Below are 133,634 nucleotides of genomic sequence, written 5' to 3'. Positions count from 1 at the left end.
TTAACCTGCTTCAAATGGCTGCAGCCAACCTGGCTGTTGTTTTCTCATCTCTTTGGCTGTTGGGAGGTTTGAGCAGATCTCAGTCAAGACAGAGGACCTCTTTGGTTATGATTTGTTGCCTGCTTTGTGTTTCCTGTGATTAGAAACCGTTTAAGTGTTGCAGTACTGAAAACAGCTGGGCAAACACCAATTAGGCTGGGGATGCCTGGGAGCATCCCTGTGTGAATGGGGAGGGAGCAGTGGTTGAATCTCTTGTGACTTTTTAAGGACATCATTTTTTCCCCTCATGTATTGGACAGGTATTTGTGTCAGCACAAAGGTTGAGGTTATTTGTGTGAATATATCTGAAAGTTCTGGATCCTCTGATGACCTCCCAGCTCGCAGTGTCAGTCTTAGCCTGGTGCAAATCACAGCCAAGTAAAATGGCAAATATTGTGCCCTGTGTGGAAATAATAAAAAAGGCAACATCAGCAGTGAATTGGATGGAGGTTAAAATGACTTTGTGTCCTGTGGGTCTCAAACATGCTCATCTCCTGTCGGATCTCAGTTCCTCCAAAAACCTGTTCCTCTTATTTCCTCTGAACCCTTCACCGCTGCTGGTGACGTACGAGCCACTCGTGGCCTTGTCTCTCGCCCCTTGGAGCAGATCTAGGCAAAGTAAGGTTAAAACTTCCTCTTAAGCCTGTGGTCTCTTCCCATCCTTGCTGTCATCAGGGCAGCACAGCAGTGGCAGATTTTCCAACACCAGGATGGAAAGAATCGAGTGGTGCTGTGAGTGCTCATTGAGCCAGCCCGGGATCCTCCGCGGAGCACGTGTCCCTCTTTATCCCTGTGCTTCCCTGAAACCTCTATTTGCTGCTGCAGTCGCTGCTCCCTGGGGAAGTTCCAAAGGGTTCATCATCCCCAAAGCTCACACTTGTCTTGCTCACACTCCTCTGTCACCCACAAGTGCTGGTGGAACTGCAGTCTCGCTGTGCTGGGTGTCGGGGAGGCACCTTTTCCAGGCAGCTTGCAGGGAAAGGTGGAAGATGGAGTTGGAAAGGCCATGAAGAAATGGGCTTATCATGGAACTTTTCTACCAAAACAGGCTGCAAGCTGTGTTGTGGCTTCATCGGTTCTGGCTTCTTCAGCAGGGGCTCAGCTGAGGTGTTAAAAGCTGCTTCTGGGGCCATCGTGGAACTGAGACAAGATTGGGAAGGAAAAGGAATTAGTTTAAACTTTCTGGATCACTTCCTAGCTCTCCTTTATAGATGGCCATGTCAAGGACTGATGGCAAAGCAGTTTTTTTAACAGAGAAGCCAGAGTCTGGTAACAGGAGAATACAAATAATCATCTCCGAGCACCTCCCTCAGCTGCAGTTCAGAGTCCTCAAGGGTGTGAAAACGCTTTCCTCCTTGGAAAACCTGGCCTGGGAAGGTGGTGGCAGTTTGGGCAGGAGGGTGTAGGTGAGAATCCTCCCAGGTGTGGTGTCAGAAGCATCAGGGAGGAGTGAGGAAGATGATGATGATGAAGCGGGTGAGGTGAGGGGAAGAGCCGGAGGGGATTTGTAAGTGAGAGGTTTGATTCCTGTAGGGAAGGTGGTGGTGCTTGGCAGCAGCTGGGAAAGGGAAGAGGGAAGGAGTGACACACAGGAATATCCTGCACAGACTTCCAGTTCACTGCAGTCAGCCCAGTTTAGGGAAGCCCCAACCGCACAGCCTGACCAGTTGGTCCTGGTAAATTGGTGTGGGGCTTTGGGACTTTCTGCATTTGTAATTTAAGGAATCCTTAAAGGAATACAGTGATTTTGAGTAGAAGATGAAACATTGCATTTCCCCAAGAGCAGTGTTCACTTGGGGTTGTTAGAGAGGCACAGGCTAAAATGTGTCCCAAATGTCAGGATGCTTTGCTTCCCTTTCATGGCTCATGCATCGATCAGTGCAGCAGAGTTGGCTGATCAATGGCAACACTGATGCTGGTGACCTGGACACTTCCCTGTGCAGTGGTCAGGAACAGTGAACATGTGTGTAGGCGTGGGAAATGCACCATGGGGTGGCTGCAGTGTCAGGGTTGGACCTCCCAAAGGCCACAGGTTCCAGTGAAGAGCACCGGGGCAGGAAGGCGGGAGCAGCTCCTGCTCATCCCAGCTGGAACCGAACATCCAGCCCGTTGGGTGCCGTGGGGAACGCGGCGGGAAGCGGCGCTTGAGTAGCCCCAAATTTATTCCTTTTCTTTTTTGCGTGGTGACCTGGGAGCTCATGGAGATCCATGGCTCGTTGCTCTGTTCTCCGAAGGATTTTCCCTGGGCCCGCCCGTGATTGGATCGCGGGGCTGGAGCTCCACACGGAGCTTGGCCACGGATTTCCTGTGTGATGCTGAGCGAGCAGCTTAATCTGCCTCTGCCTCCCTTCCCCTTTTGCCTTGGGAGATGGGAGCTTCTTCCTGAAGGTGAATTTGTGGTCGTTCAGAGCGCCGTGGATGGAGAGGGCAAAGAGGCTCAGGGCATATTAGCTATGGGGACTTTAAGAAAAATAAAATAAAATGTTGCTTTCCTGGGAGGAAGTGGAGAGCACAGCCTTTGCAGCCGGCCAGCTGGCATTTCTGGGCTGCCAGAGTGGGAATCCAAAGAGCAGCCTTTTCCACTGGGCAGGCTATGGGGAGTGAGGCTCCTTTTTTGTTTCCCCCAGTGAGTCAAAGCTGTGCCAGCACATTGTCCCGGTGGAAGTAAATTAAATCACCAGGAGGAGTTTGTTTGAATATCCCCCCCTCAGGCAGGGAAAGTAGAAACAATAACTACTCTATTCCTAACTCGAAACTTTTCTTTTGTCAAATTGAATGTCTTCATATAAAGAAGTGCAATTTGGGATGTGGCTGTGCAGGTCACGGTTTTCTCCTTTTTTATTCCATAATACCCACCAATGTAAGAACACTTTTCTCATCCATTTCCTGGAACTGCTTTATCACATTTCTGAGCGTTTGTAGCATCATCCTTTCTCTTTGTGTTTCAGAATTAATCATCAGTTCTGGGCTAACGCTGGGCAGTGTTTGGTTTCTCAGGGAGGAAGTTGATTTTACACCACGGCGTTCTCTGTGCCAGCAGAGGAGCTTTGCCGACAGCAGCTCTGGGGCTGCTCAAACTGCCCCTGTAAATAAAGACCCACGAGACCCCTCGGATGCCTCTGAGCAGGCTGGAGGTTTGCGTGGTGGGTCACAGAGTGAAGAAGCACTGCCTGGAAACACCATCCCGGGGTGTGTTTTGGAGGTTTACCTGGATTGCTGCCCAACTTGAAGCAAGTCCAGTAGAAATGCTTAGAGTTGGATTACTCTGGTTGGATTACTTGCTGCTATTTCTGGGTCTCCAGTGAACGACTCACCCGGCTGCCGGCTTGGTTTGGGCGCTCTTGGAGGCAGCGTGATAGGGCACAGTGGTTTGGGGAAGATGTGATGAAACTGGTCTGCTGGGTGCGAAGTTTAGGTATGAGCACAGCAGAGCAACTCAGTTAAGACCTCAGTGAAGAGAATATTTAAAAAAAAAAAAAAAAAAAAAAAAAAGGCTAGAAGAGATGTTCCATCTGTCATCTTTTTCCCTAAGTTAGGAATTGAACCTTTTTTGGTTTTCCATTGTGATTCCTCTGGAAATAGTCAAAATATTACTCTGAGAAGGGCTGAAGTTTGGAATATACTTGAAAGCTTTTACCTGTATTAGGGCTTAGGTATTTTTCATGGAAACAGATGCTGATCTGTTCTCCCAGAGTAAAATGAACTTGCTCAAAATGATTTGTTCTTTCCCGCACCAACAGTTGCCAGGGGACAAAGGACCTGGGGACATCTTGAGTCTCCACGTACTTGCTGACAACCACGGTGTTGTGGATCTCTTCAGGTTGTAGGGAATATCTTTGTCGAGGTCCCACAACAGTCCTCGATTCTTTGCCATCCCAGGATGCCTCCTCTTTTGGCAGTGAGGGCAGCACTACAATTGATCCACTTCCAGCTCTTTTCACCCTGATACCATCTCTGTTGGAAAACCTGGAGTTAAGCCTGCGGGTCGTTGACCGTAGAGCATTTGGGTGGTGGGGAGGAAGCTGCCGCTCTCGGGTTGTGATGTCTCAGGTGCTTACAAATGAGTTCCTGCCATGCTGCTGCAGTAACTCAAGATGTTATCTCCTTACTGGTCTGCTGACCCTCGCTGCCAAAAATTTGTCACCTGCCACGAGAAAACCGGCGGAAGAAAACCCGTGGTCACACTTGAGCTGCTTCAGTGCAGATTCAGCTTCCCCCTCAAAGTCCAGCTCAAGGATTTACACTAAGGTGCTGAGCAGCGAAAAGCTGAGGTATGTGCACGTATTGGAAATTTTGGGGGCAGGAAAACAGAGACAGCAGTGATTTCTTAAACCACACAGCAAGTGTGTATGTATCCATTTAAAAATATTTAAGTATTAATGTAATATTAGAAGAAAGCTGCAGTGGGTATTTGCTAAAAGGGAGTCAGTAGGTCTATAACAGGGTAAGATGTTACATGATTTTCAACTTTGCTTCACATCCCTTTAAAGGGAAATTCAATAACTCGTGAGAGGGGATCCCTCGGGACATTTTAGTGTTTTCTGTCTCTTTGTGAAAGTCGTAAAATGCGAAGGGGAGACGAAGCAAAAATGCTGCAAGTGTTTCTTTCATGGATTCTCTTATGGCCGTGGTGAATCTTTGGGGGTGTAGGAGCTGGATGATAAATCTGAGGATGCTTGAGTTGAATTGGCAGAGTAAGCATCCATGCTGTTTTAGAAAGAATCTCTCCACAGGGCTGTAATAGCTCGATGCCTTCCTCTTCAGTAAGTCATTTTTGTCAAGTTAAAGGCCAAAATTCAAACTGGCTTGTTGTCAAGGACACTAAGCACAGCAGGCAAAAATCCCCAAGGCTACCCAATTCACAGCATAGATAGATAAAGCTGGCAGAGCCTGCTTTACTCGTCTTCCCCTCCCCCACAAAAAAAAAAAATCCTCTTCCCTGGGTGCTTGGTTGTTGTTTTTTTTTTTTTTTTTTGGAGGATATGGGCGCTATTCCGCATACTAACACAATTTAACAGAAAGTATTTAAATGGGAGGTTTGTTCGTCTGTTTTGCGGGCGAAACAATCCGTTATTGTTTTGGGGAGCGAGGCGGGGATAATGCACAATGCCCGCGGTGGCCGCGGGTGCCGCGGGCAGCTGTTCCAGCTGTTCCAGCTGTGCTCACCTCGGCGCAGCTGGAAGGGGGATTGTCCTTGGCGAGCACCGCTGGCTCCGGCGGGGCGGAGCGGTTCGAACGGGTTAAAAACCCCTAAGAAACGGGATGGAAAAATCCCGCGGGACCGGGAGTTTGTAACAGCCGGGTCCCGATTCAATCCCGGGGCGGTCCGTTCAGGGATGCAGGCGGTGTCAAACCGTGCTGTTAACTCCCGAGTATTATTGACCAGGAGCGTTGTGCGTCCCTGGATGTCCTGGCTAATGTGCAGTTTTACCCGTGGCTGGTTTTTCTGAATGGTGGATGTTTTTCTCCCAGCCCGTGATGGGGAAGCCCTGCTGAAAGAAAAAAAAAAAAAGCGTGTTTCTTTTCCCTTCGTAGGTAACCTGGTATTACCCTTCTCTTGCAGGAGTTTTTGCCTTCATAGGTGACCAGTAGTAGGTAAAGAAATATTTTTGATAGGATTCAGTCTTTTTTCCTCAAGTTGATGAGATCTTTCTAGGTACATTTCATTATTTTGGAGTAAAATGGCATTTTTGGATGAGTGAGTTGGGGAAGAGGGCGTTTTCTTAGACCTTTTCATATGTATACGTTTTGGTCCACCTTAAAAATCAGCCTATTTCCTCTAATAATTGGACTAAACCAAAATGCATAAGTTCTTACCAATTTAAAGTTTCCATATCTTGTTTACTTCACAGAATAGCAAACTAAATTTGCATGTATTCAAATCCATGCTTCTAAATAATCTCCCTGATGTGTCCAGAACACTGTATTAAAAGCTCTCCTTTGTTATTCTTCTCCTGAAAACAAAGGTTAAACCCCCACTGAAGACAGCTGCCTTCTTATTTATGTTGAAAAATAATTTTTTTACTTCGATAACTCCTCACATCAGCCTGAACTTTCTTTCTCATGGCCCTGACCTTTCTTCCTCACACCCGGATGTGGTTCTGTGTTGCATCCCCAGAGCCAACCGGACATCACAGCAGAAAGTTCAGTCCCTGTGGTGGGTGTTTTTACATCCTTGAGTACACGGGGGGGGGGTATGACCCACGAAGTTTGTTGGAAAGGAAACGTCTTTTGAAATGCGTGTGCTCCCTTTTCCTGGAGAGCAAAAGGAAAAAAAAAAAAAAAAAACTTAACCCAGACCAAAACTCCAGACTGAAAATGAACTGTGTGTGTGGACTGTGCTGGTGCTTTAACATGATTTTTTCAGTACACAAGTGCAGGGTTTAGAAGAACGAGGAACTTCAGTTTGATTCAGACTCGCGGGGATTGATGCACTTGCAGGGGAATCCTTGTTCCTCGTCCTTGCAGCTGATGTGCTTTGGTTCTTTTCCCATGTGCAGACATTTGTGTAAGCATGGGGGAACTTGGCTTTAAGCTCTGGATTAAAATGCAGAGGAGTCATATCCTAGCAGTGTGAGTCTAATGAGCAGACACCTCGTTGTTGAAAGGGGTTTCTTTAACGTTAACGGGAAGAGAATCCGTTGATTTCGAGTTCAGAATAGAGTGTGTGAGTGTGAGCTAAAGGTCTGATGTCAGCATCTGAAAGAGAAACTGAGGGAATTTTCTGGACTGTAGAAAAGCGTTTCCTTCAGAGCTATATATTCCTAGGAATTCCAGGCAGTGTCCCTCGGATCTCTTCCTCAAAACCATCTGCAGGCGGGTAACGGGCTGGGCACTGCAGTGGGCACGTCTGTATCTCGTGTGTCTGTAAACACCCAACTGAACAGATCAGAGGGAGCCGAAATGGCTTGGTGGGAAAAAAACACAATGCCTGAAACGCTGTGGCTTTTGGGATTAGCAGAGAACTCCCGTGCATCTGATTTTTCACCTCCCAGCTGTTCCTTACGGGCGGTGTTTTGATGCTGCGATCGGCTGATGCGCTGAACCCACCCCTGAGATTGTTTCTAACCAGGGTGAAAATACTTCTGCTGAGACCCCCCCCTCGCACAGATGAGTGCTGAAATGAGGTGGGATGAGGTTAAAAGGCAGGAGGGAAGTTAGGGAGCTCAGAGGTGCCAGGGAGGGGTCCGGCTGTTTGGAACATGGTGTGGTCCATCAGCCCGTGGATGTTCTGGACTCAGAAGGGCTTCGGTTTTGAACTCAGGTTTTAATGACTTTATACAACTTGGTAATGGTGTGATGTAACCAGGTTGTTGTGTGAGGTAACCAGACTTGGATTTCCATCTCTGCCCCTTTTCCCAGAGATCTGTCACTCATTCAACAATCCAACATCCTGTAAAAAGCACAGGCTGTAGGAATAAGTGAGTGGCTTTTTGCAAGATTGACTTCTGCATATCGGGCAATAATTCACTAAAATAAAGTATTTACATTTACAGCTAATAGGCCCTAATAGGAACACCTATATCTTTTATTCCTTCTTTCCGAGGTTTTTAAGGAATTGAATGTTAATAGATATTGTTCAGTGTGTCTGTTCCAGCCCAATAAAGGAGCACAGCTAGGAGAGGCAGCCGGGCAGCCTGACACCAGCCTGCAACCCCTAGATCTGCTTAGGGTAATGGAATCAGCTCCAATAATTGGGCTGTCACCAGCTCTTAGCAGTGGTCTAGAAGGGAGACTTTGTCAGACAAAAGAAACATGTCCACAGGTGCTTTTCTGCGTTGTGTTCTTCAGTTAAAAATTAAATACCTCCTTGCAGTTAAAGGTCTGTCTGCTAACAGGATAAATAACACTTCAGTGTAACCCAGCAGCGTGGCTTGGACCTCCAGCCACAGTCATTTCTTGTATAATTTTTTTTTTATTTGTGCAATCAGAGAAGTAATTGGGCTTGTCTACAAATAATGTTTTGATAAACTTCAATAGAAATTAGCAAAGCAGCCATCAAATGGGATTTATAAAAAGTTGCTTGGGAAAATGTGTTGTAAGTAGTCTGCAATTCAAGGCATTTCCTTCGCAGGATGCTTATCAAGTCTGCATGTGCTACTTCCAAATTGAACTAGAACGTAGATGAGAGCTATTTTTGATAGAAAGGGGAAAAAAAAAAAAAGAAAATAAAGCCCAGTTGGAAAGTAGTAACAGGTTTTTTTTTTTCCCTCGTTGCCTTAGGATGTAAATCCTACAAGTGCGCAGGGAGAAAACAGACTTTGAAACAGCCGAAGAAAACAGATTTATCTGTGATGTCTGAGGTGATGGTGGTAGTGTAAACGTGATTGAAATAATTGTAGGAGTGGTGAGTAAATCGACGAGAAACCTTTGGATGAGCTGATTTCTCTTTGCTAGTCCATATGCCAAGGGAAGGCAGAACGTCCTGCTTGTTTCTGGGATGTTCCTTCCCCAGAGAGGCTCTATCAGGAGGAGCAGCTGCCAGTTTTAAGGGTTGTTGTGCTCCCAGATGCCAACGTGCAGCTCTTCTTTTACGTCGTGGTTGTGGCTGCCAGCCCCCTCTGGGCTGCTGGAGTTAAAAACGTTGCAAGGCTGAGGGGAAAAAATGATCAAGCAAATATTTTCTGGGGGGTGGGGGGAGATTTCTTTGAGATCACTCAGTTTTTTAGGCTTTTGGTGTTTCACAGATCAACAGTGAAGCCTGGCACGTGGATGTTGTCTACAGAGGATAAACTTAGGGACAAGCCTAATCTTCTTTCCAGAGCAAAAAATTACCAGGCTGAAAAGGGATCTCACCTGTCGTCCTCCTCTGGACTAATTTTTGGCTCTTCATCTGATTCCAGTCAAATTTGGTAAAGGCAGAGATGTTCAGCATACCAGGGCACCAAGACTCCTGGGGATGAGTAGCTCGGTGGAGCAAATCCACCCTCCCAGGATCTGACAGAGGAGGCAAGGAGGGGTGCCAGGTCCTGGTCTCAGCCCTGTGGACAGGAGATGTGGAAGGAACAGCGTGGGAGAGGAGTTCTGAGGTAGGAAGGGGAGGGACATACATGAATTGAGTCCCCCACACCTGTAGGTAAACCAGGATTCGTGGATTGCACAACCGCAGTGAGAGCGTTCCGGTTTTCTGTCGGTTTATTTTTTTCCTCCAGAATTTAACAGCATCGAGGCAAACATCCAGATGACTTTATCAGGCACCTGTAATAACACTCCCTGTATGTTTGTTTTGACTTGAGGGTTTTGTTTTGCCTCTCAACCCGGCTGAAATGGTGTGTTAATTCCTTACACAAAGCCTCAGCTGTGCCCCGCGAGCACGTCGCTTCCAGCATCAGCCACTGCATCAACCTCCTACTGGCATTTTTTAATTAAAAGAACAGCACTATCACTTCAAATTAGTGCCACATAGCTTACTGGAGTAAGGAGTGAAATGGTGTTTAAAGGTTTTTCTCTCGTGACAATTTTTTATTAAAATTCGCTCTCTTGGGGTTTTATCTGGAGTTTGTCATCCAGTGCTTGGACAATATCTGATCCTGAGGTGTGCTCTTAGTGATAGCAATGCAAACAAGAGGCTGACTTTTAATATCTTGACTATTTGATAAACAAGAATCACCTTCTTAATAAAAACAAAACAACAGGCAAGCATTATATTATTTTATGCTTCCCACAAAGGAACATCAGCCTGTTTTTCAAGTGGATTCCCTGTGTGGAGAAGGTAGTGAAGAAGCAGATATTTCTGGGAGCTTCTGTGCCATGAACTGTGAAGAGCTGGTTTTTGTAATCCTGTTCAGTGAAATTGTTAGGCCTCCGTTATACTAAATTACTGTGAGAGCAAGGAATATATCCAGGGGGAGGGAGCCCTGGTGAGAATTCTCCTCATACAGCATTTCATTTTATCTGCAATATTAGCACTGCTAACCAGCCATGCGAAATGCAGTGTATTGAATCTATTTAATCAATTTAAAGTGGAAAGCAAAACGTCTTAGGCTCTGGCAGAACCGGCTGTCCTCGTGTATTGGGTTTTTTTTAGATATTAAATTTGGGACTTTGGATGTGTTAATATAGTGAGTTTGATATAGAACTTTTGGTTTAAGAGAATTCCCTTCGTGTTTTTTTGCTGCAGCCAAGTGGTCAGTCACTTACATAAAATCCTGTGCCTGACTATGAAACACAGACATTAAGGTTGTGTAGGAAGAGGCATCCTGTATTTTCCTTCAGGCTCCAGTTTATTTGTGTAAAATAAATTAATTTGGTCGAGGCATCTCAGAGCCGTAGTGGGGTTGGAATTTATTGATGTGATGGACACTGACATTTTGTACAAGGAAAACAGCAAACAGGTGCCTGTTGCAGGCAAAGGGATGAATGTCTAATGTTGAGAAAATTGCACTACAGCGTTTTCACCAAGATCCCAGTCTTTGGGACTGCGGATTCACTTGGGATTGGAGAGGGAGTTTCCATTAGTGAGTAGCTTGCGAGTTGTTAATAAAAATTGCCCAGGGGAGGAAGGTCCACGTACATTGTTGTTAAGCCACTGTTGAGAGACTGACTTTGCAGTGAAAATGTTTATTCTTTAAAAAAGAAAGATCTGTGCTAGAATGCTACAGGCACGCTCTCCTTATCTGTTTTCATTCTAAACTCTATTTTTATTTTGCTCTCCGCAGCCAGTCTGTAACTAAAACATTCCTAGCATCTTTTGGCTGGAGATTCAGTCAAGGACGTTTTCATCCTGCTCTCAAGAAGATGATTCCAGCCTTTCTTGAAGCTTCTCCAAAGGAAATTTCCTTCTGTGGTGGATATGGTGACAGTGAGGGAAATCACTGCTTATGGACCCAAGGCTTAGTGACATCCCCTTGCTGTTGTCACGTCCTACCAGGCTTAATCTGAAAACAAATGGAGGTATTTTAGCGTGGCCTGATGGCACGGGAGAAGAGCTGGAGTCACCCTGAATCTGTGATGTTAGTTCTGCTCGAGCTCCCTCACCTCACGAGGTGGCTGTGAGCAGGATAATGTGGATAAATGTGTGGTGGGCACAAAGGACAGGGGCTGTGTCCGTAGGGACAGACCTCCCTCCCCACCTTCTGACCCCATCCAAGGGGATTTGCCGTCCTGGACTGGATTTTCCTCCTCAGCCATAGGTTGGCCCCGACCAGTGTGTTTGTTTTGTTGTTCAGCCCTGGTGACTGTCAGTAGCACCGGGCTGAATAAACAGAGACTATTGATCAAATTTGAAGTCATTAACTTGGCAGTTTAAATAGATGCTGGCCTATATGATTAGAACAAGGGAGTAACACAAAGGCTGATACAGCTTTATTGGGAATAAAAGCCTTCTTTTCATGGAATCTTGTTTGGTGCCATTCAGCTCCCAGTTTGGTGCCTCCCTTGGGTCACGCAGGAATGAGACATTTTGCTTGAAATACCTCAAGTGAAGAGGATGGCTTTGCTTGTGTAAGAGGGCGACAACACGGGTGGAATATGGATCTGCTGAACTTTGATACGAGTTGCAAACCCTGTTTGGAAGAAGGGGGTGCTGCCCTGAGGTTATTGGTTAACCACATCCAGCTAGGACATGTCCTGGGGGGGAATCCTGCTCCAGGCTGGCACGGTGTTACTCCCAGCTCCGAAGCAGCAGCAGTTCTGGATTGTCCATCTCGCTGCTGCAGGGAGGAACGCTCAGCTGTTAAATCTGGGTGTTTACACCCAAACACGACAAGTGATTAATGACTTCTGAAGGAAGAGGTTTCCATTTGGTGGCTGCCGTGGTGCCACGTGCCTGTCAGCCTTCTCCATCGCCGTGGATGGAGCGTGGCCGGGACGCACATGGCACGTCCCGCCGTGCGAGCTCCGCGCTGCTCCGGGATCCGCTCCGTGTGAACAGCCCGGCACGGAGCAGGGATGATCCCAGCGCCGGGGCTGCTCCTGAGTCACCGTGCTGCCCCGTCCCTCGAGAGCCGGCACATCCAGCACCGGCACGCGCGCGGATTGACCCACATTCCCCCGGGCACAGCGGCCATCACGTGCACCCCACTGCCAGGAAATCAGACGGGAACGGATGTCACTTGGTTCACCCGGCGCTTGCACGGCCCCAGCCAAAGTGCTTGTAGGGATTTACCACTTGGGTGACTAATAGGTGATTAGGTGGATTGGAGGGAGCGTGTCTGCGTGCTCCTTGTAGACGGGGCTTACCCGGTAACAACGGCAGCACCAAAAGAGTCTCTTATGCGTCATTCTCTCATTGTCGCTTTTAAATGGCACTGGTTATTAAATGGGGCTTTTCTCCTCTACGTAAAAGCTTTCATACTAATTCCTCGGGAAGTTGGTTATGTAGGGATGTTTTTCCTGCAACAGATGGACGAACATCCTATAGAAGGAAACAGTGATTCTCTACTGGTGGTAACAAAAGAACAAAAGGCGGTGAATGAATGATAAAAATGTGGCTTCCCAAAGCTATTGATATCTCTGTAATTGCAGTCTCTTTTTTGGAACAAGCCTCCTTTCTGTCCCATCCTCCTTCCCCTCTGCCACAGCTCCCTTATTCCCGCACATCCACTCGCAGCCCCCTCCGTCCCCGGTGCCATGTCTGTCCCCTCCCACTCCCCCCGGGAGTCCAGCAGGGCTGGCACAGGGCCCGGGCTGACGCAGCCCAGACGAGCTGATTCCCCGACCCTGATTCCCTGGCCGCTGTCCAGGTGGCTGCTCACCTTGTACCCTCGGTGCCCTTCACCCCCACGGGCGTGTTTGGGGCTCCCTCGGTCCTTTTCATCTGTAAACAAGGAGGGTTCGAGAGAGACTAAAGACAGCAGAGAGAGTGATTTGCAGCCTCTTGGGCGGATGTTGAAAGGGATTATAACAGGCTGAATAATCGCAAGACAAACTCCTGGAGATTGAAAAAATTTCCAGGAATTAAAAACAGTCTTGTAAAGCGGCTGATGTACCTTGTTCAAGAAGAGAAGCGACGCCAAGAATTTAATTCGGGCAAACACGGTTTTGCTTCCCTCTTCCTGATTTTAAACTTTGCACCTCTATTTTAGAGTTCGTAGAGGAAATTAAAGTAATTTTTCCCTTTTGTAGCTCAGCACTTAATCAGCCTGAATTATTTTTTTTTTTTTAAATTTTATCTGGATAGTCAAGGTGTAATTTTTCCCAGTTTTTTACACGTGCCTCTGGAATAGTCTGGAACCTGTTGGATATAATTTGAATGTGGAATGGCAATGAAGACAAAAATAGGTGCGTGCAAGAGCTGGTAACAAGGAAACCATCGAGAAGAGAAGTGAGTGGAATGTTTAATTCCATCTAGTGTGGGCAGTTTTCCCCCTAAGACATTAAAAACATTTATACCTCAGTTCAAAGATCCAAGTTAGGATCAAAACTTCATTTATTTATTATGGGCTATTAGGCTCTGCCACTTCTTTCCAGCACCAACTCCCTCTTGATGATCCATGTGTTTATCCTCAGGTTGATAACAACAGCCCAGGGAGCTCTGGGAAGAAAGAAGGACTTCTGAATGAATTCCAGCTGGTTCAGTTTCTGGCTGGCCACTCAGTACGTAGCCTAGAACAAAATGAACTCGTGGCTCTAGGCTTTTGTGTTCTCTTAACTCTTCACTGAGTATGGACTTTCACTGCCCTGAGTTTTAAATCCGAGCCTGCTCTGGGTCACTTTGGAAGGAGCTGCCCCCTCTCATCTGTTCGTTCTCATCCTCACCCCAAAGCAAACAGCAGATTCGAGAACAAGGAAGGCAACAGCTGTAAGAGCATGACAGAGTTTCTCTGGCAGCAAGGCCCCCGTGGCTTTGAAAAGCTTTACATGACGAGACTTGAGGCTTTTCATGTTTCTCTCCGAGCGTGCCAAAAATCACTCGGCATCCCTCGGTTAAAATCCCAGCCTGCAGAACAGCGAGGTGTGCTGGAAATCAGGGAGACTTTCTGAGGCATTTGCTAAACCTGAGGTATGTGCTGTGTTACAGCAGCGATCTGGTGCTGATGCCTTGCTTGAAAGAAGGAATGCTTTTCATTTACCTGCAGAAAAATTTGGGGTGTTGACTGTGCCTCTTAAAAAGTCGTCCAGTACCTGCTGAAATTTGCTCTGGTAGCAGTTGCTGAAGTCAGTAGTGCTAGAAGAGGTGCTGGGTAAGTGTTATTCTTATGCAGTGGATTCTGGCAACTGCTTGTTGTAAGATTGGGGGTTATACTGAAGCAGCTTAAGCCCAGTGCACTGCTTCTCCCTGGGCTTTCTTCTTTTCATATACCTAGTAGTGTATAGGCTAAATTCCTTTTTATATGGAATTTCTTGCTCTGCAGATTCTGCACTCAAGTGCTTCAGCGTGAATGAAGAAATGTGAATATTGTGACTGTAGTGGCCAGCAGTGGTTTATACTTCTATTTACGACTTCTAAAACTTCTCTGCCAGAATTCGTGTTTTTGTATTTTCAGTGCTTTTAAAATGGGAATTTCCCCCCCCCCCCCCGCCTTCATTTTGCTGGCAGTTAGTTAATCTCAGGATCAGCAGCATCCTGGGTCACCTAAGCCATTCCGTTACCAGCTTCCTGTTCTTGGTTCTCAAGGCAGTTTTAGTGTAACACCAGGCAGCCCAGAGCCAAACCCGAATATTGAGCATTAAGGCAATGTTCCATGTGGATTGTTTAACTACAGGTCTTCTGCTGATACATTTAAGCCCTCATGGGATGGACTAATAGTTTACATAGTTTACAACTTACACATAACACCATTCATTTTTTGAATAACAGTGTTCTTACTTTTGAGCAACCTTCTTAGTGCTTGATGAGATCCAGACATTAACTTTGTACTGTTTATTAAAATACCCCCTTTGGAAACTTTTGTTCCCGTAAAGTTGATTTTGTACCTTGTTTAGTTGCTGTAAGGTATCAAAGAAGCCAAATACTTGTTTTGTCTGGAAAAAACAAATCTCAGTTTTAACCTGAGATTGAGAATGTGTTAAATTGCTTTTTTTTTTTTTTTTTGCTCCTTTAAAATAGTGTTTAACATTCAAATTGCCTTGTTGAAATACTGACACTACCTGTACGTGAAGGGATGTAAATACCAGCCACTCTTTGGAGATACAAAACATATGTTTTAGGTTTTAAAATGAAAAAATCTGCTTCGTTTTAGCTTGGAAGTTGTAGACATTTTGCTGCTCGACAGAAATTCGATGTTTCTATTGAACTATTGCTTGGCTGTCTCTGGTCAAACTTTGCCAAGATTTTCAGCACCAAAGTTTCTGCTTTCACACGTTTCACGTGTTTGCAGCAGCAGATCAGTCTCCTTTCCGCTTTCTGCATAACAAGCAGCTATTTTGAGGAGATAATAGCGGCTTAAAAAGTGCAGAAGTTGTGTGTGGTGTTCCTGACTTTTCAGAACTGGTTTGCTCCATGGACAGGACCCCAGGGCTGGAGCTGCTTTCCTTGGTGTGCTTGGCCTTGCTGTTAATTGCTGATGCCTGAGCACCCGCAAATGTGTTGCTTCTGTTTTGGGTCTCTTGTTCTGCACTTTTTCTCCGTTATAAAGCAGCAGAGAGCAGTTGTGCAGGTTTCCCTCACGGAATTATTAAATGAATGGCTTGTAAAAGCTCTAAGTCCATTAACTGGATGGTGTTTTGGGGGGGGGAAGCTGCTGTTAGTACAGGAACGTGCTTGTAATTTGAGTCTCACAAACTGGTTATAAAACACAAAGCTGTAGTAGTGGCCTGGGTACCCCCATAGAGAATATCTGGGAAAGAAGGGGAATCTAAATTTCTGTGGTTTATAGCGAGCATAATATTTATTGGAGAAGCTTTTTATGCAGTGAATTAGTAAGCAAATGATCAGCTGCACGGGAGAGTCCTTCCAGGCTTCTTTTTTTGGTAATGAAAATAAGGCAGCCAAGGCTTTAACACATTTAACTTGGGAAAGGGGAGATCAGAGGCACGGTAAATGAAATGCTGACTGAGCACAGGGGCTCGCTCTGTCCACTACAGGAGTGTCAACTAATCCTTAATTTCTGCCCAGGTAATACCTGGAGCATTCAGGTTTTCTTTTCTGTATTTGATTCTTGATTCACTGTGGTTCATCTCACGTTTTCCAGAGAAACAGATCCATACACCTGAAGATTTGGACAGTATTTCTAGAAAGGACTTTTTTGTTGCTGAGACTCTGGGAGTAGGGCTGGTTTTGAGCTCAGTCCCCTGCTCTGCCTGGAACTTGTTGTGAGCAGCCCTGGGATGAGTTCACGGTCCCGTTAGGTGCTGACATTTCGGAGGGGTGTGGAAAAGATGCTTTGAAAACTCCCAAGTGTTAAAGGCACAAAATATTGGCGATCTTAGTAAAAGTCGGTTTGGAATCCGAGCTATGAGTGCATGTGGGTGGAGGAACGTGTTTTTCATGCTTTAGGAATTTTTTTCCAGATGCTTTCGCAGTACTTGGGTAACTATAAAAGCAAAGTATTGAGACTTGAGCATGGACTCATTGCTTAGTTTTAATGCAGTTTAAGAAAATCGAGCCACGTTCCTGGTGTGTTTTTTAACGTGATGATGGTGATGATGCCGCAGAGCGCACGTTGGTGTCTGATCCGAAGTGTGAGCACAGGAATGTGCAAGCCTTGCAGAGAAGCCTGTCCTGATAGACACCACTTGCTCGGAAGTATGAATAATTCAATGCAAGGGCACGTGGTGGGAGATGCAAGAGATTGAATAAGGGAAGAATTCCAGAGCTGTGCTGATCCCAGGAACTACAACTTGCGCAGGGAAGAGTAAATATAAAAGGCCGTTTTGTATTCCCAGTAGGAATTTTGTCGTTGAAATTGTTTTTGTTTAGTTCTCAGCTAAGAGGTTGTATTTGCCCTGAGAACAGGATATTATTCTGTGTGGTTTTAACAGAATTTTTGAGTTCTTTACAGATGTTTCTGTATCTCACGGGTGTGTGCACAAGCTGATGCTGTAGCTGAAGCCTGAGCGTATCCTTTGTTTTCAGGGAGTTGGGAGACCATTTGTGGGCTCTTTGACAAGGCAAAAACTTGACTGAATTATGGAAATCTCTCCTTACAACACCATTATCCCGCTTGGCTGTGGTTCTGACAGATGTACTGTGGAGCTGGAGGACTGAGCAGCCACTGTAGGGCCAATAATTAGCTAAAGGTGGTGAAACAGCAATTTATGGAAGGTTTGCCCTAAAAAATCAACTTTAAAAAAAAAAAAAAAGCCCTTGGGAGGATGATTTGAGTGAGAAATAGAAACTTGATGCAGCTGGAATTTGCCCTGTGGTCCATGGCACAGATAAATCCCATGGGCAGGTCTGTAAGACTCAGGCACTCGGGGATATTTGGAGTTTATGCCTATCTAGGAAACAGGGAACTCTGTGGAGCAGATGACAAAGTTCTTGGCCTGGATTACAGGAAGGTGTAGCAAAGTCATCAGGAAATGGATGCAATAGCTGGGATTTAATGAAAGATTTAATCTGAGAGGTAACCTTTATCTCAGGCATTTGTTATGGGTGAGCAGAGGGGGAAGAAGAGAAAGAAGAGTTTGTTATGAGGGATAATTGATTAGCTTATTTCCACCTCTGATTTGTGCACCTTTCTCTGATTCTGTACATAAGCATTAATTCAGCTTCCTGTTGATCTCCCTCTTTTATCCCTGCAAAGTTCTTCAGCTGATTCTATAACTCTATAAAAGTGTTTCTCCAAGTTTTACATTCTTAAACTTGCTGTACCGGTCTTGTGTTGCACAGTCTCAGTTAACTGGCAATTTTATGAGTTGTTCTTCCAATAGCCCTGTGCTGGGTTTTTCAGTGATTTATGTTCCTGAGAGCTAAATCAGCCCTTGGTGGCGTGGACATGAAGACTTATGGTTGGTCAGTGCCCAGGAGAATTTTTCAGTTTGAGTAATTCCTAGGAATCCTGGAGATGAAACCCTCTTGTGTTTTGTCAACTTGGTTTTGTTTGCACTGCGAGAGCTGCCTCTCATTCGTGACTAGTTTCTGCTTAGGTAGGATGGAATTTTGATTCCTGGCTAAGCAGATACTTTAATGACATGTTAATGGACTAATAAAAATGGCTTTTTCTGGGTGTGTGGTTTTTTGAAGATCTCTTCAAAGTTGTCTGGTGTTTGCAAGTGGCTGCACAAAGCCAAGTTCCAACCCACGAGGAGACCGTGCCTTGAAAAGAGGCTTTGATTTTTACTGCAGCCTACACAAAAGGGCCACAAAAAGGCTTCATGTATCAACTCCAGCAACTCTTTGAGAACTGAGGGGTTTGTAATGAAGCGCTGCTTTAATCTGGTAGTCAAGGGCTGGTTTAACACGAGTTCAGGGCTAGCCTTCCAATGTCAGGGCACGAATGCGGGGCCTGACGTCAGAGGGGTCTCGGCGGTTTTTTCTGCTGGGCTCACGTCTCAGGTTGCAAATCTCGTTGGCACCGTGATGCTGAGATCATTAGTGAAGGCCACTCAGGGTACATGGCGGGATGAAATTAGCTCCATCCAGCTAATTGGTTTCTTTGGCTGTGGGTTTGTTTATCTCTGTGCTCGCAGGCGCTGCAGCGGGTCGGGTTCGGTCACCGAGAAGTTAAAGCCGTCCGTGGATTCCTGCATTTCAGTCTCCAGCAGGCAAAGGGAAAGACCAAAAGTATTCCTAAAGCAAACAAAAAAGAAGGGACTAGAATAGAAAGCTTGGCCTTTGCGGTGACAATTTTAAACTGCAGTTTGTGAATAAAGTGGTGCGTTTCAGTTCAGGGAGGTGGGAGCTGTAAAGAAGCTGCATTTTTTACACACTTGCTGCCTTCAGCCATCTCTCCCATAAACCCCCACTTTTTTGTGCCCTGCCACACATAAATGCTTGTCACCCTCAGGAAGAGCAGACACGTAAAACCTCCGTGTTTCTGGTGCCAGGGTTGCCTGGCAGTAGAACTAAACCCAGCCGTTCATCTGCAGAGAGGTCTCGTCTGAGGTTGTGTGCAGGAACTGGAGGATAAGCAGAGCCGCTCCTAAAGGCGGTTCAGAAGGGGTGGCTCGTGGTATTCAGAGTATTTTCCACAAAATACACGGAATTGCTTGGATCAGACGTGATTTCACAGAACAGATTCAGATTTTAATTGTTGGCCCACGAGCTTTGGGGCATTAGAGCAGCTTGTGGTGAATAGCTGATGTTTGCTTTTTTTCTTCTTTTTTTTGGAGGCTTTTTTCCCCACTTTAGGCACATTATTTTTGCCATGCAACCTTCCAAAAACTGTTTTTCAGGATGGTGGGATCTTTGCTGTGAGCTGGTGTCCTGCTGTTGGACAGTGGAGCTGAAGCAACTCTATTCTAACTCAACTTCACAAGTCAAAAACTGGGCAGACTCTGAGATGTTTCCATCACTTGGATGCATCAAATTTGACCTGCTTTGTGGCCTTTTTCATTTTTCAGGAGTATGCAGTAACTTTAGTTTCATTTTATGTCAAGATCTTTTATTGCTTTCTCTTCCAAAGCCTCATTGTTGTTGTTCTATCTTAACCCACCAACCTGTGATGCTCGTAATGATTATGCTGCATATCTCAGTGATTGAAGATGGTCTACACAGAAGGAAATACTAAGTGAAGTCCTCTCTGTGTCATCAGCCTGTGTTTATCTTCTGTCAGAAAGTAAAACCATTGTATCCTGGAATCTGGCTGCCTGTTTGTGCAAGCATAAATTATTAACCTGGAATATCCAGGGGAAGGCCAGAGATGGCTGAAAGGTGCATTTGCCGGGATCTTTCACTATAACCTTCCCCCCCACCCCTTTCCTGAGGGAGATGTGGACGTACTGCTGGTTTGTCTTGTCTCCACAATTAACCTGGGCACTAAATTGAAGGCTGGGGTAGCTCAGATCATATCCACATGTAAAGGTCCTTCATTTGACTAAGGAGGCTTGTCCCTTTAACTTGCAAAGTGGGCATGAATGCAGGCCCAGGTGCAGATTTGCCTGCTGTTTTGCATTGGTACGGGCTGGGACCTACAGAATATTTTCATCTCTTACCTTATTTATTTTACTTTCCCCCCCCCTCCCAGGTGTCAAAGCACAACTGCCTCGTTTGTACGCTGGGCAGCTGGAAACGGTTGTAGCATCTTAGCAGAGTGCTCTGGGGTGAAAGCTGGACTTGGTGATGCTTATGGTCCCTTCCAAACTGAGGAGTTCCGTGTTGTGTGTGAATAAATGCAGTGCTGATGCAGAGTCGGTGATGTGAGGACTCTCTCACAGACCAACATCCATCCCTTGAGCGCCGACAGCTCAGGAGGAGAACTTGCACACCAGGCTTTGATTTTCTAGGCTGGGTCTGTCCTCACCCAGACCGTGCCTCTTTCCTGAAATGCTGCTCCTGCTGCAGGGATGGTGAAGCAGCAGCTTTCTGATGCAATTCTCAGCTGGCTTGTTCAGACCGTGGTGCCACTCTGGGCTCTCCTCGCTGCACCCGTCCTGCTCCTGCGGCACCTCCTGAACCACAGCAGATGATTCACTTCTGTTTGGAAGCAGGGTGGACAACCAGGGGCTGGCAGAGGAACCTCTCAACTCACTCAAGTTACATCCCCAGGGTGGATACTGACTCTGTCTAAGGCTCGTCCTTCCTTCACCTCCTGCCAAATACGCTTTCACACTAATACTTCACCCAGCTGGCTAATTTGGCCTTTGAAATTATCTCAGTAATGTCAGGTGCTTAAGAAAACATTCCCATCCCTTTATAAATATTCTAATCTAGATGTACAGACATTGTTTCGGTGGTGTTTGGGATCTGCTGCATTGAAAGGAGGAGTTGTGCAGTGCTGTGCAGCAATCCAGAGAAGAGCATAAACAAATCCTGTGTCAGGCTCAAACAAGTCGGTTGACTTTGAGGAGGCAGGATGTAAATGCCCAAGTCAGGGGAATTAGTGCCTTTTGTAACGTTGCAGCAAATGCAGGGAGAGGGTTCCTGCTGACAAGCCCGAAACTTTCCTTGTTTAAAAGAAAGAAAAGGCAAAAGAGAAAGCACTTTGGGAAACGGGCAAAGACGGGGTTTGGGCAAGGCCTGGGCAAAGGGCACCTGGTTTCCAGTTAAGGATCCATCCCATTCTCCTAAACCCCCTCTGAGCCAGGGATAAAATTAAAAACTTTTGAAGCCCTTGTAGCTAAACCTACCCGAGTTCATGGATTTCAGGCTTTGAGTAGCAGCCTACAGGTCTCTCCTCTTGGAGAGGACGAGTTTTAGAGGGAAATCTGGCACATTCCCGTCTTTGCAGGGCAGGGAGGGGCTGTCTGCTCCACTGCTGGCATGGTTTCACATCCAAGTCTCCCTCTGCTGACCCCTGTCACCTGTTTCTTTACCGGAATTTAGAAATCTCTGCCTTTTAAGTGATAGAGCTCTCGAAAATATTTTTTGCTCGAGTGGGTTTAATATGCAAATAGTGGAACAGAGCCAGTGGTCCATCTCAGGCAGCCTGATCCTGGAGATTGCTCCATAAAGGTTGATTTCAGCCATTAGCTGCTGTGCCAATATTTTTCTTACAAGAAAGGGTAATGATTTTTTTGCAACCGAAAATTGAGGGTTTCGCAGGCTGCGAGTGGAAAATTGGCAGCTGAGCTCATCTGCTGCAGACTGGAAGGCTGTGGCAGGGGGAAAAGAGTTAAAGGAAAAGCATAATTCTTCAATAAGAGCTTTAGAAATTTATGTTGCTGTTTAGCTCTAGATAGCACACCTGAAAGATAGAATAAAGGTAATAATTATATAGACAGACCATGTGCTCAGAGTTACAGTTGTCATACCCCTCCAGCTCAATAAATTATTCTAAAAATCGGGCATGGCGAATTAAAAGGAGTTATTGGGTTTTAAAAACCTCTCGCAGGAACTTTAAAATCCCTTTTGGCTGGTGGTAGCACACAAAAGTTCTGATTTTACCTGTACTTAGTCCCTGGTTTTGGGGTATTTTTCCCTCTGAAGGGCTCACAACAGGAAGAGGAAGTTAAAGGTTGCTCTGTCCTGCTTCCACGGAGCAGCGGATGGTGGTTCTGTAATCCTGGTTTGTTTCCCGTTGAATTGCCAGAGTCCTGCAGATTTTTCTTTTTTGGTCAGTTGTTTAAACACACCAAAAAAAAAAAAAAAAAAAACAAACCCACAGGAGAAGCTTTCTCTGATTATACAGTTTGCCAGTGTAAGAAATAAGTAATTTTTAATCCATTCTAAAAATAGTTTCCTGTGTGGCTGCTTTAATTATTGCTAAGACGGAGGATTTGTGTATTTTTTTTTTCCCATGAGCTTCTGGGTTAAACAGTGGATTTCTTGGGTCTGTTTACTTGACATGTGAGGTGAGGGCAGTTTTTATTCTGCTGGCTGTGTTGGGTAGGGAGTGCTGAGAGGTGGAATTCTAATAGAAGTCTATAAATAAATAAATAAATAAATAAATAAAGTATTTGTTCCTTTGCACCTTCCCTCTCCACGGTGTAGAATTACAGCGAGGCTGAGGGTAAATCAGGAACAAGGGAAGATGCAGATGAGAGGGAGGAATGGCCTATACAGGAGGAATTGAGTATCTTCTGAGCCTTCATTCTCACCCTGAAAGATCTCTTTTCCCCACTGGAGGAAAGAGTAATTAGGGTTTTTATGGTTACCTTCCTCCCTTGGATCCCAGTTTGAGATAAGTTCAGGCTCTAATATTTTCCTCTTTGGCTCTGGAGTTGTTTTTAATGGATGCCAAACAGCTCGGATTGCTGAGATCGTACTGAGCAGCCCTTCTGGAAAAGCAAAATTAGCCTTGTAGCTGGTGATAGACCTGGTAGAAATGGAGATTGATGTGAGTTTCCTGATCTAATTCTTCCTTAAACCGCTGTGCTGGTGAGTAGAACTGCAGAGAGGGAATCAGTGTCTCATTTGTGGCTCTTTGGCAGGAAAACTTCTTGGTGCAGATTTTTTTTTTTCTTTTTTTTTACCAGGATGTTTGTTTTTCTCCTGAGTGAGTTCCTGTCATACTGACCCCCAGACCTTGCTGTGTTTACAGATTGCTTTTGCTGTTGCAGGATCCCTCCCATGTCTTGTTTCGCCGTGTGTCTGTGGGAGCAGGAGGCTGCACTGCCTTTGATGGCACTTAGCAGAGAGAGGTCTCCTCCAGCAATCCCAGGACAGGGGAATTCAATTTCCTTAGTTCAGAAACCGTATAATCCTTGTTCTGAACTGGGTGGATTGTGAAACAACAACAAAAATCTGGTTTAGCATTTGTGTAAGCATGAAGTATAGAAAATCAGGAGGTTTTAATGCAAAGGGACTTTCATTAAATCTTCTGTGTGTTGTAACAATAGAACTGCAGCAGCAAAGGAATTTTTATGTAAATCCACGTTCCAATCAGAGATAAAGAAAACAATGCTCACATTTAATATTTAGGTGGGTTTTCTGAATTATGATCAGGTATTATTTGAGCTGATGTGATTACCAGGAAGCTTTGTTTTACGGCCTTAACATTTCTTTATCTGCTGTTTTGTTTTGCAGTATTATGTGCCAAGAATCTTGCAAAGAAAGATTTCTTCAGTAAGTATGTCCTGATTGTGTAACTTTCTGCTCTGGCTTAATCAGATTTGTTTGTAGATGGTGCATGGCTGTGGTGTGTCATTTGGTTGCCTTCTTGCAGGAGCACTGCCTTACTACCTGAGTACATCTTACTCTGAGTTGTAGGTTGTGTAGAATTTAGGGGTGAAAAGGCTGAGGGCTCCCAAATTCTGATGATGCCACCTGGGGTCAGTCTGCTGCTCACAGCTCTGCGCTGGAGGGTACCAAGAGCATCCATCCCAAAGACAGGGTTAACTAAAACAGTTTTAGGGTAATGGCAACTTCCCTTTCTTGGAGGGGGGAGCAGAAGTTCTGGCTGGCATTGTCTGGGAAGAACCAAAACAAAGGGCTGTGTTTAATGGCACCTTTTCCCTTCCACAGGACTTCCTGACCCATTTGCAAAAATAGTTGTGGATGGGTCAGGTCAGTGCCATTCCACTGACACTGTGAAGAACACGTTGGACCCCAAATGGAACCAGCATTACGATCTGTGAGTTGGTTGTAAGGTCATAAGTAAATAATATTCCAGAGATTTCTCTGGAGTGCAAGGGTTGGCACTGCAGATTGATTTCGTGTTAGCAAGAGTTGTTCACGTGTCATAGAATCCCAGAGTGGTTTGGGTTGGAAGGGACCTTAAAGCTCATCCCATTCCATCCCCTGCCATGGGCAGGGACACCTTCTGCTATCCCAAATTGCTCCAAGCCCCGTCCAACCTGGCCTTGGACACTTACAGGGATGGGGCAGCCACAGCTTCTCTGGGCAACCTGTGCCAGGGCCTTCCACCCTCACAGGGGAGAATTTCTTCTTAATGTCCCATCTAACCCTGCCCTCTCAGGGTACTGATTTGTTTCAGCAAGAAATCACCTCTTAGTAAAGGATTGGTGCTTTGCTTTTTGGTGTTTGAATTCAGAAATATTTGTGTGTCAGGTACAGCACAAGTGCTTAGAGTGAGCTCTGCTGGAGCAGTGCCATCCAGCTTTTACAAGAGACTGCCCTTGTTGTAATGATTTATTTCCTTCAAATTATTAGAACCATAAATTCCAAAGTTTTGTCTCTTAATTGACTTGTTGTTTAGTTTTTAATGAGGCTGGCTGTAGTTAAATTCATGCTGCAGCAATATCAATTTCCCATGCTGTGTGAAATCGTTGTGCAGTAATTCATTAATAACAGCATTTGGGGCGTAAGCACTTGTGTATTTATAATAAAGAGCCATGACTGATGTACCAAAATGTGTCAGAATTTGTACCAATTACAGCATCAATTCTGTGGAGTAAAAAGAGCTTGTTATTTCTAAAATTACTCTTTTAATATGTGTTTTTCCTAGATACGTCGGGAAAACAGATTCCATAACCATCAGTGTATGGAACCATAAAAAAATCCATAAGAAACAGGGAGCTGGCTTCCTGGGGTGTGTCCGACTCCTCTCCAATGCCATCAGCAGGCTAAAAGATACTGGATGTAAGAGCAATTCCTACCTGGGGTGATCAAGAACCCTCCATGCCCTGTCCCTGAGTAGTAAATGATGTCCCCACCCACCCCTTGCCAGGGCTGATCTCTCCCGTTCTCCTTTGCAGACCAGCGTTTGGATCTATGCAAACTCAACCCCACGGACACCGATGCTGTCCGAGGCCAAATAGTGGGTAAGGATGGTCTCACATTCCACCTGCTTGGGAAATCCCCCAAGGTTGTGTTAAAAAAGCAAACCTCTGTCGTTGCTTCGGTGCCTTTTCCTTGTGTTGCTTCTGGTGATTTTTAACGGGATTAAATTGCATAAGCTGGAGGAGCTAAGAGAAATTTTATACATTTCTAGTGTAATACTTTTGACTCATGTAACCCATTTCCAGATTTCAGCAAGGCAGTGTTAATTTTACAGCTATTTCCCCCCACACGTTTTCTGCCCCCACCCAAGCCAAGCTTTTCAGTGATACATAAATGTATTTGGCAAACCCCAAATTCTCACCCTAATGATGACATCTAGTGGTGAACAGTTTTTTTCCAGCTTCCCTTTCTGGATCCTCGTGAAACCCAGATGTAGAACTTGACATGTTTGATATTTATAGAAATATACTCAAGTTTTGAGGGGATGAGCTTCTGGTTTCTCTTCTCCTTTTTAAAAAAATCAGTAATGCTTTAAGATTAGAGAAGGAGTTCCGGTAAGTGATGTGCTCTCCTGTGTAGGAGGGAGCTTTCCTTAATATTTTCCCCTGTATAAATGTGGATTGTGTAGCTTTTTTGTTGTTTTTAAGATGCAGTTGTTTTTTTATTAACCTGAGTTTGTGTTTTTTTTTTTTTTTTAATTTCAGTCAGTTTACAGACACGGGACAGAATAGGCACAGGAGGTTCTGTAGTAGACTGCAGAGGGCTTTTGGAGAATGAAGGGTAAGGATTGTTTGCTTTACACTTAATTAATAAAACGGTTTATGTGTGGAGAGACTATAATTAACATTAGAAATATTAAATATCAGTGTGCCTGGGAATATGAATCCATTATCTGCTATCAACTATGCAGAAAGTAATGATCTAGTAATCACAGTGGGGTTGGACTTGGTGATCTTGGAGGTCTCTTCCAACCCAGTTAATTCTGTGATTCTATGATTCTAAGGTTATAGCTGGATAATTACTTGAAGAAAATAAGCTTAACTGGGTAGGACTTGTGATGTTTTGTTACCAGCGCTTGTGGCACTTCCCTGAGAAATTTGGTTATTAAAACATTAGGAAAGGGGCATAAATTGGGCTGAAAGCCACAGTGCTTGAAGTAACAAGGAGGGAGGGAACAGCTATTTCTGCATTCACTTCTCTGGTGATGGAAACTCTCGAAGTTTCCCCATTTTCAGAACGGTCTATGAAGACTCCGGGCCGGGCAGGCCGCTGAGCTGTTTCCTGGAGGAGCCGGCGCCCTACACGGACACGACGGGAGCGGCCGGAGGAGGCGGCTGCCGCTTCGGGGAGTCCCCCAGCCAGGAGCAGCGGCTGCAGGCGCAGCGGCTCCGCACCCCCGACCTCCGAGCCCACGCCCAGACACCTCAGAACCGGCCCCACGGGCACCAATCGCCAGAGCTGCCCGAGGGCTACGGTAGGAGCGTCCCCACAGCTGGGCTGCGCTTTGGAGAAGGGGCTGAGCGGAGCAGATTGGGAGTCTGGGGCTGGCTGATGGTCTGGCTACACCGAGGAGTTGGTGGTGAATTAAACGTGAGGTTGTGGTGTGGATTCACTGCTAATCGTGGCTGTGTATCCGGGGAGAAGGAATGTAAAGAGCTCTTCAAACTAGAGTGGGAACGCGCTATTTTTTTTTCCATCCCCCTCGGCGTGTTGTGTGGGTTTAGAGCCCACGTTTGAGGAGAGATCAGGAAAAATATATAAAAGCAACAAAGCAGCCAGTAGTGGAGGAGATTAGGGAGGATGGGATTAAGGAGAATCTAAATCTCGGAAAAGAGCCCAGCAAATCTAGGAGTAAAGAAATCTAGTTTGAGGCTTTGGGTTGTCTCAAAAGCTAAAAATAAAAATACTGACTGAAACATGTTGGTGCACGGATCTGTGAGTTTCAAGAGAATGCTGAAATGTGTAGCCAGAGCAAATTTTAGAAGGACAAACCAATCCATTCTGCCAGAGGTCAGGGGGATAGCTCCAGTGCTTTCTCCTAGATCTGACAAACAAAATATTTTCATGGCTTTAAACTGTTTATTCATTTGTTATTTAGAATAATCTTTCTTCTTTTTAATAGAGCAAAGAACAACGGTACAGGGACAGGTTTATTTTTTGCACACACAGACTGGAGTTAGCACATGGCATGACCCAAGGATACCAAGGTATGTATTTATAGTTAAAAAGTCAGGGGGTTTTTGGGAGGGGAGTGTGACAGGATGCTGGATCTTTAAGAGCAAAGATCTATGAAATGGCCTGTCTGACTTTAAAGGGGGAGCTCCCAGCAGAAGAATAATTTTGGATCTTTCTAATTACGTTTTCACCAAACATTAAGGATTACTCTTTTTGAAAGAAAGAATAATTTACTTATGAATTATGCAAAACAAAAGGGGGAGAATATGTAGCCCTTCAGGAATTCCTGTTTGAAAAATTCTTCCTAAAATGTCGATGTGACTGTGGTTTTTGGTGAAGCTACAAATCTCTGAATCTTTTGACTGCAAAATGAAGAAAAAGCTGACTACTTTCTTAAAATAATTGTTTCTTGAGTATTGAACTTGCAACTTTAGCTTTATTATTGCTCACTTATGTGTAACTGAAGCAGAGATTGTTATATTTAAACTTGAAATGGAGTTGAGGTTTTTTTATGCTTTAGGCCAGTGATTTGCAGCTAGAAAATTGAATCCTTCACATGATTAATTTAGCAAAGCCTCTTTAAACCTTAACCTGCAGTTAATCCAGGTCTTTGTAAGCAAGGTCTGGTGCTCTTCCTCAAGGAGCTCTGGATCTGGGGTGTTTCAGGGACCACCTGCACCCCAGATTCAAGAGTGAAATGTGAAGTTTGTAACTCTCAGCTGCTGCACTGCCTGGATAATACAGGAGTGTGATACAGGATATTAGAGAAATGATATAAAGTAGTGTGTAGGCAGAAGTGTTGATAAAAGCACAGTGTATGGAAGGAAATGAAAAATAAAGCTGAGAGAGAGGCAGAAAATAGCTGATGTTAGATTAGCTGGTATTGTTGGAAGAAGAAATGACAGTGCTTGTTCGTTTGTGTCACTTGTGTGCCCAAAGCCTTCTCTCTTCCTCAAGTGATGCTGATCAGCCTAATAAAAGGTTCTGTTGCTTCTCTGCCCCAATCCCAGAGCCAGGGTTCCAGGACCAGCCACATAAGTGGACACAGCAGTGTGTTGTGAGTCACAGCTCACACTTATTCTAGTTAAAGGTGACTCCTTCTACAGCTTTTGTGGTGCAAAAACCCAGCCTTGGCCTCCAGCAGAGACCTGGGTTAAAACTTGCTGCAGTCAGATCTCTGCAGCACTTTCAGAGGCACAGCTGCTCCCAGCAAATGCTTCCAACCATAATCTTCTTTAAGGAGCCCAACAAGGCCTTGTCTGTCTGCCTGTGTGTCCCCTTGGCTTACACTCCCTGTGACACCGAGGAACCTCCTGTGTGCAGAGCATTCCTGCCTTTCTAAAGCCTCTCAGTTGACTCATTTATACACAAGTTGCATGCTTAGATTTAGGTAAGGAAATGCATTAAGTGGTGCCTTCAGCCCTGAATCCGTGCCAGCTGTCTGGAGAATGCTTTGCTTAACAATAGTGTTTGTGCCTAAAAATAATCCTCGGGTGTCCTTCCTCCCTTTTCTTGCCACCATTAGTGTTTTCCTCTCTTAGGGGGCTGGAGCCTCAATTTTCAATTTCTTAGGTGTAAATACATCCTACATAACTGAGTTCAAACACTACCTGGAAGTGATACCTGAAATCTATTTAGGGTGAAAAGGATGAATGTGTTGATAAAGCCTTACTCTAAATGATTTATCAGTCCAGTAGTTAGGATTTAGAGTTCTTATGTCTAATTTAACAGGGGATTTTTATTTTCTTGAGTGACCTTAGTATTTGGCTGCCTTATCCTCTGAGGGGTGTTTGGAGACTTTGGTTGGCACAGAGGCCTTGGTTTAATTGTTAATGGTTTTCTGCACACGGATCTCATTAGTGTTAATGGGAATTTTTCTGTGAAATTTTTGCTATGGAAAAAAAAAAAAAAAAGTCTTTTTACAGCCTCCTTTTACAGCCCTCAGAATCCCTGTCAGCACCTAAATGTGTTCTGTCCTTCCCAAGACTTCCATGGCCTCAGTCCCCGAGCACCCAGTTCACTCGTCCTGCCCCCTCTGTGTAAAGTGGTTTCATCTTAACTTCAGATGTGCATTAACATGTTGTTTCTTTTTCTCTGTAGAGACCTTAACAGTGTGAATTGTGATGAACTGGGACCTCTGCCCCCAGGCTGGGAAGTCAGAAGTACAGTTTCAGGAAGAATATATTTTGTAGATCACAACAACAGAACCACACAATTCACAGATCCACGACTACATCACATCATGAAGTAAGGGTCTTGCCTGATAAATAACTCATGTCAAGTTTGGATTCTTAAACCTTGAATTTTTGTCCAGTTTTAGCTACAGTTTGAGAGTCATGTGGGGCTGAAAACCTGAATGATAATGATGCTGGTGAGCAGATGCAACCAGTCTATACTCAGGGTCTGACCATTGGTCCTCAGTTTTTTTTGCAGAGGCTCTTCAGGAAGGTTTTTCCTCTGCTCAGAGTACAGTCCTCAGGTTTAAGGGAGGCCTTGCTTATTTTGGCTCAACGCTAACCTCTTCAAGCTGGTTTGACAAAATTTCCCCAAGCAGTGCTGGAGCAAATGCACGGTCCTGGAATTGCTGGGCTGTGGGGTCGAGGATCTGTCAGGGCTTCCCCATCACTGCCTGTCTGGATGAGCAGTTCTAGCTGGACGTGGCCTGGCTCTTGTTCCCTGGAGCTCCAGACAGCAGGAATATAAAGCCAGCTGGAGTGTGGTCAACTGGTGCTATGCACAGCCAGCTGGGGTTTAACAGGATTTAGGAAGATCAAGCTCTGCATCGTGCAAAGGCAGCTGAACTGTTGTGGAACTGACCCTGCAGGCAGCCTGGCAGTGCTGCTTGTGCCCAAGATCAGACTTGGCCTGAGATCTGAGTTGCCCGTGCTTGAAGCCAGCTGGAGAATCTCTGTATCCGAAAAATAATCGCTTCACAACCCAAATAGAGCACTGCTGGGTGAGGATAGTTGAATGTACGAAGCTGCAGCTATTTGGGACGAGCACAGCTTTCTCTTTTGACACCCATAGATGCAGTATTTTTACTGTGTTGGAATCCCCAGCCTCATTTTGCACGGAGCTGGAATAAAATTAGCTGCAGTTGTTAGACAGTTCCATTTATAAAGCTGTTGTTTGTTCCATTAGAGATCTCTTTTCGTGTTACACCCTTGAAAGTTGTCTCCATATGGGAGAATGCCACACAGATTTAGTCAGCATTCAGTGATCATGCTCCACAGCCTTCCACAGTGTGTATTTGCCATATAAAAATGGAGCTCAGAAATGCTGAAACTCTTCATTTTAAACACCTGTGTTCCTTACATCCCTGAATGTTGGGTAATGATGCTACACAAGTTACTTAATTAAAAAAAAAAAAATCAAAAAAATCAGAAAATTAAAAAATTCACCTGAATACACACCTCCAGGTTCCTCTTAGAGAAGCCTAATCAGTTCTCCCATCGTTTTTTTACATATCCCTTATTGTCATGCTTCCTGAATAAACACTTTCCTTTTCTTTCAAAGCCATCAATGCCAGCTGAAAGAGCCCAGCCAGCAGCCTTTGCCAGCTCCAAATGAGGGATCCCTGGAAGAGGGGGAGGAGTTGCCTGCACAGAGATACGAGAGAGACTTGGTACAAAAGCTGAAAGTCCTTAGACATGAGCTCTCCCTTCAGCAACCTCAGGCTGGGCACTGTCGGATTGAAGTATCCAGAGAGGAAATATTTGAGGTATTTCGTTTGTTTCACTACCAGCAGCAGGTTTTGACACTCCAGAATTAAGTAAAGCTGATTGTTGGTTATAGCAGAGTTTGCTCGTGAGAGAGAGGGAGTGAATCCCACTCCCCACGTGGTACAAAGAGTTGTCATTGGAATTTGCTTCGGGTTGGCACTCGCACACAATCGTGTCTTCTGTTGTTGAGTAACAGTCTGTGTGTTACAGAAATGCAGAAATTTTAATTGCAGGGTTACAGAAATCGTAATAGACTTAATTACAGCGAGGAAATAGAATATCTAATTGTACAAATACCCCCCCAGGAATCCTACCGTCAGATAATGAAGATGAGGCCAAAGGACTTGAAAAAGAGGCTCATGGTGAAATTCCGAGGAGAGGAAGGCCTGGACTATGGGGGAGTAGCAAGGTGAGAATTGGGAGGTTTGTCTGACACTTATTAACTGTAAAATTGTCCTTTAAGTTCCCTGTGGCTGATGCCATTCCCTCTAGAGTTCTCTGTTAATGGTGTGTGTAAGTTATTTATGGTGTATTTTACAGGCAGAGGTTGTAGCTTTGTTCTTTGTATCAATTGGTAGATTGGAAAAGTGCAAGTTTTTGATTTAATATTTGTCCCACTGAAAGTTGTGGAACTGGAAAGTGTGATCAGCTCAGGCTGTGAGGTCTCTCAGGAGGTGTCCAGACTCTGAAGTCAGATCCGGGTCACAGGAACAGTTTTGTTAAACACACCTTTCTGATTTCCAGGGAACATTCAGGAGAGCCCTCTGATCCATTGGAGCAGCAGTGGAGATGAACTCATCCCAAACAAAGGCTGAAATTTTAGCGAGGACTTGCCTCCCTCTTAAAAATAACAATAATCCCCTGTGGGTTGCCTCAGATCTGAGGTTCTGGAACTGATTGTAGCATCAGTGAAACGCTCACCTTTGTGGTGGCTCAGGTGCTTTGTGTAAATTCACTGAGAAATGTCTCAAATCCACAAAGGCTGCATTTCCCACTTAGGTGTCTTTCAGTAATCAATCCCTGGACAAAGGGAAGAAGCTGGAACATTCTGAGCTGCCTCACCTGAGGCGTCTCCAGTGCTGACATCCTGTTGCCCCGATGTCTTTCGTAATTGCCCATTAGTTGCAACTGACTCTTTCAGATCAGTACAGCTCCACTTCCAAGCATTAAAATTGATATGTCTCTCAGAATATTTTGGACCTGGGCTGAGTGCCCAAATTTAACAACAAAGGGGTGTTTGTCAGGGTGAGCTGGGAGGTCAGAAATGGCTTTAGTTCCATTCTAGGTCCTTGTGTGTTACTGAGAGAATTTACCCAACCCCTCCTCTTACTGCGTTTGGTCTCTGTCCCTTCAGCAGAGATTCTCTGGTCACCAAGCTGGAGGGAAAAACAGCTTTTCTAAAGATCACCAGTGACTGAACTGATTCTGAACAGCAGATTTTTGGAATACTTCTTTATCCTGTAGAGGTTGCAGAGGAGCAGATCTTGCAGGCTGCGAATAGCTGAACTCTGTACACAGTCAGGATTTTTTTGGAAGCCTATGTTGTTCGGACTCAATTAGTTGATGGCATTGTCTGACAGCTTGCTGTACCTTCTCTAATTGGTCATAATCCCTTCAGTGCTTCTAAACTAAACCAAGTCTGCCTGTGAATGGAACAGGACACTGTGGCGTTTTAATCATACCTTTTTTTGGTCTGCAAATGGGGGGCAGCACAAAATGATGGGATTTTGAAATAAGCCTTTTTCACAACTGATAATTCACAATAATTGTGTTATCTGAAACTTAAGTTGCACCCTTCTAATTTTTTTTTTTTTTTTTTGGGGCAGAGAGTGGTTGTATTTACTGTGCCATGAAATGTTGAATCCCTATTATGGACTCTTCCAGTACTCCACAGATAATATTTACATGCTGCAAATCAATCCAGACTCTTCTATCAATCCTGTAAGTAGTAATTTCTGAGTGACATTCCTGCTTTAACAGATGTCCCCTGCAGTGTTTTGTAGCTGTTCTTCCACGAGAAGAGTCTAAACTGGAGGGTGAAGCAGAATAAGGTGGTGTTCATGTTTTATATTGAGATGGTATGGAGCAGGGGGGCTTTGTTCAGAGATTAAAAACACGATAGAGGAGGTGTCCTTTTGATAAGTACCTGATTTCTTTGAGACTCCCCAGTGCTGATTGGGATGCACAGTGATTCTGAGAGGACAAGACACAGATGAAATTCATCTTCACCCTGAGCAGCTGGTTGTGCACGCAGCATTGCATTCCCAGCAGTGCCCACCCCGTGACTTTTAGGGATGTATCCCTTGCTTGCCCTTTCTCACTTCACTCCTGTGCTTGCTTTTTTTCTTACTGGAGGATTTATATTGATGCAGACCCTAAAAGGAGCAGCAGTTCTGTATTAGTACAGGGAATTCTTCCTGACATGACATTTGCTGACATTTGCACTGGAAGGTGAGATTGGAAGAATGTCAACCGTAGGACTTACACCTCAGTTTTCAAAAGTCAGTTTAAAAGGAAGATGCAAGGAATGAAGGAAACAAGCACATGGCCTGCTTCTTCAAGGGCACGTTGGTTAAACAAAAAATTAAGTAATTTGTTTGGAATTGTCATATCCCCTTGCATTCTGGGGGTTTTACAGGGATTTGCTTTATCTGAGTTTTGCCCTTTGAGAGGTCTGGAGGACTTGAATCCAATTTATTAATGAACTAATGCACAGAGACTTGTTTGAGGTATTTAATAATTAAAGGCTTTGGTTTTGGTTGTGTCATGAGGGAAAACATTGTCTCCTCTTGCCTGGAGGGTTACAGGATATGCTGAACGTTCCACCGAGGGCACAGGTGGAGCCACAAGATGTCAGTGTCTTCCCAAAGCCTGACTCTCATTCTTCTCTCTCTCTCTCTCCAATCTCTCCTCTCTCCCTGCAGGACCATTTGTCTTATTTCCACTTTGTGGGGCGGATAATGGGTCTGGCTGTGTTCCATGGACACTACATCAACGGGGGGTTCACCGTGCCCTTTTACAAGCAGCTCCTGGGGAAGCCCATCCAGCTCTCCGACCTGGAGTCTGTCGACCCAGAATTACACAAAAGCTTAGTCTGGATCTTGTAAGTACTGCCTTTGTCAGCAGTCTCACTGTGGAGAAAATGGGGTAGAGTTTGTTGGCAGTAGTGAGGTAACACTTCACAGAAAGTATTTTCAAAAAACTGTAATGGTGGAGATCTGTGCAAAATCATTAAACTGCTGCTTCTGTGTCAGAGAGCTCAGGGTACTTGAGGAAAAGCTCTCATTGAAAACTGTTCGCTCTCCTTGCAGTGAAGTAAATACTTCATTAATCATTAAATATTGCATGGGTGTGGTAGAATATCACAATAGCAAAATCCAGACTTGGGACAGAGGTCTGAGGGGAAGCACCACCGCCTTCGGAAGAAAACCAACTTTGATTGAAATTAAAAGAAATTGAAGTAATTCAGGCTTCTGTATGCTTACAGCTCAGAACAAAATCCAACATTCAGTGTAGCTTTGGGGCTCTTCAGCACTGCTTTGCATTCCCTCAGTTTCTTTTCCTAAATGCTGTTTGAATCTTCTGTTTAAAGTTACTGATGGTGTTGAGTTCACGGCACGTGATCTCTTCCGTGCTCCACGCTGTGTGACAGCAGAGCAGATCCTGCTGGGTGTATGTATATGGGGAGGGGGGGGGGTATATCTGTTTTTGTTCATTATCCTGAGATTTCCTAGAGTTAGATGGATGTCCCATGTCTGATCAGGCTCTTCAGAACGCTCTAAACTATACAGAAATAGGTGATTGTGGCAATATTCCTCTAGTGGGTGAAATGCGGGTGGGTAGTTGGTAGGTTTAGCTTGAAGATCGCCTAAGTGTTCAAATAACCGTCAGCATCACCCCTGAGAGTTACCAAAATATCAGAAATAGTAAGTTTTCCCTCTGTCTGTCCGTTGCCAGGGAGAATGACATCACCCCTGTCCTGGACCATACGTTCTGTGTGGAACACAACGCTTTCGGGAGGATTTTACAGCACGAGCTCAAACCAAATGGCAGGAATATTCCGGTGACAGAAGAGAACAAGAAAGAATATGTCAGGTATTGCAGAACAGAAGGATGTCCTGCCAGTGCAGTGGAAAGGAGGCAGTAAACAGATTAAATTTTTTTTGTATATAGTGAGACCAGTGAAACAAGTGTTTTGGGTGGAAATACCTGGGTCATAAATGACACAAATGTTTTCACACAATGCGCTACTGTAAGAGCTGGGAGGACGAAGCTGTGAAGTGTACACTGGTTTTTCTGTCGATGGTGCAAGGAACTGATAAGCACTTCTTTCATAACACAGACTGTGTGTATTAAAACAAGTTCCTCTGTAAAATGAGCGTTTCCCAGCTCTGCTACAAATATCCCAGTCCCATCCAGCTCATCATCCCTGACTGTTTCTTCCTCCCCCTCACAGGTTGTATGTGAACTGGCGGTTTATGAGAGGAATAGAGGCACAGTTCCTGGCTCTGCAGAAAGGTTTTAATGAACTTATTCCTCAACATCTCCTTAAGCCTTTCGACCAGAAGGAACTCGAGGTATGTTTTATCCACACGGAGCATTGTTTTGTAATTTGTTTGATCCGCAACCAAGCCCTGATTAAAAAAAGCCAAAGCAACCAAGGACAAGAAAACCCACAAAACTTATTCCAATTTACATACCAGAAAGCAGGGTATTTGTTTAACCAACCCCTTTGTGGTTTATTTTAGACATTCTTTGGATTAATATTATTGAGAGGGCTACTTAAACAGGGAAAGACAAATACACCATGGAGTCTGTGCAAGGACTAATGCTCGAGGCAGGTGGTCTGAGCAGGGAGGGAGCGCTTCAAGTTTGAGGAATTGCTGGCAAGACCTGACATGTTACCTGCCCCAGAACTTGCTTTGTCCAGTAACTTTTCATGCATGGCTGTTTCTGTATGCACACAGGACAGGGTTTACAGGGACTAAAAACAGAAGGGTAGAGCATACACGAAACAAAATAATAAATAATCTGTCTTATTATTAAATCCTGAGGTGCAGAAGGCTCTTAAAGTAATACCTGTTACAGCAAGTTTTCTTTGGGTTTGCCTTTTTTAAAAAAAAAAAAGGCAACCTGTGGAGTAGCAAGCATTTGTGGTATTGGAGCTTTGTGCTAGCCAGTCATTCATTTTGATTAATCCCACAAAGTTACTGCATTCCATTTGCTTGAAAAGGCAGATTAGAAATCCATTAAATATTTCAACACTGTCCACGTCAGAGCAGTCACAACTGTCCTAATAATGTGCACAGGTGTAAGTGAGTGCTGCTTTGGTGGCACAAGAAGGCAGCTGCCAAATGGCAGCTCTCAGGAATGTGATCCTCAGTATGGAATAATATGGGAAATTTAGAATATGACACGTTTTGTTTGGAGGGATGAAGTTTTCTCTGTGCTTTTATTTTGATTGCTGGGGAGGTGGTTAGATTTTAGGGGGTTTTTTTTGCAGCCTGGTATTTTCAGGAAAAGAGATTGGAAGTGGTTTGTCTGGTCTGTGTCAGAGCCTCTCACAGACGGCGTCAGAAAACAGATGAGAAGTTTCTGTAGTTTGTTGTGGAACAACAAAGCAGCTCAGATGTTCCCATAAACGGAGCAGGATTCTGTCATAGCTGTTGTTGGCACTTCTAGGACGATCCTTCATCAGGACAATGATGCTGTGTCAGGCAGCAGATGGCTTGTCTTCTTCCAGATTCATGCTCTACCCTCATAAAGAGAGGCTGTGCCTTTCAGGTAGCACAGATTTAATAAAGCAGCTCTTGCAGGGCCCTCTGACTCTGGTTCCTTGTGAAAAGTTCTGGTGCTGCCAATTCATTGCAGTTAAACCGAAAGATTTACTGCCTGACCTGTACTGGCTTGGAGTGTTACCTCACACCAAAAAGCCGCTTGAAGCACCTGAACAATTCCAGGCCTCACATGAGGTGGTTGGATGTGTGTTTTTATAACTGCAGCGACTCCCAAGGTGAAAGCACTTTCTAATCTTTTCAACAGCTCATCATAGGAGGGCTGGATAAGATAGACCTGAACGACTGGAAGTCCAACACCCGCCTAAAGCACTGCATGGCCGACAGCAACATCGTGAAGTGGTTCTGGCAGGCGGTGGAAACCTTTGATGAGGAGAGGAGGGCCAGGCTGCTGCAGTTCGTGACGGGCTCGACGCGTGTCCCACTTCAAGGTTTCAAGGCTTTACAAGGTGACTGATGTGGAGGCCGAGTTCACGTGCGGTGGGGGAGGGAGATAAAAGCGGTGTGGTATTTACGGGCCCCTTGTAAAGTATCAGAGGGACTCTGGATAACTCAAGCACTTGCAAACTTCAGGGCCTGAGAGCAGAGTTACATTTGTCAGATTTGTCAGCAGCTCTGGGGCTGCCGCAGGGTTTGGTAAATCTGTTACCGTGCAGTGCCTTGGCTGGTGTTAATACTGGCTCCTCAGTGTCCTACAGCTCTGTGCACTGATGTTAAAATCATTGCATGCAAACATCCACGGGAATACAGAGCTGACTGAATGACTTTTTCACGTGAGAATTGCCCTCCCTTCTTAGTTTGGCAACAAACCGTTGGACTTTAAAGCAAGTTTCTGGAAATCACAGGTTTTGTCATCGAAAAGGTGGCAGCGCCCTTGGCTGCTGGGTTCTCCTGATCGCATTCCATTTGTTGGCTGACAGTAAATTGATGTTCAAAATTAAAATACGTAGTTCTGGTTTACAAGGAAAACCTTCTTGCACTTTAGTCTTTTCTTTCTCGAAGGTGCAGCTTTGTTAATACCAGATGTAGCAGCTTTCCAAAGTATCAGCCTGCAAATTGGTTGTCTTGGGCAGCCCTATTGCATCTGCCACCCCGTCATCAGCTGCAAATATCTCTGCAGATTTAGCCTGGGACATACTTAGGTTTGCAGCTGGAACTGTAATTTCCTCTCATGCCTTTTTATAAGCAGCAAAATTTGTGTGTGTGAATGATGTTTTGTTGAAGTGCATTAACTAGAATGTCTGTCTAAGGTTCTACAGGCGCTGCAGGACCCAGACTGTTTACCATCCATTTAATAGATGCAAACACAGACAACCTTCCAAAAGCCCACACTTGGTAAGATGGAAACACTCTGCACAGCAGTGCTTGCTCTCCCTTTGTCTTGATTTAAAGGAGTCATCTCTGTTTGTACTGGGGATGGATTAGCCAAGGGATGTACATGGATGACTCCAGGTGCGCTCTGTTAGCTTGGAAATATCTGTACTCTGCAGCCAGCAAAATAATTTTCTTTTCTTAAACCTTGATTTGTCTTCTTTACTCTCTGTGGTTTTCATTTCTGCCAGAGCTGATTATTCTGGATAGTCAGACATTTGTAAGTTTGTTTCTTTATTACAAAGCTGAGTTGTCAGACGTCAGGAGCTCGTGCTGTTGATGCGGTGTAGGCACAGCCCGAGCCCTTGCACGGAAATCTCACTCCATCAGAGGCAGGAAATGGTTTCAGCAGCAGCACAGGCTGTCTGCAGGCAGGGCAGGGAGCAGGCCTGCCTGATGTCTTGCTTTATTTGCAAGTCTCCTGCATCAGCCTCCTCTCTTCCTCCTCCCTATTAAGCCGTGCATTCCTGCTGCAGAAATAGTTGTTGTTCATCCCGTCTCCTTCGGCCACTGAAGTGGCTGAGGCTTTCTTGGAGTTTTCACAAGTTCTATCTATATGTAGCTGCTCCAGCATTCCCCATCCCCCCTCAATAAATATTTCAGATTGACCAGTGTGTTCTTATTTCCCCTCCAGCTTTAACCGGATCGACATTCCGCCTTACGAGTCATATGAGAAGCTTTATGAGAAGCTGTTGACAGCTGTGGAAGAGACATGTGGGTTTGCTGTGGAGTGAAAAAAGCAACCAAAGGAAACAGATGCTAGCTCATGGACCACCAAATCAAAAGCTAGAAGAAGCTTGCTGTGAACTTCCTGCTAAGCTGTCTGAAGCATCAGAACTCTGACAACTTAGAGATCGGGCTGTTTCCCTTCCGCCGCTGGTGGATGAGGGGTGGGGGGTCGGGGCTTTTGTTGGTGGTTCCCAACTCTATTTTCTCCCCTTTGTTACAATAACCCCTTCCCTCTTGTTCCACCCCCTACCCCCACCCCCACCCCCAAACGAAATGCAGCCAAGTTCAGCATTTGGCTTTGGTTACACAGGATATTCTGCTAGATTTGTAACACATATTGTGATAGGGTGAGCGACCTGTGGGTTTTTTTTTTTAATAGGAGAATCAAAGTGTAATTAGGAATGAGCTTAATTTGCTGAGAACTTGCAGCCGGTAGGTGCATCTGGTTAGTTTGTCTTAAATCAAACTTGAGCCTTTGTAGAGTCCAGCAGGTGCAGAGTGTCTGACTGGCACCAGAATTTGCATTGCACATTTTAAACACCTGTTGAAAAAGTAAAAAAACTTCTAGCAGAAAATACCTCCATATGAACACTTAACTGAAAGGTAAAGAAATCCAAGTTCTGCCTTAGCAGGAAGCTCCCAGTGGAAGCTGTGGCTCACCTTGAGAAAAGTGAAGGAATCTGAGACAGCTTAAATGGTATCGAATGGTGTCTTTTTGGTTGTCCTGGCTGAAATCTGATTGTTTTGCACATGACAACAATTAATTTCCTCCTGCAGAATTACTTTCCATAGTTCATTCAGAAGTAAGTAGTTTGCAGAGAAGCCTTGTGAGGAGGAGACAGAGGGTGAAGATCCGTTCAGCTCCAAAGCTGTGATTTCTGTGCCACTGTTTTACCCCAGATGCGTTTGCCTGACTTTTAAATTCCGAGACTCACATGGAAATCACTAAAAGCCGAGTTAACAGAGCAAACTTCTGCTGCAAATTTTCTGGCCTTGGGAAAGGTTTATTTGGAGGTTGAGGTGAAAGGGGAACCATATAGTGAGTCCATTTAAAGTGTGGAAAGCTGCTGGAAGAATTTATGACTTCAGTTCTGTAGGGATGAAAATTTCTCCAGAGAGCCATATAAGGCTGTTTTTTCAAATATCTGAAACTAATATTGAAAGGTTTGTTCTCTTAACACGGGGGAAACAAAAGCAAATCAAATACCTGAATCACTAACATTTTTCCCCACTTTGCACACTGAGATGAGACAGTATTTTAACAAATAACACGGCTTCAGAGAGACCCACTTATCTGTCAAACATGTCTAAACCTAAGTCAAGCAGACTTGCTCGTATAGGATTTTTTTTTTCTTTGGCAAGCCTGATATTTAGAGAGATTCATTACTGAACCATTTAACAGATGTTATGTTTATGGAATAGGGCATTGAAATTCGGCCGTGGGTAAGAGATCGTTCTTAGGAGGCGTCTACTGGAATACTTCTATTTTGTCTTTTTTTTTTAATTGAATTTGATAATAGCTTTAAACTGTGATAGGACAGAAAGTAGACACGTGTCAAAACCCTGGCATCTTTCTGTTTTGTTTGTTTGTGGTTTTCCTTTTGCCATTGACCATAATTCTTGTGATTTGCTGTTGGGACTAAGGGTTGCATTGGAGGTGTGAAATTGTACCACGCAGTGAGATTTGCAGGGGGTGGCTGAAGATGCTCATCCTGCAAGACTCTACAGGAGAGGCCTGTTCAGACCCGTGTTCTGTAGGGGATCTTTTGGCACTTGGGGACCAGTTTCTGCAGTTCTGGTTGTCGGGACGTAAATGGAACTACACAACTCTTGCAGAGGAGAGAGGAGATGCAGCTGTGGCATCAGGTGGAGTAGCAGAGTCCTCACAGCCCGAGCTTTTCCAAATGGCTTGGAAGCCAGACCTGTTCATAGAGTGTATTTAATCCTTTCAGTAAGTTTGAATGTGCAATAAACCAGTCAGATAGGAAAAAATGGAAAATGGATTATTGCCCAAAAGCTTTGCATGCAGTCTCATGTGGATTTGTCACTAAAAGAGTTTAAAAAAAAAAAAAAAAGAAGACCCCAAAGCCAGATACTAAAGGCCAGCCCTAACAAAAATCCTATCACGCAAAGCTCTACCTGCAACACAACTGGCTCAGTGCAAACCAAGCGAGGTGAAGGGAGAAGGCCCTTGATTTGGAGATCTGTAGGTCAAGTAGCTTTATGTCAGCGACACAGTTGACATACGATAGTTCCTAATGTCTTTGCTAGGTCAGTGTTTTATTGAATGCACAAAATAAGATTAGGCAAGGATCGTTGTTCCGAAAAGTCCGTCTGTTTTTTGCTGTATTTTAAAGCCCTTGTCGAGGTACCTCCTCTGTGCTGACGGCGACGAGGACGGGGCACTGTCTTTTTGATTATTTCAGTTCTCTTTCCAACAGCTTCACCAGCTCTCCCATCGTGTTGTCTTTGCAATTTCATGCCACTTCAGCGACGACGACGACGACGACATTCCCTGTCTTGTTCTGTACGTGCGTTTGAGGCAGGCCTTAAAGCTGGTTGGGTGGATGGAGGAGCAGCGAGAAGCGAGGCAGAGAGGGTTTGGAGCCACGGCTTGTGCTTCCTGTGGCCAGTTCCGAGGCCAGGGAAGGACGGGATGCAAACAGGAGTTTGTGTGGCTCGGATAACCTCAGCTGCCTGAATTGGTGTGTCCATTCCCACTCGGTCTGCCAGCACTTGAACTGGTTGTTAACTTCTCAAAACTTGCCCAAAGAATAACATCGAGTCCGGTGTCCATTTTGTCATTCCACGTCCCACCTTGTGCGCGGATGCTCTTGGATCTGACCCGAAGGGAATACGAGGTACAGCGTGTCTGTCGTTCCTGTCCTCGCGGCAAACCCAGCAGCTGCCGTGCCCTGATCCTGCTCCTCAGCCTTTACTCTACGCTCAGGGATGTAGGAAAAAACCACCACCACTCTGCTCGTGTTTCCAGCCGGGAGGAAACGAGACTGTGGGATGGGTGTGAGTGTTCACTTGGGCATTACGTCGGAGGAGACCCCGCTCCACAAAGGCTGCTCCAGGCTCCGGGCGGTGCGACCAGCGCTCGCTCAGCGGTTTGGCCTCACTTCAAGTCGAGGTGGTTCCAAAATCCAGCAGATTCCGTAAATTACTGATCCAGCCACCGGGCCCCTCTGGAGCCGGTGCCCAGGTTCAGGGCCGTGTGGTACAGCAAGTTCCCAGAAACACAGTATGGATCTGGTTTTAATTTGTTAATTTTTTTTTGTTGTTGTTGTTGTTCCTCGACCACTTTATAATGTATTTTTTTAATTTATTATTATTTTGTAATGTCATGTTTTAAGTATTGCTGCTATCCTTGTTATTCTTCCCACCGTTTTTATTGCAGATTTATTTTGTGAAAGTTGTACACTAATGTTTCATTTTATGTCTAAATCAAAGTATTTAAAGAAATACTAGTTCTATTTAATGTGGTTATGGAACCAGCTGGAATAAACAGTGATTGTATAGTAGGCTGGACCCAGGAGGTCATGTTCATTTTTGTTACATATGCAATAAACTCACAACTTTAAACTCTTGCTATCCAACGGGGTTTTTTTGTTAAGCGTTGTTAAATTTGTTAAATTTATGGGAATTGAGTGGATAAAGCATGGAAATGCAACTGGTTTAACTGATCTGTATGGACGGCCCAGATGAAAGTCCTCCCCTGCAGGGAGAACACTTTGTTTCATTCATTCTTCAGCCGATTACTTACCAGCCTCAACCTTTTTACCTTTTATCATTTGTCCTGATACTTTTCCAAACCCTCAGTTTCCAGAAGGAAATGATGATCTCCCCCGTAACGAGAGCTGGAAAAAAAGTCATGAACGCTGATGAATCTCTGCTTTCCTGTTGGGTTTTTTTTTTTTGTAATTACTGGTGTTTCGCAAACGGAGGAGGACGGGTGCGAGTCTGAGTCTGTGGGCTGGTGTTCTCCCCTTTCAGCAGAGCCCCCCGTGGGGTTCCCGGCACAGAACCCCAAATAAAGTCCCTGTCCCCAAATCGAACCCCCCAAGGACTCCCTGTTCCCCCCCCCCCCCCCCCCCCCCCCCCCCCCCCCCCCCCCCCCCCCCCCCCCCCCCCCCCCCCCCCCCCCCCCCCCCCCCCCCCCCCCCCCCCCCCCCCCCCCCCCGCCGCTAGGACACACGTGCTGCCCCGGCCCCGCCCCTTTCCCTTTAGGCCCCGCCCCCTCCCCACGAGCATACCTCCCGCCCGCCAGGGGGCGTGGCGCGGCTTCGCCGGACCTCCCCCCGTCTCTATGGTTGTTCGGCCGCTCCGGGCTCGCCCGAGCCGCCCGTCCCCCCGCGCCGCTCTGTCCGCGCCTCTCTGTGGTGCGGGGCGGCGCGGTCACGTGGCGCGGGCCGGGCGGAAGCGGCGGCAGCGGCGGTTAAATGAAGCGGGGCCGGTGAGTGCGGGGGCAGCGCCGGCACCCCCGGTACCCCCGTGGGGCTCGGGAGTGTGGGGAGAGCGCCGGCACCCCCGCGGGGCCCGGGAGTGCGGGGACACCCTAGCGGGGCCCGGGAGCGCAGGGAGAGCACCGGTACCCCCGCCGGGCCCGGGAGTGTGGGGACAGAGCCGGCACCCCCGCGGGTCCCGGGAGTGTGGGGAGGGCTCCGCCGTCCCCGCGGGGCCCGGCAGTGCCGCTGTGCCACCGCCGGGCCGACCGAGCGGCAGAGGGGGCGTCCCTGGGCCTCGCCGGACCCCTGCCCGGGGCCTGCCCGGGGTGTCCTCCCCACCCCCCTGAGGGCCCAGTGTCCGTCCCGTCCGTCCCTTCGGGGCCAGGTCCTTCCCCTCGCTTCTCTTCGGGGACAGGTCGTTCTCCTCCTGTTTCCCTTCAGAGCCGGCTCTCCCGTGTCCATCCCCGTGTCCGTCACCACCCTCCCCTTCCCCCTCGGCCCCCCCCGCTTTCCCTCGGGATCGGGGACACTCCGTCCCCCCTCAGCTTCCCTCAGGACCGGGTCCTTTCCCTCTCCTCTCCTTCCCCTCAAGGCCAGTCCCGGCATAAGCCGGAGCTGGTGGGGAGAGGAGGATAAAAGGTTGTTCTTCTCTCCTGACCCCCCCCTCCCCTCCCCGCTCGGTGTGGGTGCCTTTGGGACATCTCGACATTTCAGGTATCTGCCGTGGGAGCTGCTGCAGGAAGGAGACCCAAACACAGCTGTCCCCGGCGCTGAGGGCTCTGTGTAAGAGATACTCCTCTTCCTCTTGCTCTTTCTGTTTATCCGAGTGCCGGCTCGGCTCGCTGGAGAGAGAGCAAAGCCCGGAAGTTTTAATGTGCTCTGCCTTTATGTGGTGGACGTGTCCAGTGAGTTTTTCTGCCTCTGAAGCCGACCTTGCCCCTTCCAGACAGGTGGAGGCAGGTCGGGGTCCCTTCCGAGGCTGAAGAGCTGTGGTGAACTACAGTGTGTGTGCAGCGTGAGCTCGGCATGGCACTTTTTGGGTGGGGAAAAAGGAGATGGGCTCAAAGGGTTGCCCGTGGATCCCTGGCTTTGCAGCTGTGCTGGCTGGAGCCCTGGGTGGGTAAGGGCTGACTGCACCTGTGGGTACAGCCCAGGAGGTTTCTCTTTTCATCTCACCTGTGCTTTATGACCTGGAGTGTTGTCTTTGAGAGTCCTCCAGTACTTTACCTTAGAGTCTGACTGGAAGATACTTAAGGTGGTTGCTCTCATGCAAATAAGTTTAGTCGCTGGTGGTTTTGTTCCAGTTTCCTTACAGCTCCTCGAGCAAGGATCATTTTCTTACCTGGTGCTGTGGTTTGGTCACTGTCTGAGGCCTCTGATACTTTGAAAGAGAAAAGCTGATGTTGCTGCTGTGCACTTTTATTTCTGTTTTCAAGGTGTGGTGCTGAGGGACTTCAGCATGTTGTCCTTTGCTTTTCACAGCTTTCCTTGCCGTGTTTCTTTTCCCATCTCCCTGCCTGCCCTGTGGATGGAACAGCAGGCTCCTGCTTTGCTTTGGGCAGCAGTTCTAAAGCCAGTCAGTTGTTGCCTTGGTGTCTGAGGGGCACAGGAAGTCCTGGTGCTAAAACCTGCGAGCAGATCCCTGTTTCTCTGTTCTGTCTCTGTGGTGGTTGTTTTTTTCTTACAGTTTCTGCTCTCTCTCTCACCTGATGCACTTTGGAGCTGTCACAGCTTTCCAGCAGTGGCAGTGGAAGAGCAGGCAGGTGTCCCCCATCAGGCATTTAGACTGGCCTTTGCATTCTGAGTTCAAGCGGCCTCTCCTGCCTCCAGAGAGGGGGACATAAGGGTTTTTCCTCTAGCAACCTGTTTGGAAAGCAAGGGAAGGGGGGGGGGGATGTTTCAGACCCATCATTCTGCAGACCCAAATCTTGAGCAGGTTGTTGTACACCCCTGAACAGGTACGTGGGAATATGCACCTCAGACCATGTGGTGGAACCCATTTCCTTTAGGACTTGCAGGATTGCAGGGACAGCTTTTAATCCCAGGACTGTGGGATTCACAGCTTTAATATGAGCTTTTGAATTTCTAGGGTGAATGCTGTGCAGAAACCCCACTGCCTTACATCAGGCCTTCTGCAGTTGTAAACACGTTAATAGATTTCATGTGCTGGGTGTCTGCTGGTGTGACTCGATGTTAATAAACAATCATCTTGACAGGAGTTTGTGCCTGGAATACCAAGACTTGGGAAGGGACTCAGACGCATTTCCTGGAGATCTGTAGACATTCAGCTGCATTTTGGTAACAGGCCTTCTTCCATCTCTTTTTCTCCCTTCCCAGGATATTTTTCCCCCTTGGCCTGACTGCAGCCAGGGCACCACCAGCAGGCCCTGGAAGAGCAGTTGGGGCAGGTGTTACTGGTGATAAGGTGCATTCTGGTTTCCAGCAGGGTGCTGGCAGCCTGTTCCAGGGCTGGAGTTTCAGGAGCTGCCTCGGAAGTCCAAATTCCTGGGTAGAGCAGTGCTTTGTGTGCCTGAGAATGTAGTGGGCGTTGCTGCCGCCGGCGAGCTGCGATCGCTGGCAGCGTGACTTGTGCTTTGAAATTGGACACAAATCACTAAAAAGTCCTGTTGCAAAAATAGGTGGAGCAAACACCGCAAGTCCAGCTGCTCCAGCACAGCTGGAGGGAGACAGGAAGCACATCCCAGGGGCCAGGAGCTGATTAACAAGAGGGAGTAGCACAAACCCCGTGCAAGAGACACGGAGCCCTTCGGGTGTTGATTAGTGCCTGCTGGAAGAATCTCCCATTCATTAGTGTGGAATGGGTGTCTTATTTTTATTTATATCACTTTATTGTGAGTGGTTTACTGTGTCACGGCACTGGGTGTTGGGGCTTGCCACTGGCTGCATTCTTTCTGGGACCGTCAGAACTGCGCTGCTAATTCCTGTCGCTGGAATTTTGGGGGTTTTTACAGATGGATCTGGTCTGGAGATATTTTAGGACTCCATTTACATCGTTGAATTCGGGCATCACTGTAACTACTTAAAGGCAAGGCAATAATAGTCTCAGAAGTCTCTGTGTGCTCTGAGACAATGGTGTGTTTTATTGCTGCTGGCAGATGGGTTCAAGCTGCTCCACGTAACTGGGATTATTCTTGCTAGGATGTATCCCGGTGAGATAGGTGCCTTTTTAAATACAGTGAGCAGTGGAAGGTGTGAAACACTCCAGCTATCTCCCAGTAGCAGCACAGGAGATAAGGTTATTTGTGTGCTGCCTGGGAGTTCCTGTGTTTGTAATGGTGCTGATCAGCATTAGCCTGGAGTTTTTGTTTTTAAGCGGGTTACTGGAATGGAGAAGTCTGGGAAATCGGGGAGGAGTAGGCAGAGAAAACAGGAAAAGAAGGGGGGGGGGAAAAGCCACTTAGCAGCATCCTGGTGGCTTGAGTAAGTTACCCTTACAGAAGCAGTGAGATGTGAGATAATAAGGAACATTTCTCTGAGCTGGGACAATCTCGTGCTCAGCAGCCTTCATGTCACTCTTATTGAATTTCAGGTTTATTTTGGAATATCTTGGGAGTGATGTTTTTCTGCTGGGTCAGTGCTTAAGAGCTTGCAGTGGTTTGAAATTCGTAAAGATCCTTGAGAAAGCTTAATTCTCCGGGACGGGGGAAATGATAATTCCTTCTGAATGACACCTCTCTCCTGATGACCAGCCCCCCTGTGGTCCCCTCCCTGTGTTCATGAGGGGTGCTCTCAGTGCCTGATTAAGTGGAAAAAGCTTTGGGCTTTGGGGGAAGATTTCAAGGCAGGGCAGCTGCTGCCCCGAGTCACGGTGCCACCTCCCAGTGTTCCTGACCCGGATCAGGGGGAATTTAAATCAATGTGGCTTCCTTGCTGGCTTTGGGGAGCCCCGCTCCTGTCCTGGTGCTGAAGGTGCCTGGCTGCTCCCAGGGTGAGTTTTGGAGGCTGTGGTTGTCACTCGTGAAGAGGAGCGAAGTTGTGGAGCTGAGATAAAACTGGCAGTGAGTGTGTGTGGGTGTCAGGGTGACCTGAAATGTTTTCAGTTGGCACCCGTGGTGTTGCTCCCCCTGCAAGGAAGCCAAGCTACTGTTTGCATTATTCAGAGAAACATTGGGACAGGATCTGTGGAGGCACCACGTGATACCGCTCTGCAGTACGAGGTGATCGGGATTCACTCTAGCTGGAATCTTTGTACGGGGAATGTAAGGATGGAAAAGGGCCTCCAGTAATATGTTTTGTCTGGAGCACTCCCCGCACGAGGCTCCTGTGCTGCTTTATCCAGACTGGCACGCTCCTACCGAGCTGTGGGCGCTGCTCCTGCCGTTCCTTGGAGGAAGGAAGGAAGGCAGAGGTTGGTTTGTTGCAGCGTTTGCAGAACCGGAGTTAGGAACAGATTTACACCTCTGCTTCCAAACCCCCATCCCAAAGGCAGGATGCATTTTTATATTTGATAAATGAGGGGAGGGAAAACGCTGCCTAATGCTTCATGTACATCAATCTTTACCTGAAGGCCTGTCATGGAAGGAGCACCAGGTACCCCTGGCAAGTACGAGCTGCTGTTGGCCGAACGCCTTGGGCTGGCAGAGGGAAGGGGCAGCAGTGCTGACAGCTGCCTGCAGCACAGCCACCGTGCTGCTGAGGGCTTCCCTCCTCTCCCTGCTCCGCCATCATGTGCTGTAATGCAATTTGAGGGAGATGACAGCAGCAGCATAATGGGGAGGCAGGGAAAGCAGCTTTCTCTCCCTTTCAGGGAACCAGCAGCGCAGGGCGTTTCATCGCTCCCCTGCTGCTGGGATTTCCAGCTTCACATGAGCGAGACCCGTGAGCAGTAACTTGGCTGTCATAAATAGTTCATGTCCTCTCTGTGGATTGTTAAACCAGAATCCTATTGTAGTGGAGAAGGCTCCATTGTGTATCTACTGGGAGGTGCCCTTGGATCCGCCAGGACTAGCACAGACCAGCTTGCAGCGGCTGGAACGCACCTTTTCCTTGGACACAGCGTCTGGAGAGCGCTCCTCAGCTGAATGGGCTTGTGTTTGTTTAGCACTTTGTGGCTGCTTTTACTGAGCCTCCGTCCCAGGTGGTTAAATAACCTGTCTGAGATTGCAACACCCAGGAAGAGAATTTCTGTTCTGCTGCGTGAAGGCTCAACCCAGTGCGATGGCTGAGGGTGGGCACAGGACTCTGCCTGCAAACAGTGTGTCCTTGGTGAATGTCCTGACTGCAGCCTGGGCAACCCCTTGGCTGTGGCCTGTGGTGGTTTTTGTGTCGTGTGTATGGAAAATGTTTGATCTGGGATGGGGTTGGTGGGTACCTTGCAGCCTTGTGAATCTGTGTGACCGTGGGCCTGGAGAGTTAAGGTGCCGTTCTTCTTTCCTTGCTTTTTAGCTGATAATTCACTTATTTGTGAACTTTACTAGTCTCAGAAGAGACTCATGCTGGAGGTGGAGCATCTCTAAATCTGACCACAATCTAATTTCCCTGTTTTCAGTTCTGATGTAGCGGCACTCACCTCAAATACAACCTCTTTGCTTTTCTGCTATTTTAGCACACTCTGCCTGAACCCCCCCAGTGGCACCGCCACGTGATGTGGATGAAGTCAGGCTGGACAACTGTCGTGAGCCTGGAAAGCTGCCCTGGGTTCTCACTGCTGAGAGCTTGCTGGGCTGGAATTGGCCACAGGGCTCCACGTGGCTGCAAACAAAACTAAACTCTGTTTTACAAAAGCTGCTGCCGGCCGGCTTGAAAATCATTTGCCACCTGGTTATCCGTGGTGCTGGAGCAGTAAGGACATAGTGGCAGTGCTTCTGGTGCTGCAGTTGCTGGGTGCAATAGGCAGCTCATTTTTGACCCTTTCCAGCAGAAATTGGTGCAGAGTTTGGCCTTGCTGCCCGGGGGCTGCCCCTGCCTGACAAGGTTTCTGTTGGTGTTGTACTCTCAGCACATGAGGCTGGGCTGTTTAACCCGTGTTTCACTGTGGAGTGAGCTTGGCCTGTTGGCTCAGTGTGGCTCTAAACTGGCTCTTGTACATATTTAAACCTATTGATTTATTGTGCAAAAGCATCATTCAGAGGCAGCGCCTGACCTTGGACTGGGAGCGCGTGTAGTTTGAGTGTTGGTCGGGTATTGGCTGTGGCTGCAGTTTAAATGATCTTCTCCCTGCCCCCAGTTTATTTTCTGTTCTCCCACTTCCACCACGGTGGAGGTATCTGCTCCAAATCCTGCAAATAACATTTTCCAGGGCATTTCCTTTTCAAACCTCTAAGAAATGCTGGAGGAACTGCGTGAGAGGAGGCGACAAGCCGTGGTGTGGGAATGTGACCATCTTAAGTAGGCCCTGCAGTGGAACCCTTCTGAACGTGAAGCCACAGCTCCTGGGCCACTGACCTTTGGAACTGTGGCAAGTGCAGATGCTTAACGTGGCTCCAAAAAAAGGGGCACGGCTGTAATAACAAGAATATGTGACCTGTGAGGTCATTCTTTCTGGAAGTCCCTCTCTCTGGGACGTTTGACACCTGGAATGGTTGGTGGCAGGCTTTGAAGTCAGTACTTTTAAAAGCACTGTGCAGATTGACACGGACACCTTCCTTTCAGCTAAGGTGGGCTGCTGCAGTCAGTTGGGGTTTTTTTTTCCCCTCCTGTACCACCTCAAGGTCAAGTCTCAGCTTTTGTGTTGTCAGCAGCTTTGTGAACGAGGTGAGGTGTGCTGTGCTTGAAAGCAAAGTTTCTTGTGATAGGGGATATTTTTGTATTTTTATTGTGGTTTAAGTGTGACCTGAACCTTTCTTTTCACATTTGTGGTTTGTTATGCCTTTTTTCTTCCCCCCCCCCCTCCTTTTTTCTGGAGCACAAGTGCAGTTTAGATGGTTTCCAAAGTTGATCTGCTGGGCAGCCTCTCAACATCCAGGATGCCATAACAGCTTATCAGTCCTTCATGATTTTAAAGTCCTCTGACTGCTACTGGAACTAAACCTGACTCTGTGCTTTCCAACCCTCTTGGCTTTGGTTTAGTTAGTCCCTCTCTGCTGCTTTTCATAGCAGTTTGCTGTTTGTGTGCAGCCTGGCTCTCCCTGCTCCCAGTGCCCCTGCAACCAGGGCTGAGAGCAGAGCAGGCTCTGTGTGAATGTCAATGCCACAGCCTGTCCCAGTAGCCTTAAATCCCTTATTGCTGTTTCCTCTCCAGTGAAAAACAGTGCTGAGATGGTAACCTGAAGGTTCCTGAAGACGTGCATCCAACTTGTTAAATAACTGCTTAAAAGGTTGCACTTGGATTTCTTTGTTCTGTTAAGCCTTTTCAAGTGAGATTCAGGATCCCTTAAAGAAAAGGGGGGGTGGGGGGGAAAGGAAGAAAAACTACTGAGGATTCGGAGAGGAAATGCTTTGGAGAGGAATCCTTTCTCTTGGAGAGCTCTGTGAAGTACAAGTAACAGAGGAGCGCTCTGGTGTGTTCCCTGGTGCAATTGGGGCATTTCTCCTGTTGTTTTCCATGTGGCTGCTGGGTGTGTGGGCAAGGGGAGGCAGCTGCAGTCGATGCTGTGGGGAAGGGGAGGCAGCTGCAGTCGATGCTGTGAGGAGCTGTGGCAGGTTCGTGCAGCTCCTGGAGCCGTAGGTGGTGTCGGGGTCACGGCGCTGCTCGAAGCTCACGTGAGTTCAGGGAAAGAAAACTGGAAGCAAAACTTGCTCTGGAAGCCACCAAACCGCAGATCACGTGGCTTCACGTGCTCTTATGTTCATCCCCACCCTTAGACCGCAAAATCAGGATAAATCAGTTCTTCAGAGTGATGGTTTGGGAGGCAGGCTGTGAGCCCAGCGGGGTAGGGTTTGTGTGTAAGTGCTGAGCTGCTGGTGCCTGAATTGTTGCTTGAACATGAAATGCCAAGCTGGCACCTGTGTTTGCGATGTGGGAGGGAGGTTTCGGATTTAGGGGATTATACTGGATGATCTTGCACATGCCAGAAGTCTGAGGCAGGCAGAGTACTGCCCTTTACAGGAACTAACTGCAGGGATGCCTCTTCCTCTCTCAAAGCCCTGAATTTTCACTTTGCACACAGAAGATAAGCTGCTCAAGGTGAGGCATTAACTCTCCTTTCCAACCAGACTTTGTAAATTCAACTTTTTTTCAGGGCTCAGTTTGATAGGAGAGGCAAAGGACTGACCCAGAGCTTCCCCACCTCTTGTGCAGAGAGTGGTTTTTTGCACGTATCGAAATGAGGAGTCTCGTGCTGGTCAGGGAGATGGGGTGACACAGAGCCCTTCTTTTGGCAGGACTGACAGGGGTCGTGGGAAGGCACTCAAGTGTCCATCTGCTGACCCTGATGCCACTCACCAGGGAATAGCTCAAAGGAATCTGAAACTTTCAGCTGAGTTGCCCAGTTGTGGAAAAACGAATGCAGCTGTTTCGAGACATTGTACATTTTAGAGAGGAGTTTGCAGAGTAGAGATTTTGCCAGGAAAATGCAAATATTTTGCGGGTCTGGGAAGGAAAACCGGTTGGGTGATTAGGTAAAACTGGGCAGATTGCTTTCCTCTTGTACTTTGTGGTTTAGTTGCAGTAAAAATGGCGATTGGGTACTTAAAAAAATTATTATTAAGTGGTACCGTGACCTTAATGGAATGATGAACTGCAAGTAAGGTTGATGTGAAGTCTTGTGATGTACAGGCAGCCAAGATGTTTCCTGTAAGTCCTGAGTGGACTATCCAAAATGGGGGAAAGATCTGATTGGGGATTTGAAGCCAAGTAATCTCTAAATATCTGCTCTCTTGATTGCTCCTGACTAAGCAATTCTCATCAGTCTGGAGCAGTGACACATAGAATGTGCCTCACCCCTGTTAACCCACAGACCCTCTCACCTCAGGGTCTCCTGATGTGATCTGAGTATCTACTGCTGGCTCTGCAGTGACCAGTGGTGGGAGCATCGCTTCCTTCACTGCTGTTCTGCCTGGGTAAGACAGGGTGACGAATCAGGAACTTCTGGGAGGTAACTAGAAGCTGTGGTTGCTTCCAGAAAAGCTTGAAGACTTCATCCCTCTTGTCCATCTTCATAATGTCCTTCCCTGGAGCGCTGCTACTGGAGCCGGTGATGGTGCTGCTGTGGCTGCAGGAACAGTGGCTGCACTGCTGGGATGCTTTCTGAACTCTGTGTGTTGAGCAGCTTGTCTGTGTGGGGAGGTGAATGTTCAGGTGGGATTTACTTGCCCCAAAACTCCTCTTGTGTTATCTTGTCTTATGTTTTGGTGTGATAACGTCAGTGCTCTGGCTTTCTGCAGTAGAACTGTGTTACCTGGCTCCTTTTATTGCTCACTCCAGCTTCTGTTCCTTGATTTTTCTCAGGTCTCGGGAATCCTGTCTTGTCCTTCTCAGAGAGTGTATGTGTTTAAAATCATTTGACAAACCAAGCCAGCTGCTAATGTGGGAGATGCTTTGGGAGTGTTTTATAACTCACCAGCTAATTCTGTTATTAAATGATCTTCTGGCATGTTGTTCCCCTTTAGCAGGTGCTACAGGTCCAAAAATTGGTGACAGAGCTGCATGGGTGGAGTTGTTCCTCACCTGTGCTCCTAAGAGGAGCTTTTGGGTGACTTCTGTAGCAGGTTGTGCTCCTGGAAACCAGCTGATCTTGCCCGTGAGCCACTGCCCACACACTCTTGCTTTCAGAGGCTGGGCTTTTGGGCTGGGACCAGGGCTTTTTCCACTTTTCCTGAGCTCAGAACTGAGCAGAGCTCAGTCCTGGCAGGAGCCCCGGCAGCCCCATGTTAACCTCTGGCTCTGTCCCTTTGGGAAATGACTGGAACTGCCTTGGAATAGCAAAGAGGACTTGTTTGTGCCCAGCGGTTCTTGCTGGGCTTGTTATCAGGGGATTTCTAATTTTTCCTTGGGATGATGCCTTTTAACATGATAAACCACTGTTAAACTCTCCCTGCTTTTGCTCAGTGACTCTTACAAGGAGCAGCCCCCAGCAAATCGTGAACCCTTTGAAACGTTGCAGTGCAATGCCTGACAGTAAGTCAGGCTGGTTTATTCCCTTTCTGTTGTGCTTTTTCTCTTTTTTCCTCTTTTTTTTTTTTTTTAATTTTTTAAGGACTGAATTTTTATCTTTTCATTTTGCTGGCTGTCACAAGCCATGCATTATTTAAGCTGCTTCTCTTTGTTTTAGCAGCTTGAAACCAGGCAGGAATTCACCTTGCTCGCAGGCTACCAGCAGACACGTTTGCTGCCCGCAGGCACAAAGTGGGAGCTGATGCTCTTCTGTCAGTGTAGGTGAGCAACAGTGGTATTGCTGTGTGGGGGAGAGGGTAAAACACAGTAATTTAATGTTGCTGACATCTCTTTCAAGTTGCTCTATTTTTTTTCTTTTTTTTTTTTTTCCCCCCCACTGTTCGTTTGGGATCTCAATTCCTACCTCCCCTGCAGTGTTTTCTGTCTGGTCCTGTTGCCTTGAGCTGGAACCAGGAAGGAACACTTTGAGTCTAGTCCCATCTTGGGTATGTGGGAGTTGAAGATTTCAAATGCTGCAAGTGGGGGGTAAAATGCATTACACTGTGAGGAGGAGGGGGGGTCTCCCCTTGACTGTCACTTTAAATTCCAGCGCCATCTGAAGGTGCTCATCACAGCACAAATGTGAGGTGGAGGGAGCAGATCTGAGTTCTGCTCCAGTTACTGCAGCCCAGAAACTCCTCCATACACCAGGAGATTAAATATATGCACAGCACTGATGGTGCCTATTTTTAGGTGAGGCTAAAAATATGTAATGTGGTGTTTGAAAGGATTTTGCCTGGGTTTTGGAAATCCTTGTGTAAGCATTCTGTGTGCTCCCGAGACCTGCTGCACCTCGGAGCAGCTGATCCGTTAAGTCACAGTAGTGGTTGGGACCGGTGGTTTTGTGGATTATATTTTTGCATGTTTGAGGAGCTTGTTGGAAGTACATGTGACTGCAGCTGTCAGTCTGAGGTCTGATCAGTTCAGAGAGCTGTGACAGATAAATCCATGACGGTCTCTAGTTTTCCCAGTAGCTCTTCTGTTAATGGGTCCTTTTCCTCTCAAACTGCTGTAGGGAAAATTTTATTGTGTGTGCAGTGAAATAACTTGGGTGTGCAGCATCAGAGGGTGGTTGGGCACTGGAGCAGGCAGTGATCACGGCCCCAAGGAGCTCAAGGAGCGTTTGGACAACGCTCTCAGACACAGGGTGGGATTGTTGGGGTGTCCTGGGCAGGCCCAGGAGTTGGACTGGATGATCCTTGTGGGCCCCTTCCACCTCTGGATATTCTGTAATTCTGAGTCCTGAATACGTGGAGTGATATGAAAAGCGGAGGTGAAATCAGGTGGATCAGGGATGCTCTTTGCTGCACCGTCACTCTTAGAAGTCATGACGAGTTTTGTGTCACCTGGATACTGCATAGGGATTCCAGTCCCAAATCCAACTTGATGTGCTGTAGTGCAGGTGGGAGCCTTTTAAGAAAGAAAGAAAAACAAAAGAAGCTTACACAGTGTTTATCTGGCTGCTGCCAGGCCCTTTGCTTTTAAAAGGGTTCTAGTTTCCTGTCCTTGACTGTGCTGCAGAAAAGCTGATGGGCATGTTAGAGCTTGCTTATAGGTAGCCTTATTCTTTACCTATAAATAGGCACTGAAATCACTGAGGTAGCATGGGATAGCTGCTTCCCATCTGTCTTCCTTGCTTTTTTATTGTTGTTTATGTAGGGCAAGACCCCAGGGTGGCTTTGATCTTGTTACTCCACATTCTTGGCGGCCCGGTGCTATAAACACGAATAAACTTCTTATTCATGCCACTAGATGGAACTGGCCCATGCTTATAGATATTTGTTTAAACTTCAGCTCTGTACTGAGTATTGACAAAATGAATTGCTAGCTCTTGGTGGAAGTTTGGCTTTTACCCTCAAAGCAGGGCTTTATTAAGCTCCTTGGGTTTTTATTCAGTCTGAAGTAGAAAGAATTGCCAGTTCTTTCCAGGCTTGGCTCTTTTTTTTTTGGTGTTGCTTTGACTGTGTATTACAGTAAATGCTATTTATTATATTCCTGCTTTTAAACCACCGTGAGTCTGTTGGTGATGTGTGCACATTTTTTGTCTTATATGAGAGGGTAGACAGTTTTTTGTCCCAAATTTAATTTCATATTATTTCCTGTACCCCTTTCTCAATGCCGAAGGTTGAAGTGTGTGAATTCCTCTCTACAGGACCGGAGCAGCTTGTAGAAAATACAACCTTAACGTGTCTTGTGGCTTATCCGTCATTCCTGGACGTGAACAGCTGGGGCTTAGCCAGCACTGGACAAAGCACCATTTGAGCTCTTAGGGAGAAGATGTTTTTGGTGGCTGAGCGCTTGCAGTGTCGTCCCACCCTCGTGGACGTGCACGCCCAGCCCTGCTAACGCACCGCCTGTCCCTGAAGGGCAGGAATATCTACCCCCTTAGCTCTGCTGGGAGCAGATCCGAGCAGACACCTGTCCAGCCTCTGTCTGCACTGCTTGATGCCGTGAGAGCTGATTTGTGGCTTTCCCAAATGTCCTCGCTCCTCCCCAGCAGCCTCCAAGTGATGCTTCGCGGTGTTCGCTCGGTGACCTTGGGAATGCTGGTCCCATCCCTGCCTCCGTTTCTCCGGATCTTAAATGGCAAGAAGAGTGGTGGTTTTGTTTGCTAAATGACTCACAGGGCTAAGGATGGAAGAGTAATGCACAGGACTAGGTGGTAGCTATTCCTAAGCACCAGGGAAAATACAACTGTAATAATGTGGGTGTGACCTTTCAGAAAGGCCAGGGTTTTCACCACGTGCACTTGCAGCTCTCAAGCACCTGCCTGCAGTGATGAGAACGGTGCTTTCATGCCATTCTGGCAAATAAAGTAAGGTTTATTTCTCCTTATGAGGCAGAAGCTGAAGAACCTGGTGGAAATGCTCCCCAAATCTTGCTTGTCAGGCACTTTCAAAGCATCACTGTACCAATGATAATCTCGGAGTTGCTCCCTGGGAACAGGGTGTTGTGCTGAGGTCTCAGAGCTCAATACAGGGGTGGTAATGCTGGTTAGTAGAGGCCTCTGCAGTTCCCTCACTCAATGTCCCACTAAATTTGGACCATCACCAGTGCAGGGATCAGGTGAGCATGGCTGTTTGTAGCTAAACCTTGAAACCTTTCTGCTGGAGGTTCCCTCTGGAGAAGGCTGCTCCTGGCACTGAGCTGTGCTGCTGGGCTTTCTTAAGTGCTAAATTGTACATTTTTATTTTTATTATTGTATCCTGTGCATCTGAACTGATTTCTTCATTTTACTGCCCTAGCTGCAGATCCTGTTCCCTGCAGAGGACGTTAAGTAGAATTACTGAGGAGGAATTTATACTGCTCTTGTGTAGTAGCAAACAGGATTTTATAGCAGACCCATCATTTTCTTCCAACTTATGCATCAATAAATATTTAATAGTACAGATTCCTCTGTGCTGCAATAAGGAGATGAATACTTTTCAATAAAAAGACCTTCTTCTTTCTCCTTCCGGCGATCAAATTGTGCTCAGAGTTTCTGCATCTGTTCAGCCTCTCCATGATAGGGATTGAGAGCTTTAAGCTGACAGAGCATAAAATGGAAACCTCCTGTTCAGGTTGCAGTGATTCCTCTGCCCCCCTAATCCCGTTTGGGAGCCTCTGGTTCACTGTGCCTCTCTGAGAACAGATTTGGGTGGCAAAGTTTAGTCCCAAAAGCTCGGTCCTGTGAAGGAACCTGATTCCTGTCATGCTCTCCTTTTTGGATCGAGAGCAGATGGTGTATCCTGGAATTTGTAGCAACCCCTCACTGTAAATCAGGGAGATCTCTTCTTTAGGATAGCAGATGGTGTTAGGAACGTGTGCTGTGCGATGTGACTTGTTCCCGTGCTGGCTCCCAGGGCAGGCACAAACCATGCACTCGCTGCCCTGCCAGGGGTGCAGCTCCCTCCTGACGTGCCAGTAACGTGGGTGTTGTGGAAGTGAGCTCGACTTCACGGCATTAAGGGTGGCAGGGGTGGTTGTGATGACATCAGCTGGGATGTTTGAGATGCAGGTTTAGGTGGAGCTGCCCTGTGACTGCTCAGGCAAGAGGCTTTTGCCCCTCTCACCAGCTGATGGTGGAAGGAGCACTGCTGTGTGTGTTGGTGCATCAGGTTTTGGGCTTACTGGAAACAGAAGATCCACATATGGGGAGGTGTCGAGTCCTGTCTGGACAGAACTGCATCTGTCCTCACTTTGTGATTGCACAGCTGTAAGAATCTTGGTGTCTTCTCCAGAGAAACTTCTCGGGCTTGATTGCACTCTTCAGTCGACTGTCTTAACTGTTGGAACAGAAGACAGACATGTCTGCTCTTAGAAGAGGGTACAGAAAAATATCCTCATGATGACACTGAGCTGGGAGAAGCCCCAAAATGTTCTGGTGGCCTGGTCTTGAGGAATTGTGTTCAGGGTGCAGTTGAGTTTGCTTTACTCTCTCCTGGTTTTATTTTACCTTCCAGTTCCTCGTGTGAGCCTGACTGCCATGCCTGGGCACTGACACTTGTGGGTACAGCTGTTTAAAATGGCAGAGAGAGGTGGGAATGAAGAAGTGATTAACTTGAACAGCTTCCGCAGTCACAGAGGGAAAGGTGAGTACTGAGCTGGGCCTGTTTCCAAAATTCTCCTTACAACCATCAGGATTCACAGCCACTAAACTCTCAGGAGTGCTGTTGCTGGGAACTGCTGGTGGTCTGTTCTGCCCTGTCACACACTGCTCTGTTACACTGACTTAGCCACCTCCAGAAAGCTTTTTTTATGTTGTGCAGTCATGCTAAATATTTAGCTCTTGCCTTTCTCATGTTGTACTGCCTTAAGGGAGATTGCTAACTTCGTGGGAACACCATGTGGAGGTGTTTGAGCAGATCCAAGGTGGATCCATCCTCCTGAGGTCCCCACAGGAGAGAGGCTGGCCGTGCATTGGCACCCCTTCCTCCAAGAGGGGAGTTCAAAGTGATGCCTGAAAGGGGATAAGTGAATACTCATGCTAAAAAAATAAGCCAAAACTTGTCAAAATTGAGGACAAGCATAGTTGTATGTTCTCTCTGTGGTACAGAAACCCTGTTTCTGCCTTGAATATATCACTTGTGTTCAGTAGCATCTGTATCCCACTCTTGACAAACCTTGAGGGACAGGGTTGTCACCTATTAGCAGGATATCTTTTGCACCCACAGCCACAGACCCTATCTCAGCCCTGCACAAGGTACTCCTGCAAAGTCTCGCTCTTCCAGAAGAGGCCCAATTGCTCAGAGAACCTTACCTCTCTGCTAGAATGCACTGCACGTTAATAAAACAAAATGCAGTGCTCCAGAGGTGCTGAAAGTTCAGGGCTTCTCTGCAGAAGTATGGCTTGTTCAGAATAATTTGTGCAGCAGCTTGACTTGTGCTGAAGTTTGGGATAGAAGACCCTCTGGGTGAGTGTCAGTGGCTGTTCCTGGTGAGCTGTGGCTGTGCAGGTGTTTTGCTCAGGCACAGAGGGAGGGAGGAGTGGCTGTAAGAGTAACTTGCAGAGGAATCTTTGAGTGACCTTTGAGTGCTTCTTCCCCGTTGCTGCAGCACAAATGTGAAGATGGCTCTTTCAGGTGTTTTGGTACTACGTGTGCCCTGCAAATTCCAGTTTTACCTTGAGCCAAGAGCTAATTTTAGCTTTACTTGCTGTCCTGCAGACTGGGTGAACCGCAGGGACGAAGGGCTTATCACGATATCAGATTCCTCGGATGAAGAATTGCCCTTGTTGCTGGAAATGCCGGAAAAGCAGCAGCCTGAGGAAGATGATGATGATGATGTGGTCATCTTGGCAGAGGTAATGTTTCATTCTTGTAGTTGCTCTGCTTTGTTCATGGCCTGTAAAGCTAAGCCTTGTGCAAACATCTGATGCATTCCTCTGAGTCCTGTGTGGTCACAGCAATCTACTTAGGATGTCTGAAAGAATGTTGAAATGATGGCATTTTGCTGGCTTTATTTAATCGTCTTTGGGCACAGGAGGGGAGGACTAGACTGTTAAAACTACTATGTCATCAGTTAGTTCCTTGTTCCCAGACAGTTTTACTGGGAGGGAAGTGGATACCGAGGTGAGCTTAGGAAATTGTCCCACTCTGAAAGTCCTGTGCATCCCAAATTCTGCCAGATGTTCTCATAGCACCCAGGGACAGGCCGAGGATGGAGCTCGGTGAAACAAAGATATGTGGGTTGCAGTTTTGTGCCTTATTAAGCCTCTTGCTAAACAGACTGTGGATCTGCTCCCCACCAGACGTTTGATTACACGCAAAAGTATCTGGAACAAGGATTCTGACGTGCAGACAGGAATTCCTACTTACCTCTTGTCCGTGTTCTTTTCAGACCCCGAAGCATCAGCAGCCTCTGCGTGCCAATGTCATCAGACCTGCTGCTCCGTGGCAGGGTGCAAACACTGTGGGAGAAGGAGGATCTAAAGGTGCTGTTGAGCCCTCGGGGAGCACAGACCCTCAGGATGGGCAGGATTCAGCCCTGCTGGGCCGGGGAGACGGGTATAATCACGTGGTGGAGAGCAGTGCTGGACCAAGCAGGGATGAGAGTGTGAACTTGGCCCTGCAGCAGCCTGGGCCCTCTGAGCTAAATGGCCCCAGCTTTGAACTTACAGGTAACCAGGAGCCTGGTCCGAGTTTGGTGCCACCAGTAAAGATGAGTCCACAGCCTCTGGTTAACCCAGAAACTGTGAGTCTAGGGAATGCAGACCTTCCACCACAACAGGAGGAGAAGGTGGAAGCCCGGGGACGGCAAGGAGAGAACGTGGAGCCAGAGCAAAACCTCGAAGGAGCAGCTGCTGCAACCAGCACGGAGCAGGAGGCCCAGGAGAACGGCCAGGCGGAACACCGGCCCTTCCCAGTGCTGGAGGACGAGCCACGTGCTGTACCAAGTGGTTGTGCTCCTCAGCAAGGGCAGCCAGAGGCAGAGCCGGGATCTTTGAGGGCTTATGGAGAGAAGGCTCCTGGGCCAGCCTTCCCCCGGCCAGAGCCACAGCAGGATGGGATTCCAGGCCCTGCTTCTCCCCAGCCGGCGCATCCGCCTGAGGAGACGGGTCCGCAGGGAGGGAGGGACAACGAGCAGCCTGGCCCGGCCTTCCCCGCACAGGGCTCTCAGGAACTGGGCTCCAGTAACGTGCCAGAACAAGGAGCTGCTGGGCAGGAGCAGGACCTCACTGCGCTGCTCATCAGAGAGACAGTGAGTATCCCCAGGGCTCGTTTGCCTCCTGTGTGATGTTTTCAGGCTGGTTTTTCAGGGTGTGTAGAGTTTCAGGTGCTCACAGCACAACCCTGGTGGCTCCAGCTGCAGATCCTCGTTGCTTTGGCTGATGCTCAGCCCAGCACCAGGTGAGGAGCGTGTGATGAACCGTCTTGGAAAACTGTTCTTGGAAAACTGTTCTTTGGGGTGGAAATAACACGGGTTGGTTCCCTGAAAGGTACTGCCCTCTTGGATCTGCTAGTTTGGTTTTGTTTGGCTGATTCCTAACACAACTCTGTGGAGCTACATTTCTGTAGAGAGGTAAAGCTAACTGAGCAACCCTGAGACCCCAACACTGGCAGAGGGATAGAGGGTGGGGTAGAGAGAGCTTAGAGATGTGGCTGAGAACCAGGACTGTTTTCAGCTGCCTCTCCTTCAGTAGTTTGTTCTGTGGCCAAGGGGTAATAGTTGCCCTTGCAGTGTGGATTTCCAAGCAGTAGCACTGAGGGATAACTGGATAAGCAGCATGAGGACTCATGTGTTTACACGCTCCTTGCTGACTCTGCACGTGAAGTTTGGCATGAGGGGCACAGGCTACTGAACCACCAAGAAGGACACTCCTTATCCTTTGGTATATTCAGCAGCTTGGGCAACGTGGTGTAAATTTGAAAAACAAAGCAAAATAAAAATGTGGTGATGCCTGTGTCTGATGTTTGCACACTCCTCCCCCTTGATTGCTAGGGAGGAAGGATCCTTCTTGATGCCTCATTGAGTGTTTTTTTTTGCAAACAGGCTTATTCTGCTGCATCTGTATCTTACACCACCCCCAGTCCTTCCAAGTCTTCCCTCCACATCCCATATCTGATTCTGCTTGGGAAAACTGGAGGTTGAGGAAAATATCTTTTTTTTTAATTTTTTTTCCTGCTGCAATTTTTTTTCTAGCAGTCCAACAAAATTCAGTTCTGTTCAAGTCAGACCTCTTTGATCAGTGACTTTGTTTGAGGTGGGTAAGAAGCTGCTATTGCATTGTCAGGGTTGCTTGACAACCCTGACCAGTCCAGTCTTGCAAAGCAAAATAGCACATGGTGCAATCATTTGCAGTCCTTGTAGGGGAACGTGAGAGAGAACAGCAAAGAGTGTTCTCTGCTATGTGACAAATGCTGGGAGAGCCTTCCCAGAAATGCCAGTAAAGCTTAGTTGTCTGTCCTGGTCTCGTTGCTGGTGTGTCTGGGTGCTTTGGGTGGGTATTTGTGGTGTTGGGTTTATCCATTTTGCTGTGGAATGTTGTATTTCAGCACACAATCTGGAGCTCCTTGAGGTCAGGCTGAAGGTAAATATTAGCTCTGCTTGTGTTGTAGATCATACCTACGTGCCTCCCCCGTTTCCATCGGGTCTGAATCTCTCCTCAGGGCAGCTGCTCGTGGCCTTTCACATCACTACCCACACTCTGCCTTTGAGAAAGAGCTGTTAGCAGTCGTGCTGTGGAGCAAAGGAAAGCCAACAGCTTGCAGTAGCCAGGCTGGATGGATATAAATGACCATTTTGTCCCCAGTCTCAGGAGTGTGCCAGATAATTACCCATAAATCCCTGTCTTTGGTGCTGTTGCTACGTGTGCTGCTCAGCTCCTCCAATACCTACCTAACCTTTCGCTTTCCCTGCTGTAGGAAGCAAGATTCCCAGATGTGAAGAAGGAATATATTGAAGAATTAATCATCATCAAGAACTGCTATGACTTAAATGTGTAAGTACAGGAACCGCAGTTTGTCCTACAACCTGCAGCACATTTCCATGTCCACACCAGCCAGTGATGCTGTTCCAGAGCACATCCAGTCTGGGACTCAGCACTGCCCTGACACTGCCAAAGACCAGAAGGGTTTTGGTTTTTACTTCTAGTAGAGCTATTCCTAAATCCTCTATAATCCTGATGTTGTTCTGTAGCTGGAGGTTTTTAAGCAGAGATTGGATGTGGCCCTTAGTGCCATGATATAGTAATTGGAGTTGGATCAGGGGTTGGACTTGATGATCTTGGAGGTCTTTTCCAACCCAATCTATTCTATGATTCTATGATTCTATGATTCTCTGCTTTTAAGATCATGTGCTAATTTAAAGATATCACATATAATTTTGTCTTATCTAGTACTAGGGTTCTTAAAAAAAAGTGAGTTATCAGGATCAAAGTGTTGAGATGACTTCTATAAAACATGGTACAAAGGTGGGTTGTTGAGTTTTGAGTTGGAGACGATGGTTCCCTGCCTCTTCATTTCCCTGTTTTTTGGCTTTTTCCAGGTGAAGCTGATCCTGGCTTGGACTTCATTATTTAGTGTCATGATGTTGGCTTTTATCCCCTTTCCTTGCTTAAGTAGCAGCAGTGCTGTTTGAGTTCTCTCACATCACTTTTTACAGATAAAATAGAGCAAACAGATTTAAGGGCTGGTAGGATTGGTTCTAGAGATCTGCTGAAGTACTAATTTTGGTCAGACTGAGCAGAATTACAAGCTAAGAAGTGAAATAAAAGGAGCTGAAAGAAATACTAGTATGAGGACTCCTGCTTTCCAAATTGTGTTAGCAGCTCAGGGATACCTCAGTGCTCATTGTGCTGGAGATCCCTGGGAGTCGTGTTGGAGTCAAAAGTTGTTTTTTTTAAAAAAGAAAGTGATTAACCTTATTGCTGAGTTGCATCATCTCCCTGCCCTTCTGGGTGCATTTGGCAGAGCCGAGGAGCGAAGGATTGCGTGTGCTGGCACCGGGGGGAGAGTGGTTTGAAGTAAATCACTTGTGACTGGTGTCTGATGCTTGGTGGCCTCTCTTTTCTCTCTCTGCAACTGTCAACTGCTGTCTCCAACACATTATACAGGAATGAAGAATAGGTGTTGGTTGCCAGAGTATTCACTTGTATAAATCCAATGCCCTTTCCAGCTAACTGGGGCACTAATTAAGCAGCGTTTAAGCGCGTGAGGCTTAGAATTAGTTATTGGGCCATAAATAAGTTAACTGGCAAGGAACTAAGGATGATCCCATTCGTTGGGCATAGATTTCCTATTCTGTTGCTTCGCCTGTGTTGTGAAGTCGTGTCTCCAAAGTAGGGCTTGCTTAGAAAGTCATCAGACTGTAACTTTTCTTGTCTTTCCAAAATGCTTTCCCTGCTGTGGTGGAGCAACTTTTGGGTGTCCATACCACGGACTGGGTGCCCCTCAAGGTGAATGGTTGTGGTGGGGGGTGTAGAAGACCAGCAGGGCCATTGCTTGGGACGACTGGTCTGTTGAGGTTGGCCATCTGGCTGCGAGAGCCTCGCAGACAGCGTGAAAAACCTCATCTTTGTGTCCTGCGGGGATTTAGCGAGGCCCGACGGAATTAAATCACACTATCGGCTTCCATCAGCCTTAATGTGCTCCTTCCCTTTCTGCTCCCGAAATCTCTTCTCTGCCATTGTGTGCCACAGACCCAGTGAGATGAAAAGGTGCTTCCAGGCTTCCCTGTGGGCAGCTACAGTGTCTGCTCAGCGGTGCGTTACCCACTTACTGGATGATAAAGATTTCTTCTCGATATTTTTATTCCTTTAACCAAACTATCTTTTTGAGTTGTCGCCGCAGCTTTTGTACGAGAACAAATGGGTCAAGGCACTGGTCAGCCTCGCTGGCAGGGACTCTTTGATCTCCACGGTGTGTCAAGCTGAATCAGGCTCGAAATATAATAACTAAGGGTGGCTGGGTTTGGGCAGGGATGAGGCTTTTAACCAGCTCTGTGTCCTGTGGTGCAGATATTAATGAACAGTGCCCATGAGTGTGTGTGGTTGTGCACCGGGGACCCGCTTAACTAATTGTCAGACACTGCAGGTTAACATCCCCCAAAACCCTGAGTGCTGAAATGGCAACGTGCAGGATGGTTCAAATGGATCCCGGTCGTTTGGGTGGAGCTCCTTGAAGTTTCCCTTGTCTGGGATTAAAACAGTTATCTTCCACCAAAGGGATGGGGGCAGCTGGGAGTTGAAAGCTATTAAATGCCCGGTGGTGCCCAGATATTTTGTTGCTTTCCCCTCCCCAAATGATCTTCTTAAAACCCGACTGATGTGAAAGATAAGATGTGGGAGCTCCTCTTAGCAGGGTATCATCTATTCAGCTTTTGTGTGCTGGAGCATTCACACTCGGTCAAAAGCTTCTGGCTCAATATGTCAATACCCGATTAAGCAAAAAGAAATGCCCCTGCTTTGAATGTGAAAGCGGGGCTAAAGTAATCGTGCCTTGATAGTGGGTTAATGCTTCCAGCCAGTTCGGATTTCTTAATTAGGGCCTGATTTCTGACATCAGGAATGTAAATTAGCCGCAATTATGTCTTTGCTGCAGCCTGGCACCTTCTCATTCCCGTAGTTTTGCAAATGTTAATTGCTTGTGCTGGCTCCTTTCAGAGGGATCTTATTCTACAGCTGGGGGAAACTGAGGAACAGCTCCTGTTACTTGACCCAGCCAGCACAGCTGGTTGGTGAGGGCTGAGCACAAGCTGTGAGAGTCTGATTGAGCCCGACAGCCTGCAGCAGGCTGCCCTTTCACAAGGGCTTCTGGGGTGTTTGTGGTCTCCAGCAATTGCTGCCTATTTGAAAACCGCTCGCTGAGTCTTTTCTGAGCTAAAATAGTCATTTAAACGACATTTACCTGACAGTTATAACTATTTGTGATAGGACCTCAGGTATGCTGCATTTACAGGCTATTATGCAATTTTGTCGGCAATTTTAGTGATTATTCTCTAAGTGCTGTTCTCACCAGACCAGTTTCTACTGGAATTTGGATAATGCTGGTGTAATTTCAAGCTTTATTACAATGAAACCTGTATTCAGAGGGTGTATTGCGTGTATACACAGTTTAAACGTGTTTTTGTTGCTGCTTTATTCGTAGAATCACAGAATGGTTGGAGTTGGAAAGGATCTTACAGATCAGCTGATTCCAGTACCCTGCCACAGGCAGGGACACCTTCCATTAGACCAGGTTGCTCTGGTTGCTTTAATGTGATGGTAGATTGAGAATGGAGGCTTTAATTCAAATGTGAATCTGTAATATTTTGTTCAGGAAGATATCAACCTTTCCTGGGTTCTGTAGGGCGGTTTTCTCTATAGATGATTGATAGTTAACCCATACAAGCTTCATGTATGTAAATTTAAGTATTGAAACACAGATCTATTTGCTTTTCCTTCTACAGCCACACAGCTGATCATTTTTTATTAAATTCTCAGTCATTTACTTGCAGTTTGTTCAAGTCTAAGACCTCCCTTGATCCTTACAAAGCAGGCTGTGACCTGCCTGTGTAGCCTCATAATTAAAGGCTACTAAAAATTGGACAAGTGGGAAATGAACCTGAGCTTCCCCAAGCCTGACGTAACTATATTTATATTTATATTTATCTTTTCAGACTTTGTAACTTTCTTCTGGAAAATCCAGATTACCCAAAGAAGGAAGGCAGAGTGGTTTTGAATCCCAGCAGCAGCCTGCTCGCCAGCCAAGATGAGACAAAGGCGAGTGAGAGTCTCCTCATCTCCAGTGTGCCTCTGGGCCAGTCTGTTCAGCCTGAGTGGACCTTGGGATGTCTCCTTTGATTAGTGTGTGTTTGCAGAGTGCTTGACTGGGCTGTGCTTTCACAGGAGGCCTCTGGGCATGTTTAAGACGGTGTTAAATAGCAATAGTTAGCTGCTTGCAAGATGATTCCCAAGACTTTGCTGTTTTGCTGTGGCAGAGCTGCAGTGTCTGCTCCTTTGCCTCCAGCGAGCCCCTCTGCCCTGCCTGTCACTGCCCCATCTGAAGTGTTCATTTGGATAACTGAGCCAAGAATTCCACAGTCATTCTCCCATGAAGTAGCCTCGGCCCTCAGGTCTCTCTGGTGAGGCCTTTAGGCATTGCCTTTTGGTCTCTCAACTGCAAATCTCCCGACAGCTGCTTGATTTTTTTTTTGTTTTGTTTTTAAAAGTCCATTTGACAAAAAAAGTCCTCTGAGCTTTGAGTGTGTTGAAATAGCTCTCTGTAGCCTGAGAGAGATATGCTGGACACCTCTTTCTACCCTTAGAAGCATCTTACAACCTCGAGCCGAATAAAGCTTCACCCTTTATGGTAACCTAAATATTTCCTCTCTTTGCTGTCCCGTGCAACCACACACAAAATGGTTTTAAACTACATTTTACCTTGTGCAGGTCACCTGCACAGACCAACAGGCCGCACACCTATGCCATACTCTGGTTATGTAGATGATTGTTCTATAGGTGCTCAGGTTACTGGGTGCCACCTCACCTGAATTTTGGGTGCTCTCGCAGAAGCTCCTGACCGCTGAAAGAGCGATTTGGGGTGTTCTTGTGTGTGCTTAGAGCAGCCTTTTAATCTCTTTCATTTTCTCCTCAGGTGCCTAAAGTGGACTACTTTGACTTTTCCAAACTTGCCCCCCTTGACCAGCGGTGCTTCATCCAGGCAGCTGACCTGCTCATGGCAGACTTCAAAATGCTGAGCAGCCAGGACATCAAGTGGGCACTGCACGAGCTCAAGGGACACTATGCAATCACACGAAAGGTTCTCCAGCTCGAGTCTGTTTTCCTTCCTAGGCTTATCTCTCGTGTCTGCTGAGAGCACTGAGACGTCTTTTGCCTTACTGTACCATCTGCTAGTGTGTGATTATGGGGTTTATAATAATCTTCCTTTCCTTTTAAGAAGTTTTAATCCATTTAGTAGAGATTTTTTTGAAATTTATTGGCCAGACAGAACGCTGCAGGAAGTTTTTACTTTCTCTCTAATAGGAGAGCTGGGGAAACGCTGTGTCTGGTTGATGGTGGGTGATGCATTAAACTGGGAAGTGTTCCCCCTACGGTCTCTGCTGAAGTGCAGTATAATTGCCAATAAAACCTAGACATTTAGCTAAATCTGAAAACATTTAACTGCTGCTGTTAGTTAACTGACTGCATGGAATTGAAAAGAAGCCCAAGCCTCAATGTCCTGTTCCTTCTAATTATGACTTGTGGAATGAGTCCTGTATTCCACATAAGAGCTTTGCTGTAATGGAGATGCAAAGACTATTGTTTTAAGTATCAACAAACCGAATGCCAGTGTGGCTTCGAGTTTTTCCACTTGGATCTGCTCCTCTGATACACTCCCCTTGCTTGAGTTTCTTTCTCTGCTATTCCGTGACTTAACTAAGACAAAAGCTTCTTGTCTCTTCACTCGATTGATTGAGCACTGAGTATTTTTAACCTCGGTTTTTTAAACAAAAAAAATAAACAAAAAACCCCAAACCGACTTTGTTTAATACTGCACTGCAATGCAAGCTATTAAATGAGGTGTTATGAAGTACCATTCAACTGGTTTGTTTTTATGGAATGGTTACTTTATGAATACATAACAAGGTGAGCAAAGGAAGGATGTAAAATTGCCTCTATACTGGGTGTTTGGCTTTCTAGTTTTGGATCAGTCCTATGCCAATGTTTGTACTGTGCTTCAGCTCGAAGTATGTGCTTTTGCTTTCTCCCAGGCACAGGATTCAAGTCTGTCTGTTGTTTTCTAGGCCTTTTCAGATGCTATCAAAAAATGGCAGGAGCTGTCTCCCGAAACCAGCGGGAAACGGAAAAGGAGGAAAGAAATGAATCAATATTCATATATAGACTTCAAATTTGAGCAAGGTAAATGCTAAGCTGCGTGTGTGTTGTGTTCTCTGCGTCGTTATTGTGAACAGAACTGGCTTGCAGCACAAAGCACTGTTCTTAAAAAGGGGATGTGGTCCCAGAACAGCCGAGTTTCTGTCACTGCCTGGTATCTGTTTTGGAGATCCTCTTCATTAGTGCCTCTGCTCGGTACAGTGCTGTTTGAGATGCTGGAGTTACACAGCTGGTGGTGTGTGGAGGAGGAAGGGTTTGAGCTTTGTTCTGGCTGCTCCGTTCCCATTTCTTCACTGTGCCTTGAACTCTGCTTCAGGGGATGTGAAGATTGAGAAGCGCATGTTCTTCCTGGAGAATAAGAGGCGGCATTGGAGGTCCTATGACAAGCTCTCTCTTCTCCCACCGGTGCTACTGGAGCAGGAATTCTACGAGCAGAAAGTGAAAGAGATGGCAGAGGTGAGTGATAGGAGCTGCTTTAATCTTCTGGTGCAAACAACTTCAACAACTGTCAAGGTTTTGGCCCTAAATGTGAAAATCTGTCTCTTACAGAAACTCAAACACTGAACTAAATATTGAATAACTATGTTTGCCCCTTCCCTACCTGTTAACACATATGTCTCTTCCCAAGTAACTCAATTTGAAAGGAAAGAAGCCAAGTACAGAGTTTCATATTTACTTAAATGTGCAGCTGCTACTTGTGCAAACACCATTCTGGGTCTTTTTTTTTTTTTGCTATGAAATGGTAAAAACTCTGCTAACTAATCCTCTCCTCTAACTGTTAGCAGGCTTCTCTGCTGCGTTAGGGCTTGTAATTGCAGCTCAGTGGTGGTGGTGAGTAATGAGCAGGCCCAAGGCAGGCTGTCCACTCACTCTCCCTTCCACAGCCTGGCAGTCCTGTGGCTCCAGAAGGGCTTGTGCTGTGCTGAGAGCTGTGTGCCTGGAAGCAGAACCCTGCAACACCCATTCATAGGCTGAGGAAGGGCTGAATTCCCAGCTCTGCACCCACAGTCCTCTCTCTAAAGCAGCTCCTTAAAGATCCTTGTCTCCCAGGCAGATGGATAGTGTCTCCTTTGAAACACAAAGCTCATGTTCTCTGGAGGGGCCCCTTGGGTGAGATCATCTCTGCCCATGGAAACCTGAACCAGCCAGCCCTCCATAATATAGAATTTAGTTCTTTGTTCTTGCTGCCTTTGCTTCTCCCATCTGTTTTAGCTGAATCATAAATAGCTTAATGGATTGGAGGGCTGGGCTGAGTGATGTTATGAGCAGGCAGCGAGCCTTTTATGGTGGTTTGCAAGTCCTGAGATAATGTAAGTTTGGAAAATTGCTTTATCTGTTCTGTAAATACAGATGCACGTCTCTCTTGCAGCATGCAGACTTCCTCCTGGCTCTGCAGATGAATGAGGAGCAGTATCAGAAGGTCAGTATCTATAATGTGATCTGTTGAGTTCAGCTTATGCATAGCCACTGTTTTGCACTTCCCACTTCTCAGATTCTTTTGGCTTCCAGAATGGAGCTTTTCTGAAGCTCTCTTTGCACCGTGCTGCTCTTGCTGAGCTGACAAGACCTGTGTAGTGTGTGTTGGCTGGTTTTTAGGAAAAGTAGATGAGAGCTGAGGCCAGCAAAGACAGTATTGATGCAGGTAATGATCTGCAGTAATTCAGCTTGTACCTTCACTGCTCAGAACAAACAATGCAATAGAATAGCACCAGGCTGGCTCTTGCTCCCACCATTACAGCTGTTTAAAACAGATTCTCTACTGTTGGAGCTCAGCCAGTGGGAAGGCCTTCCTCACTGGCAGAAAAAATTCTTTAAAAACCTCACAATTAGGTCTTCAAGAAAATTTAGAGAACTTCTTGTGGGTTAAATTTTTGGTCTCAGTGCCCATTTCTCTTCAAGCTTTGGAGAACTTTTTTAGCAGTGGCAAGGTTCTCCACCCCTGCAGTGAAGAGGCCAAGACGAGGTCTCTCCAGGCAGATGGTAAATGTCCCTTTAGAGGGTAACGGATCTGAGCCTGGGTTTTCCCATGAGGGGTGTACACTCTGCTGCTTCCCTGCAACTGCACCTTCCCAAACCCAAGATGCTTCTCTGCCCGCAGGCCAAGAATTATTAATTACCAAGTGTTCTGTAGCTTTTTGGAACCTGTCAAGCAGGACAGTAGCTATAAAGTGACTTAAAACTGCGTTTCTGGTTGTGCTTAGGGAATTTTGACCACCAAATAGGATCTGTGATGGAACAGTGTATAACAGTGTATGGTTTTTAGGGTTAATGCTGGGGTTTATGGCCTGCAGTTGTGTATGTGTGTGTGTTGCTATAGCTATGGATGTTTTGATGCTGATGCTGATTCCTCTGGTGGCTGCAGGATGGGCAGATGATTGAGTGCCGCTGCTGCTACGGGGAGTTCGCCTTCGAAGAGCTGACTCAGTGTGCAGACGGTCACTTGTTCTGCAAGGAGTGCCTAATTAAATATGCTCAGGAGGCAGTTTTTGGCTCTGGGAAGGTAAGAGTTTCGTAACTTGGACAAGGGGAAAATGGGTAGATTGCCGTTGGGACGTGACAGTGCTGTTTGTTTCATGTTGTTGCTTAAAGCAGATGTGCTTCCCAGGAAATATTTGAATGGAGTGGTCTTCTGAAATCCAAGTCATGTGAAGCCAACAACTTCACAATGGGATCTTTGCACAGGATTTCAGTGTTAGTGACCTCCATTTTTTGTGCTCTCTGCTTAGCAACTTGATTATTAGGAAAACTTTCTGCAATGTTCATAGTAACAACAATAACTTGTCTGGGTTTGATTTTTTACTTAATAAACCAGCAATATCTGCACAGAGAACACTTGTCTCTCTCTTACTTGGCCAGTCTCCTCCTAGCTGAGTGTTTATCCTCCATTATATCAATGTGATCCCAACTTAATTTGAGGGTTGGTTCCTCTATGGTACCACTAACCTTCTTAGCCTCTGATTTAGGTAGCAATTATCCTGGTGCTTAACTGAGCTATAAACAAGTCATTAGCCTGCGCTGAGGTAAATGTGCTCCTTTGCCTCAGGATATGATGCTCAAACTGTGGGATGCTGTTGTGCTCTGGGATCTGTTTCATGTAAATGTATAAACTGGCAGCTGTATTTTATATGACTTAATTGAAAAGAGTGCACCACGCTGCTCGTGAGCAGAGTGCTGGTTCTCAGCAGAGAATGTACAACAACAAGGGGCCAAGATGTGGTCACAGTGGACTTGGAATGAGCTGTGATCCAGTGTTTGTGTGAGGCCTGATTTGTTTAGGTAGTCTCTTGTTCTTTCTGTAGTGAACCCATTCTCTGCCGATCATCTTGGGTAGATTTAGGTTAGGTATTGGGGGAAAAGATATAGTGTGAGGCCCTGGCACGGGTTGCCCAGAGAAGGTGTGGCTGCCCCATGCCTGCAAGTGTCCAAAGCCAGGTTGGATGGGGCTTGGAGCAACCTGAGCTAGTGGAAGGTGTCTCTGCCCATGGCAGGAGGGTTGAAACTGGGTGATTTTTTAAGGTCCCTTCCAACTCAAACCATTCTGGGATCTGCTCTTATTCTCCCTGAGCAAGGCTCTGCTCTGGTTTATTTGGGAATGTTCTGGGTGCTGAGTTTTGCTTTCTGATTGTATCATACTGAACCTGAGTTCTCTTCCCAACCCCAGTCAGAGCTCAGCTGCATGGAAGGCAGTTGCACATGTTCCTTCCCCACCAGTGAGCTGGAGAAAGTGCTTCCAGAGAACATCCTCTGTAAATACTACGAGAGGAAAGCTGAGGAGGAGGTGGCTGCTGCCTGTGCAGATGAGCTTGTCAGGTGAGTGTCCTGCAGAGGATACTGCACTTACTGCTGTAGAGGATTGTTCCCTGAAACCCTAAATGTGTGCTGACTCTGAGATAGGCAGCTTTCAAAGAGCTTGGATTATAAATTCAGGCTTCTGCCTTCCCAGGTCTGTTTTTATTCTGCCTTTGACTAGGAGCAGATTAAAATTCAATAGACTTGTCTCCCCCAAGACTTGCTTGCCAGCTCTATGCTGATCCTCTAAATTACACGGTCAAAAGCAGTGCTGAGCATATAATATTTTGATTGCAAACAGGAAAGTGATCGAAGAAATATGAGCAAAAAGGCAGCAGTCAGCACATCCTGGCGACAGGCGTTGGGTTGGCAGCCTCAGTAACTTCCACACAGCTATTTGACTAGATCTGCTTTCAGCAAAGCTATGTTTGGCACTCTGCATTAATGGCATCTTATTTTGGGCTGCAGGTGTCCCTTCTGTAACTTCCCAGCCTTACTGGACAACGACGTGAAGCGGTTCAGCTGCCCTAATCCCCGCTGCAGAAAGGTAATTGGGGGTTATTTGCCTTTTGGTCTCCTCTGGAGTGCTGGGCAGGAGAGCTGGGAAGACAATCCACACTTCCCAGCAGCAGGTGAATGAATATCTCACGTGGCTCCACAGGGCAGCAGCCAAAGTGTTTGCTGGATCCTCCTGATATTCCCAAGTGCGTGGCTGGACAGATGAATTTCAGGGCGCTGTTGATAGAGAGCAGGATTCCTTTCTTTTCTTGAAAGATGTTGGCTAAAACAGCTTGTGGATAGTGCAGATTGTTGTGTTCCTATAGGCAAGTGGTTCAGGTGAACAAGGCACTGGGTGTTTAAAAGTCAAAACCAAACCGTAATCTCTTATCTTCTGGAGAATGAGCTGAAACAGCCTTACATGCAATCCTTGAGGGAATTAGAATCTGCTTTTTTTTTTTTTTTTCATGTGGTCACCTGAATAGAGATCCCAGTTGGAAGTGACAAAAAAAACTTGACTGGGAGAGCTGGCTGAAATGTCAGCCATTCCAAGGGCACAAGATCTTTGTGCTCCTCTCAGTCTGTTAATGGCCATAGCAGGAGAATCATCAGGCCAAGTGGGGGGATGGAGTGGGGGAGAACTCGCTGCTTCTGCACCATCTGTGCTGGGGAAAAAGAGGAGCACAGAAATGTGTTTCCCAGTCTTGTGAACGTGTGCAGGACCCTTCTTACGCTGCCAGAGAGCCAAGGCAGGGCAGCATCAGCGTTTGCCACTGAAGCTACAAGGCCTCTTGTGTCACTGTAGCCACAACAATGAATGTGATTTGGGGAACTGTCTGTCTCCCAGCAGAGATTTCTGCTAACCACTGAAATTCCTCTCGAGGGCTTTAGCCCTACACTTGCAGCTGCCATAGCTTTGGGTTCTCACACTGAGGTGGTATCACCGTTTGCCTGCATTGTCTGGAGAAGCTGAAGTTGCCAGGAGCGGACTTTGCGTTCTGACATGAAAATTGAACTGGCTGCAGGGAGAAACCTGCTTGTGAAAGATGCACAGTTCCAGTTCAGATCTCTATAATCTCCTGACAGGTTTTGCTAACATCTGCCCCTGGCATGTGGGAAGGGGAAGTAGAGCTGATGGATTGTCCCGGTGTTGGAGCGAGGACGTTGGTTAGGCACTAGGTGGCAATGTTGATTCACGTTTAAATATCAGTTTTTTTCTTACTGCTTTTGCAAAAACCGAATTGTTTTCAGAATGTTGGTATGTCAGCACCACAGAACAGAATTTAGGCTTGAAAAACACAAAGCCTTCAGTGTGCAAAACGAATTGAAGTAGTTTTTTTTCCCTAAAATGTGTAATGCAGCAGAGTAGCTGTTGTAAGAAGGATCAGTGCTGAAATGCTCCTTTCCTTCTGCTTTGCTGTTTCATTTCCTTTCTAGTGTACTGCCTGTTCCCCCCCCCTCCCCGGGGTTACAGCATTCCAGTGGGCTGGATTTCTGGTTTCCTGGACAGCTTGTGTTGATTCATTAGCTGAAAATCTGCTGAGTAGCTTTGTGCTCTTCTTAGAAGTCTTTAACGACTTTAGGATTTGAAGTCGAGGGTGAGGAATTTGGAGAGCAGGATGTGGTGTCTCACGGCATCAGCTGCAGTGGTTCTTCATGTTCCTGCTATCTCAGTCTCTCTCCAGAATGGAGAATTTCAGTTTAATGCTCTTGCTTGCAGGAAACAATTGCCCTTAGGGAGGAAAGGGCTAATCTGGGGAACTCCACAGAGGTTGGAGAGGATGCTTTGGCTTTGCAAGCACTGCCTCTGGCAGACTCTGTGGTGGTGATGACTGATCCTGGAAGGAGTCCCTCTCTGCTTGGAAGGGCTGCACTCTGCACAGCTGAACCAAAAGTGAGGGGAAGTGTGGAAAGGGGAAGGTCAAAGTGTGCCTCTCCCAAAACCTCAGGGCCCTTCCAGGGTGGGGAGAGGAGGACCAGATGGTGGACCTGTTGTATTCCTGTGTTCCATCACCTGATCCTTTGTCTTGCTTTGGGAGCTCATGTGGATACTCTCAGGCTTTCCTTCAAATCTTGCAGGGAGGTTGATTCATATTTGGGCCAGCTGTGGATAATGTTGTAAAGCAAGTGGTGGGAACCAGCTGGAAGCTTTAATTTTGGCTGTATGTGGGCTCAACAATAAGAGCTCTACACATAGCCAGGTCACTGCTTATGCATCTCACCTGTAGTTCCAGTCATTTGAGCCTTGCAGGGACCAAAATGTGGCAAGCTGTAACCTGGGCAATGGGCAGAGCTGGCGGTGCCCTCGGTGAGTGCCCAGCAGGATGGGGGAGCAGGAGGATGAGCTGGCACCATCTGCCAGGGCCACTCTGGCTCCAGCTGCGTGGAGTTAAGTTTGGCTGCTAGCTAGGTGGCCAGGGCTTGAATCTTAACATCACAAACAGCAGGGTGGAGGAAAAGCTCACTTAGGCAAGGAAAACTGTCGTGCAAACCACCCTTTCTGTGTGTGTGCAGTCTGAGCTGGTGCTGGGGCAGAGGCAGCTTTTGCTCAGACCTGTCCCAGTATGGAGGTTTTGCTCTCTAGTGGGTTGCTGAGTGCATGCAGAGCAAATCTTCCTAATGACAGGAGTTTTTTCCAGCCTGCTTGGTGAACCTCCATCTTGGAGGGCTCCCTGCACGGGAGCAGTGCTCAAATTTATCATCTTTAATGATGTGCATTTCCCCTACCGGCACTGCGGGGGAACCCAGAGCTGGTGGTTGTGCAGAACGAGGGAAGGCACGTGTTGCTCGTGGAGTTGTGCAGCACTGGGAAGTGAGCGTGCACTTTTGCACGGTGGGGGAACTGCTGTTTCCCCCCAGGAAAGGGAGCCCATCCTCTCTGCTCAGCCTCCCTCCTCCCAGGACACCCCACACTGTTGAAGACAAGGCTTTTGTTCCCGCCGTCCCCGGCGCTGCGTCGCGGGAGAGGGAGATGGTTTCCCCTCTTTGCAGTCTCAGCACAAAGCACTGCAGGGCTTTCAGCCAGCAAGAGATGGGGAGGTGAAAGCTGCCGTTGCCATGGAAATAATGCATGCAGGGAGCAGCAGAGGAGAGCTCAAAAACCCCCCAGCACTCATTGCACAGCCAGGCCACATTGCAGGGACTTGCATTTCCAGGACTTTTCCTTAAAAAACTCTTTTGCATAGTGTCATGTCTTTGTTACTTTATTGTACCGAGTTGTCTGTCTGGGTGCTGGTGGGGTGTAAGGGCTGATGGCTGCATGGTGTGGAATGGCACTGCTCTCAGCCTGGGCAGCTGCTGTTCCTGTGCAGGGCTCCTTAGTCCATCCTTAGTGGATTTTGGGGACTGCCTTTGCCTGCTGGGTGGCTGAACTGCCACACTGGACAAATGAGCCTTGATGTGCCTGTGTTACCTGGAGAAAATCTCTGCTCTTTCACCTTTTCATCTTTGGGTTAGGCTCTCTGGCCACAGCAATCCTTGTGTGCTTTAATTTGCAGCACTGAGACTTGGTATTTTAGGGCATGTCTTGTTAAGCTCCTAGAATGTCTCAGGATTGATTTTTTTTTTTTTTTTTTTTTTTTTTTTTTTTTTTTTTTTTTTTTTTTTTTTTTTTTTTTTTTTTTTTTTTTTTTTTTTTTTTTTTTTTTTTTTTTTTTTTTTTTTTTTTTTGAGTTGCTGGCTAGGAACAAATGCACCCAGCTGCTTTTAACCTTCATTTTCTGTTGGAATCGAGACAGGTTTGAACTTGTAGCGAGCTCTACCTGGTGAGCTGTGCCTGAACACAGCTGCTCTTAGCAGGGCCCCCACACCGCACCACTGCTGCTGTTAATGAGTGTAAGTCACACCAAATGCTTTGCAGAAGCATTTGGCCTGAGTGGTCTCGCTGAAATAAATTGTTTTGCGTGATCAACAGGACCTGAAGTTACAGAAGGAGGTGAGGGGCGTGCTGGTTGACACCCGTGGTCTCTGTACCTGGTGCAGCAATGGGACACAGAGCTGCTTGTGGTTCAGAAGTGGGTAACAAGGCAGCCCCACCTATGATCCAGTTGGGAGTGTTTTATAGGGTGCAGGGGGAAATGTTTGTGTAATCAAGCCCCCAGCAGCAGGGGATGTGTTCAGGATGACACAGCTGTCCAAGGATGTCATCCAACACATACCACAGGGCCCATTATTCTGTGCTAAAGGCTGGGCTGTGCTGCCCAGAGCTGCCCTGCCTGACTCCAGATGTGCTGTGGGTTTAGGCTTGAACTCTATCAAGGTTTGTCGCTGGCAGGGTGCATATGCAGCATGGAAAAAAAAAAAATTACTCTGGTTGGAGAAATTGAGCTTGTCCAAAATGCCTCAGAGTAGGATGTACGTACAGAGAATTATTTAATTCTCCTTGTTTTGCAACATGTTTTCCCAGCTGTTGAAGCCTGCTGTCTCGTTCAGCTTCCTGACAGCAGCACAAACATTTTGAGAGTCCCGTGGCCCCATCTCATTCTCTGTTCAGACATTCTTATTGCTGTTATCCGTATGTTTTTCCTTGAGCCTGTTTGTTTGGATTTGATTGTTACTTGGAGCTCGGCCCCGTGGCTTTAGTGGGGAGCAGAGCTGAAGGTGCCACCCGCTGTGGCAGGCCCCTCTAGGACCTCAAGGCCCAGTGCCTGTGTTTAAATTCCCATCCTCCCGTGTCTTTGGGAATGCAGATTAGGAGGATTTGTCGGGACAAGGAAGAAAAGAACCTTCCTACATGTCTTGGTAGAATCACTGAATGGTTTGGGTTGGAAGGGACCTTAAAGACCCCACCACGGGCAGGGACACCTTCCCTTAGACCAGGTCGCTTAGGGCCCTATCCAGCCTGACCTTGAACACTTCCAAGGATGGGGGCTTGGGAATGGAGCACTTTGGTCCAGAGGCCTGTCCGTGCTGGCAGAAGAGTCCAGCACATCTTTTCCTGGCTCTGCCACGTTCCTCCTCAGCGTTGCATCCCCGGCACCTCCTGCTCCGCCGCTCTCAGCTGCGCCCTTTTTTAAGCGAGCTGTGCGCCTGGGAACTCGCTCGCTCGGCTCCCTCGGTGCCAAACCCACAACAAATGGCGAGTTTCCGTCTGTCAGCTCAGCTCTGTGCTCAGCTCTGTGCTCAGGCTCTTCCACGGCTGGGCAGGCGATTTTCATTTTTCTTCCATAAAAGGACATTGGAGCCGGGCTGCAGCCGCGGGGCCGGGGCCGAGCCGCGGGCAGGCGAGCGGCGATGCTGATCCCCTATCTCCTCCCAGGGATGGGCCGCAGGGAGGGACCAAGGTCGAAGGTGGGGTTGAGGTGATTGTAGGCAGCAGATAAAACCCTGGAAGGTTTTATTGCCGAGTCCTCAAGGAAGGGAGATAACAGGAGAGTGGAGCAGTGTAGGAAGAGCGAGCACATGCTGACCCCCATCGAGCTGGGGAGGGTCAAGGTTGCCTGGGGAGCGTTGAGAGTTAGGAGATCTTCTCATCTCCAGCTTTGTGCTGGGCAAGCTGCTTATCCTGGGAGCAAACTGCAAGCGGAACAAGGGAAAGCCACGTGCCAGGGATACTCCCATACACTTTGATTTTTGCTGTGTGCTTGGTCTGGGCAGGAGCAGTTACAGGAATTGAGTGATGCCAGCAGTAGTGACTCCTAAGTGCCCCGCTGTAGAGAAGGAGGCACAATAATCAGCTCAAAATCACTCCTTGCCTTGTCTGTCTACCTGCCACCCTTCCTAGGGACACACGGGAACGGGCTGTACGAGCTCTGACAATACCCCACCTGCAAAGAGGGTAGGAGTGGGCTGGGTTAATTGCTATGGTGAGGTGGAGAGACTCCATCAGTGGGAGCTCAGGTGCTGCTGCTGCTTTAACAAGGTCAAGTCTATTTATGCAGTGGTATGTGGAAATGCTTCACTTGATAAATGAGTCTGACAGAGGAGGAGAGGGTGAAGCCCAGCCTGGAAATGGACCTGAGGAAAGAGGTCAGATTAAATGGGGTATCTGTCTCTTGGAGGGGAAGAAAAAAGCTGCTGAAAGCAGAAACTCAGACTAGGCCCTTTAGAAATAGACTAAGTCAGTGCAATTTCAAACAACAAAGCTTACTCCTGTGCTTGCTTTCTGCCTTTTATAGCAATATCCACTCAATGAAAAGGCAATTGTCCTGCTGTTCACTGACCAGTGAATACCTCTGTGTCAGGTCCATATGGGGTAGCAGTGCTACCTTCCCTCCAGAGATTTGTCCTTTGCCAAGGAAAGGTCCAGGAGTAATAAACTGGGCACAAGTTCATGTGGAGATGGAAATTTAAGCCTCAGCATCGTGTCTGACCTCTCCCTGGGCATAGCCTGTGACTGTTTAGGCAGAGGGGCCACTGGGAGCAGCAGCACACCTGCGGTGGTCAGTGCAGCGGTACGAGGACAGTGAATTTGGAGAGGAGCTGATGGACTCCGTGAGGGGTTGGAAAAGAGCACCCTGGCTGGGGTGTAAAAGGCCCTGAGCTGCCTTGAATGTTGGCAGAGCAGTCCCACAGCCAAACTGCTGGGGCTGGAAGGACCCTGAAAGCTGTAGTTGTGCTGAGGCTGAGACGAGCTGGAAGCTTTGCTTTTTCCTCCTACATCCCTTTGAAAATGAAAGGGAGGAGAGGTGTTCTTCCATTTCATGCAGAGAACAAGACAGGGAGAAATGTAACATGGTCACCCTAAATCTCTGTATGGACCAGGGAGCTCAGATTTCTTCATTTGTTGGATTGTTTGTTTTATTTTTAAACAGTGAAGCAGCTTCGCCTCTGTCACTTGTCCGTCCTCACAACAGGTACGATGCCACCAAGCTGCCCTGGGACTGCTGTGGAGCCCTGTACAGGTGCCCTCCATGGCAGCTAGAGGTTAGAACACCTTTGTGTTTGCACAGCATTGGAGCAAGGTTATCATTTTGCTGCTGCAGTGGAAATGGAGGTTGGAGAGGATGGAAAAAGGCTGTTCCCAAGCCAAATTAAAAACATTGTTCCGACCTTACTCAAGAAGCTCTATCTTCCCTCTCTTTCCTCCCCCTCACATTCCTGTCGTAGTAATCACTGATCTCTAACCTCAGCTTCATCTGCCACAGCTAACCACTTAAAACATGCACTTAAAAAGCCCCACAATCCTCATTTTGCTGTACCTTAGTGCTTCCAGGGCAGAGTTATCTTTGGAGGGGCATGAGTCAGCAGCAGAGGTTTGGAATAGCATCATGTCAGGGCAGCTGACGACTCCTCCAGGCCAGAGCCTGGGATGGCCTAACCTGGCCTGTGGAGTGCGAGGAGGTGTTTTGCTTCTCCTTTCTGTTTGCACATAAACAGATTTCAGCAGATGACACAGTCATCAGACTTCCTGAGCTAATAGAGGGCTGCTGCAGACCATGGCCATTCTGGAGGCTGTCAGTAGAGTTTGTTTCCTAATTTGGTCACAGTGTGCTCAGGGCTGGCCTGCTTTCCTTTTTTTTTTTTTTTTTTTCTCCTTGTTTCAAAAACACCCATTCTTTTCTCTCATTGTCATGGAGGGGAAGCTGTTTGTATCCGAGATCCTCCAGCTCCTCTCACTTCCTCTCTGCAGAGGAAGTGATACTTGAAAGGTCTCTGAAAACACCACGCAGTTCTGAAGCTCATCCCCCTCCAGTTTTTTTCCTCCTTTGCCACTCTTCCATGAGCTCATCTCAGTGAGCCTGCTGGCTTTTTTATCCCTTCTGGGTAGTCATCCGAGCCCTTTGTGCTGGAGGACTTTGGAGTAGTTCTCCTTAAGTGTTAGAGTGAGCTGTGCTGCAGTCAAGTAATTACACTGATAAGCTTGATTTATTGAAATATATATTTCAAGAGAGATGTGTGTGATTTCAGCTAATGGAAAGGGCACGGGTGTTGGTTTGTACAGTGTCACTTCACAAGAGGCCTGGTACCATGTAGGAAACTGTAAATGCCAAACACTAAGAAAGGAGACCTTTCAAAGTGAGCTCACATTTCTTATAAATCTTCAAGAAAACTAGGGGCCACCAACCCCTTCAGCAGGTCCCTGCTTTTTGGTGTTGGACCAGAGTCAGCAACAAACACACCACCTTCTTGGTGTGCAGGGGATGCTTCAGGCTTTCCGCTGTCCACGTGAGTTTTCATTCAACAGCAGAAACAGCTGAGGAATCAGCACCAAACCTGTGGGCTCCTTTATCTGGTCTTAGCAGGAAGAGAGAAAATAAAAGGAAATAAACCAGTTCCCAGGTGATGCAGTTCCAGCAGCTTTATTCAGTGCCACAGGCAGGCTTGTGTGCCCTGTGTGGGGGTGAAGCTGTTGCTGTCGAGGGAGCTGCTGTCAGCTGGAGAAGACTCCCTGGCCTTGGAAGCACAGGGAGATGCTGGGTTTACCTGTTCAAACCCAGCTCTATTTTAGGTTCAGAGTACATGTCATAGACAGCTTCATCAGAGCCTCGGGTTAAGGTGTGCCCGGAGCAACTGCATCAGTGGCATTAAAGTTTTGGCTGTAGATGGGCAGGTATGGGCTGGTCTCTGCTTGAGTTCTCTGGAGAGAGAGGAAACTTCAGTGTGTGTCATGTGTGGGGATTCCAGGTTACTGCTGACCTCTGAAACATGAGTAACAGAGAAACGGGAACACGAAGTGGTGAGGCAGCAAGTTTAGAGGGGGAAAGGAAGGTGAAGCACTAGTTTACTTCTAATTTAGTAAAAATCACCTCTGTGTGTCATTCCCATTTGCATATTATCCTCTAATTAGCCATGACTGACTCACCCACCACTTCCACCTGAAAGGAATGATATGTTTTGAAGTGGATGGTGTATAATCTCAGTAGGCCAGCATTTCTGCTCCTCCTCCCCCCTCCCCTTCCAATGCCCCCCAAAACACATTCTCCTATTGCTTTTAACCTTCAAGCCTCTCTTCTTCTGCTCCCTCTGTTACTACTCTTGCATTATTAATGGAACTGTAGCAATTCAGCCAGAACACTGACATTACTAATTACTACTTGTAGCAGAGGAATGGGGAGCAAGACAGAATCTGGGTCAGGAAATGTTGTCATCATAAAGTGATAGCATCCAAATGGGGAGCAGAACTCTGTACGAGCAGGTTTGCATTGGAAATGTCTCCTTCCCCCCCTTAGCACACGGAGTGCATCCTCCTTGCTTATTTGCTGCTTGCAGATGGGAAAACCACCTCACGCACACAGAAGGGTTAATGTACCTGTAAGGAATGGAGTGATGGGTTGTGCTCTGCCTGGCAGCACTTCAAGCATCACAAAATTCATGTGCTCCTCGTTGCTGGAGCTGTAGTAGGAAGCCCCTTCCCCTGTAGGTGTCAAAGGCTGGGGAAGCAAAGGGGCTGTGTTTGGTTTTGCATTCAGCGAGAGCCTGTCGAGCTCAGTGCGTTCAGATTGTCCTTGGTAGTACCAAGGGCATCCTCCAGCAGCAAACAGCTCACTCTGCTCCGTGTGAGGCAGCATGGCTGCTATGAAACCAGAAAAAGAACGTTCTTTTGGGGATGCAGCAATTAACCTGTGAATGCTGGGCATGAGAAGTTGCCTGTCTCTGGTTAATGGAGCTGTGCTTCTTCACTCAGTTGGGCAGAGCGTCCGCTTGGGAATCTGGCGTCCCTTGGAGGCTTTGTGTGAGCAGTTGTGCTGTTGCCTTAGCTTGTCACTTGAGAGGGGGGGCACGTGTGAAAAGGGAAGTGTCGTTGGCTGTAAAATGTATTGGCTCTTATGGTAAGTGACAGCCAGGGAAGGTAATCTCTAAACGCACCCCGTTGTCTTTGAGTAGTCAAAACAGCTGAAATACACAGGTCAGCAATAAAACACAACCACAGAATGCATCAGTCTGTGCTGGCAAAGGACAAGTCCCTCTCCCCAAAAAGATGCCTTAAATGAACAAACTGACATCTCACCTCTCCCAGAGGTGTAACTGTGCTTGCTAACGATGAGGGGTGAGAGCACAGCTCCGGGTGAAACGTCTGGCCCGAGGTGTCAGATTCCCGAGAAGTCTCTTGGAGACCATGTGTTTATTCCCTCTCTGTGCTGCTGTTCCCAGCACGTGTGAGTGCCTGCCCGTGCATCAGTTGGGTGCCACCGTTTCGGATGGATGTGGGGGAGCATCAAAGCAGTCGGTGCTCGGTCCCTGCCAGGCGGTCGCGCGTCCCGGTGAACTCGGAGCTGCTTCGCTGATACTCCCCGGGAAGGCGGGAGTGGCGTGACTCCCTCACAACTCGGCTGGTAACTTACACAAAGCCAGCTCGATATTTAGGCTGGGCAGACTTGACAATATCCCCTTTCAAAGATTATCCTCTAAACTGTCCTAGTCACACACCGCCTTTGGCGCCTGCCCGAGCCTTTTGTGAGGATGAGCAGTATTTAAACGAGTCGCTGGCTGCTCTAATCTCTTCTCCGGGGGCTGTAAAGTCTATCCTGCTGTAGCTCGCCAACTTTATTTCTCTTACTGATCGTAATAAGTGTGGGGCTCGTAAATCCTGGCTCGTGTTTTTATCCCTGGTGGTGGTGGGGTTGCCTGTTATCTTGAAGCGAGCCCAAAGCAGAGCTTTGCTTCTGCAGCTGAGGGTGTTTGAGGGAGGGCAGACATTCCCACAAAGTGGGAGCTGGTGATAGGCAGTAATTTTTACTGTATTTAATAAAGCCATTGTGGAGATGGAGAGGTCTAGAGTTTACTATCCTAGTATCTTTTTTTTTTTTTTCTTCCTAAGGGCAGGTTCTGATTTGCCACTAAAACCGAGCATTGTCAGTAAGGCAAATGCTCTTTCTGTCCAAAATTTCATGTGCACGTATTTAATTAAAAGGCAACAGGGTTAATGAAGCTTTGAGTGCATAAGGCCTCATTCCCTGAATTTAATTTTCTTTAATTGCTCCAGAGATTGAAATTCCCAGCTGTGGTTGTTCCCTAACATGTGAATTAAGGAACCGGAAAGGGACAATTTGATTTGTCTGATTCAGTGCCAAATTTTTCCTCTTTGACTGAATTTTTCATCTCTTTGGTTGAAAGGGAACTAGATAAAATTGCTTTCTTAATTCAGTGGTTTACCTTTGCAGTAGAATTGGCAAAGCTGTGACCTGCTGACACTTTGGATGCTGGGAATGAAGTGAAAAACAGGGAGTCTTTGTGTAGATTGTGTCACTCCTCTCTAACGTATTGCAGAAGATTGAGAGCAAACACAGTTTTTATTCTTCTCCTCCCCCGATACCTGCCACCAGACTTCATTAGTGTACAGTTCTAAAATTTAAAAAAAAAAAAAGTAAAATGGTGTTTTAGGGGGTTGTTGCTTGTTTACAGGGGTGTTTGAATAGTGGTCTAAGCCCTCTGTGAGAGTCAGCGTCTTTTTGTAGTCCTGTGCTGGTAACTGTTGTGTGAGCTCACAGCCCAAGCTCTGTCAAAGGGCACAAATCTGAAATGCAGCAGATTCGTGAACCGTTGAGATGATCAGAGATGGGAACAGCCGATTGTGTTCCTGACTTCATTATACTAAAAGCTGATGCCCCTTGCTGAATGCCCTGTATGTGGTGTGCTCTGTCTCTATTGTGGCAGATGCTGTCGGATATTCCAAGGCTGCTGTATGTTTTTGTGTCCTTGTGGGCTTGTTAGCAGCTAGAGCCTTGACTAGGTGCTTATTAGTAAAGGAAGCTTCCAGCAGCAGCAGAGGACATCGGGGTTAATTTGATGCACACCTAACACTGGAACAATAGCAGCAACAAGTGTTTGGGGTTTGCCTTTTGGAGGTCTCAGCTGTCAAAAATCTGTGGGGAAAATATGGAGTAACATACACCCTTGATCTGGTGGAGACTTGCCCTAACTCTCCAGCACATAATACTGATAGATGAGCATCCCCTACCTGAACAGGTAATTTCAGAGCTGTTGGGCTTTCCCAGTGAGAAGCTGGTGGGTGCTAATGTATATGGTGGTGTCTGGGGTGCTTTTGGGGGATTGTTGTGGATGAGCTGTGCTTTGCTTTCAGGAAGGTGTCCAATCTCTTCCTGTTGCTGTGGGAAGAGCCACCCTGCAGGTACTTGTGGAACTGGCGGGGTGCAGGGCTGGGTTTGGCACCAAGCACCCTAGAGAGGCAGATTTGGAGAGGTGCCCTCCATGTGTGAGCTCTAACCTGTGGAGCTTTAACCATCCATATCCACTGAATCTCTGCCTGAATCTGTAAAACCATCGGGATTTAAAAAATTTAATCGTTTGCTGGCATTCTTTAATCCTCCCATATTTCCAGTCAGCCTGCTCATCTTCCACTGGGGTCAGCATGAATTCCTCTCTCAAACTTGCGCTTCTGGCCTAGAGGAATCCACCTTCTTTGCTGCTGCCCAACAGCTCTGCTGAGCCCTGATGGTTTAAGTGACCCCTGCCCTGCTGAATAACTAAAGGCCAGGTTGCAGTGCCGGGGGTCGGGAGGTGCAGGGCCTGGCCCGTGCGTGGCTGCTCCTCCCACCGTGGGCTGGTGGGGCAGAGGTGATGCTTTAAGTGGTCTCTGTGCTGCTACCACTGTAAACAGAGCAGATGTTTCCCCGAGCCGGGGGGAGCGTTAATGGAATGCGTCGGCCCCGGCTGATGTAAAACATGGCTGCGAGTTTTGGGGCTGAGGTCAGTGGGACTGAAAGCTGATGGGAGTTTAATGTGGAGTCTGCCTCTCCCAGCCGAGGGGGTCAGCTCTGAGAGCTGTGGCTAATGGAAACGCGAGCGCACTCATCATAAATCAGGGCCAAAACGCTGAACAGGCACCGGCACCACCGGATCCTGCGACCAGCGATGGTTCTGTAACCACCCCTCAGCTGTTGGGTGGCTGCATTCTTCCCTGGGTGCCCTTCCTGTCAGTGTTTGGCTTCAGAAGGGACAAAGAGAGGCTGAAAACGGAGGGTTGGGGGAAGCTTTGCCTCCACAGGCTGGGAGAGCCCTGCCTGCCTCACCCCCTTCTTCGCCGTGGCCTTTGTGGGATCCCATGGCTGCCTCGTCCCACCCGTGTGGGGATGCCAGGAGGGCCGCTGGGATACTGTTTTAAACAAGTTGTCCTCCTGCTCAAAGGAGATGGATTGTGTTTCTGCTGTAAGGTTGCTAGGAAGTCCTGAGGCATCCAGGAAAGCGTCGAGAGGCAGGAGGGCAAAGCAGGCTTGGCACAGCTTAGAGATCATGGGGTGGTTTTTTTTTTTTTTTTAAAAAAAACAAACAAATCTTGTAAAAAGTAAAGAGCAGCATTTTTCTAGACAATGAGAAGTCAGTTTGCTCTCCGACCGAGCAGCGCATTTCCCGTAAAGCTGGACACTATAACGTGCCATTTGCCAACGAGATAAGATGGTTGTATTTGCTCAGTGATTTATCCCCTGTGAAGCCAATCTGAAAGAATGCTTTATTGCTCTATTTATTTTTTCAAAAGAAGCTTCTTTGACCCCATTTTCTTTGTTGGGAGCGTGCATGCCTTTAAGCTAAATCTCAAAACCCGCTCGAAATTGGGGTCTGTCTTTAGAGCTGCAACATCCATGGCCTGCTCGTGGCAGAGATGCCATTCAGAAGCCGAGAGGTGAGCAGCTCTCCCCGAGGCCTTTTCTGATTGAAAAGCCTCGCCATGATATCCAGCCTCATACCCACCAACAAAGCCAGTCTGCAGCTTAAAGGGTTTGGGGTTTTTTTTCCCCCCCTTTCTGCGTCCTCCTTAAAGGGCAGAGGTTAAAACAAAGCAGATGCTCTCGGATGGTGTCTCTGCTCTAAGAGGCAGTTGCTGCGCGAGGCTTTGGCTCCTGGCACGTGAGGCGAGGGTGCTCCCTCCTCTCCGTGAGCGGATGTCAGGCTTAATAAAAAAACCCCGCTCTGAAAGAGCCGGATGATCCCCCGAGCGCCGGTGCTGTTGTTGCATTACCTCCATTCCATCCCTGAATTTTGTGTGTGCAATTACCCGTGTAAGTAAAAAACCTCAAAGTGCCTCCTTCCGGCACGTCCTCCCCAAACAAGGCAAAGGATCGCAGCTATCAGAGGGGATTGTTCAGGTAGAGCTGGAAGCTGTGCCAGGTCATGTTGTTTGCTGGTAGCCTGCTGCTATATTTAGTTTTCCTTGGCCTTCCAGAACGAGCACGTTGAACCTTTCTAGATATGGAGGTAGGCTCGGCACCAGCCAGCCCTGAGCACATCTTGCCAACTTCTGGGCTTCCTAGCTGTTGTTTTGCAGCCTTGGTCTTTGCTGTGCCGTGTCTGGGGGAGAGGACAGCGAGATGAGGTTATGTGAACAAGGGTTGGGTTTGTAGCTGCTCTGTCTGCAGGTCAAAGCTGGGATGTTTTGTACTAGAAGCTTGTTTTTTGAAGGGTTTTGTTATCATGTGGCCTTAACCCTTTGTGGTGTGTTTCAGGTGTGCAGAATGAAGAGCAGGCACTCTGCAGGAGTCACCAGGTGCCTTTTCCAATCCTGTGCCACAAACAATCATGCAGATACTTTCAGATACAAATTTTTCTTACTCTGAGATCCCTGTCTTGAATAATTCTGACCTATCCATGTAATTAAATGTGGTGTTTTTTTTTTTTTCTTGGAACTTTATTCTGGTTGCAGCTGTTGTATAAGCTATAGATTTCTAGATTTGTGTCAGAAAACCATGACTTCAGACCACTGGGATTTTGGTGGGTGGGTGAAAGTGCTAACAGATTAATGAGTTTTACTTAGCATCTCCATCTGCCAGACTAAACCGTGTTTTGCACAGGAGACTTAACACAGCTGGTTTGAGCTGGTCTCCCAAAGCAAAGCACCCTTTACCTACTCCCAGCTGACCCCTGATCTAAAAAAAACAAGCACTGCTCTTTCGAAAGGCAATGCTTTGTGTATAATTATATTTGCCCAGAGGAGCTGTGGCTGCCCCATCCCTGCAAGTGTCCAAGGCCGGGTTGGATGGGGTTTGGAGCAACCTGGGATAGTGGGAGGTGTCCCTGCCCATGGCAGGGGGATGGAACGAGATGAGCTTTAAGGTCCCTTCCAACCCAAACCATTCGATGACATACTGGCTCCCCCTGATCCAAGCACTGTGAGGAACTCAGGGTGTACAAATGAGGGAGAGCAAAGATCATACAGAGAAATGCCGGGGATCCTCTAAAGACCAAAGCCCCGAGTACTCCCCCAACACCTGGATCAGGTTCCTCGTCTGAAACTCTCACGTACTGCTGTGACACTTGCAATTACTTTGCTTTACCTCCGTGAGGAGATAACTGACTCCATAGCACACATTTTAATTTCTCTCCATCCCAGCGTGGGTGGCTCGTGGCAGAGGGCAGTGCTGCGAGGTGATGGCTGTGCAGGGCCGTGTGTGCGACAGCGCCGTCGGCTCCAATCTCTTGTCGCTGCGAGGGGCAGCCTCGCGGTCCAGCTGTGAGCAGAGCCGGGGTGAGGAATGAGATGGCCTGATCAGGAGAGAGCTGCTGTGCATTAGCTGTAGCTGCTGGCTTTTCTGTTCCCTCCTGTGAGCTCTGAAAGTTAAATGGGAATGAAGGAGCTGCTGAATTAGAGACATGTCATGCTTCGCCTGCATCCGTTTAGAGGTGGCAAGTTGCCATCTTGCTAAGACAGCGATCAGTCATTATTTTGAAATCAAGGATTATTTTTCAGGTTGGCTTTTTGTTGTTTTTTTTTTTGTTTTTTTTTTTTTTTTAAAGAAATGGGATATCTGTCATCACCAGTGCCCAAAAAGTATATGCAAAAGTAAGTGTTGCAGGCAGTGTGCGTGCTGTGTGTATGCCTGCACATACGCACTCTCCTGCCATTCCTGTATGCCTGTGCTTTAATTTTTTCATTGCCTGTGAGACTGGATGAGCAGCCCCTACCCCCAGGAGCCCAAAGGCACTGGGGGAGCTGCAGGGTGTGGGGAGAGGCTGGCCTGGCTGATCTGGCTATGTAAAACTGAGAGGTATTTACTCAACGCATTGGGTGGACTGTTGTTGTGTGTAATGAGTTGTGCAACTGCACAGCCGTACCAAAACAGACCTCTGACAGTCCTCTGACTTGTCTCCCACATGGAATCATTACAGCTGCTTGTCAGGGAGATGCAAAATTCCCGTGATCTGTTTGCATGTGTTATTCCAGACTGCATTCTGCCCGGAATGCCTCTCTGCAGTATCAGTGAACCTTCTCGCCCCTGTCTGCGGGCCTGATGATGTGCTGTCCCAAAAATTTGGACTGGATAGTTCCTCTGAAGTACCTCACATCACTATAGAAAAGTGAAAGCAAGCAATGCCAATCACTAGGAAAGCTATTGGAGTCCTTGGACTTGCGTGTTGGGGCACGTAGAGTCAGGGAAAGATAATTTTTTCTTTATATTATGGCATTAGTGACACCGAGTGTTTAGTTCTAATTATTAGTCAGGTATGACAGGAAGCCAGAAGAGCTTTTAAAAAGTTTAAAATTATTCTCTGCAGTCTAGAAATCTGCCTTACAGTGAGATGCTAAAGGTAAGTCTTTAAGGAGAAATGTTATGAGATCACTTGATGAGTCTGTCAGGGTACACCTCCAGAGATGTGTGCAATGTTTTAAATGTAAAAGATAATGATAAGTTAGTATTAAAAGTCTAAAAGGCAAAGCTGGCTGAAAACCCATGATTTGAGTCATCCTGGAGCTTTTGGATCAAGTTGGATATCTTGATTGAGGAGGAAGGAGGAGACTTTATACCTAGTTATAACCAGGATTTGTGATAGAGGGAATAGATGCTTTTAGCTGTTGAATGGCCACTTCTGGCTCTTTCTGGGTTGAAGTCTATTGCTGTGGCATCATCACAGCCTGCAGCCCCAGGATTTCAAGCTGTGATCCAGCTAGATTGGGCAGGCTAGGTGTGAACAGACATGGCTGGCTGACAGACTGCCAGGAGTGGGAGCCTGGACTCAGGAGGTAACACTCTCCTGAGGATCCTGCGGAGAAACCAAGCACTTATTTTGGCATTCAGGAACAAGAGATCTGTGTGAAAAGGGCTGTAGGTCATCACTGCATCCAAACCTCTGCTTTTTGGCCCGAACTCTGCAAAACAGTCTTTGTTTTGGCTTGTTAAATGTTCAGGCTGAGGGTGGTTATCTCAGTACGTGTATACTGAGAGAAAGGTCATGCTATATAAACTAGGGCTCCTGGGTTTCTCCTGCTGGACCAGTGCACGTGGATGTGGGGTGTGCAGGAAGGTCCTGCTCTGGGTTATTCTCTGCTCGTTTCTGTTTGTGACTCTCCACTTCGTGTTGAATACGGATGTTTATGTGTATATTTAGAAGAGGCTTGTCTGGAAATAAACTTCTCTTTGCAGCACTCCACCTCCTGCTTCGTATTTCAGGACTCTTTGTTCTCTCATAGTAATTTTCCAAGTGGATTAGTGCAGGTCACCGAGGCATCCGCATCAGTGAAATACAGAGAGGTGTTACTGTCATCTCCCAAAACACTCCAGCACTCACCCCATTGCTTATCAACCTGCACTCCAGTAATCCTAATAGCTATGTCAGAGCAAGATTAACAGAAAATCCAGGCAAATATTTATAGTTCACTTCAAGGTATGTATTAATCAGAGAATGTGAAGCGGGGTAGATGCTTTATGAGGAGAGCTTGGAAGCCTTGCTCACGTGGGCCGAGGGATGCTGCCAGGCTGGGTGAGCTTCTGCTGGCTTGGGGAAAAAGTGTGGGGCTGATGGTGCAGGGAGGGGATGGAGTGGTATGAGAGAACTGATGAGGTACAGCTTCCTCCCCCAGGGTACAGCTAGTCCCAGGGGGAGTGGGTGCCTACTGTAGTCTATTAATGCTGAGGACACTTTCCTAGTTTCAAAATTTCTCATAGTTTTCATGTCCGTGCTGACCCAGAACCATGCACTCAGAGGCTGCTGTGGAGGGAAATCTAGTGAGGAAGTGTGGTGGATGCTACATTTTAGCTGAAGTCAGACACCAGTCTCCAAAGGGGAGAGCTGGAAAAGAGAAGGAAACTCTAGGAGATATCTGTACTGTCCTTGGCGTGCTAGAGTCAAAAATGCTTTGTGCCTGGCAAGGCCGTGGTAATCACTAATGCTTAAAATACTGCTTCCTCTTTTCCAGAGGGGGACAAAATGCAGGATTCTTTGTAGTTTGTGTGGGTTTAGGGGGTGTTTTGTTCTGGCTCAGCTGTGGAGCTTCGACACCAGAGGGAGTTGGTGAGCCTCGAATAGTTGCTTTCAACAAAAATCAGCAGCGAATAATCACAGCCTTTGCAAGAGGTAAATTAAAACCATCTCCAGCCTGGGAAACATGCACAGCTCAGCATCTTTTCTCCATAAATATTTCCCTGCTGTTGAATCTCTGTAACCCCTTAGGAGCCCAGCAGCTGTGCTGTTCCCTGCCTCCTCCCCCTGTGCTCCCTGAGTGGCTGCTGGACAGAGATTTTGGGCCTGTCCATAACTGAGCTCTGTGGCTCTGTCAGAACTTACTGACCTGGAGAAAGGGTTGGTGTGAAACCAGTCTGGCCTTTCCCTCCTGGCACTGGACAGCATGACATCCCTGTGGAGCGCTTGCTGGCACTGGAGCAGTGGATTTGGTCATTTCCTTAGCTCCCCTCAGGTGTTTCTGTGGCTGAAGCAGCACTTCAGGTTGGTCTCAGTGTCTTCTGTCCCCCTTTAAATGTGGGGGTTGTCCAGTCCTTGCACACCCATCAGGGATCACTCAAGGAGCTGGAAGTGTGGATTTCTCGCATTTGTGGGATCAAAGCTTAGTCTCACATGTGGATCATGTTCTTTCCCACCCAGTCTCAATGGCATTGCATCCTTGTCTGCACAGAGATAATACTGTGAGGAATACATGGAATTCTGCTCTGAGGAAGCTGAGAGCAAACTGCCATAAGAGGGCTCCATAGCCCTGTTCTTGAGCAGGATCCTTTGTGGAACGATCTTCCCCTTTTTCTTTATCAGCCTGTCCAAGCTGCCTTAGCAAAATCCTCTCGCACCTCCTGTAAATATTATTATGTTTTTTGTTGCACTGCTCAGTGCAACACTGGTTATGAACCCTGTCCTTCAATTTTAATCAGTACGACAAAAATGTACCGTGCTACAAAAACGCCTCTAATAAAACTTCCTCCTTTGAACAGAGGAAATTTGACTTAGTAACACTTTTTCCCCTTCTCCTGTTGAAGCCATAACCCTGTAGCAGGAGCTGTGTCAGTACAGATGCAGGGGAGAGGAGGCCTGAGACCCCCTGGGAGAGGTTCATCTGCATGCAGGGTGCTGCGTGCCCGTCTGGTGATGAACACAATGAGGCTGGGGATGGGCTTGGGCAGGGGAGGGAGCTGTGTTGCCATGACAGTACAAATTGCAGTGGATGACTCTTCAGATAAAAGCACCGCCTTTCCCAAGGAGGAAAAACAGTGTAAAATAATGGCAGGAGGATGGTGTGAGTTCCAGCCTTGAGAGATGCAGCTTGCTGGAAGCACATTGGGGTGCTAATTCTGGAAGTGTTCTTCCCCTGGGGGTGTTGAGGAGCACTAAGAAGGCCAGGCAGGAGCCAGACCTGCTCTGAGTAAGCATCCAGTGAGTTTGCCATGCAAATATTTGGCCATGCAGTAATGAGTGCCAGCAATAGCTGAGTGCTGACTGCACCGTGGGAGACACTGGGACTGTGCTCTGATAGCCTGCTTGCCAGAGCAGATCCAGCTGCCAGTCTGCTACAGTCAGGCACGGTGCAGATGGATAACTATTTATGTTTCTGGTGAGCCCCCGAGCGGATTCCTCTGTGGTACCACTGCCTGGAGCAGCCAATGCCCCCTGGAAGCCAGAGGCAGTAAGGATGTATTTACAGGGATGATAGTGAAGTCCCATAGACTAGTCCTGCTCTAAGGGCTCTTTAGGAATCTCCTTGCTGATCCTGTTTAGGTGGAATGTTTCTAATCCCACTGTGAATCCGTGTGAGAGGCTGTGGATTTGTTTTCCGTCATGGCCAGTGCAAGATCTGTTTCTGTTTAGACCTGGCACCTTTTTAACTCAGACCCCAAAGTCCACAGTTAAAATGGGCTTTTTTTAACTGTCGTTCTCACAAAACCGTTCGCGAGGAGAAAGTGAACTTACCCAGTTGCCTGTAATTGAAGATGTGTTATGATTCCACTGGCGTCTCAGCCAGTTGTGTCTTGTTGCACACAAATAGACATTCCAAGGAAGGATGGGATAATTAGAAGCAATCCAGTGATTCTTGTGACTGTATAAAAATAACAGGACTTTTTCAGGATGTGTTATTTTTAGGAGCCTCGTGTCAAAAAGAGTTTGTGGGGGTTTGCATTAGAAAACAGTAAAATGAGATGTCATACCTGCTTTTTTGGGGGGACTTTTTTCCCTGTCCTGTAACCAGACCCTGCTGTAAGATAGGGTGTTTTCCAGGCTTCTCCTGAAAAGCTGCTCTTCCAAGGGAGAGGTTCTAAATTGGTGGCCAGAACCAAAAAGAGAAGGTTTTGTGGGTTTTCTGTTACAGCATATCCTCTCTGTGCTGCTGGGAAGTCAAGCAGTAGTGTTTATATATTAAAAAAGTGGGAAGAGGGTTGAGGGTCTCAGTAGCTGCTCCCTGGGGCTGCTGGGCAGCATCTAACCTGCCACACCAAACCCTCCCACAAAGATACCTGTTTGTAATGTGGGTCACCAGAGGCTGAGCTGAGGTACCTGAACATGGATAATGAAATTCACAATAAATACTGGAAGTGGTCTTGGATGCTCTACTAGTGGGATTTTCCCTGGAGATCAATGGGAGACTTGTGGGAGAGGCCCAGAGTAAAGCAGCTTGTGCTAAGGTCTGGTGTGGGACAGAGCAGTGTTTCCTTTGGGATAAAGGGTAAGGAGGCAAATTTTCAGTGTTGCCTGGTTCCCTTCCGGCTGGAGCTCTTCTGGTGTGAGAGGCTGGTGCTGGGGAGGGGGAATGCACCAGTTCATTCATGTGGGAACCACTGTAAGAGAGAAACTTGGAGCCCCTGCAAGTACAAAACCCTGATTCTTTGTCTTTCTTTAAAAGGATAAAGCTCCAACTGTGTAGTTTCCTCAGTAATAGCAAACTCCCCCCCCAAAAAAAAAACGACAGTAAATGATGTCTTGGGATCTTAACATGTCCTGTGAGCACTACAGTGACTTTTCGCCCCAGACGCTGCTGTGCTGACATCATCTGCCCTAATAAGACCTGACAAACGGGGTTAACTTTTACTTCTGGACTCATAATCAGGTTTGTGGTTTCCACCCAGTACTGCTGTATTGTTTTATGTGATTCTGAAAGTGAAACAAAAGTGAAATTGTCCTGTCAGCTTTCGCTGTTGATGCATCCAAAATGCAAGGGGCTGATGGCAGCCAGCGAGTGATTCTTTCCGTGCGGGGTCATCTCACCTTCATCTTTGGGTTTAAGCATGGCTGTGGTTATTGGTATGAAGGAAAGAGAATTTTTCATTAAAAAGAAAAAAAAGGCAAAGGTAGTATTCGTGATTATATAACTTCTGACTCCTCTCATTTTTGGATGGAGCATGTCCGCGTTTGAGGTCAGCAATCCGGAATCGTATCTGCTGGAAGAAATGCAGGGGTTTGTTAAGCAAACACAAACATGCCATAACTAAAAGGCCAAACGCATTCCTGATGCAAATGGAATTTTCAGCTCGTTAAGCATCGTTTTCTGGCAGAAGCATAAGCGGGGTGGTGTGGAAAGGAGCACGTTGGGTCACCGAGGAAAAGGGTGCGTCGAGCATCTGCAGTGCCCTCACCGAGCCCGGGGCAGAGCTCCCTGAACACGGCCCAGCTCTGCCTGTTTGCTGCCATCTCCTTTTGTTCCCTTTTGTCTTCCTTCAAAATGAGACATCTGTGCTCCTCCACTGTCTGGTGTGGGTGCCCACGTGCATCCCTGACGGAAGCGGGAGAGGAGCCCTTTAATCCTTATAAGGGGGGACGGCTGTGGCCTCCGGTGCTTCCGCAGGTTTAAGGAAGTCCCCCGAGTTCCTCCTTGTTGACTGCCCTCCGAAGAAATGTGACAGATGGCTCTTTTCCTTTTATGGCAAATAACCCTGGTTTTCCCTTTGCAATAAAATCCTGGGTCAGAAGTGGAAGCGAGAAGTTCGGGGCAGGAGGAAGGGGCTGGTCTGACCAGCTCCCGGTGGGTGGGGATGGAATTTGCGACATAGTAAATTCTAGGCTAAAATAAACCAAGTTGCAACATCTTCCCAGAGGTGCTGGGTTGGGTTGTTTGAGCTGTGCCATAGGTTTTCAGTTTTGTTGCTCAAGGCAATTAGGAATTGTGACTCCCCTTAATTTAATGGGGAGAAGTTTATCTGGTCCAAACCCCAGGTGGTTTTTGGAGTCTGATTGACTCTAGATAGTTCTGATTGAGTCTAGATAACCATAGGAGGACAATACACACTTCTTTTCTACAATCATCTCCAGTCCTTTACGCCAGACGAAATGTCTTGGCCTATTACAGGTGTCTTGAAATAGTTTTCTTCCTGGAACCTCAAGAGCCATTTTCTGCAGCAGTTAATGTGGTTTCTGTGCCTGGCACTTGGCACTGGTGCCACTCATTAGCTGAGAACAGGTAATGTCCCTCCGGGTGGTAATTGCTGATGGAGTTGGGAAGCCAAAAGCCAGCTTTGTCAGCCAATAATGTCTTTTACAAATCATCCCTGGCTGCAAATGGTTTGATGAATTTGCACCTTAAAAGTATTTTTCTAATAAAGCCAGTCTCCTGTTCCTTGCTACAAAGTGCTTCATATCCTGTTTCACGAGGTTAATGCAAATGGCTCATTTGGCACTCAGTTTAACTGCTTGATTTTTAAGTGGAACAGCTCGAGTTTGGTTCCTGCAAAACTTGTTGGCCTGACACTTTAGTTTTGGCTCTTATGTGGCACTTCAGCTCTGAAATTCAAAGGGGAAAAGAGAGAGTAACTGGTTAGGAGAGTGTTGTGATGTTTCTTAAGACTCTCATTCCAACCACCCCTCACCAGATCAGAGTCTGGTTGCAGGTTGGGATTTTCCTTCTGGAAAAAAGTGTTTCCATTCCTTGGGGCTTGACTATGGGAAGGCCAGTGGGGTTTGCTGACACAGGGTTACCAGCTGGTCAGTGGGAGCTAAACACTTCCCCACGTGCTGGGGAAGCACTTTGGAAGTGGTTTGCAGCAGCATCCGCACATTCTTCAACTCTGTTCCAATGATGCTGTGTTTGTGATCACACCATTTAATTTTTTCCTTCCTCTCCTTGTCTTTACAATAGACATCCCGGGAAAACTAGAACAGGATCTGGAAGTGGCTCTGGGGAAATGGCTGAAACTGCTCTGTTCCTAAATATCTCAACTTGTGCTGCCAGGATGGTTGACTTAATCTTTTGGTGTCCCACTCTCTGTGTTTCTGTCCACGGCTCACACCCCTCTGAGGGTGTCATGCCAAGATTGTGGCAGAAATGACTGTTGCTACTTGGGGAATGACCACTGGGTCTCAGATGGATCCCTGGAGATGAGGTGGCTTGTGCTTTTTGGGGGATTTTGGAGGGGTTTTTTCCTGCTTTTACAGATGACAGGCTTGCAACAGCTCCGGTTTGTAGATGAGCCGTGCCATGCAAATGGTTGAACAGCACGCTCAGTTAACCTCGAGCGCTCTGTGAAGCAAGGGGGGTGAGAAGGGAACAGGTCTCTGTGATCAGTGTTTGTGTGTGTAACACAAAGGGAACTGCTCACCCTGGGATTTCACAACTCCAGCGCTTGCAGCTCTTCCCGTCTCACTGCTGGTGGGATGACCCAGCTCCTGCTCAACGCTGGCACCTCACAAATGTTGCAGGCGTTGGTTTTGGTCTCTTTTTCACTGACTCTTGCCCGATCTCACGTGGCTGTGTGGAAGTGAGCTTGTCTTGCTGCATTACCAGCTGTTGTTCAGAGCTGGGGCAGGTGGAGAAGACTCCCTTTGGAGTTGCTAACGCAGTTTTAGCTTCAGCGTCTGCAGATCTGAGGTGGTTTTTCTCTTGTTCCAAAGTGTTTCCGAGCCCCACATTTTTCTGTGACTGTTAAAAAAAAAAAAAAAAAAAAAAAAGAAAAAAAGTGAATTGAAAGGGATTATGTGACTTTAATGAAAATTAAATAACAGATTAAGCAATTCTTCAAATTAGAAGACAAATGTGCCCTGAATTACCCTCATTTGGCAGGACATTGCAGCGCTGCTGTATTAACCTGCCTGTCCTCCTGCAGGAGTTTAAGCGGCTGATCGGCTTTGGTCCAGATTAGGCTGGGCTGGGGGTCAGCAGGCACTTTGCTCAGTGGTCTTGGATCTCTGTATCTCCTCTGCCCTGCTCACTGCTGGGGCTGGTGGGTCCTTTCCAGTGTCCTTTTGCTCCCTGCAGCCTTGGCAGGGCACATTGCATGGGGCAGGACCAAACAGCCTTAGCAGGGCTTGAAAAACCACCCACAAAGCGCAGTTTTGATGGTGTTTTTTTGCCACTTCTGCACCAAACAGAAACCCAGGCCCAGCTGGTGGGTGCTTTAGGTACAGGAGGGAATGGAAACGTCATGTGGGGACTCTGAAAGAGGAAATCAGTTGCCAACACATCTCTTTCCCTGATTACTTTTCAGCACTTTGTTTTATTTTGCTGTATACGCATTTACTTGATATCTTTATTGTTATTATTGTTGTTGTAACTATTTTGAACAGTCATCTGAACAGCTTTTGGGGTGCAGGAGGAAATCTAGTGCACTTCTGCACTGGAGCTTTGGGGTGAGCTCTTCTATCATACTGCTTTTTTTGGTGGTTTTGCCTTCTTAGAAGTTTCAGCAGCTGCTGGACGGGCCAGGGGCTCTGATTTCTCCACTGCCTTATTTTAGCGAAGCGAGTGAGGCACAGATGAGTCACTGTCACACTGGTGAACGTGGAAGGTGGAGGTGAGCAGTTCACAGGGCCAATTTCATTGCTCTGCTGTAAATACTGTTGCTATAAATACTGTAGTTTCGGGGTTGGCTGCTGTGTGGCTCAGTGCAGGAGGCCAAATCTGCCCTGTTTGCACAGAGCTTGTGTGGGGAGCAGCTGGTCAGAGGTAACCCTGTACCACACAAGCACTAAAGCAAGAAATCATCTCAATTTTGAGATTTCAGGGAGGCCAGATAGCGGTTTGCTTTCTATCTTCTTGATCTTTGCTCATCCCCCCCATACCTTATTAATTTTTGGTTTACTCTGACCAGTTAAAAGTTAGGAACACCTTACTTTGGGGTGTACCCCTCATTTGGCTTTGATTTCCCTGGCACAGCAGGCTGTGCTTTGCCCAGTTTCTGAGAGTGGATTTGTGCCTAGACCAAAGCTAATTACGCTAATTACCAGCATTGCTCTGCTCAGTTCACCTTTCCCATCCCTGGCTGGTGTTGTGATGACCTGGAGTGTGAACTTCTGCTGTAGGGAGGGAATACAGTTAAAAAGGCTCTAAATTGAAAGTGAAGTGGGTTCATGCTGCTGAATTGCCATCAAAATTGCCATATTGCAGAGACTCCTTAAAAGTGGTTTGTAGGTGTGTTACATAAATCTGGGTCTCCACGCAACTGTTGATGGAGGAGAGGACATCTGTAATAGAGCTCCTTGAGCTGATCCTTTTGTGATACAACAATATCTGGGAGGCTGTAGGGGAACCAAAAAACAGGACACATCTGGAGGAGGATCTTTCCAGTCCCTGCCACCCAAAGCCCTGGGTTGGGATTTGTGTCTAGGGCGGGTTGATGGGGGGGGGATTTGTTTATCATGTGGTGGTGCAAGAGGGAAGTTTCAAAATTGCCTTCAGTAATTGTTCCTCCTCTCAAGTCTCACAATGCATCATTTGCAGGTACCTCTGCAAATAAGATACCTTGCTTTGGTTAGCCTTAACCCTCTTGGCATCCTTGGGTGCAACCCCTGGAACTTCCTGGACTTATCCTTTAAAAATCAAGCTGCTTGTCTTGAAATCTAAATCTGTTCCTTTCCCAAGGTCCCTATTGTTTCCACCAGCTCCACGGTTATTTAGCCCTGCTAGAGATTTCATCACTTGAGTTCCAGCTATTGGAAGCAGCATCCCCTTTTTGTGTGAGATTGTGCAGAGGATTACATGGATAACCTCCTGGATCTCTGCTGAATGGGGCACGGGAATCTGCACTGGGGGAGAGCAGGAGGGGCAGCTGCTGAGGCTTTGAACTCCTCTGCTGGTATTTAATTATTTACCTTGGCTGGGAAGGCAATAACTGTTATCTGCAATCAGCCCAACAGATCTCAAAGCTCTGCTTGACAATTACAGATGAGTTTCCAGGAGCGTGTGCCGAGTTCCTCTTAACTTCTTCCCCGGGAAGGAGCGATATGACCTCAGGTGTAGTGATGGAGCCAACATCTCCAGTGTGTGGTCCCAGGCTGGATTTAACCTGCCTTTATAAAGTGGCCAAGCAGTGGTTTCCTCTACCTGCAGTGCAGGTGGATTCAGGTTGGTGGGTTACCACCTCTGGGTAGGTCACAGAGCCAATGCACTCACCAGACTTCCCAGTGTGCTGAGCTGGAGAGATGCTGTGTGTGATCCCAACCTGCTCAGCTTCTGAAAAAATGTCATTTTTTTGAAGGGAGAACTTATCCTTGTGAGAAACACTTTTTCCTCAGCTCAAGGGAAAGGATCCTGGTGCGATGGATGTGTGATGCAAATACCTTCTGATGTATTCCTCACACCCCTGGAGCTTGAGAGAAAGTAGCTTTGAAACAAAGATAACTTCTTTATAAACAACCCAAATAATGAAAAAAACACTTCATTTTGTACAAGTTCAAATTAAATCATGATCTTTCTCAGTGAAAGAGCTGTTTCTTTTTACTCCCTGAGTGTGAGATGAGTGAGCAATTTCTTGCAAGCACCGTTTCCACCTCTGACCAGCCCTAGGGTCATACTGGTGCTGAGCAGCACTTCTTGCATGAAGCTGGAGCTGTTTTTGGTCCATAGGTCTCTAACCACTTCACCCAAACCAGCAGCTGATCTGGCCTTTTAAAATCAACCTCTGGGAAGAGGCACAGCTTGCTTTGGTTTGGTCTGTGTGTTCCAGGAACTTCTGAATTACAGTTACGAGATAGTCCTACTGACTTAGGCAAGAGGTGGGAGTTACCACATGTTTCTGGTTCTCTGATTTGAACACAAATGATCCAAAACGTCGTGGGAACCAGCCTGCCAGCACTTTTCTGAAAGGAAAAGGGCACTGAGTATCCCCAGTGTCTTGGAGATGGGGAGGGAGTACAATATGTTCAATTTAACAAGAGCAGGCAAAACAGGAGGCATTGCTTGGGCTCATAATTTTTGGTAATGGGGCTTAATATATGGCCATAAAAGCTCTAATCAGCTTTCTTAAAGGTTGGACTCTGATCTTGGAGGTCTTTTCCAACCTTAATGTGACTGTATTTTATTGTTCTCAGTGGTGTTGGATATAAATGCATATTTTCTTTATCAAGCTTTTTAACTCTCAGTCACTCTACAGTCTCTGTTTTCACACCCCAGCACATTCTTACCGCCTGCTCCAAGCTTGTGCCTCTGCTTTATTTCTCCCAGCAACCTCTCCCCTCACAGAACAAACCGTGCTCAGGAGAGAGAAAACCTCAGTTTTACCCGGATTTCTCTCTTGGCTGCTTCCTCCTCCTCCTCCTCCTGTTCCTCCTGCCCGTCCCTGTGGTGTGAGCGGCCGCCGCTGAGCGGCAGCGCTGCCCGGGGAACAGCCAAGCTCCCGGGGGAGCAGCAGACACACCCACTGGCACCACAGATGCCCTCCCAGCCCCTTGCTCCTCGCCCCATCACCCACCCAAGGCACAGCCTTCGTTTCTCCGCTCTGCCTGGATTTTGTGTGTTTTGGGGTCGGTTCCTGCCGGCAGCTCCGGGACCGGGATGTTCCCACGGGAATTGGTGCTGGAAGGAGCTCTCTCCGCACTGGGGTCCCACCTCCCCGTGCTGGGTGTTCTTACATCTCTAAAGAGGGGTCTCTCACCCAAACGGATTGTCTTGGGCTGGATTACAGTCTCTTTATCCCGGCTTAACGTGTAGGAAATCCCAGAAACAGCCCTGAAGGAGCGTGTTCATGAGAGCTTATCCATGCTTAGAGGTCGTGTTCATTTAGCTACTTTTGCCTCCATTTTTAGTTGCGGTCCGTGCAGCTTTGTGGGCAGTGAGACCTTGTTGGGAGGAAGGCTGCGTGGTTCTTTGTTTCCCCATTAACTCATCTGGTTGGGAATCGCAGCTCTGTAATTAAAGGAGCGCAGTACAGACTGGCCCTGAGGTGCTGTTCTGAGACACTCGCATTCACATCTGCTTTTGGGTAAAACTCGGCCGGTTCGAGGCTGGCCTGTGCTGTTGTGTGTCCGAGAGCGGGAGGAAGCAGCGAATCAATCACTGGGGCTCCGTCCTAACGTTTCACGGGGTGTTTTACCTCCCTCCCAGCGAGCATCCCCCTGCGTGCAGCCGGCAGAGACCACTGGAGTGTGCACCTCGCCCTTCCTGGGGGATGCAGGGAATCGCAGCGGCACAAGGATTTAATTAACCGCCATATGGAAGGCTGAGGGAAGCGCTGGACCCGGCTCAGAGCCACCGCTGGGAGCGGAGGGCGGTGCTGACAGCCGGGTCCATCGCCTGTTGTTGTTTAAGTTGAGCTTCTCCCCCCCCCAACCCCCTCTGCGTTTTGCTCAGTCAGTAAATGGCTTCGTGTAAACTCCTACGGCACAAGCGGGAATGCCGTGGGCAGTCGGGCTGGGATCCGCGCGTGTCATCTGATGTTTCTGCCCATGTGGCGTTTGTTTGGGTGGCAAACAGGAAAAGCTGCTGCGTCTGCAGTGCCAGCAGTGCATGCAACAGCCCGACCGTGGCCAAGAGGACGTGGAGACTGGCAGGGAGAAGTTGATTCCGTGGAGTTTGGGGTGGTTTTTTTCCCCCCCATTATACATGGGCTGGACCTTGGAGAGGTCCATCTGTAGTTGATGATAGAGTGGAAGTAAAACCATTTAGGCTGCGCTTAAAACTGTAGCATCCATCGGCAGTGCTGAGGAAGGAAGGTGGGTAGATTTGAATAAAACACTTCCTTGCTACCACCTTTAAGTGCTGGGACAACTGACAAGGGCGTTTAAGGGTTGTGGTGCTAAAAGCCAAGTGGCCACCCTTAGCCAGGCTGGCCCTGAGCACAGAAACACGGCTGACCCTGGGAACAAAGGATCCTCCTGAACCCAAACATGTTTGTGTTAATCCGGGCTGCTTCCTGGCAGCCGGAGGGGGGGAGGAAGCGGAGCCACTACCTCCAACAGATGTACAGTGAGGAGATTAGAGGGTGCGATTAAACACCCTCTCCATCACATCCTCCCCTCCTCGCCCGGCGCATTAATGGGCTGTCCCAGGCTGCCTGCCAAGCTCGGGCAGATGTAACAGGCAGCAAATGCTTAATCTCCCGTATCCATGCCTGGTTTGGAGCTGTTTCCCAGTGCCAGGGCTTCTCCAAACTCACCGTCCCTCCTAGGGGAACCGTGAGCTGGGTTGGCTGTAGCTGCCCGCGAGGAGCGGGATGGGGGAAGGCAGGAGAACACATGGAATTCTCACCATGCAGAAATCATGCATTCAGGTGAAGTGTTGTTAAAACTAAAACTCAGGAACTCCTCCATGAATGCAGCAGGGTTTGCTAAGGGGCCAAGTGCTGAAAAAGTTGGGAAGGATCTTTATTGTGGTGGACTGACCTGCTTTTTGTCCTCTGCACTTGGAGCAGATTTCAGGTCTGGGAAGGACTTCTTCCCTCTTTGTGTGGGTTTAGGTGGTGCCTGATATAGCTGTAGCCAATCTTAGTGCCAAGAGCTGCTCTCCCATGGAAATGACCTAGGCTGGTTGCAAAAAATTGGCTATTCTGCTGTGTGTTTAGCTTAGTTAATATGATAATGGAAGAGTATGTTCCATTATCAAACAAAAAAACTGCTTCTGAAATAAAAGCAGCCATTGTGGAAATTGTAGAGTTCAGAATTGTCGCTGTGTGAGATGTGCAAGACCCTCATCAGCCAAGTGGGTTGGATTTGACTTAGTAAAAATTATTCCAAGTCACTTTTCAGGGGTGAGGGCTGTGGCCTCGGTGAAGGGGTCCAACAGGAGTTCCTGTAACCACCAACAACGTGCCCTTGTCTTGGGTAAAGGGAAAAGTTGCATCAAGTTCTGCCAATGACACGTGAATGGTCCGTGTTCCCCTGCCCGTGTTCTGGAGAGGACGTGGCTCGGTCAGAGGCAGCACCAGGTGACACTCGGGAGTCTGGAAGCCGCAGGAAGAACATCCCCTGCACGGGGTGGGGGGTGCATTGGCACGGGCAGAGCTGCCTGTGGGTTTGCAGCTCCTGGAGGACAACACGGCTTGGGAGGGATCCCAGCAACGTGCACAGCTGTGATGAGCCCTCTGTGCTGCACTCACACGGGGAACCGGATACCTCCTGTCGTGCCATCCCAGGAATCCATGTGGCCATGCACAGAAACCCCTTCTCCTGAGTGCAGGAGACAACTGTTTGGCAAACAGCAGCAGCCTGGGCTCCAGGGAGGACGTTGCTTCCAGTAGCAAAAGGCACAGGGAATGACTTGGGACGAAGGTCTAAGCGGCACCATCTGCTTCAGAAGGGCATAGTTCCTAATTCGGCAGCAGAGGAGGCTCCTGAAGTTAAGTAATTGGGAATAGCAGGCTCCTGGCTGGAAAGTGTGCCAACCCTCCTGGCAAAAAGCTGTTAAATCTCTGTTGCTGGCCTGTGAAAGCGGTTCTGTGTAACAGGGCTCCAAAGGCTGTTTTTAACCCTTGCTGTACGTAAAAAAAACACCATAAGGCACTTTTGATCTCAGAATGGCACATGGCCAGGTGTTGGGAATAAAGGGGGAAGGTGGGTCCTCATCGAGGTATGTGAGCAGCTCCAAGTCTGATCCTCCAGTGCTTCCAGCAGCCAGATGTGGGCTGCCAAAAATGCACACAAAATGGTGCCTGTTTTAACAGCTTTAGCAGGAAAATACAGGGTGTGATGAATGATTCATGAGGATCGGTAGAACCACGGTATTTACTGCCCCTTAAAACCGGGGCCTGCCTGCCAAGGGCTGCATTTGCAAGGTGAGTGATCACAAAATCCTCTGCTGCTGAGCTTTTGGGACACCCAGTCCCACACTTGGCTCTGCTCTTGCTCCAGCCCTTACCCCGCAGTCTGCAAACACGTCCAGCTCAGCAGCCAGGACGAGGAGCCTTTCATTCTCCAGATGAAAGCACGAGCTGTTGGGCATCTCCCAGCGAGCACAGATACAAACAAGTCCACATTTCACACTCCCCCCTCCTGGGGTGGCTTCCTTGGGAGCTTTGGCCTTCATCCTGTTTGTCTGATTCGCAATCAAAAGAGCGTCGCTGCCTACGTGTGTCTCGAAGCAGTTTCTTCCATCGTGTCTCGTATAAACGTCCAATTTCTTCATTAAAATAAAATGAAGGCGATGCAATCGAGTAAGATCTGTCTCTGCAGTCGTCGTCTCTTGCTGATAGTGGAGACCAGGGCTGGGCAAAGCTCTTTTAGGACCTCCTTTGGTGTGCAGGGGAAGTGGATGCTGCACAGCCGTGTGGGTTTTCCTGCCAGGGGGAAAGTTGGATCAGAGAGCCTGAGCCCCAGCCATCCTGGAGATGAAACAGTTGGCCTGTGAAACATGGTTGTTTTTTTTTTTCAAGTTTGATCTGGATGTTTTTTAATCCTGCTCAAATTAAAGGAAAAAAGCTCTTGTTTGGCCCAAAACAAAATTATGTTTTCTTTGGCTAGCCAGCCAGAAAATCAGCTCTGTCCCCAGTGTTGGTCCAAGCTCCCTTGCCAGTTGTGCCTCCACAGAGATCCTGCTCCCTGCAGCTTTACCAGTCCTGGATTAGAGCCTTGTTGCTAAAGAGTTTGCAAGAACAAGAGAGCTCAGTCACTTGCTCTTAAGTTTAGTTCAGCGTTTCTGGTTAAATTCATAAATATTTGTTCATGTTTCACCTCTGTTTTATGGATGATTTTCCGTATTCTGCCTTTTTAAGCTGTTTAATCATGTAAACTGCCTTTATTTTGTGAGGTTTTGCAAAACATTTTATATACATATATATATATATATATATATATATTTACTTTTATGCCTGGTGAAGCACAGTTTTTGATGCAGCTGCAAGGTTTCCACCACCTAGGGAACTAAAAGCCCCTTATATGAAGGAGGCTTTTGGTCAGGAAACAGATGAACTTGATGTACTTTAGGCACCACATTTTCACCTCTACTGTGGGATATAACCAGTGGACCTGGTAGCTGTCACATGAGTTCTGGGTGAACTAGGATTTATGGATTCATTTTGTATCCATTTTCTTGTGCCTTGTCCCTTGGCTCCAATTATTTGTGGACTCACTCTGGTCTTCAGCAGAGGACAGACCTGCAGACCTCTGTACCATTCTGCCAGCCCCATCCTCAGCTGAGAACCTGCAGTTGGTGGGGGAAGAGATGGGAATTTTCCCAGTTCCTGATGCTGTTAGTGGTGCCCTGGGATTTTTTCCTCCTTTAATGTTTGTTACCCTCCTCAGGAAACGTGTCGGAAGTGCCAGGGGCTGTGGAAGGAGCACATGAACCTCACCTGTGAGCAGCTGGCTGAGAAGGATGACATCAAATACAGGACATCCATGTAAGTGAACTCCACCACCAGGGAAAAAGAGGGGTGTGGGTGAACTGGTGATCAGAGTATGCTGGGCAATGGTGTAGAGGAGGTGAGACCCCCCCAGTACCCCTGTGACCCTCCATTTCTGCTGGCTGGCACTGCCTTCCACCAGAGGGGTCCGGGGGATGTCAGAGCTGAGGGGTCAGACGGCTCCCAGGATGGGATTTCTGCCTGTGAAAGATACTTGGCAGCGGATCCAGCTGGTAATTTGAGAATGTGGGAAAGTTGTCACCAGCCCAGCCTGCTCCTCTGGCTGCCCCGGTGTCTCCAGGCTGGTACCTGGTCCTGCTCGGAGGTGAGAAACCCCCATTAGCATTGCTGGGGGGAGAAGGGAGGTGCTGCACCGAGGCAAAGAAGTGGATTGAGTCACAGTACCCTCTTGAAAGTCTGGAGTGGAGGCCTGCACTGTTTGCTCAGCTGCTGCTCTGTGGGAGAGGATGTGTTTTCTTACAGAAACTCGTCCCTGTTTCTAACCAGTTTGTAGGAACTGTTACAGAAGGGAGTCGCATTTTGAAATGGGCAGGTGTAAATCCCGAGTGTTTCCCTGCAATCTCTCGCAGTTTAATTTCTCTTGTTGCTACAGTAAATGACAAAATCCTCTGCCTTTAGGAAATAAGAGAAGGTTCATCCGTGGAGTTACACGTCTGGTGCAGCCAAGTGGGACTTGCCCACATTGCCTAATCCTTTCCTCTGATTTAGTGTGAGTCGAGGTTTTGAATGGGGTTTGAATGACTGTTGCTTGCTCATCCCTCAGTCCCTAATTCAGAACAAAACCTTTACAGATTTGGTAGCACTCTTTTTCTCTGCCACTCCTTTCCCTGCAAGAAAGAAGGGTGAGAGGGAGGAAGAAGGAGCTGACATGTCCCTAATAAGGAGGAAAAAAAACAGTTTCAAAACCTTTAGCAGAATGTTGCTGTGCATAGATGAGTCTGCTGTCTGATACAATAAAAACTTCCTTTTGAAACCCTGCGTAAGGAAAGGGAAGCACAGCTGGAGTTCAGGCCAAACTTCCTGCCTTGCTCAAAGTCTCCAAAAAAAAAATCTGCATCGACAGCATCCTGTTGAGTAGAGGAGGGAAGAGCAGCTGCAGCTCAGAGGAAAGCCAGTCTCGAGTTGGGTTTTTTGTCTCTATTCTTAGCACATCTCCAAATGCCCGAGTGCAGGTCATGCTGGGTGTAACTGCCTGGGAGCTTTGGGTGGCTGCAAGGCAGGGAAGTTCCCACCTCCCCACCCTCTGCTCCTCTGGTGGTGCTGCTGGAGCAGTTTGTGGGGCTGTGAGCCTCAAAAATACCCCCCTGCCGTCTCCCAAACGTGGGTTGACTTTGCAGGTCCACTGAAGTAGCTGGGTGGAGGTGCCTGGCTGAGGATTATCCTTGCCCACTGCCAGGCCAGCACAGAACTGTGCTTCCCTCCATGAAAACACGCTGCCTTTGCTCTTCTGTCATCAAATTTCACTTCTAGGTTGTGAATTAAAGTGTAACGTGATCTCCAGCGGTTAGGAAATTGGCCCTTTGGATGATAATTTATGTTCTTAAGTCTTTTAATTAAGTTGACCGAGGCTTTCTTCCATTTCTGTGCCAAAATAGTCCTGCTGTGAGCTGAGCCTGTGCTGGAGCGCCTGTCGCTGCCAGGGGGTCCCTCGGGAACACGGGCTGGGCTTTGTCCTGGATTCCCACTTGTGCTCTGTTTAGAGTAAACCCATCTCTTAAACCTAAAAACAGCAATTTTCCAATTTTCTGGAAAGTCTTAGGAGAATTTTAGGAGAAGAGGGAAAGCCGAGACTCTGTGGGGAAAGATGTGACTATTTCTCTCGCTTCCCGATTTAAATTTAACCAAAAAAAAACAAATAAATGTGGAGCGTAGCAGCTAGGCTTGGAAAAGAATGTATGGTCGTGGCAACTTGTAGCCAGAGCAACATAAAACTAGCTAGAGGTGACAGCCAAGGGTTTGCTTTTCCTGAACTTTTTATCTCCCTGGCCGTATTTCTCTACAGCCAAGTCAAGCATCCACGTGCCCTTTGGCCCTTGAACTTGCCGCTCAAATTCCTCCCAAGCCAGAGCCTGGTGCTTTGGCTCTCATGGAAACCAGGGTCGGGGCTGCAGCTTGCAGCCAGGGATTGACTTTTTTTTGCACTTATTTTGTTCTTGAGTTGTCGTGGGCAGGCTCCAAGTGGAGCTGAGCCCGGACCTCTTTGGAACAGCGGTGGACCGTGGGGATGGTGGAGGGGGAAAGAGGAGGAGGGGGTTAAAGCATCCACTGGCATGGTGTAACAGCAGTTTTACCGCAGGCTGGCGAGTCAAACAACCCCTTTGGTAACTCTTCTCCCTCCTCCTCCTCCTGCAGAGAAGAGAAGATGACAGCTGCCCGGATTAGGAAATGCCACAAGTGTGGGACCGGCCTGATCAAGTCCGAGGGCTGCAACCGCATGTCGTGCCGCTGCGGCGCCCAGATGTGCTACCTCTGCCGGGCTGCCATCAACGGCTACGACCACTTCTGCCAGCACCCCCGCTCCCCCGGGGCGCCCTGCCAGGACTGTGCCAAGTGCTCTCTCTGGACAGATCCCACAGTGAGTAACAAAGGGGTTTTGTGAATGATTCTCACCCCAGTTTCAGTCACCGGCAGGTTGAAGTACGCGCCTTCCACCAGAGCAGAACGGTTGGGTTTAGCCAGCACAACTTTTTTTTTTTCCCTTCCTAAGGGCTGCTGAAAACCACTCTGGGATCCTGCATCAGCACAGGGTCACATCTGACCTCAGCTCCTTTAGGGAGGGAAAACAGCTCCTGTGAGGCGAGGGCTTTGGCTGGAAGTGCTCTGAGCACTGTTCAGGGGAGCGAGGCTTGTGGAAAGAGCTGCTGGGGAGCTGCTGGCTCCAGGCACGCTAGCTGGCGTTGGGATTATTGGGATTCATTCCTAGTTTTGCAGCTGAGATGGTGTTGGCATGGTGTGGCGTCTGGAGGGAAAGGGAATTGTGTTTTTGGTGCCCAGATCATCTGACTGCTGGTTCTGAGTCCCGTCACGGAGATGGACCCCTTGGAAAGCTGCCTGGGAGCCAGGAGTTGTAGCTGGGTCCGTTCTCAGGGCTGTTGTCAACAGCTGCAAAGAGAGAGCTGAAGCATGGAGAGAGCTGTGAGGGAAGCTGTAGTAACTTAATACAGCTCATAGCTGTGACAGGCATGGGAAAACTTGTTGCAGCATCTCTGTAAACAGAGGTCTTCAGTACCAGAAATCTAGAAGGAATGTTGGTAGGAGCAGGAGTTGAATTTCCTGATTTCAGCAAAGCTGTAGAGCAACGATGTGGATCTGCCTTCCCAGGGCTTGTCTGAGCTTCCTTTTTCCCAGTGTTTCTTTGTCTCGGGCCTCTGCAGCTTTCCAGGCTGCTCCCAGCCCCCCTCTCTGCAGGGGAGGTGCACAGTCCTGTGCCTGCAGGGAGCCAAGGAAAAGCCATTCTAAATCCCTCCCTTCTACCTGCAGGCTCCTGGGGATCTCCCAGCGTGTCTCAACCGGTGTAAACTTCCTAGTCCTCTTCTTGCCTGCTTTTATTCCCTGCATTATCCTGTCAATGTGAGCTGTTAAACCAACACAGACACCTCCTTCCAGGCACCCCTGTAGCGTTCCCAACACCTGGATAACGTGCTTCTGGGATTCCTGTCCCGCTGCTTCCCGTTTCCCAGCGGGATGCGAGCCCGGGGTTCGGCAGCGCTGTCATCCGTTGTTCCCGTCAGGCTGGGGATTGTGCTGGGTGATGGCGTTTGTTCAGAGCCAGGGAAAACATGAGGCCCCTCAAAAAGCTCGTACTGTACTTGCAAATAAATAAATAAATAAGCAGCACAAAGAGGCCACTGTCACCGGGCCCTTTCCAGCTCTCTAATTAACCAATGTTGTGGCAAAGAAAAATTTCCCGCTGTCAGCACAGAGCTGGCACTGCCTGCCCTTGTATTTTTTTTTTTTTATTATTATTTTTTGGATGACAGAGCGCTGGTGGGCTGGGGAGGTGAAGTTGGGTGACTGTCCTTGCTGCAGTGCAAAACTCAGCTGAAACAATGGTGGGTGCCTGCGTGCATTTTCCTCCTTCGTAAGGGGCTTAGTGACGCCATCCCAGCCCCTCCTGGGTGATCTGTGCTCTCCTGTGGGACATGAAAACAGGAGTTATCCTCCCCTGTGTGAAGAGGGGAAAGGAATTTGAGGATTTGAAAGTGCAAAGGACCGTTGCATCAGCAGTGTCCTGTTCATTGTGAGGGACAATGTTCACCCAAGCATCCACTTTTGAAGGATCTGGTTTGGGTCTCACCCCCTATTATTTACAGCAAAATTCAGGTTTGTTTGAAATAGGGAACCTTTGTTCTTTTCCTAATGTTTAATGTTTTCCGAGCCTGAAATGATTCTTGTGAAAGTATAAGTAAAACCTATTCATTAGCTTGGGTTAAAAACAAATTAAAGACAGTCCTCTAGGAACAGCAGCATCTGTTAGTCTTTTGTCTCAAGTGATCTTGAGAGAGTAAAGCAGAGGCTTCAACATTTCCCATAATTAAAGGTTAGTTAAAATCTTGTCCCCACGCTGCAATCAGGCTGGAGTCTGATTGAAGAGTATCGGTGCAATATTTGCTGGCTCTGGGACAAGCTGCAGTCGGGCCGTGGGCAGCAGGAATTGTTTAATCCCTGCATTTCTTCTGGAGCTAATTGGTGCCCCGTGCCCCTGTAGGAGGTGAACGTGTCCCAGGGGCTCTTCCCAGGAAGCTGCTTGGCCAAAACTCCTCGTGTGCCTGTCCTGCAGCCCACGTGGGCTCTGGGTCAGCTCGCTGGGAGCTGCAGGAGGGGCTGATGCAATATTGCCAGAGACACAGCTGGGGAAGGAGCAGTGGGAATAAAGCAATTAGAAAGCATCCAGAGGGGAGCTGTGAAGATGGGGAAAGGTCTAGAGGGGTCATACAAGGAGCAGGTGAGGTCACTAGGTCTGTTCAGCTGGAGAAGAGGAGGCTGAAGTTGGAGCTCATCAGGGTCTGCAGCTTCTTCATGAGGGGCAGCTCCAATCTCTGCTCTCTGGTGACCCAGGGGAACAGCATGAAGCTGTGTCAGGGAGGGTTAGGTTGGATATTCGGGAAAGGTTCTTCCCCAGAGAGTGGTGGGGCACTGGAACAGGCACCCCAGGGCAGTGGGCACAGCCCTGGGGCTGCCAGAGCTCAGGGGGTGTTTGGACAACGCTCTGAAGGACAGGATGGGATTGTTGGGGTGTCCTGGGCAGGGCCAGGAGTTGGTCTTGGATGATCCTTGTGGGTTCCTTCCAGCTCAGGATATTCTGTGATTCTGTAAATTGTCTCTGGGACACGGAGGCTATGTTTGCCCTGATTTCTGAGTATCTGTAGCAAACCTGAGGTTGCTGTGTGCATTTTATCCAGCTTTCACAAATCCCATGATGCAGTTTGATTAGTGCATTCTGGCTGGTTTTGGTAAACCATGTTCTGCTCTCAAATGGTTCATCTTGAATTTAATACTCATCTCTGGGCTATCAGTAATGTTGCACAGCGGCTTTTTTTTTTTTGGCTTCGAAGTTTAAGATGTTTTCAGTAAACTCTTCAAACCCTCCCAAAGGCCCATCGCTGAAGTTCAAAGCAGGAGACTAATCATCATGAGGTGTTGGCAATTATCCCTCCTTCTGGTGTTGTAAAAAGATGATGTTGAGCGAAGACTGTGTAAAACTTCAAATGCATCAAGGAAATGCGTGAAGCGCACGGTGCTGCCTTCAGGATTTGGAAGTGGGGGGGGAAGCTCCCCTAAATTTAGGATGTGGGGTTTGTGGTGTAGTGTGTTTTGTGTTGTTTTGTTGTTGTTTTTTTTTTTTTTTTTTTACTGCTCTAAAATGCCTCAATCATAAGCACATGGTTAGTCCAGGGAATTCACAGAAAGCCATCGGCGTGGAGCGCCTGTTGCTAAAATAACTCTGAATTTCTTAAAGGCCGGCGTGTGCTCCGTCCCCGTCCCGGCCCCCCTTTTCCTGCCCAGTTACAGCACAGCCTGCTTTTATCCCTGCTTCCTGCTGCATGGAGGAGCATGCCAGAGACAGCCCCATGCCTGTTCTTGCTCAGGCTCTCCACAGCTGATCTGGGAATGATTTGGAACCAAACCCCTCAGTCCTTTGGAAGCCTCTGTCGCGAAAAATCATTTCGAGTTTATTGGTAACGGCTGCGGCCACACGGACGGGGAAAAAGAAAGCGGCAGAGGGGGCAGAAAGGGGGAGGCAGCGGTGGTGGAGCACTTTCTAAAGTAAGGGGAGGGGTTGCACAGCCCAGAAATAGTCACCAGGTCTCTTGTTTTCCCTCCTTTCAGGAGGTGGCAGCCGCTTTCCTGTGACACTCAATAATTAAAGATAACGAGAAGCACGGGAGATAAAAGCTCGGCAAGTCACACAGAGACAACCTCCCCCCAAATAAAACCTCCTCTGCCCAGAACAAAAGTGCCAGCCAGGGAGCTTTTGAAAGCTCTGGTTTTATCTCCTTTGCTGCCGTGTTTTCTCATTCCCAAGGGCAGCTTGTTTCTCCCTGGGCTCTTTCTTCATGTGGCAGGACCCTGTGTGGCTGCTGGATGAGGCTCCCCTGCACCAGCATTGTTGTAACAGGCCTCCCTGCCATGAAAAGGTGTCTCTCTTAGCAACCCAGCCCGGCTCCTCAGCTAATCCATCCACAGACCCCGCCATCCGTTCTGCTGTGATTGGCTCCGTGCTCCTGCATTCCCCGGATTCAATGGGAGAGGGCTGAAAGGAGAAGCCTCCTTCCTCCATGCCAAGATCCTTTCCCAGGTGGGGGATCCGAGGGCAAGCTCCCACACTGACCAGGGATGAGTGTTTATTTGGTTTGGCTCTGGGACTGGAGGTGGCTCCTGCACAGAACATCCTGCCGGTGGGTCCGGGGCAAAGCTCGCTCCTGTTTTGTTGCCACTTGGAAACGCAGCTGCTGTTAAATAAGCACGTTTGTTTTCTGCAGCGTTTGCAGATAAAAAGGCTGAATGCATCTCAGAGACCCTTTGCATCTTCCTCTTGGCCACCTCCCTTCTCCCGTGATGCAGCGGAGCGTGGGGAAGGGCTGTGCTGAGCTTTGCCTGCATTTCTGCCCTCACAGAAGAGCCAAGTTACGTCCTTGCTCCAAAAACACAAGGGCTGGCCTGTGCTGAGACCCCCTCAGGCTTTGGGGGGGGTTGCTTTTTTCTTTCTCTTCTTTATTTCTTTTTTTTTTTTTTTTTCCTTGCTGTAGGCAGAGCAGCTGACAAGAAGATGACTGGTAACTTGACAAGATAAATCCCCTCAGTCCACACAGCCTGTGAACAGGCTATTAAAATTACAATCTAATCCTTTATTAAGGGGCGTGAACCCGCTCAGGAGAAGGGACACAAGGAGCCTTTGAAATCGTTCTGCAGCCTCCACCCCATGTGATGTTAAATGGCTTCTCACCACAAAACCAGCCTTAAGTGTGCTAATGAAATCTTAATTTTTGGTGTGGGTGCTTCACCCCTCGATGGATCTGTCATCTCTCTCTAATTACTGTAGAAGCAGAAAACAATCTTTGCTTCTAAAGAATTAGAGGTGTTTTGCAAAATTGACTAAAATAGCACTGGGACTTGTTTTTTTAAAGTCTAACCTGCACAGCATGTATTAGGCAGAACTTGTGGCATCAGCTTTCTTTCAGGAACACCCTAAAATTATCTTGCTGTTTACATATCATCAATTCTTTTGTTCCATCTGGGATGTGGATCTTTTCCTAAATACTGCAATTATTGAACTGTGCTGGGTATTCATCACTTACCAAATTTAATGTCAGCCTCTTAAGTGGGAAGGTGCATCTTATGCAGTGTATTTTTGTTATTCTGATATTAATGGATACCAGTTTTTCAGAAATACTGATGCAAAAAAAAAAAAAAAAAAAAAATTCCAGGCCAAGGCTTGGTATGTGAGATGAAAGCATAAGCACTTCTTAACCTTCCAATGGGAAAACACACTTTTATCAGCAGAGAAGCAACAGAACTGATAAGTTCTGTTCTTGGGCATGTGGTTTGTTGTGCCTCTTCTGCAATTTGCAGAATTAAGTCAGGAACTCCTCATCCTGACCCAGCTCTGTTCCTGGCAGGTTTTTTTGCAACCCGGGGTGTGCTGTGAGCTGAAACCCAAGAGGGGTTGAGTGGGGACCTCTGGCTGCTGCTCTTGGGGGATGTGTTTTATGTTGTCCTTGGGAGTTAGGAGTCCTTTTGGAGGCCTGGCAGATGGGGTTTGCTGGTCCGTGTTTCCCGCGGCGCTCTGGGAGCCGCGGTAATTGAAGCAGCGTCACCCTGGTGAGGGTGCAGGTGGCTCCCGGCCCTGGGGCAGATGGATGTGTCCCAGCCCCATTAGGAAGGAGGTCAGCTGCAGTTTAAACTGGGAGGGTCGAGCAGCCTTTGCTGCAGGAGGATCTTGCAAAGTTGTGCCTTCGGTGTGTCCGATTCTCCAGGTCTGTACAGGGCTGACTGGAACGGCAGCACCACGGCTGGTGGTGTCCCTCGAAAGCACCATTCCAAAGGGTTAATCGTAGATTTTTGTTGGGAGGAACCTTAAAGACCATCTCCAACCCCTTGCCATGGGCAGGGACACCTTCCACTAGCCCAGGTTGCTCCAAGCCTCGTCCAACCTGGCTTTGGACACTCACAGGAATGGAGCAGCCACAGCTTCTCTGGGCAACCTGTGCCAGGGCCTCCCCACCCTCATGGGGAAGAATTCTTCCATAATCACAGACTTATACTAAAGAAAAAACTTTTTATTTTTAAGTTGAAGGACACTGCTGCTTGTTTTTAGGCTTTAAGGTGAGGTTTGTACCTTTGTGTGAGGAAAGGAGATAGGGTGATCTTGCTCAGCTGAGCTTAAAATATATTTGCTGTCTTAAAACTAATAAAAAAAACAAAAAAAAAAAAAAAAAAAAAAAAAAAAAAAAAAAAAAAAAAAAAAAAAAAAAAAAAAAAAAAAAAAAAAAAAAAAAAAAAAAAAAAACAAAAAAAAAACCAAAACAAACCACCACCAAAAAAACACTACCTTTAAGTACATCTTTTCCAGTAAGTAGCAATAAAATGTGAGTGGTGGTTATCTCCATTTTCAACAGCATTACCAAAAGATAGTCTGAGAATAAAAAAACCAAAATGAAGTCTTGAAGCTTTGGGGCCACACTTTGAGAGCACTGTTGGGGCAGCGAAGGAGCAGGGGATGTGGGGATGTTTGGTTGCCTGTGGAACATGCCCAGGTGGTTTTCCAGCCAGGGAACATCACAATCTGATACTTGGGGGGTAGTTAGGCATTCCCTATAGGCTCAGAAGGGCCATTCCTCAGCGGTTTTTATGGAGATAGATAGGCTGTAATTAACAGTCCATGGAAGCAGCCTGCTTGGAAAAGAAAAAGGCCTGCCCTGGAAAGTCTTCATTTTAACCATTGACTCACAGGATAATAAAAGGGAGGGAAGTATTGAGTTTTTTGCTTTCTGCACATTAAGATAACTGCAGTCTCCCAGGGAAACCTTATCTGGTGGTGGAGGAGGGGACTTTTCCCCAAGCTTCCCAGGCGTTGCTGCTGGACATGTGCAGGACTGTGAGATGGGAACTGGGAAGCTTAAAATAATATCAGCGTAGCTGCACACATGAAGCATATTTTTGAATTTAGTTCCAGAGCACTCTTCAAAATACAGGATATTTTCCGTGTTAAGAGCGTTCAGGAAGAAATTTATGTGTTTTGGCAGTACTGAAATGAGGATGAATCAAACAAAGCAGAGTCTCGTGCCTGGTGGGGTACTTGGGGCCCGGGGCTTCCCTCCTGCCCCTCTTGCAGGAGAGCAGCTGGAGCAAACCAAACCCTCCTCTGGGTGCAGAGTGCCTGGTGTTGTGTGTCACCCAACAGCTCCTGTTCTCGGCCTCCCTTCCCTAATAACCGACACCTTCCAGGAGGTTTGGCTGCTCTCTCTGGAAGCGCCAGGTAGGGTTTCACCCTGAGGGACGCGAAGCAGCAGCACTTCAGCCCTGCAGGGACTGACAGGGCCTCGCTGCCATCGCTGCACACGTGGCAGGGCCTGGCACTGGGGGGCAGTTCTGGGGGCTCTGTGACCCTGAGAGTTGTTTCTCCTGCGGTGCAGGAACTCAGCCGAGGCCTCACCGCGCCGTTTGATCTCAGCCACGCTCCTTTTGCCTTGAGAGAACAGAGGCTGATGAGAGGCAGAAGGACAATTTCAGTTTCTGGCTTGTCCTTGTGTTCTCAGCAGCAGCTCTGAATATTCTTGCTATAACCTCCAGACAGACATTAAAGAAACATATTGCGATTTATGCCCTTCTCAGAGTTACAGATAAGATCTAAATGGCACCGTTTAGCTACTAGAGGCAGGATTTAAGTTGTGTTAATTCCAGCTGTTGGGCCAAAAACTCTACAAGTGCTAGTATAATGTAAATATTTAATAGACTATTGCCATTTAAAAGATTAACAGCTCTTCAGAGGGGCGGAACTGGGTTGCAGTTCTCTGGTTTCCATCAAGTCAATGAATTTTAGTGCTGATCTCCCCGGAAAGCTGATCCAAGCCTCTTGGTCATACTCCACAGAATGCAGGTTATTTGTGCTGCAGTCCCCCCATCACAGCCTTGCTTTTGGCTAGACCTGGGCCAGCCCCAAACAAGAGCAATTCAGACAAAATCATCATTTTCTGTTTTCCCTGTGCTGAAAAGAAAAACAGCATAGAGAGGACAGAAAGCTGCTGCAGCAGGAATTGCCCCACTGACTTTGGATGTTCCTCTGGTTTCCAGGAAGACGATGAGAAGATAATCCAGGAGATTCAGAAAGAGGCTGAAGAGGAGCAAAGGAAAAAGAATGGAGGTAAGTCCCAGTCTGTAGCTGTGCTTTGGGATCAGACTGAGGATAAAGGGACAGCATAGGGTTCCCAGCTGCTGACAAGTCTCTGTACCTTCACTGGCTTGAGCAGCAGGCTCTGGAATGTGCTGGGGGTGGAAGAGGCCGATGGCAGATGTCAGTCCGTGGAGCCTGGGGGGTTTGCTCTGTGGGGTGACTGGTCCTTTGCTTTCCTCCCTCTGCAGAGAACAGCTTCAAGCGGATCGGCCCTCCCGTGGAAAAGCCCGTGGAGAAGATCCAGAGGATTGAAGTAATCCCTAGACCTGTTCCTCAGAACTTCCACCAGCCCAGGATGCCCCCGTACCCCTTCGTGCACCCGCCCTTCCCGCTCCCTCCCGTCCGGCCCCTCTACAACAACATCCCCCTCAACATCGGCCCCATCCCCGCTCCCTACGTGCCCCCCCTGCCCAACATGAGGGTGAACTTTGACTTTCCCCAGATCAACGTGCAGCTGGAGCCCAACTTGCCTATGCACTTTGGCCCTCAGCCCCGGCACCGGTTCTGACTGGGGAGAGTCACTGCAGGGCAAATCCACCCGGTCACGCCCCCCTCTCCCCGCTCCAGCCCCTCTGGGTTTAACCAGCAGCCAGGGCGCTCCGTGTCCCTGCACTGCACCTTCTCCTGGGCCTCTCCAAACCTTTGCAATCCAACATTTCAACCTGTGCTGCAACAGGGCTTGGTGCTGCGTTCCCGAGGGGTGGAATTCCACTCCGTATGGGGCATCCAGATGTTTTGTTTCGACAAAGCCTGTTCGGGCAGCTGGTGGGAGGGAAGGTGAGACTTTGTGGGGCACAGGGATACAGCCATTCCCCGGAGACTTCCCAGAAATCCCACCTTCCTGCTGGCCAGAGCAGCTGCTGCACAGTCATGTGAGCCTTGGGAGAGGGGTGGAGAGAATTGGCATCTGAGTGAGACTTCCAGGAACAAGGTAACAGGAGGTGGCTGCCCCAGCCTTCTGCCTGCAGAGAGGCACAGGGTTGGGGCTCCCATGTTCTCCAGCGTTCCTGCACCCTGCTGGCACCTCCCAGCAGAAATAAACCGTTCAAAACCAAGTCAGTCTTGCATTTTTAGCATTCCTCACTGTGCAAGTGGAGTGAGGGGCTGCAGCAGCCATCCCATTGCTGAGATCTCAGTGGGAAGCCCAGAGCTATGTTCTGTTTGGGAGGTGTTAGCAAGTGGCAGGTTTGGGCACCCAAATCCTTGGCTGGACTGAACTTTTCCCCTTTGAAGGGCTCAGCCTTTTGCCCCAGAGGTGGGTGCTTCCAAAATGTTGCCTTTGCTTTGCTGTTCTCCTCTGGCATCCCCAACCTCCTCCAGCTTCTGGCTGCAGTGCTCAGGCAGCTGCTGGAACCACCTGGAGCTGAAGCTGTGCCCTTTATTACAAAAACTGCCTGGGAAACACCTGGATAGATGTGTAGGCAGTGCTCTGTGCTGCAGCAGGAAAATTGGGAATGACTCCCATGGCTGTGCATGCAGGCAGGGGTGGGCTGGGAGCCTGAACCCCCACAATCCAACAGGCAACTGTAGCCTCGTGCTGCAGGAAGCTGGCTGCTTCCATGGCACTAAATGCCTTCTGAAAATGTGTGTGTCAGCTTAATTGGCTTTGGAAAAGCGTGTTAAAAGTTAAACCTGAGTATTGCTGGGCTTAGGAAGTGAGGGAAAAGCAAAACTTCCTTGTGAGAAGCAGGGGGTGCAGTGCTGGGCTGTGGGGGGAAGGTGGCACAAAGCCTTTTCCCCACAGCCCTTGGCTGTGCTGTCTGGTACAGGCCCCTTCTAGAAAAGAAAATGGTTGGAGTGGGAAAAAAAAACTCTTTCTGGGCTGCTTTGAGCAGCCCAGTTGTGCTGTTGTTCTCCAGACAGTTTGTTCTGGGCTTCATCCTGTTCTGTCCTGCTGGGAACTCTCTGGGTGCATTTCTTCTCCTGTTTTTTTCTCCCCTGTATTTGAGCATCCAGGTGTTTTTGTGGGTTTAATTGGGGTTTTTTTCAGGTAAAATTCCCTGCCTCCACCTCACAGCTCCTGCCAATCCCCCACGTGCTGCTCTCCCCACCCCTGGCAGCGCAGGGTGTCGGTGGGATGCTCCTGGACAGCATCTGGGGACTGTTGTCCCCAGGAAGGTCTCCCAGGGGGGACTTCCATGCTCTTTGGAGCTCAGACAGCAATTTTCCCCCGTTGCCTTTGGGTCAAACATACCCTGTGGCTGCTCCACTCGGCTCGTCCGTGCCGTGGTCTCTCTGGCATTAATAACCAGCTGCTCTTCCCTTGCTGCTGGAGTTTTTCTTTTCTAAATTAATTTCTGTCTGGGGGCTGCAGGAGCTTTATCACTTGCTGCTGGGCTGGGTTTTAGCCAGGTTTAGATGCTGCCTGGCACCGAGTGATTCCTGTGGCAGCCAGGAGCAGGGTGTCCTGCTGGATTTGGGGAGGGAGGGAGGGATGTGTCACAGCAGCACCAGGGGGTGAGGAAATAGAGACAGGTCAGAAGAAGCAGTAGGGGCTTACCTTCTTGAAAGGAAGTCCTGGCTTTTTTTAATAGCTGAGATTCTTTGGGCTCAAGGGCTGGTTGGGGTGAGCCCTCCAGGCTCCCTGAGGTGTTGGCCCTTCCCCAGAGGGGTGGGAGGGGAGGCAGCAACTGGGGCACTGCTCAAACTGTGAAGGAAATATGATGGTGATCCAGCAAAAAAATGGTGGTCCAGTCCCACTTTTTAGTCTGAGAGTGTGTGGGCATGGAGAACTGAGCCTTGGCAGAGGGAAGTGCGGAGATGGAGCGAGGAGGGACGGAGAAGCGTCAGGCAGAGGTTGGTGACTGATCCATCAGGGTCACTGCTGCCCTGGTTATGGCCCCAGAGGAGCCTGGAGGATGTAGGGGAAGTGAGGACTGTGATTCCTATGTCCCCTGGCAAAACCAAGAGCTTATTTGGGTCCAGGAGAAGATAAATGGGTGCCTGGTCTGTGATGTGCAGGTTCACCGTGCCCAGCTCAGGGCTCCCAGCACTGCTCCTCTCCCCTGGCACCAAAAAATTTGCAGCCAAAGCTCATGGCTGCTCTTCCCCTCTAACCTGAGAGACTTCAAGTTGTGGTTTCTGAATCTCTGTTGATTTGTTTAATGAAAAGAAAGGAAGAAAAAAGCCCCAAAACTCAGTGCACAACCACCAGAACCAGAGTGTGGCCTGGTCTCTTGACTCCTCCATCCCCTTTTTTCCCTCCTGCCCCACAGTCCTTGGAACCACTTGTTTAAAGGTTTTAAAGGTCAAAAGGCATCAGGGAGGTCGCTGTGCCCAGGCTGATCCCATAACAGGTACTTCTTATGGCTAATTGCAGTGTCCCATTTACTTGCCTTAAAGGTGGAGAGAGAAACTTAGTATTTGCACTTAGCAAAATGTTGTATTAAAAGAAAAAAAAAACTGTAAAGATGTGCATGTTCTGCAACTTTGTATAACAATAGCTGAAAATAAATAGGTGGTTTATTTAAAAAAAAAAAAAAAAGGAAAAAAAAACCAAAAAATATTTTTCTTTACATTCTGGTAGTTAAACAGGTCTAATATTCTGTGTGTAAAAAGTTCCTGTATTATATTGTAATTTGAATTTTTGTAAATAAATTTGTGCACTCTGGCTTTTACCTCTGTGCTTTTGGAAACAGCCAAAACATCGTCCTCCCATCCTGCCTGTGCTAGCCTGGGTGCTGGGATAGTGCCAGGGCGTGGGGCCAGATCCCAGCCTGTGCCAGTGAAAACTCCGCAGGTCGCAAGGCAAAACCCATTTGACCCTCCTGGAACAGCTTAATATGTTCCACATTGCTCCCAGGGAAAAAAACTGGATGGGATTAGAAAATGGTTTCCAGTCGCTCCTGTAAATGGAAACCAGGATGGGGAGGAAGGTTGGGGGGGGGGGTCCCCTCTTGCAGGGGTGTTGGGAAATGTTGGGAAATGCAGAATCCGGCCTTAGGGGGGGAAAAAAGGAAATGTGTGTTGGCAGCTGGGGGAGAGGGGAAGGGTGAGGGTCCTTCCTGCAGCTCCAGAACCCCTTCCCTGTGCAGGCACCCACTGCCAGAGCTGGCAAAGCTGCCTCCTCCCCAGCCTGGGTGTCACAGTCGGTGCCACAGCCCTGCACACAGGGGTGTCACAGTGAGGGCAGCTGGGGCTGCTCAGGGTTTCCTGCACTGCTCTGATTTCTCCCTGTTTATGGTCAGGAATGAACATCCTTCCTTCCTTTGGCCCTTGCAGTGCTCAAACCCCCTTCTGATGGTGACGGTCTCTCCAGGCTGTCCCCTCCTGCTGTCCCCCCCCAGTGTGTGTCTGGGGGGAGCTGGGCAGCCGCCCCTTTCCCAAACTTTGCTTTTTCCAAACCAGCTTTAGGTTTTTAAAGCCGAGCAGGAGCCCATCAGTGCCCTGCAGGAGCCCAGCCAGGCTGTGGTGGTGGCAGGACACATGGGCTGCGCTTCCCACCTCCTTCCCTCCTTAGTTCTTCCCCTTCTCCGTGTCACCGAGCAGAGGGGGCTGATTGCTGACCCCCACTAAACCATGCACCCAAACCCAGCATGCCGTTGCTCTTCCCTCCTGGCTGGGCCACTGTATGGAAGTGAAACACCCGAGTCAGGAGGAGAAAGAGCTCCCTGGGGGCATGGCTTTGCTCCTGGCAGCAAGGGCAGGAGAGCTGGTTTTGCAGGTGAGATGGTTTGCTGGTGCTTCCCCTCCGACCCATTTCATGTGTCACCCAACCCCAGCCACGCCCTGTGGGCTCAGTGGCTTCAGCCTGTTGGTCACCATTCCCTTCCCACCAGCTCCTCAGCCCCCAGAACCCAATCTTTGTCAGGCAATTTGGTCCCCAAAGGCCCCACCACCCCAAATCTCTCTGGGCTAATGCCTCTCATTTAAAGGCCACTGCAGCCCTGACAGACCACACACCAGTTTGAATCCGAATGCGGGTTTTATTTTTTAATTCATCTTTCTCCATTTGAAGCTATTTTTTTTTATTTTTAAGTTATACAAATGGCACTTACAAAAAAATAATAATAATTAAAAAAAAAAAAAATGGACAAACCCAAAACTTAAATTTTCAGAGTGAGATGTTTTCAGAGAGTCACGACACCCGATAAGAGGAAACAGGAGAGATGATGACCTAGTGTCACACGGGAGAAGCCGGAGCGGGAATTACATGGTTCGAACTGCAACAGGGACGGGGAGGAGGCAACACGGGGTGGGGGTGAAGGCCAGAGGGAGTGAGTGTCAAGTCACAGGGTCACACAGGGCTTCATCAAGACACTTGGTCCTTCAAGGGGCAGCGTGGTGCCCAGTGGGGGGGCACGTGGTGCCAGGAGGGCACGGGCAGCCCCTGGATGTGAGTGCAGAGCCGAGGTAGAGTCCCAGCCGGGATCCCCTGCGCCGGCGAGGGATCCCAGCCCGGAGTTGTCCCCCTGGCAGGGGACAGTCGCTCGCTCTCCCAGCTGAGTTTAGCACCAAGCTCCTACGGAGGGAGTCCCTCCTCATGGCTTTAAGGCTGACGAGCCCCTGCCTGGCCTCTGGCAGAGGGACTGGCCCTGGTTTGGCACGGCCGCGATGCCGCGAGCACCCTTGGCGTGGGCTGGGACCAGCGCTGCCCCCATGGAGGGGGCCCACGCAGGAAAAGGCTCCTTGGTGTGTTTGCAGGGAGCAAATACCAGCCCTGGGAAGGCCCCAAAGGATAAAGTGCCTTTCAACACCCTAAAGAACACGCAGCATCACCCGTTACAGACAGCGTTAAACTCTAATGCAGACCTAGTACAGACAACAGCTGGTCACACAGTGCCATGGAGAGCATATATAAATAGAGACTAACAAAAATACTGTTTTGGTCTTTTTTTCTTTTTTTTTTTTTTCTTTTCCAGTAGGGTTGTGATTCATGAGAGCCCAGCCCAGGTGCCCCAGGGGTGGCGGGACCAGGAGCTGCCCCCTCGGGGGAGCCCGCACGAGCGGGCTCTTCCTAATTCAGCATTAGGTGTTCAGTGATTCGCTTCACTGTTCCAGTATTTTACGAGAGAGGAGAAAAAGAAATGACAACAAAAGGTACTGAGCAAGTATCGCTGTGCAAAGTTTGCTAAGGAACTCTTCTATTCTGTAAACCAAAATCTGCACTTTACGCTTCCAGCCGCCGCCCCCGGGGAGGTCGCGTGGGCCAGCCGGGCTCCTGCCGGGACCGAGGCCCCACGGGAGATGGGCTGGATGAAACCCCCACCCTGGCAAGGGCTGGCTCGGTGTCCCCCCACGCCCTCCCCTCCAGACCCAGCAGCAGGACCAGCCTCAGGGCAGGCACCTGCCCCCCTGGACCCACCATCAGGGTCTGGGGTGCTCCTCCAGAGCCAGAAGCACGAGGAGGGGCGGAGGGACACGAGGAGCGCAGGGCTCTATGAGATGAAAGGCTGAGGCTTTCCAGACGGGATCACCCTAAAGAATCATTTCCAGGTGTCTGGGGAGGGGAGGGGGCGGCTTGCTGGCCCTTCTGCAGGGATGTGTGCCAGCACACACCAGCCCCGTCCCCAGGGATGCTGTGATATGTAAGGTCACCTCTTACGGCTCAGCTGGGGATGGACCTGCCCCGAAAGCCAGGAGGGGAGAGAAGCTGCCAGGGAAGCCAGGAGGAGCTGGCTGAGCCCAGCACCGTCACTCTGCCCCTGGATGGAGCAGGGCAGGATGGGATGGATGCTCCAGGGGACACTGGCAGCGCAGACTGAGGCAGTGCCAGTGCTGATATGGCAGAAGCGAGCTCAGAGGTGATCTTATTCCCTTTTTTCAGTCGAGGAGAGGATAATCAGCTACCTAAGGTGATGCTCGGGGCTGGGAGAGGGATACGACAGTTTCCAAGCCCAGCAAACCTGGAGGGAAACGGGGATGGGGGAATAGAGACAGACCCTTCTACAAAGCTATAGGCAGGCTGCCCCACCACTTTTCCAGTTCTTACAGGGATTTACGGAGACCCACCTCCCACAGAACGCACCAACTCCACGGCAGGACGGAAGGGCAAGCCGGTCTGAAAATCCTGTTACAGAGAGGAGAAACAGAACCCAAAGGAAAAGAGGACAGAGGAAGGGAAGGAGAAGTTGGCAGCGGGAGGTACCCTAAAGTGCATTAATATTCCCAGAGGGTGGAGGCGTCGATGGTGTCGGCCGATGCCTTGAGGACCCCGGCGTGGTCCCCCTTCAGGTATTTGCCATTGATTTTGATGGCAACTTTGTTATAGTCGCAGAACTCAAAAAAGAAGTCCACGGGGGTGTCGCTGCTGCTGGTGACGGACGACTCGTTCCCCACCATCCAGTACTTCCCAGTGGTATCTGCAGGAGAGGGGACAAGGTGGCCTCGTGAGCCACCACGGGGACCCCCATGGCCGTCACCCCCCCATCCCACAGCCACCCCCGGGGACTCACCCTTGATGTTGTAGGCGCCGTCATTGAACTCCAGCTGGAAGACGTCGTAGGAGGAGCGGTTGGAGTCGAGGGTGCCGGTCACCTTCCGGCACCCGATGAAGCCGTGCTCGCCACGCAGGACGATGATGGGCCTGTTGATCAGCTTCATCACGAAATGCTCCGTCTCACCTGCACCGAGGGCAGAGGGGCTGTGAGAGCAGCCGGGGAGGAGCGGGGGGGACAGAGCCAGACCCCACGGCTGGCAGGCAGCAGTGAGGAGGAGGGGCTGTGCCCCCCCTCCCGCTTCTCACCCGCCCCGTGTACCCCCCATCTCACTTCACGTGAAACACTCACTAAGAAAAGTTATTGCCTGCATCCATGAGCACCACTCGGAAGGAGGGCCCGGCTCAGGGAGGGGAGACTTTTCTCATCCCCTGCCACCCCAGTGCAGGGTGGGGGTCTCCCAGAGGGTGTCTTACCCGCTGTCTCCATGGAGGCTGCCAGCTGCCCGTTCTTCTTTGCCGTCACGTACTTGCCGTTGGCAGCTTTCAGGGTGATGCGCTTGTCGCACCACTCGATGTCGAAGTAGCAGCTCGCGTTCCTGGGGGGCAGAGAGGGCGGTCAGCGGGGATGTGACGGGTGGGGACCCTGCCAGTGCCACCCCACTGGCTTGGAATGGGCCACAGCTGGATCAGGAGAGCCCGATTCGATCTGTTTTTGCAGGATGAACCATGTGGCGGTGGCCACCCTGCTGGGAGGCCCTTGGCCCGCAGGCAGGAGGCAGGCAGGCAGCCAAATGTGCTTTTGGGGTTTCCGCCTGGCTCTCAGGGCTGAACTGCAGGGAAAAGCGTTTCGACAGCCCCAGCCGGCCGGGAAGGATGACGTGACCCCAGGGACTTGCCGAGCATCGTGGGCGGCGAGCCCCAACCCATCCCTGGCTTTCTGGGGAACGCGCTGCCTCTGCTGGGAAGCGTTTTGGGGTGAGCACCCGGGCTGGAAAATCCCCCCTGGATTCCCCTGGGAGATGCAGAGGGTTCCCTGAAGCCCAGGCACAGCCCTGCTGGGGACAGGGGACTCACTTTGTGGAGGCAGTGGACTGGATGCCCCCGTTGGAGGTGAGGGTCCAGTACTTCCCAGTGTAGGTCCGGAAGGCGCATTTCTTGGTGTCCTTGTTGATCTCCAGCTGGTAGGTCTCCTGGTCACCCTCCTCGTCCTGGTTGGCCGAGAGATCCATCCCTATGGAGCAGAGGCAGATGGAGGTGGGGGTGCCAGGGAGAGGGGGGATCACAACCCATGTCCAGCAGGTCCGGGTGCAGGGCAGCCCAGGAAACCCAACTGAGAGGGGCTCCTGCTCCCTGGCTGAGCTTTGGTGACTCCCAGACCCCTCACACAGATCTCCCCTCTGGCATTCTGGGTTCAAACCCAGGTTTTCATTTGGCTGCTTGGTGTTACAGCTGAGCAGGGCTGAGCTGAGGCAGCCCTGAGCTTCCACTCCTGACTCTCCAGCTCCGTTATGATGAAGCAAAGACCAATGCAAATATTTCATATGGAAAAGGGACATAGTTTTTCCCAAAGGTGACAGCCAGGTTACTCGAACCATTAGCAGAGGCCACTGCAGCAGCCATGAATCCCAGCTCGTGGCGTGTTTAAGGACCGTGGCACCGTTTTTCATCCACAAATTGTCACAGCCCGCAGGGGCGCTGAGGTGTGCAGGGACAGGAGGCTTGGGAAAGCCCTGGGGCAGCCAAGCCTTTCCCTGACTCTCAAAAACCATCAGCACCAGCCTGTTCCCCAGCCAGGAAGACCCATCCCTGCACCAAAGGGGCCAGAGACAGCATTTCCTTGGCGAAGGTGGATGCAGCCAGTCCTGGGGCCACCACAGGGCCATGTGCACGTCCAACACAGGCACTGAGCCCGAGGAAACCTGCTTAGTCAGGCCTAGTGGGGCCAAATCTACTCCAGAGCTCTCCAGCTTGGTGGATTTCAGCCTAAAACCACTTTGGGGATGCGAGTCACGAGCCGGAGCCCGGAGCCAAGCCCAGAGGCCGAGCTGCCATGCCGGGTTTCAGGGAGGGAGCCGGGATGTGGAGCTCAGTTCTGCTGCTCCCTGCCTGCCCACAGCTGGGATGGGTGGGGAGAGGTCCAGTACCACCAGTGGGACGTGGGTCTGTAAGCTGTGAGAGGAGCCCAGGATTGGCACTTGAGTGGAACCAGGAGTTTTCCAGAGCAGAAGTCCCATCAGCCGCACCCACCTGGGGAGGGACCATCTCCCTCCAAACACCAGCCATGGAGGGGACACAGGTCCTGCAGACACAGCTCCCTGGGGCTCCCCACTGCCCACATGCATCTCCAATCGGGCATCCCCATCCAGGAGCCCAGGAGCAGCCTCTGCTTTGCATCTCGGTCTCCCACCTTTCCCAAAGGGATATCAGGCTTGTTCCCAGGGGCCATAATCTTATCCCCCATATCCAAACTGACCTATGGCTGCCACCCTGTTCACAGCGTCCCCTCTCCTGCCAGGCATCCTCCAGCACCTCCTGCAGCTCCTACCCCTGGCAGAGTGCAAGGCCAGGTTGGATGGGGTTTGGAGCAACCTGGTCTAGTGGAAGGTGCCCACGGCAGGGGGTTGGAACCAGATGATCTCTCCTGACGGACACAGAGCCCCCCTGGTGTTCTGGTGTTTTGCTCCCCAGGGTATTTGGGCAGCACAGGGGACAGTGGGAGCTGCATGGCCACCAGCCCCAGCCCCACTGGCCACACCCTTGGCTCATGTGGCTGTCCCACACTCGCTGCCTCCCAGAGCTGCTGGGGGCTGAGCCGGCGATTGTGGAAACATTTGGTTTTGATTTTGCATCCCGGCGTCAGGCAGCTCCAGCTCCAATCCACAGCCATAAAACCGAGAGAGGGGCTCTGCTGGGGCTCGTGGAGAGACTGGGCTGAGGGAGGGGACACTGGGGGATGCTGCCCCCAGTCATTCACCCCTGAACCCACCAAACCTGTGAGAGCTGTCCACGTGGTTTGGGAGAAGGAGAGGATGGTGATGTTTCCCACCGCTGCATGTTTTGGGGGAAAAACTCATTGATCTGCAGGGATCATGCTGGGGAGAGCCAGGGGGATGTTGTGTGCCACAGAGAAGGATCAGATGGGCTGGAGACAGGACAATGAATGCCAGGAGCCTCCAAACACCATCCCCTCTCCCCAGAGACCCCCCACCACAGAGCACAGTGCACCCACCACCTTACTCCCCCCACCACTCTTGTGCCATTCCCCACACTCGCTGCTGCATGGAGTTTTGGCTTTCCCTGTTTCCTGGATGGGCCTGGCAGCAGGAGGGTCTCCCACCACCCCCTCCCCAAAAGCAGTGTGGGGTTGGGTTACACCAGCTCAGCAGAAAGGAATGCAGCTACGGTTGGGGAAGGAGGAGGATTCGAAGAGCTGGAACTGAGACTGGAGCGGGAGAGAGTCGGGGGCTCAAAGCTGGGCGGGACGGGGGAAAGTGGAGGAAGCGCGGGCTGCAGGGAGGCAGATCCCACAGAGATGTCCCCGTGGTGGAGGACAGGCTGTCCCCCAGCCACCCCCCTGCTGTGGCAGCCCTGGGCTGTGGCAGGGAGCTGTGTCCGCTGCTCTCCCGCCGCGCCCGGCCCAGCCGCTCCCACTGCAATCATGGATTAATTAACGCTCCTGGTGAATTTACAGTCTGGAGCTGGCACCGCTCGCCATGACCTTGACGAAGCTGCTAATTACAGCTGGAGGCGGCAGTGGGGGCGAGCACGCGGCGGCTCTTGGGGAGGTACGCCTGCACTCCCCAAAAATTCCTGGCGTGGGATGTCCTCCGGCTCCGTCTGCAGTACGGGTTTGCTACAGGGACCTTGGGGAGGATGCAGAGGCTGGAGGTGGGAGGGCTCAGGCAGATGTCTCCCCAGGGCTTCCCAATCCCAAGTCCCTGGGCTCGAGGTCCTTGGAGAGACAGGGAAGGGCAATGGGGTGAGCCAGCACCGGGGCAGGAAAGGGCTCCCCAAGTCCTCGGCTGCCGAGGTTTCCAGATATTGCCAATCCTGTGGTTTAGAAGGATTGGTGCTGGAGCCCTCACTGCCCTCCAGCCTAGATGGATGTACACAGAGTTCAGAGCAGACACACCCCTTCCCATGGCTCCCAGAGATGTGCATTTCTCCACCTAAAGGAGCAGAGTTTGCTGTAGCTGTGCTGACCTCCACACCACGGGGGCTGCAGACCCAGTGTTGGGACATTTATGGCATGTAGAAAACTTTCTCCCTACACTCAACTCCCACAGAAGGTGTCCTATGAGCCATCCTGGGATGCCAGTGAGACTCAGTGGGATGTACTCCATGGAGAGGAGCACCTTTCCCATCCTCCAACTCCCTTTTTAAAAACCCCACAGTTATGTCTGAAAAAAACCAAGCTCAGCTCCCCACAGGGAGCACTGGCAGGATCCCACAGAGCCCCCCAGTCCCTTAGGACAGCAGGGCAGGATTTCAGGTCCTCATGTCCCAGCAGTCTGGGTTGGGATGCTGCACCCAGTGCTGCTGGCACAGGTCTGGTCTGGGCTCCCTGTGGGGCTCTGGCACCCTCCACCCCACACGTGCTCCCAGACTCATCCTGCCCCATCCCTGCCCTTGGGCTGGGCTTACACTGCACCCCTACAGAAATCCAAACAGGTTTTTGTCTAAAAGCAACAGCCTGGAGCTATGGCATTGGCAGCTCCCCTGCTGGGGGTGCAGCCCTGCAAGGGGGTCACGGGTGGGGGTGAAACACGAATTTCCTGAATAACCCACCCCTCCTTCCCTGTGGATTTCCTGTGGCTTTGTGGTATCCCCCAAGTGTCAACAGGCCACTCAGCATCTCCTGATGGAAATGTGCATCTGTGCCTGCATGTCCCCTGCCCTGGAGCCACATCTCCCTGCCTTTCATGGAGATGAACTTGGGGGGAGGGGGGGGGAACTGGCCCACCTCGTGCTGGGAGGGCTCCTGGCCCTGGAGCAGAGCTCCCCATCGCCAGCACGGCGTGCCCAGGCGTGCTCCCATCTCCGCTCTGCTCGCTCGACCCCCTCCCCAGACCCCATTTTCCTGGAATTCCTCGCTCCTGAGCCAGCCCACCCTCTCCCCCATGCGGGTGGGGGGCAGGGGCACACCTCGGCGGGGCGGGGGGCTGGCAGGGTCCCAGCAGGAGGACGCCAGGGCTCTGCCCCCGGGGACCCTCACGCCCACAAAGGGCCCTTTGTTGCCGCAGCTGGGCTAGAAAGGAGCCATTGAGCAGGGAGGAGGCTGCCGGCTCTGCTCCGTCGGAGGGGCAATGGGGAGATGGGGCTTTCAGGGATCCCATCCTTCCGGGGCTAGAGGCAGGAAAAATGTGCCAGGGACACCCCCAGCGCCAGGGCAGAGGCAGGGCTGGCACCCACCCCTTCCTCCCCCAGGATTGTTTGTGTGGCGGTCCCCAGTGCCCTGTGTGCAGGGCATGGTGACACCAGCCATCCCCAGGACAGGGAGGAGACTCCCAGCCAGGCGCTGACTTGGCACCGGTGGGACAGCGCTGTCCCAAAGCTGGATCCCAGCCAAGGGAGCCACAGAAGCCCCATGGCTCCATCCCTGCTGCTCCCATGAGGCGCGGGAAGGAGAGGGGGGACAGTGCCGTCCCCACTCCCTCCCTGACTCCATGCAGGAACAAGAAGCCTTCTCCCACGAGGCTGTGCCGAGCTGCAGTCGCTCCCTGCCCGCATCCCACATCCCACCTCCCCCATCCCCGGTGGCCATGGGCGCATCTGCCAACAGCACGGTGCTTATCAGCTCGGCGGGGGAAAGGGCTGTCTGGAACCGCTTCCTCCGACGGCTGATTTGGGGCTGCCTTCTTGGTAACCTTGGGACAAGGCACTTTCCCAAAGGGAGGAGGGAGGGTGAGCCCCAGAAAGCGGCAGCTCCCAGCCCTTCGCTGCCATCGGGAAGGATAAACCGGGTGGAAACGGCTTCTCTGGCCAAAACGGACTCGAGCGAGGATGTGCAGCTCCAGCTCAGCTCTTCCCGCTGTATTTTGCTTGGAAAGGGGCCGGGCACAGCCCAGAGCCCCCTGTTGCTGGGGAGATTTGTGCTCCCCCCCTCACTCCTTCCTGCTCCCCCCATCCCTTCCAAACCACACAAAGCCGGCGGGTCGGGAGCAGCATTCCCACCCGCTCCATGGGGCCCCCCACCACCACGGGGTCCCCGTCCCTCACGTCTCCCCCCACATCTGGTTTCCCCATCTCTGGTGACAAAGGGCTGCAGCCGCCCTTCCCCCACAGCGCTGCGGCAGCCTCCCGCCATCCTCCCGCCACCGCCATCCTCCTCCTCCTCTTCCCCAAATCCCTGTGCCTGGGAAAACAATCCCCACCGCTTGTCTTGGTGGATTTCAGGACTTATTTTTAAGGGGTTGCTTTGCTGCTCGGGACTTGCCCTCGGACAGGAGAACGGCAGGGAGCTCCCGCGCGGAGCTGCCCAGGCACGGACCAGGGTTCAGCTGCAACCCTGAAATATTACACACACACAGGGGAAAAAAGAAAAAATCCCCCGCTGTTCCTCCAGGCTTTGCTGCAGCGAGACATGCTCGCACCCATCCCGCGCCCGGCGTGCGCCGGCCTGACCTGGCGCGCCGGGGATGTGCCCTGGGGGTCCCACAGTCCCGCACCCCCCGGCAGCGCCGAGAGGGACCCCCCCGTCCCCCAGAACGGACCCCTGGGCGGGTGGGATGCTCGGTGGGCACTCAGGGGGGGCAGGTGGCCATGTGGCACCACTCGAGGCGGGTGGCCCGGTGGCCTCTCGGGCGAGCGGAGGGGACGGGGACGGGCGGTGCAGCGGGAGTGGGAGGGGGGAATGGCTGCCTTTGTGCGGGTGGATGCAGGATGCGGGAGTTTTGTCAAAGCCCTTTATGTAACGCTGCCGTCCCAGCCCCCCACATCCACGGGGAACTCCAGCCCCTCGCGCAGCCCCACGGAGGACCCGCAGCCTTCCCAGGGCCCCGCTCCGCAGGGAACACGGCTCAGCGATGCTCCGGGAAGGGGGAGGTTGGCGGAGGCTTTGTTGGGCGAACAATGAGCTCCATAGGAAGGAAGGCGACGGATACAGCCCTGCCTCCTTCACGGCGAGGGAAGACCCCGTCCACCCCCTCCCAGTCCCCTTCCCTGTCCACCCCCGCACCCCAAGGCAGGTCCCTCGCCATCCCTCCCCCCTAGGGCACCCTGCGGAGGAGATGCTGCAGGGATGGGGGTGCTGGAGGGATGGGGGCCCCCAGGCAGGCGACGCTGGAGGGATGGATGCAGGAGGGGGAAGGGAAAGGGATGTGGGAGGGGTGCGGGGGGATCAGGATGGGAGATTGGGGGAGGGACGGCGGGCAGCCATGCTGAGGGGTGCAGGGGGGTGCCCCGGGGAGATGGGGGCTTCAGGGGAGGGGTGTGAGAAGGAGTCTGAGCGGGGGATGGTCCTATGGAGATTCGGAGCGATGCAAAGGGGCACCCTGTGGGGTGGCTGCTGCAGGAAGGCAGGGGATGCTGGGGGGCGCGGGGGGCTGCCGGGGGGACAGTGCTGCGTGGGGGGGGCCTCTCCGAGGTGGCGATTCTGAGGTGTTGCAAGGGAGGTGATGCCGGGGGGATGAAGAGGATGCTCGGGGCAGGCGGTGCCCGACGGATGCCGATGTCTGAGGGATGCAGCGGGCTGCTGGGGGCGGGCGATGCCCGAGGAAAGCCGATACCCGAGGGGTTCAGGGGCGCACGGCGACACCCCAGGGACTCCGGGACGGCCGAGTTGTCCCGTTCCCCCCACCCCTAGCCCCCGTCCGTCCCCTCGTACCTTGCCGGGTGGAGACATTCCTATCGTTGCCGGCTCGCAGCACGACCTGCGGGCAGCTCTGCTCCAGGGCGAAGAGCTCGTCCTTGCCCACCTTGGCGCTCTTGCCCGCCTTGAGGGTGCCGCTGGGCCCCGAGGGGGCCAGGTAGCGGCCCTCCCCGTCGCGAAAGGCCACCTTCCCGCAGCGGAACTCCAGCGTGAAGGCGGTGCCGGGCTCGGCGGCGGGGACCAGGCGGCCGTCGCTGCGGAGCAGGCGGTGGTCGCAGCTCTGCAGGCTGTACCGCTGGTCCACGAACAGGAGGGTGATCAGGGCATCCACGCCCCACGGCACGTCGCGGTCCACGGCCAGCTCGTCGCGGCGGGGCCCCAGGTGCGCGTAGCGCTTGCGGGCCAGGCTGTAGAGGTTGGCCTGGGGGTGCATGGCCAGGTGGACGCTCCACTTCTCGGCGGCCGAGACGGCGGGGGCGAAGCAGGAGAGGCGATCCTCGGTGCCGCCGAAGAAGCGGCGGTGGGGCTCGGACTGCAGCGACCACCGCCCGTCGCCGTGGGCCACCACTAGGAACCGGCAGTCGGGGCCCGGCTCTTCGCTGTCGCAGCTCACCCGCCCGTCCTTGTCGGCCGCCAGGTACCGGCCCAGGTGGCTCTTGAGCAGGACTGCGCTGGAGTCCTCCCCGTCCTGCTCCAGCGTCCAGATCTGCTTCTTCTTCATGCTGGCGGCCGAGGCGTTCACCTTGAACCCGAACGCCTCCGCCGTCAGGTACCGGTTGCTGCAGTTGATCAGCCCGAACTGGATCTGCACCGGCTCCGCCGTCCCGTTCGCCGTCATCCTGTCCCGCCGCCGACCGACCGACACGGACCGACCGACCGACACCGAGCGCCGCTGCCGCCGCGCCCGCCCCGACGCCGACGCCTTTATAGCGCGGCCGCCGCGGTACCGCCCCCCCCGAGCCCCCCCGTCCGCCGGGGCCGCCTCTCGCCGCGACCCCCGCCCGCCCCCGCCCGCCTCCCGCATCTCCACGGGGCCCCGCGGCAGGCAGGACCCCGCCGGGCGCGGTGAGAGCCCCCTCGAATCGCAGGACATCATTCAATCGCGGGACTCCACTGCATGGAGAGACCCTTCCCTGCATTGCAAAAGCCCTCTGAATTGCAAGACCCCCTCCCCGCCACTGCAAGATCCCCACTGCGTGGCGAGCCCCCTCCCTGCATTTCAGGACCCCCACGCACTGTGCAAGTCCCCTCTGCATGGCAAGAGTCCCTCTGGATTTCAGGGCCACCTCCCCCATTGAAGGATGCCCACTGCATGGCAAGACCCCTCCCTGCATTACAAAAGCCCCCATGAATTGCAGGATCCCCCCCACACTGCAAGACCTTCAGTGTATAACAAGATTCCTCCACGCATTTCAGGAACCTCCTTGAACTGCAGGACACCCTCCCAACGCCGGTCCCCACTGCATGGCAAGACCCCTCCCTAATTTCAGGATCCACACACAGAGCAAGCTCCCACTTCACTGCAAGACCTCTCCAGGAACAGTGAGAGCCCCCTTGAACTGCAGGACCCCCAAACACACTTTGCAAGACCTCCCCACCCGTCCTTGCATAGAAAAAGATCTCCCTTGAATTGCAGGCCCTCCCCACACTGCAAGAACTTCTATGCACTGCTGGCCCTCCCTGCACCCCTCTGTCCCTCCTGAGCTGTTGGCCATGACAGGGGGACATGGGACAGATGTGGAGAAGGGTGACAGATGCCGTGGCCTCCTGCCATCTCTGAGCCATCCCAGCACCCTGTGCCAGGCACCAGCGAGGCTGGAGCATCCAGGCCCTGTGGAACTGAATTCCCACAGCAAATCCGTGAGAAAAACAGGGATGCTCCTTCACGAGAGGGCATTTGGAGGCCATTTCTCGGGGGCAGGTGGGCAGTGTTGCCATGCATGTACAGCAGGACGTGGCACGTACAGCAGGACTGACCCCGAGATGGGAAGGGTCCAGCCTGGAGAGAGCCACCTGTGCTGCTCAGGGGTGCTGCCCACTGCTCCTTGGGGACAGGGACACTTCTCGTGCCTACAGTGTGGACACAAACACCCATAAGCAGGAGCAGGGCTGCTGTGGCAGGTCTGAAGCTGGCTCAAGCACAGCCCTGTGCTTGCAGGGGGGGAGCTGGCTGGGGGGAATGTGCAGAACCAGAAAATTGGAGAAAGAGGGATGATGGGAGGCACAGATGGGATGGTTTTCAGCTGGATCAGGGAGCTGAACTGCCTGCCCCAGCTGAAGCAGGACAAGAGAAGATGCGAGCGAGCGTGGGTGCGGGTGGGAGGGGGCAGTGTGTGCTCAGGGCTGGCATGAAGAATTCCCCTGGGCTCATCCAATCCAGGCAGGATGGCATCCTGTCCCCACCTCCCGAGGCCCTTCAGGATCCAC

At 49.1% G+C, this 133,634-nt stretch overlaps 3 protein-coding genes across 11 annotated transcripts; 2 read left to right on the top strand and 1 right to left on the bottom strand.

The window, feature by feature from the left end:
- Positions 1-16,554: 16,554 nt before the first annotated feature.
- On the top strand, positions 16,555-40,505 carry SMURF1 (SMAD specific E3 ubiquitin protein ligase 1). Its single transcript, XM_027889470.1, has 18 exons — positions 16,555-16,582; positions 23,420-23,527; positions 23,927-24,035; positions 24,870-25,003; positions 25,120-25,185; positions 25,849-25,924; positions 26,380-26,618; positions 27,267-27,351; positions 29,420-29,566; positions 30,836-31,040; positions 31,347-31,450; positions 32,868-32,982; positions 33,966-34,144; positions 34,999-35,136; positions 35,498-35,618; positions 37,084-37,285; positions 38,096-38,171; positions 38,842-40,505. Exons 1-18 carry the CDS (start codon positions 16,555-16,557, stop codon positions 38,939-38,941), a joined length of 2,232 nt encoding a protein of 743 aa, XP_027745271.1. The 3' UTR covers positions 38,942-40,505.
- Positions 40,506-43,231: 2,726 nt separating this feature from the next.
- RNF216 (ring finger protein 216) lies at positions 43,232-119,636 on the top strand. 9 transcript variants are annotated; one of them, XM_027889484.1, is made up of 19 exons: positions 44,050-44,170; positions 53,560-53,663; positions 53,740-53,887; positions 57,884-58,012; positions 59,087-59,223; positions 59,760-60,620; positions 62,285-62,361; positions 66,018-66,120; positions 66,995-67,159; positions 68,145-68,259; positions 68,552-68,691; positions 69,605-69,655; positions 70,598-70,735; positions 71,897-72,045; positions 72,493-72,571; positions 105,004-105,101; positions 107,478-107,700; positions 115,920-115,989; positions 116,208-119,636. In XM_027889484.1, the coding sequence occupies exons 4-19, from the start codon at positions 57,946-57,948 to the stop codon at positions 116,525-116,527; spliced, it is 2,793 nt and encodes a 930-aa protein (XP_027745285.1). In that variant the 5' UTR covers positions 44,050-44,170; positions 53,560-53,663; positions 53,740-53,887; positions 57,884-57,945; the 3' UTR covers positions 116,528-119,636. The 9 variants fall into 9 exon arrangements, with proteins under 9 accessions (XP_027745290.1, XP_027745281.1, XP_027745285.1 ...); XM_027889481.1 differs by having other exon boundaries at positions 53,740-53,916; XM_027889482.1 differs by having other exon boundaries at positions 44,079-44,170; positions 53,563-53,663; positions 53,740-53,916.
- A 2,235-nt stretch (positions 119,637-121,871) lies between these two features.
- FSCN1 (fascin actin-bundling protein 1) lies at positions 121,872-132,118 on the bottom strand. The gene is made up of 5 exons (XM_027889500.1): positions 131,223-132,118; positions 124,472-124,628; positions 123,872-123,993; positions 123,414-123,581; positions 121,872-123,320 (listed from the first exon to the last, which is right to left on the bottom strand). Exons 1-5 carry the CDS (start codon positions 132,043-132,045, stop codon positions 123,118-123,120), a joined length of 1,473 nt encoding a protein of 490 aa, XP_027745301.1. The 5' UTR covers positions 132,046-132,118; the 3' UTR covers positions 121,872-123,117.
- Between the last annotated feature and the right edge of the window lie 1,516 nt (positions 132,119-133,634).

Source organism: Empidonax traillii, unplaced genomic scaffold (genome assembly GCF_003031625.1).
Source record: "Empidonax traillii isolate 1590-97213 ecotype Southwest subspecies unplaced genomic scaffold, ASM303162v1 scaffold263:size1499331, whole genome shotgun sequence".
Lineage (NCBI taxonomy): Eukaryota > Metazoa > Chordata > Aves > Passeriformes > Tyrannidae > Empidonax > Empidonax traillii.
The sequence above is the reverse complement of the archived record's forward strand: the minus strand, read 5'-3'. Positions and strand labels throughout refer to the sequence as shown.

Coding starts and splice junctions, on each gene's coding strand:
- FSCN1 (XM_027889500.1), bottom strand. CDS start 132,045: ATGACGGCGAACGGGACGGCGGAGCCGGTGCAGATCCAGTTCGGGCTG. Junction 123,994..124,471: donor CAGTCCACTGCCTCCACAAA/GTGAGTCCCCTG, acceptor TCTGCCCCCCAG/GAACGCGAGCTGCTACTTCG. Junction 123,582..123,871: donor AGCCTCCATGGAGACAGCGG/GTAAGACACCCT, acceptor CCCTCGGTGCAG/GTGAGACGGAGCATTTCGTG.
- RNF216 (XM_027889489.1), top strand. CDS start 57,946: ATGGCAGAGAGAGGTGGGAATGAAGAAGTGATTAACTTGAACAGCTTC. Junction 69,656..70,597: donor ATGAGGAGCAGTATCAGAAG/GTCAGTATCTAT, acceptor TGGTGGCTGCAG/GATGGGCAGATGATTGAGTG. Junction 107,701..115,919: donor CTCTCTGGACAGATCCCACA/GTGAGTAACAAA, acceptor TCTGGTTTCCAG/GAAGACGATGAGAAGATAAT.
- SMURF1 (XM_027889470.1), top strand. CDS start 16,555: ATGATGGTGATGATGCCGCAGAGCGCAC. Junction 35,137..35,497: donor AACAAGAAAGAATATGTCAG/GTATTGCAGAAC, acceptor TCCCCCTCACAG/GTTGTATGTGAACTGGCGGT. Junction 37,286..38,095: donor AGGTTTCAAGGCTTTACAAG/GTGACTGATGTG, acceptor AAGGTTCTACAG/GCGCTGCAGGACCCAGACTG.